A 144,179-nucleotide genomic window follows, 5' to 3' on the forward strand; every position below is an offset into this window, starting at 1 on the left:
AGAGCGGCCAATGTGACGATCTGGCATTAAGTCGATACGATAGCAAACGACGAAAACGGGCGGATTTCTCAGGTTTTTACAACATATGAACACTTTTCACATTCTAGCGTGCAACGTGGCTGCTAGACCTCTATTCATGCATAATCGTAAGGTCCTAGCTCATGTCCAAGGCACCAAAGCCGTCTAAAAAGTCAAAAATCGACAGCTAAAACTGTTATTGTACTGCGTCTTACTGGCTATTACATCAACTTAGAAGCTTCTTCTGTGTTCTACTATGGTGCTTTTTAGTGTCTCCGCATTCCGCACCACGGGCCATAGCTTTGCACAAGATGAATGTAACCGTTCCAGAGAGAAGAGCGGCCAATGTGACGATCTGGCATTAAGTCGATTCGATAGCATATGACGAAAACGGGCTGATTTCTCAGGTTTTTACTACATATGAACACTTTTCACATTCTAGCGCGCAACGTGGCTGCTAGTCCTCTATTCATGCAAAATCGTAAGGTCCTAGCTCATGTCCAAAGCACCAAAGCCGTCTAAAAAGTCAAAAATCGACAGCAAAAACTGTTATTGTACTGCTTCTTACTGGCTATTACATCAATTTAGAAGCTTCTTCTGTGTTCTACTATGGTGCTTTTAGTGTCTCCGCATTCCCCACCACGCGCCATAGCTTTGCACAAGATGAATGTAACCGTTTCAGAGAGAAGAGCGGCCAAAGTGACGATCTGGCATTAAGTCGATTCGATAGCAAACGACGAAAACGGGCGGATTTCTCAGGTTTTTACAACATATGAACACTTTTCACATTCTAGCGTGCAACGTGGCTGCTAGTCCTCCATTCATGCAAAATCGTAAGGTCCTAGCACATGTCCAAGGCACCAAAGCCGTCTAAAAAGTCAAAAATCGACAGCTAAAACTATTATAGTACTGCTTCTTACTGGCTATTACATCAACATAGAAGCTTCTTCTGTGTTCTACTATGGTGCTTTTTAGTGTCTCCGCATTCCGCACCACGCGCCATAGCTTTGCACACGATGAATGTAACCGTTTCAGGGAGAAGAGCGGCCAATGTGACGATCTGGCATTAAGTCGATACGATAGCAAACGACGAAAACGGGCGGATTTCTCAGGTTTTTACAACATATGAACACTTTTCACATTCTAGCGTGCAACGTGGCTGCTAGTCCTACATTCATGCAAAATCGTAAGGTCCTAGCTCATGTCCAAGGCACCAAAGCCGTCTAAAAAGTCAAAAATCGACAGCTAAAACTGTTATTGTATTGCTTCTTAAAGGCTATTACTTCAACTTAGAAGCTTCTTCTGTGTTCTACTATGGTGCTTTTAGAGTCTCCGCATTCCGCACCACGCGCCATAGCTTTGCACACGATGAATGTAACCATTTCAGAGAGAAGAGCGGCCAATGTGACGATCTGGCATTAAGTCGATTCGATAGCCAACGACGAAAACGAGCGGATTTCTCAGGTTTGTACAACATATGAACACTTTTCACATTCTAGCGTACAACGTGGCTGCTAGTCCTCCATTCATGCAAAATCGTAAGGTCCTAGCTCATGTCCAATGCACCAAAGCCGTCTAAAAAGTCAAAAATCGACAGCTAAAACTGTTATTGTACTGCTTCTTACTGGCTATTACTTCAACTTAGAAGCTTCTTCTGTGTTCTACTATGGTGCTTTTAGTGTCTCCACATTCCGCACCACGCGCCATAGCTTTGCACACGATGAATGTAACCGTTTCAGAGAGAAGAGCGGTCAATGTGACGATCTGGCATTAAGTCAATTCGATAGCAAACGACGAAAACTGGCGGATTTCTCAGGTTTTTACAACATATGAACACTTTTCACATTCTAGCGTGCAACGTGGCTGCTAGTCCTCCATTCATGCAAAATCGTAAGGTCCTAGCTCATGTCCAAGGCACCAAAGCCGTCTAAAAAGTCAAAAATCGACAGCTAAAACTGTTATTCTACTGCTTCTTAAAGGCTATTACATCAACTTAGAAGCATCTTCTGTGTTCTACTATGGTGCTTTTAGTGTCTCCGCATTCCGCACCACGCGCCATAGCTTTGCACACGATGAATGTAACCGTTTCAGAGAGAAGAGCGGCCAATGTGACGATCTGGCATTAAGTCGATTCGATACCATATGACGAAAACGGGCGGAATTCTCAGGTTTTTACAACATATGAACACGTTTCACATTCTAGCGTGCAACGTGGCTGCTAGTCCTCCATTCATGCAAAATCGTAAGGTCCTATCTCGTGTCCAACGCACCAAAGCCGTCTAAAAAGTCAAAAATCGACAGCTAAAACTGTTATTGTACTGCTTCTTACTGGCTATTACATAATTTAGAAGCTTTTTCTGTGTTCTACTATGGTGCTTTTAGTGTCTCCGCATTCCCCACCACGCGCCATAGCTTTGCACAAGATGAATGTAACCGTTTCAGAGAGAAGAGCGGCCAAAGTGACGATCTGGCATTAAGTCGATTCGATAGCAAACGACGAAAACGGGCGGATTTCTCAGGTTTTTACAACATATGAACACTTTTCACATTCTAGCGTGCAACGTGGCTGCTAGTCCTCCATTCATGCAAAATCGTAAGGTCCTAGCACATGTCCAAGGCACCAAAGCCGTTTAAAAAGTCAAAAATCGACAGCTAAAACTATTATAGTACTGCTTCTTACTGGCTATTACATCAACATAGAAGCTTCTTCTGTGTTCTACTATGGTGCTTTTTAGTGTCTCCGCATTCCGCACCACGCGCCATAGCTTTGCACACGATGAATGTAACCGTTTCAGAGAGAAGAGCGGCCAATGTGACGATCTGGCATTAAGTCGATACGATAGCAAACGACGAAAACGGGCGGATTTCTCAGGTTTTTACAACATATGAACACTTTTCACATTCTAGCGTGCAACGTGGCTGCTAGTCCTACATTCATGCAAAATCGTAAGGTCCTAGCTCATGTCCAAGGCACCAAAGCCGTCTAAAAAGTCAAAAATCGACAGCTAAAACTGTTATTGTATTGCTTCTTAAAGGCTATTACTTCAACTTAGAAGCTTCTTCTGTGTTCTACTATGGTGCTTTTAGAGTCTCCGCATTCCGCACCACGCGCCATAGCTTTGCACACGATGAATGTAACCATTTCAGAGAGAAGAGCGGCCAATGTGACGATCTGGCATTAAGTCGATTCGATAGCCAACGACGAAAACGAGCGGATTTCTCAGGTTTGTACAACATATGAACACTTTTCACATTCTAGCGTACAACGTGGCTGCTAGTCCTCCATTCATGCAAAATCGTAAGGTCCTAGCTCATGTCCAATGCACCAAAGCCGTCTAAAATGTCAAAAATCGACAGCTAAAACTGTTATTGTACTGCTTCTTACTGGCTATTACTTCAACTTAGAAGCTTCTTCTGTGTTCTACTATGGTGCTTTTAGTGTCTCCACATTCCGCACCACGCGCCATAGCTTTGCACACGATGAATGTAACCGTTTCAGAGAGAAGAGCGGTCAATGTGACGATCTGGCATTAAGTCAATTCGATAGCAAACGACGAAAACTGGCGGATTTCTCAGGTTTTTACAACATATGAACACTTTTCACATTCTAGCGTGCAACGTGGCTGCTAGTCCTCCATTCATGCAAAATCGTAAGGTCCTAGCTCATGTCCAAGGCACCAAAGCCGTCTAAAAAGTCAAAAATCGACAGCTAAAACTGTTATTCTACTGCTTCTTAAAGGCTATTACATCAACTTAGAAGCATCTTCTGTGTTCTACTATGGTGCTTTTAGTGTCTCCGCATTCCGCACCACGCGCCATAGCTTTGCACACGATGAATGTAACCGTTTCAGAGAGAAGAGCGGCCAATGTGACGATCTGGCATTAAGTCGATTCGATACCATATGACGAAAACGGGCGGAATTATCAGGTTTTTACAACATATGAACACGTTTCACATTCTAGCGTGCAACGTGGCTGCTAGTCCTCCATTCATGCAAAATCGTAAGGTCCTATCTCGTGTCCAACGCACCAAAGCCGTCTAAAAAGTCAAAAATCGACAGCTAAAACTGTTATTGTACTGCTTCTTACTGGCTATTACATCAACTTAGAAGCTTCTTCTGTGTTCTACTATGGTGCTTTTAGTGTCTCCGCATTCCGCACCACTGGCCATAGTTTTGCACACGATGAATGTAACCGTTTCAGAGAGAAGAGCGGCCAATGTGACGATCTGGCATTAAGTCAATTCGATAGCAAACGACGAAAACGGGCGGATTTCTCAGGTTTTTACAACATATGAACACTTTTCACATTCTAGCGTGCAACGTGGCTGCTAGTCCTCCATTCATGCAAAATCGTAAGGTCCTAGCTCATGTCCAAGGCACCAAAGCCGTCTAAAAATTCAAAAATCGATAGCTAGAACTGTTATTGTACTGCTTCTTACTGGCTATTACATCAACTTAGAAGCTTCTTCTGTGTTCTGCTATGGTGCTTTATAGTGTCTCCGCATTCCCCACCACGCGCCATACCTTTGCACGCGATGAATGTAACCGTTTCAGAGAGAAGAGCGGCCAATGTGACGATCTGGCATTAAGTCGATACGATAGCAAACGACGAAAACGGGCGGATTTCTCAGGTTTTTACAACATATGAACACTTTTCACATTCTAGCGTGCAACGTGGCTGCTAGTCCTCCATTCATGCAAAATCGTAAGGTCCTAGCGCATGTCCAATGCACCAAAGCCGTCTAAAAATTCAAAAATCGACAGCTAAAACTGTTATTGTACTGCTTCTTACTGGCTATTACATCAACTTAGAAGCTTCTTCTGTGATCTGCTATGGTGCTTTATAGTGTCTCCGCATTCCCCACCACGCGCCATAGCTTTGCACGCGATGAATGTAACCGTTTCAGAGAGAAGAGCGGCCAATGTGACGATCTGGCATTAAGTCGATACGATAGCAAACGACGAAAACGGGCGGATTTCTCAGGTTTTTACAACATATGAACACTTTTCACATTCTAGCGTGCAACGTGGCTGCTAGTCCTCCATTCATGCAAAATCGTAAGGTCCTAGCTCATGTCCAATGCACCAAAGCCGTCTAAAAATTCAAAAATCGACAGCTAAAACTGTTATTGTACTGCTTCTTACTGGCTATTACATCAACTTAGAAGCTTCTTCTGTGTTCTACTATGGTGCTTTTAGTGTCTCCGCATTCCCCACCACGCGCCATAGCTTTGCACACGATGAATGTAACCGTTTCAGAGAGAAGAGCGGCCAATGTGACGATCTGGCATTAAGTCGATTCGATAGCAAACGACGAAAACGGGCGGAATTCTCAGGTTTTTACAACATATGAACACGTTTCACATTCTAGCGTGCAACGTGGCTGCTAGTCCTCCATTCATGCAAAATCGTAAGGTCCTAGCTCATGTCCAAGGCACCAAAGCCGTCTAAAAATTCAAAAATCGATAGCTAGAACTGTTATCGTACTGCTTCTTACTGGCTATTACTTCAACTTAGAAGCTTCTTCTGTGTTCTACTATGGTGCTTTTTAGTGTCTCCGCATTCCGCACCACGCGCCATAGCTTTGCACACGATGAATGTAACCGTTTCAGAGAGAAGAGCGACCAATGTGACGATCTGGCATTAAGTCGATACGATAGCAAACGACGAAAACGGGCGGATTTCTCAGGTTTTTACAACATATGAACACTTTTCACATTCTAGCGTGCAACGTGGCTGCTAGACCTCCATTCATGCAAAATCGTAAGGTCCTAGCTCATGTCCAAGGCACCAAAGAAGTCTAAAAAGTCAAAAATCGACAGCTAAAACTGTTATTGTACTGCTTCTTACTGGCTATTACATCAACTTAGAAGCTTCTTCTGTGTTCTACTATGGTGCTTTTTAGTGTCTCCGCATTCCGCACCACGGGCCATAGCTTTGCACAAGATGAATGTAACCGTTCAAGAGAGAAGAGCGGCCAATGTGACGATCTGGCATTAAGTCGATTCGATAGCATATGACGAAAACGGGCTGATTTCTCAGGTTTTTACTACATATGAACACTTTTCACATTCTAGCGCGCAACGTGGCTGCTAGTCCTCTATTCATGCAAAATCGTAAGGTCCTAGATCATGTCCAAAGCCCCAAAGCCGTCTAAAAAGTCAAAAATCGACAGCTAAAACTGTTATTGTACTGCTTCTTACTGGCTATTACATCAACTTAGAAGCTTCTTCTGTGTTCTACTATGGTGCTTTTAGTGTCTCCGCATTCCGCACCACGCGCCATAGTTTTGCACACGATGAATGTAACCGTTTCTGAGAGAAGAGTGGCCAATTTGACGATCTGGCATTAAGTCGATTCGATAGCAAACGACGAAAACGGGCGGATTTCTCAGGTTTTTACAACATATGAACACTTTTCACATTCTAGCGTGCAACGTGGCTGCTAGTCCTCCATTCGTGCAAAATCGTAAGGTCCTAGCTCATGTCCAAGGAACCAAAGCCGTCTAAAAAGTCAAAAATCGACAGCTAAAACTGTTATTGTACTGCTTCTTACTGGCTATTACATCAACTTAGAAGCTTCTTCTGTGTTCTGCTATGGTGCTTTATAGTGTCTCCGCATTCCCCACCACGCGCCATAGCTTTGCACACGATGAATGTAACTGTTTCAGAGAGAAGAGCGGCCAATGTGACGATCTGGCATTAAGTCGATACGATAGCAAACGACGAAAACGGGCGGATTCCTCAGGTTTTTACAACATATGAACACTTTTCACATTCTAGCGTGCAACGTGGCTGCTAGTCCTCCATTCATGCAAAATCGTAAGGTCCTAGCTCATGTCCAATGCACCAAAGCCGTCTAAAAATTCAAAAATCGACAGCTAAAACTGTTATTGTACTGCTTCTTACTGGCTATTACATCAACTTAGAAGCTTATTCTGTGTTCTACTATGGTGCTTTTAGTGTCTCCGCATTCCCCACCACGCGCCATAGCTTTGCACAAGATGAATGTAACCGTTTCAGAGAGAAGAGCGGCCAATGTGACGATCTGGCATTAAGTCGATTCGATAGCAAACGACGAAAACGGGCGGATTTCTCAGGTTTTTACAACATATGAACACTTTTCACATTCTAGCGTGCAACGTGGCTGCTAGTCCTCCATTCATGCAAAATCGTAAGTTCCTAGCACATGTCCAAGGCACCAAAGCCGTCTAAAAAGTCAAAAATCGACATCTGAAACTATTCTAGTACTGCTTCTTACTGGCTATTACATCAACATAGAAGCTTCTTCTGTGTTCTACTATGGTGCTTTTTAGTGTCTCCGCATTCCGCACCACGCGCCATAGCTTTGCACACGATGAATGTAACCGTTTCAGAGAGAAGAGCAGCCAATGTGACGATCTGGCATTAAGTCGATTCGATAGCATATGACGAAAACGGGCTGATTTCTCAGGTTTTTACTACATATGAACACTTTTCACATTCTAGCGTGCAACGTGGCTGCTAGTCCTCCATTCATGCAAAATCGTAAGGTCCTAGCTCATGTCCAAAGCACCAAAGCCGTCTAAAAAGTCAAAAATCGACAGCTAAAACTGTTATTGTACTGCTTCTTACTGGCTATTACATCAACTTAGAAGCTTCTTCTGTGTTCTACTATGGTGCTTTTAGCGTCTCCGCATTCCGCACCAAGCGCCATAGCTTTGCACACGATGAATGTAACCGTTTCAGAGAGAAGAGCGGCCAATGTGACGATCTGGCATTAAGTCGATTCGATAGCAAACGACGAAAACGGGCGGATTTCTCAGGTTTTTACAACATATGAACACTTTTCACATTCTAGCGTGCAACGTGGCTGCTTGTCCTCCATTCATGCAAAATCGTAAGGTCCTATCTCATGTCCAAGGCACCAAAGCCGTCTAAAAAGTCAAAAATCGACAGCTAAAACTGTTATTGTACTGCTTCTTAAAGGCTATTACATCAATTTAGAAGCTTCTTCTGTGTTCTACTATTTTGCTTTTAGTGTCTCCGCATTCCCCACCACGCGCCATAGCTTTGCACGCGATGAATGTAACCGTTTCAGAGAGAAGAGCGGCCAATGTGACGATGTGGCATTAGGTCGACACGATAGCAAACGACGAAAACGGGCGGATTTCTCAGGTTTTTACAACATATGAACACTTTTCACATTCTAGCGTCCAACGTGGCTGCTAGTCCTCCATTCATGCAAAATCGTAAGGTCCTAGCTCATGTCCAAGGCACCAAAGCCGTCTAAAAAGTCAAAAATCGATAGCTAGAACTGTTATTGTACTGCTTCTTACTGGCTATTACATCAACTTAGAAGCTTCTTCTGTGTTCTACTATGGTGCTTTTTAGTGTCTCCGCATTCCGCACCACGGGCCATAGCTTTGCTCAAGATGAATGTAACCGTTCCAGAGAGAAGAGCGGCCAATGTGACGATCTGGCATTAAGTCGATTCGATAGCATATGACGAAAACGGGCTGATTTCTCAGGATTTTACTACATATGAACACTTTTCACATTCTAGCGTGCAACGTGGCTGCTAGTCCTCCATTCATGCAAAATCGTAAGGTCCTAGCTCAAGTCCAAAGCACCAAAGCCGTCTAAAAAGTCAAAAATCGACAGCTAAAACTGTTATTGTACTGCTTCTTACTGGCTATTACATCAACTTAGAAGCTTCTTCTGTGTTCTACTATGGTGCTTTTAGTGTCTCCGCATTCCGCACCACGCGCCATAGTTTTGCACACGATGAATATAACCGTTTCAGAGAGAAGAGTGGCCAATTTGACGATCTGGCATTAAGTCGATTCGATAGCAAACGACGAAAACGGGCGGATTTCTCAGGTTTTTACAACATATGAACACTTTTCACATTCTAGCGTGCAACGTGGCTGCTAGTCCTCCATTCATGCAAAATCGTAAGGTCCTAGCTCATGTCCAAGGAACCAAAGCCGTCTAAAAAGTCAAAAATCGACAGCTAAAACTGTTATTGTACTGCTTCTTACTGGCTATTACATCAACTTAGAGGCTTCTTCTGTGTTCTGCTATGGTGCTTTTTAGTGTCTCCGCATTCCCCACCACGCGCCATAGCTTTGCACACGATGAATGTAACCGTTTCAGAGAGAAGAGCGGCCAATGTGACGATCTGGCATTAAGTCGATACGATAGCAAACGACGAAAACGGGCGGATTTCTCAGGTTTTTACAACATATGAACACTTTTCACATTCTAGCGTGCAACGTGGCTGCTAGTCCTCCATTCATGCAAAATCGTAAGGTCCTAGCTCATGTCCAAGGCACCAAAGCCGTCTAAAAATTCAAAAATCGATAGCTAGAACTGTTATTGTACTGCTTCTTACTGGCTATTACATCAACTTAGAAGCTTCTTCTGTGTTCTGCTATGGTGCTTTATGGTGTCTCCGCATTCCCCACCACGCGCCATACCTTTGCACGCGATGCATGTAACCGTTTCAGAGAGAAGAGCGGCCAATGTGACGATCTGGCATTAAGTCGATACGATAGCAAACGACGAAAACGGGCGGATTTCTCAGGTTTTTACAACATATGAACACTTTTCACATTCTAGCGTGCAACGTGGCTGCTAGTCCTCCATTCATGCAAAATCGTAAGGTCCTAGCGCATGTCCAATGCACCAAAGCCGTCTAAAAATTCAAAAATCGACAGCTAAAACTGTTATTGTACTGCTTCTTACTGGCTATTACATCAACTTAGAAGCTTCTTCTGTGATCTGCTATGGTGCTTTATAGTGTCTCCGCATTCCCCAATACGCGCCATAGCTTTGCACGCGATGAATGTAACCGTTTCAGAGAGAAGAGCGGCCAATGTGACGATCTGGCATTAAGTCGATACGATAGCAAACGACGAAAACGGGCGGATTTCTCAGGTTTTTACAACATATGAACACTTTTCACATTCTAGCGTGCAACGTGGCTGCTAGTCCTCCATTCATGCAAAATCGTAAGGTCCTAGCTCATGTCCAATGCACCAAAGCCGTCTAAAAATTCAAAAATCGACAGCTAAAACTGTTATTGTACTGCTTCTTACTGGCTATTACATCAACTTAGAAGCTTCTTCTGTGTTCTACTATGGTGCTTTTAGTGTCTCCGCATTCCCCACCACGCGCCATAGCTTTGCACACGATGAATGTAACCGTTTCAGAGAGAAGAGCGGCCAATGTGACGATCTGGCATTAAGTCGATTCGATAGCAAACGACGAAAACGGGCGGAATTCTCAGGTTTTTACAACATATGAACACGTTTCACATTCTAGCGTGCAACGTGGCTGCTAGTCCTCCATTCATGCAAAATCGTAAGGTCCTAGCTCATGTCCAAGGCACCAAAGCCGTCTAAAAATTCAAAAATCGATAGCTAGAACTGTTATCGTACTGCTTCTTACTGGCTATTACTTCAACTTAGAAGCTTCTTCTGTGTTCTACTATGGTGCTTTTTAGTGTCTCCGCATTCCGCACCACGCGCCATAGCTTTGCACACGATGAATGTAACCGTTTCAGAGAGAAGAGCGACCAATGTGACGATCTGGCATTAAGTCGATACGATAGCAAACGACGAAAACGGGCGGATTTCTCAGGTTTTTACAACATATGAACACTTTTCACATTCTAGCGTGCAACGTGGCTGCTAGACCTCCATTCATGCAAAATCGTAAGGTCCTAGCTCATGTCCAAGGCACCAAAGAAGTCTAAAAAGTCAAAAATCGACAGCTAAAACTGTTATTGTACTGCTTCTTACTGGCTATTACATCAACTTAGAAGCTTCTTCTGTGTTCTACTATGGTGCTTTTTAGTGTCTCCGCATTCCGCACCACGGGCCATAGCTTTGCACAAGATGAATGTAACCGTTCAAGAGAGAAGAGCGGCCAATGTGACGATCTGGCATTAAGTCGATTCGATAGCATATGACGAAAACGGGCTGATTTCTCAGGTTTTTACTACATATGAACACTTTTCACATTCTAGCGCGCAACGTGGCTGCTAGTCCTCTATTCATGCAAAATCGTAAGGTCCTAGATCATGTCCAAAGCCCCAAAGCCGTCTAAAAAGTCAAAAATCGACAGCTAAAACTGTTATTGTACTGCTTCTTACTGGCTATTACATCAACTTAGAAGCTTCTTCTGTGTTCTACTATGGTGCTTTTAGTGTCTCCGCATTCCGCACCACGCGCCATAGTTTTGCACACGATGAATATAACCGTTTCTGAGAGAAGAGTGGCCAATTTGACGATCTGGCATTAAGTCGATTCGATAGCAAACGACGAAAACGGGCGGATTTCTCAGGTTTTTACAACATATGAACACTTTTCACATTCTAGCGTGCAACGTGGCTCCTAGTCCTCCATTCGTGCAAAATCGTAAGGTCCTAGCTCATGTCCAAGGAACCAAAGCCGTCTAAAAAGTCAAAAATCGACAGCTAAAACTGTTATTGTACTGCTTCTTACTGGCTATTACATCAACTTAGAAGCTTCTTCTGTGTTCTGCTATGGTGCTTTATAGTGTCTCCGCATTCCCCACCACGCGCCATAGCTTTGCACACGATGAATGTAACCGTTTCAGAGAGAAGAGCGGCCAATGTGACGATCTGGCATTAAGTCGATACGATAGCAAACGACGAAAACGGGCGGATTCCTCAGGTTTTTACAACATATGAACACTTTTCACATTCTAGCGTGCAACGTGGCTGCTAGTCCTCCATTCATGCAAAATCGTAAGGTCCTAGCTCATGTCCAATGCACCAAAGCCGTCTAAAAATTCAAAAATCGACAGCTAAAACTGTTATTGTACTGCTTCTTACTGGCTATTACATCAACTTAGAAGCTTATTCTGTGTTCTACTATGGTGCTTTTAGTGTCTCCGCATTCCCCACCACGCGCCATAGCTTTGCACAAGATGAATGTAACCGTTTCAGAGAGAAGAGCGGCCAATGTGACGATCTGGCATTAAGTCGATTCGATAGCAAACGACGAAAACGGGCGGATTTCTCAGGTTTTTACAACATATGAACACTTTTCACATTCTAGCGTGCAACGTGGCTGCTAGTCCTCCATTCATGCAAAATCGTAAGTTCCTAGCACATGTCCAAGGCACCAAAGCCGTCTAAAAAGTCAAAAATCGACATCTGAAACTATTCTAGTACTGCTTCTTACTGGCTATTACATCAACATAGAAGCTTCTTCTGTGTTCTACTATGGTGCTTTTTAGTGTCCACGCATTCCGCACCACGCGCCATAGCTTTGCACACGATGAATGTAACCGTTTCAGAGAGAAGAGCGGCCAATGTGACGATCTGGCATTAAGTCGATTCGATAGCATATGACGAAAACGGGCTGATTTCTCAGGTTTTTACTACATATGAACACTTTTCACATTCTAGCGTGCAACGTGGCTGCTAGTCCTCCATTCATGCAAAATCGTAAGGTCCTAGCTCATGTCCAAAGCACCAAAGCCGTCTAAAAAGTCAAAAATCGACAGCTAAAACTGTTATTGTACTGCTTCTTAGTGGCTATTACATCAACTTAGAAGCTTCTTCTGTGTTCTACTGTGGTGCTTTTAGTGTCTCCGCATTCCGCACCAAGCGCCATAGCTTTGCACACGATGAATGTAACCGTTTCAGAGAGAAGAGCGGCCAATGTGACGATCTGGCATTAAGTCGATTCGATAGCAAACGACGAAAACGGGCGGATTTCTCAGGTTTTTACAACATATGAACACTTTTCACATTCTAGCGTGCAACGTGGCTGCTTGTCCTCCATTCATGCAAAATCGTAAGGTCCTATCTCATGTCCAAGGCACCAAAGCCGTCTAAAAAGTCAAAAATCGACAGCTAAAACTGTTATTGTACTGCTTCTTAAAGGCTATTACATCAATTTAGAAGCTTCTTCTGTGTTCTACTATTTTGCTTTTAGTGTCTCCGCATTCCGCACCACGCGCCATAGCTTTGCACGCGATGAATGTAACCGTTTCAGAGAGAAGAGCGGCCAATGTGACGATGTGGCATTAGGTCGACACGATAGCAAACGACGAAAACGTTCGGATTTCTCAGGTTTTTACAACATATGAACACTTTTCACATTCTAGCGTCCAACGTGGCTGCTAGTCCTCCATTCATGCAAAATCGTAAGGTCCTAGCTCATGTCCAAGGCACCAAAGCCGTTTAAAAAGTCAAAAATCGATAGCTAGAACTGTTATTGTACTGCTTCTTACTGGCTATTACATCAACTTAGAAGCTTCTTCTGTGTTCTACTATGGTGCTTTTTAGTGTCTCCGCATTCCGCACCACGGGCCATAGCTTTGCTCAAGATGAATGTAACCGTTCCAGAGAGAAGAGCGGCCAATGTGACGATCTGGCATTAAGTCGATTCGATAGCATATGACGAAAACGGGCTGATTTCTCAGGTTTTTACTACATATGAACACTTTTCACATTCTAGCGTGCAACGTGGCTGCTAGTCCTCCATTCATGCAAAATCGTAAGGTCCTAGCTCATGTCCAAAGCACCAAAGCCGTCTAAAAAGTCAAAAATCGACAGCTAAAACTGTTATTGTACTGCTTCTTACTGGCTATTACATCAACTTAGAAGCTTCTTCTGTGTTCTACTATGGTGCTTTTAGTGTCTCCGCATTCCGCACCACGCGCCATAGTTTTGCACACGATGAATATAACCGTTTCAGAGAGAAGAGTGGCCAATTTGACGATCTGGCATTAAGTCGATTCGATAGCAAACGACGAAAACGGGCGGATTTCTCAGGTTTTTACAACATATGAACACTTTTCACATTCTAGCGTGCAACGTGGCTGCTAGTCCTCCATTCATGCAAAATCGTAAGGTCCTAGCTCATGTCCAAGGAACCAAAGCCGTCTAAAAAGTCAAAAATCGACAGCTAAAACTGTTATTGTACTGCTTCTTACTGGCTATTACATCAACTTAGAGGCTTCTTCTGTGTTCTGCTATGGTGCTTTTTAGTGTCTCCGCATTCCCCACCACGCGCCATTGCTTTGCACACGATGAATGTAACCGTTTCAGAGAGAAGAGCGGCCAATGTGACGATCTGGCATTAAGTCGATACGATAGCAAACGACGAAAACGGGCGGATTTCTCAGGTTTTTACAACATATGAACACTTTTCACATTCTAGCGTGCAACGTGGCTGCTAGTCCTCCATTCATGCAAAATCGTAAGGTCCTAGCTCATGTCCAAGGCACCAATGCCGTCTAAAAATTCAAAAATCGATAGCTAGAACTGTTATTGTACTGCTTCTTACTGGCTATTACATCAACTTAGAAGCTTCTTCTGTGTTCTGCTATGGTGCTTTATAGTGTCGCCGCATTCCCCACCACGCGCCATACCTTTGCACGCGATGAATGTAACCGTTTCAGAGAGAAGAGCGGCCAATGTGACGATCTGGCATTAAGTCGATACGATAGCAAACGACGAAAACGGGCGGATTTCTCAGGTTTTTACAACATATGAACACTTTTCACATTCTAGCGTGCAACGTGGCTGCTAGTCCTCCATTCATGCAAAATCGTAAGGTCCTAGCGCATGTCCAATGCACCAAAGCCGTCTAAAAATTCAAAAATCGACAGCTAAAACTGTTATTGTACTGCTTCTTACTGGCTATTACATCAACTTAGAAGCTTCTTCTGTGATCTGCTATGGTGCTTTATAGTGTCTCCGCATTCCCCACCACGCGCCATAGCTTTGCACGCGATGAATGTAACCGTTTCAGAGAGAGGAGCGGCCAATGTGACGATCTGGCATTAAGTCGATACGATAGCAAACGACGAAAACGGGCGGATTTCTCAGGTTTTTACAACATATGAACACTTTTCACATTCTAGCGTGCAACGTGGCTGCTAGTCCTCCATTCATGCAAAATCGTAAGGTCCTAGCTCATGTCCAATGCACCAAAGCCGTCTAAAAATTCAAAAATCGACAGCTAAAACTGTTATTGTACTGCTTCTTACTGGCTATTACATCAACTTAGAAGCTTCTTCTGTGTTCTACTATGGTGCTTTTAGTGTCTCCGCATTCCCCGCCACGCGCCATAGCTTTGCACACGATGAATGTAACCGTTTCAGAGAGAAGAGCGGCCAATGTGACGATCTGGCATTAAGTCGATTCGATAGCAAACGACGAAAACGGGCGGAATTCTCAGGTTTTTACAACATATGAACACGTTTCACATTCTAGCGTGCAACGTGGCTGCTAGTCCTCCATTCATGCAAAATCGTAAGGTCCTAGCTCATGTCCAAGGCACCAAAGCCGTCTAAAAATTCAAAAATCGATAGCTAGAACTGTTATCGTACTGCTTCTTACTGGCTATTACTTCAACTTAGAAGCTTCTTCTGTGTTCTGCTATGGTGCTTTTTAGTGTCTCCGCATTCCGCACCACGCGCCATAGCTTTGCACACGATGAATGTAACCGTTTCAGAGAGAAGAGCGGCCAATGTGACGATCTGTCATTAAGTCGACTCGATAGCAAACGACGAAAACGGGCGGATTTCTCAGGTTTTTACAACATATGAACACTTTTCACATTCTAGCGTGCAACGTGGCTGCTAGACCTCCATTCATGCAAAATCGTAAGGTCCTAGCTCATGTCCAAGGCACCAAAGAAGTCTAAAAAGTCAAAAATCGACAGCTAAAACTGTTATTGTACTGCTTCTTACTGGCTATTACATCAACTTAGAAGCTTCTTCTGTGTTCTACTATGGTGCTTTTTAGTGTCTCCGCATTCCGCACCACGGGCCATAGCTTTGCACAAGATGAATGTAACCGTTCAAGAGAGAAGAGCGGCCAATGTGACGATCTGGCATTAAGTCGATTCGATAGCATATGACGAAAACGGGCTGATTTCTCAGGTTTTTACTACATATGAACACTTTTCACATTCTAGCGCGCAACGTGGCTGCTAGTCCTCTATTCATGCAAAATCGTAAGGTCCTAGATCATGTCCAAAGCCCCAAAGCCGTCTAAAAAGTCAAAAATCGACAGCTAAAACCGTTATTGTACTGCTTCTTACTGGCTATTACATCAACTTAGAAGCTTCTTCTGTGTTCTACTATGGTGCTTTTAGTGTCTCCGCATTCCGCACCACGCGCCATAGTTTTGCACACGATGAATATAACCGTTTCTGAGAGAAGAGTGGCCAATTTGACGATCTGGCATTAAGTCGATTCGATAGCAAACGACGAAAACGGGCGGATTTCTCAGGTTTTTACAACATATGAACACTTTTCACATTCTAGCGTGCAACGTGGGTGCTAGTCCTCCATTCATGCAAAATCGTAAGGTCCTAGCTCATGTCCAAGGAACCAAAGCCGTCTAAAAAGTCAAAAATCGACAGCTAAAACTGTTATTGTACTGCTTCTTACTGGCTATTACATCAACTTAGAAGCTTCTTCTGTGTTCTGCTATGGTGCTTTATAGTGTCTCCGCATTCCCCACCACGCGCCATAGCTTTGCACACGATGAATGTAACCGTTTCAGAGAGAAGAGCGGCCAATGTGACGATCTGGCATTAAGTCGATACGATAGCAAACGACGAAAACGGGCGGATTCCTCAGGTTTTTACAACATATGAACACTTTTCACATTCTAGCGTGCAACGTGGCTGCTAGTCCTCCATTCATGCAAAATCGTAAGGTCCTAGCTCATGTCCAATGCACCAAAGCCGTCTAAAAATTCAAAAATCGACAGCTAAAACTGTTATTGTACTGCTTCTTACTGGCTATTACATCAACTTAGAAGCTTATTCTGTGTTCTACTATGGTGCTTTTAGTGTCTCCGCATTCCCCACCACGCGCCATAGCTTTGCACAAGATGAATGTAACCGTTTCAGAGAGAAGAGCGGCCAATGTGACGATCTGGCATTAAGTCGATTCGATAGCAAACGACGAAAACGGGCGGATTTCTCAGGTTTTTACAACATATGAACACTTTTCACATTCTAGCGTGCAACGTGGCTGCTAGTCCTCCATTCATGCAAAATCGTAAGTTCCTAGCACATGTCCAAGGCACCAAAGCCGTCTAAAAAGTCAAAAATCGACATCTGAAACTATTCTAGTACTGCTTCTTACTGGCTATTACATCAACATAGAAGCTTCTTCTGTGTTCTACTATGGTGCTTTTAGTGTCTCCGCATTCCGCACCAAGCGCCATAGCTTTGCACACGATGAATGTAACCGTTTCAGAGAGAAGAGCGGCCAATGTGACGATCTGGCATTAAGTCGATTCGATAGCAAACGACGAAAACGGGCGGATTTCTCAGGTTTTTACAACATATGAACACTTTTCACATTCTAGCGTGCAACGTGGCTGCTTGTCCTCCATTCATGCAAAATCGTAAGGTCCTAGCACATGTCCAAGGCACCAAAGCCGTCTAAAAAGTCAAAAATCGACAGCTAAAACTGTTATTGTACTGCTTCTTAAAGGCTATTACATCAATTTAGAAGCTTCTTCTGTGTTCTACTATTTTGCTTTTAGTGTCTCCGCCTTCCGCACCACGCGCCATAGCTTTGCACGCGATGAATGTAACCGTTTCAGAGAGAAGAGCGGCCAATGTGACGATCTGGCATTAGGTCGACACGATAGCAAACGACGAAAACGGGCGGATTTCTCAGGTTTTTACAACATATGAACACTTTTCACATTCTAGCGTGCAACGTGGCTGCTAGTCCTCCATTCATGCAAAATCGTAAGGTCCTAGCTCATGTCCAAGGCACCAAAGCCGTCTAAAAAGTCAAAAATCGATAGCTAGAACTGTTATTGTACTGCTTCTTACTGGCTATTACATCAACTTAGAAGCTTCTTCTGTGTTCTACTATGGTGCTTTTTAGTGTCTCCGCATTCCGCACCACGGGCCATAGCTTTGCTCAAGATGAATGTAACCGTTCCAGAGAGAAGAGCGGCCAATGTGACGATCTGGCATTAAGTCGATTCGATAGCATATAACGAAAACGGGCTGATTTCTCAGGTTTTTACTACATATGAACACTTTTCACATTCTAGCGTGCAACGTGGCTGCTAGTCCTCCATTCATGCAAAATCGTAAGGTCCTAGCTCATGTCCAAAGCACCAAAGCCGTCTAAAAAGTCAAAAATCGACAGCTAAAACTGTTATTGTACTGCTTCTTACTGGCTATTACATCAACTTAGAAGCTTCTTCTGTGTTCTACTATGGTGCTTTTAGTGTCTCCGCATTCCGCACCACGCGCCATAGTTTTGCACACGATGAATATAACCGTTTCAGAGAGAAGAGTGGCCAATTTGACGATCTGGCATTAAGTCGATTCGATAGCAAACGACGAAAACGGGCGGATTTCTCAGGTTTTTACAACATATGAACACTTTTCACATTCTAGCGTGCAACGTGGCTGCTAGTCCTCCATTCATGCAAAATCGTAAGGTCCTAGCTCATGTCCAAGGAACCAAAGCCGTCTAAAAAGTCAAAAATCGACAGCTAAAACTGTTATTGTACTGCTTCTTACTGGCTATTACATCAACTTAGAGGCTTCTTCTGTGTTCTGCTATGGTGCTTTTTAGTGTCTCCGCATTCCCCACCACGCGCCATAGCTTTGCACACGATGAATGTAACCGTTTCAGAGAGAAGAGCGGCCAATGTGACGATCTGGCATTAAGTCGATACGATAGCAAACGACGAAAACGGGCGGATTTCTCAGGTTTTTACAACATATGAACACTTTTCACATTCTAGCGTGCAACGTGGCTGCTAGTCCTCCATTCATGCAAAATCGTAAGGTCCTAGCTCATGTCCAATGCACCAAAGCCGTCTAAAAAGTCAAAAATCGACAGCTAAAACTGTTATTGTATTGCTTCTTAAATTCTATTACTTCAACTTAGAAGCTTCTTCTGTGTTCTACTATGGTGCTTTTAGTGTCTCCGCATTCCGCAGCACGCGCCATAGCTTTGCACACGATGAATGTAACCGTTTCAGAGAGAAGAGCGGCCAATGTGACGATCTGGCATTAAGTCGATTCGATAGCCAACGACGAAAACGGGCGGATTTCTCAGTTTTTTACAACATATGAACACTTTTCACATTCTAGCGTGCAACGTGGCTGCTAGTCCTCCATTCATGCAAAATCGTAAGGTCCTAGCTCATGTCCAATGCACCAAAGCCGTCTAAAAAGTCAAAAATCGACAGCTAAAACTGTTATTGTACTGCTTCTTAGTGGCTATTACTTCAACTTAGAAGCTTCTTCTGTGTTCTACTATGGTGCTTTTAGTGTCTCCGCATTCCGCACCACGCGCCATAGCTTTGCACACGATGAATGTAACCGTTTCAGAGAGAAGAGCGGCCAATGTGACGATCTGGCATTAAGTCGATTCGATAGCAAACGACGAAAACGGGCGGATTTATCAGGTTTTTACAACATATGAACAATTTTCACATTCTAGCGTGCAACGTGGCTGCTAGTCCTCCATTCATGCAAAATCGTAAGGTCCTAGCTCATGTCTAAGGCACCAAAGCCGTCTAAAAAGTCAAAAATCGACAGCTAAAACTGTTATTGTACTGCTTCTTAAAGGCTATTACATCAACTTAGAAGCTTCTTCTGTGTTCTACTATGGTGCTTTTAGTGTCTCCGCATTCACCACCAAGCGCCATAGCTTTGCACACGATGAATGTAACCGTTTCAGAGAGAAGAGCGGAAAATGTGACGATCTGGCATTAAGTCGATTCGATACCATATGACGAAAACGTGCGGAATTCTCAGGTTTTTACAACATATGAACACGTTTCACATTCTAGCGTGCAACGTGGCTGCTAGTCCTCCATTCATGCAAAATCGTAAGTTCCTATCTCATGTCCAACGCACCAAAGCCGTCTAAAAGTCAAAAATCGACAGCTAAAACTGTTATTGTACTGCTTCTTACTGGCTATTACATCAACTTAGAGGCTTCTTCTGTGTTCTGCTATGGTGCTTTTTAGTGTCTCCGCATTCCCCACCACGCGCCATAGCTTTGCACACGATGAATGTAACCGTTTCAGAGAGAAGAGCGGCCAATGTGACGATCTGGCATTAAGTCGATACGATAGCAAACGACGAAAACGGGCGGATTTCTCAGGTTTTTACAACATATGAACACTTTTCACATTCTAGCGTGCAACGTGGCTGCTAGTCCTCCATTCATGCAAAATCGTAAGGTCCTAGCTCATGTCCAATGCACCAAAGCCGTCTAAAAAGTCAAAAATCGACAGCTAAAACTGTTATTGTATTGCTTCTTAAATTCTATTACTTCAACTTAGAAGCTTCTTCTGTGTTCTACTATGGTGCTTTTACTGTCTCCGCATTCCGCAGCACGCGCCATAGCTTTGCACACGATGAATGTAACCGTTTCAGAGAGAAGAGCGGCCAATGTGACGATCTGGCATTAAGTCGATTCGATAGCCAACGACGAAAACGGGCGGATTTCTCAGTTTTTTACAACATATGAACACTTTTCACATTCTAGCGTGCAACGTGGCTGCTAGTCCTCCATTCATGCAAAATCGTAAGGTCCTAGCTCATGTCCAATGCACCAAAGCCGTCTAAAAAGTCAAAAATCGACAGCTAAAACTGTTATTGTACTGCTTCTTACTGCCTTTTACTTCAACTTAGAAGCTTCTTCTGTGTTCTACTATGGTGCTTTTTAGTGTCTCCGCATTCCGCACCACGCGCCATAGCTTTGCACACGATGAATGTAACCGTTTCAGAGAGAAGAGCGGCCAATGTGACGATCTGGCATTAAGTCGATACGATAGCAAACGACGAAAACGGGCGGATTTCTCAGGTTTTTACAACATATGAACACTTTTCACATTCTAGCGTGCAACGTGGCTGCTAGACCTCCATTCATGCATAATCGTAAGGTCCTAGCTCATGTCCAAGGCACCAAAGCCGTCTAAAAAGTCAAAAATCGACAGCTAAAACTGTTATTGTACTGCTTCTTACTGGCTATTACATCAACTTAGAAGCTTCTTCTGTGTTCTACTATGGTGCTTTTTAGTGTCTCCGCATTCCGCACCACGGGCCATAGCTTTGCACAAGATGAATGTAACCGTTCCAGAGAGAAGAGCGGCCAATGTGACGATCTGGCATTAAGTCGATTCGATAGCATATGACGAAAACGGGCTGATTTCTCAGGTTTTTACTACATATGAACACTTTTCACATTCTAGCGCGCAACGTGGCTGCTAGTCCTCTATTCATGCAAAATCGTAAGGTCCTAGCTCATGTCCAAAGCACCAAAGCCGTCTAAAAAGTCAAAAATCGACAGCAAAAACTGTTATTGTACTGCTTCTTACTGGCTATTACATCAATTTAGAAGCTTCTTCTGTGTTCTACTATGGTGCTTTTAGTGTCTCCGCATTCCCCACCACGCGCCATAGCTTTGCACAAGATGAATGTAACCGTTTCAGAGAGAAGAGCGGCCAAAGTGACGATCTGGCATTAAGTCGATTCGATAGCAAACGACGAAAACGGGCGGATTTCTCAGGTTTTTACAACATATGAACACTTTTCACATTCTAGCGTGCAACGTGGCTGCTAGTCGTCCATTCATGCAAAATCGTAAGGTCCTAGCACATGTCCAAGGCACCAAAGCCGTCTAAAAAGTCAAAAATCGACAGCTAAAACTATTATAGTACTGCTTCTTACTGGCTATTACATCAACATAGAAGCTTCTTCTGTGTTCTACTATGGTGCTTTTTAGTGTCTCCGCATTCCGCACCACGCGCCATAGCTTTGCACTCGATGAATGTAACCGTTTCAGAGAGAAGAGCGGCCAATGTGACGATCTGGCATTAAGTCGATACGATAGCAAACGACGAAAACGGGCGGATTTCTCAGGTTTTTACAACATATGAACACTTTTCACATTCTAGCGTGCAACGTGGCTGCTAGTCCTCCATTCATGCAAAATCGTAAGGTCCTAGCTCATGTCCAAGGCACCAAAGCCGTCTAAAAAGTCAAAAATCGACAGCTAAAACTGTTATTGTATTGCTTCTTAAAGGCTATTACTTCAACTTAGAAGCTTCTTCTGTGTTCTACTATGGTGCTTTTAGTGTCTCCGTATTCCGCACCACGCGCCATAGCTTTGCACACGATGAATGTAACCATTTCAGAGAGAAGAGCGGCCAATGTGAAGATCTGGCATTAAGTCGATTCGATAGCCAACGACGAAAACGTGCGGATTTCTCAGGTTTTTACAACATATGAACACTTTTCACATTCTAGCGTGCAACGTGACTGCTAGTCCTCCATTCATGCAAAATCGCAAGGTCCTACCTCATGTCCAAGGCACCAAAGCCGTCTAAAAATTCAAAAATCGACAGCTAAAACTAATTTAGTACAGCTTCTTTCTGGCTATTACATCAACTTAGAAGCTTCTTCTGCGTTCTACTATGGTGCTTTTTAGTGTCTCCGCATTCCGCACCACGCGCCATAGCTTTGCACACGATGAATGTAACCGTTTCAGAGAGAAGAGCGGCCAATGTGACGATCTGGCATTAAGTCGATACGATAGCAAACGACGAAAACGTGCGGATTTCTCAGGTTTTTACAACATATGAACACTTTTCACATTCTAGCGTGCAACGTGGCTGCTAGTCCTCCATTCATGCAAAATCGTAAGGTCCTAGCTCATGTCCAATGCACCAAAGCCGTCTAAAAAGTCAAAAATCGACAGCTAAAACTGTTATTCTACTGCTTCTTAAAGGCTATTACATCAACTTAGAAGCTTCTTCTGTGTTCTACTATGGTGCTTTTAGTGTCTCCGCATTCCGCACCACGCGCCATAGCTTTGCACACGATGAATGTAACCGTTTCAGAGAGAAGAGCGGCCAATGTGACGATCTGGCATTAAGTCGATTCGATACCATATGACGAAAACGGGCGGAATTCTCAGGTTTTTACAACATATGAACACGTTTCACATTCTTGCGTGCAACGTGGCTGCTAGTCTTCCATTCATGCAAAATCGTAAGGTCCTATCTCGTGTCCAACGCACCAAAGCCGTCTAAAAAGTCAAAAATCGACAGCTAAAACTGTTATTGTACTGCTTCTTACTGGCTATTACATCAACTTAGAAGCTTCTTCTGTGTTCTACTATGGTGCTTTTAGTGTCTCCGCATTCCGCACCACTGGCCATAGTTTTGCACACGATGAATGTAACCGTTTCAGAGAGAAGAGCGGCCAATGTGACGATCTGGCATTAAGTCAATTCGATAGCAAACGACGAAAACGGGCGGATTTCTCAGGTTTTTACAACATATGAACACTTTTCACATTCTAGCGTGCAACGTGGCTGCTAGTCCTCCATTCATGCAAAATCGTAAGGTCCTAGCTCATGTCCAAGGCACCAAAGCCGTCTAAAAAGTCAAAAATCGACAGCTAAAACTGTTATTGTACTGCTTCTTACTGGCTATTACATCAATTTAGAAGCTTCTTCTGTGTTCTACTATGGTGCTTTTAGTGTCTCCGCATTCCGCACCACGCGCCATAGCTTTGCACGCGATGAATGTAACCGTTTCAGAGAGAAGAGCGGCCAATGTGACGATCTGGCATTAGGTCGATACGATAGCAAACGACGAAAACGGGCGGATTTCTCAGGTTTTTACAACATATGAACACTTTTCACATTCTAGCGTGCAACGTGGCTGCTAGTCCTCCATTCATGCAAAATCGTAAGGTCCTAGCTCATGTCCAAGGCACCAAAGCCGTCTAAAAATTCAAAAATCGATAGCTAGAACTGTTATTGTACTGCTTCTTACTGGCTATTACATCAACTTAGAAGCTTCTTCTGTGTTCTGCTATGGTGCTTTATAGTGTCTCCGCATTCCCCACCACGCGCCATAGCTTTGCACACGATGAATGTAACCGTTTCAGAGAGAAGAGCGGCCAATGTGACGATCTGGCATTAAGTCGATTCGATAGCAAACGACGAAAACGGGCGGATTTCTCAGGTTTTTACAACATATGAACACTTTTCACATTCTAGCGTGCAACGTGGCTGCTAGTCCTCCATTCATGCAAAATCGTAAGGTCCTAGCTCATGTCCAGGGCACCAAAGCCGTCTAAAAAGTCAAAATTCGACAGCTAAAACTAACATAGTACAGCTTCTTACTGGCTATTACATCAACTTAGAAGCTTCTTCTGTGTTCTACTATGGTGCTTTTTAGTGTCTCCGCATTCCGCACCACGCGCCATAGCTTTGCACACGATGAATGTAACCGTTTCAGAGAGAAGAGCGGCCAATGTGACGATCTGGCATTAAGTCGATACGATAGCAAACGACGAAAACGGGCGGATTTCTCAGGTTTTTACAACATATGAACACTTTTCACATTCTAGCGTGCAACGTGGCTGCTAGACCTCCATTCATGCAAAATCGTAAGGTCCTAGCTCATTTCCAAGGCACCAAAGCCGTCTAAAAAGTCAAAAATCGACAGCTAAAACTGTTATTTTACTGCTTCTTACTGGCTATTACATCAACTTAGAAGCTTCTTCTGTGTTCTACTATGGTGCTTTTTAGTGTCTCCGCATTCCGCACCACGGGCCATAGCTTTGCACAAAGTGAATGTAACCGTTCCAGAGAGAAGAGCGGCCAATGTGACGATCTGGCATTAAGTCGATTCGATAGCATATGACGAAAACGGGCTGATTTCTCAGGTTTCTACTACATATGAACACTTTTCACATTCTAGCGCGCAACGTGGCTGCTAGTCCTCTATTCATGCAAAATCGTAAGGTCCTAGCTCATGTCCAAAGCACCAAAGCCGTCTAAAAAGTCAAAAATCGACAGCTAAAACTGTTATTGTACTGCTTCTTACTGGCTATTACATCAATTTAGAAGCTTCTTCTGTGTTCTACTATGGTGCTTTTAGTGTCTCCGCATTCCCCACCACGCGCCATAGCTTTGCACGCGATGAATGTAACCGTTTCAGAGAGAAGAGCGGCCAATGTGACGATCTGGCATTAGGTCGATACGATAGCAAACGACGAAAACGGGCGGATTTCTCAGGTTTTTACAACATATTATTACTTTTCACATTCTAGCGTGCAACGTGGCTGCTAGTCCTCCATTCATGCAAAATCGTAAGGTCCTAGCACATGTCCAAGGCACCAAAGCCGTCTAAAAAGTCAAAAATCGACAGCTAAAACTATTATAGTACTGCTTCTTACTGGCTATTACATCAACATAGAAGCTTCTTCTGTGTTCTACTATGGTGCTTTTTAGTGTCTCCGCATTCCGCACCACGCGCCATAGCTTTGCACTCGATGAATGTAACCGTTTCAGAGAGAAGAGCGGCCAATGTGACGATCTGGCATTAAGTCGATACGATAGCAAACGACGAAAACGGGCGGATTTCTCAGGTTTTTACAACATATGAACACTTTTCACATTCTAGCGTGCAACGTGGCTGCTAGTCCTCCATTCATGCAAAATCGTAAGGTCCTAGCTCATGTCCAAGGCACCAAAGCCGTCTAAAAAGTCAAAAATCGACAGCTAAAACTGTTATTGTATTGCTTCTTAAAGGCTATTACTTCAACTTAGAAGCTTCTTCTGTGTTCTACTATGGTGCTTTTAGTGTCTCCGTATTCCGCACCACGCGCCATAGCTTTGCACACGATGAATGTAACCATTTCAGAGAGAAGAGCGGCCAATGTGAAGATCTGGCATTAAGTCGATTCGATAGCCAACGACGAAAACGTGCGGATTTCTCAGGTTTTTACAACATATGAACACTTTTCACATTCTAGCGTGCAACGTGACTGCTAGTCCTCCATTCATGCAAAATCGCAAGGTCCTACCTCATGTCCAAGGCACCAAAGCCGTCTAAAAATTCAAAAATCGACAGCTAAAACTAATTTAGTACAGCTTCTTTCTGGCTATTACATCAACTTAGAAGCTTCTTCTGCGTTCTACTATGGTGCTTTTTAGTGTCTCCGCATTCCGCACCACGCGCCATAGCTTTGCACACGATGAATGTAACCGTTTCAGAGAGAAGAGCGGCCAATGTGACGATCTGGCATTAAGTCGATACGATAGCAAACGACGAAAACGTGCGGATTTCTCAGGTTTTTACAACATATGAACACTTTTCACATTCTAGCGTGCAACGTGGCTGCTAGTCCTCCATTCATGCAAAATCGTAAGGTCCTAGCTCATGTCCAATGCACCAAAGCCGTCTAAAAAGTCAAAAATCGACAGCTAAAACTGTTATTCTACTGCTTCTTAAAGGCTATTACATCAACTTAGAAGCTTCTTCTGTGTTCTACTATGGTGCTTTTAGTGTCTCCGCATTCCGCACCACGCGCCATAGCTTTGCACACGATGAATGTAACCGTTTCAGAGAGAAGAGCGGCCAATGTGACGATCTGGCATTAAGTCGATTCGATACCATATGACGAAAACGGGCGGAATTCTCAGGTTTTTACAACATATGAACACGTTTCACATTCTTGCGTGCAACGTGGCTGCTAGTCTTCCATTCATGCAAAATCGTAAGGTCCTATCTCGTGTCCAACGCACCAAAGCCGTCTAAAAAGTCAAAAATCGACAGCTAAAACTGTTATTGTACTGCTTCTTACTGGCTATTACATCAACTTAGAAGCTTCTTCTGTGTTCTACTATGGTGCTTTTAGTGTCTCCGCATTCCGCACCACTGGCCATAGTTTTGCACACGATGAATGTAACCGTTTCAGAGAGAAGAGCGGCCAATGTGACGATCTGGCATTAAGTCAATTCGATAGCAAACGACGAAAACGGGCGGATTTCTCAGGTTTTTACAACATATGAACACTTTTCACATTCTAGCGTGCAACGTGGCTGCTAGTCCTCCATTCATGCAAAATCGTAAGGTCCTAGCTCATGTCCAAGGCACCAAAGCCGTCTAAAAAGTCAAAAATCGACAGCTAAAACTGTTATTGTACTGCTTCTTACTGGCTATTACATCAATTTAGAAGCTTCTTCTGTGTTCTACTATGGTGCTTTTAGTGTCTCCGCATTCCGCACCACGCGCCATAGCTTTGCACGCGATGAATGTAACCGTTTCAGAGAGAAGAGCGGCCAATGTGACGATCTGGCATTAGGTCGATACGATAGCAAACGACGAAAACGGGCGGATTTCTCAGGTTTTTACAACATATGAACACTTTTCACATTCTAGCGTGCAACGTGGCTGCTAGTCCTCCATTCATGCAAAATCGTAAGGTCCTAGCTCATGTCCAAGGCACCAAAGCCGTCTAAAAATTCAAAAATCGATAGCTAGAACTGTTATTGTACTGCTTCTTACTGGCTATTACATCAACTTAGAAGCTTCTTCTGTGTTCTGCTATGGTGCTTTATAGTGTCTCCGCATTCCCCACCACGCGCCATAGCTTTGCACACGATGAATGTAACCGTTTCAGAGAGAAGAGCGGCCAATGTGACGATCTGGCATTAAGTCGATTCGATAGCAAACGACGAAAACGGGCGGATTTCTCAGGTTTTTACAACATATGAACACTTTTCACATTCTAGCGTGCAACGTGGCTGCTAGTCCTCCATTCATGCAAAATCGTAAGGTCCTAGCTCATGTCCAGGGCACCAAAGCCGTCTAAAAAGTCAAAATTCGACAGCTAAAACTAACATAGTACAGCTTCTTACTGGCTATTACATCAACTTAGAAGCTTCTTCTGTGTTCTACTATGGTGCTTTTTAGTGTCTCCGCATTCCGCACCACGCGCCATAGCTTTGCACACGATGAATGTAACCGTTTCAGAGAGAAGAGCGGCCAATGTGACGATCTGGCATTAAGTCGATACGATAGCAAACGACGAAAACGGGCGGATTTCTCAGGTTTTTACAACATATGAACACTTTTCACATTCTAGCGTGCAACGTGGCTGCTAGACCTCCATTCATGCAAAATCGTAAGGTCCTAGCTCATTTCCAAGGCACCAAAGCCGTCTAAAAAGTCAAAAATCGACAGCTAAAACTGTTATTTTACTGCTTCTTACTGGCTATTACATCAACTTAGAAGCTTCTTCTGTGTTCTACTATGGTGCTTTTTAGTGTCTCCGCATTCCGCACCACGGGCCATAGCTTTGCACAAAGTGAATGTAACCGTTCCAGAGAGAAGAGCGGCCAATGTGACGATCTGGCATTAAGTCGATTCGATAGCATATGACGAAAACGGGCTGATTTCTCAGGTTTCTACTACATATGAACACTTTTCACATTCTAGCGCGCAACGTGGCTGCTAGTCCTCTATTCATGCAAAATCGTAAGGTCCTAGCTCATGTCCAAAGCACCAAAGCCGTCTAAAAAGTCAAAAATCGACAGCTAAAACTGTTATTGTACTGCTTCTTACTGGCTATTACATCAATTTAGAAGCTTCTTCTGTGTTCTACTATGGTGCTTTTAGTGTCTCCGCATTCCCCACCACGCGCCATAGCTTTGCACGCGATGAATGTAACCGTTTCAGAGAGAAGAGCGGCCAATGTGACGATCTGGCATTAGGTCGATACGATAGCAAACGACGAAAACGGGCGGATTTCTCAGGTTTTTACAACATATTATTACTTTTCACATTCTAGCGTGCAACGTGGCTGCTAGTCCTCCATTCATGCAAAATCGTAAGGTCCTAGCTCATTTCCAATGCACCAAAGCCGTCTAAAAATTCAAAAATCGACAGCTAAAACTGTTATTGTACTGCTTCTTACTGGCTATTACATCAACTTAGAAGCTTCTTCTGTGTTCTGCTATGGTGCTTTATAGTGTCTCCGCATTCCCCACCACGCGCCATAGCTTTGCACGCGATGAATGTAACCGTTTCAGAGAGAAGAGCGGCCATTGTGACGATCTGGCATTAAGTCGATACGATAGCAAACGACGAAAACGGGCGGATTTCTCAGGTTTTTACAACATATGAACACTTTTCACATTCTAGCGTGCAACGTGGCTGCTAGTCCTCCATTCATGCAAAATCGTAAGGTCCTAGCTCATGTCCAATGCACCAAAGCCGTCTAAAAATTCAAAAATCGACAGCTAAAACTGTTATTGTACTGCTTCTTACTGGCTATTACATCAACTTAGAAGCTTCTTCTGTGTTCTACTATGGTGCTTTTAGTGTCTCCGCATTCAACACCACGCGCCATAGCTTTGCACACGATGAATGTAACCGTTTCAGAGAGAAGAGCGGCCAATGTGACGATCTGGCATTAAGTCGATTCGATAGCAAACGACGAAAACGGGCGGAATTCTCAGGTTTTTACAACATATGAACACGTTTCACATTCTAGCGTGCAACGTGGCTGCTAGTCCTCCATTCATGCAAAATCGTAAGGTCCTAGCTCATGTCCAAGGCACCAAAGCCGTCTAAAAATTCAAAAATCGATTGCTAGAACTGTTATTGTACTGCTTCTTACTGGCTATTACTTCAACTTAGAAGCTTCTTCTGTGTTCTACTATGGTGCTTTTTAGTGTCTCCGCATTCCGCACCACGCGCCATAGCTTTGCACACGATGAATGTAACCGTTTCAGAGAGAAGAGCGGCCAATGTGACGATCTGGCATTAAGTCGATACGATAGCAAACGACGAAAACGGGCGGATTTCTCAGGTTTTTACAACATATAAACACTTTTCACATTCTAGCGTGCAACGTGGCTGCTAGACCTCCATTCATGCAAAATCGTAAGGTCCTAGCTCATGTCCAAGGCACAAAAGCCGTCTAAAAAGTCAAAAATCGATAGCTAAAACTGTTATTGTACTGCTTCTTACTGGCTATTACATCAACTTAGAAGCTTCTTCTGTGTTCTACTATGGTGCTTTTTAGTGTCTCCGCATTCCGCACTACGGGCCATAGCTTTGCACAAGATGAATGTAACCGTTCCAGAGAGAAGAGCGGCCAATGTGACGATCTGGCATTAAGTCGATTCGATAGCAAACGACGAAAACGGGCGGATTTCTCAGGTTTTTACAACATATGAACACTTTTCACATTCTAGCGTGAACGTGGCTGCTAGTCCTCCATTCATGCAAAATCGTAAGGTCCTAGCACATGTCCAAGGCACCAAACCCGTCTAAAAAGTCAAAAATCGACAGCTAAAACTATTATAGTACTGCTTCTTACTGGCTATTACATCAACATAGAAGCTTCTTCTGTGTTCTACTATGGTGCTTTTTAGTGTCTCCCCATTCCGCACCACGCGCCATAGCTTTGCACACGATGAATGTAACCGTTTCAGAGAGAAGAGCGGCCAATGTGACGATCTGGCATTAAGTCGATACGATAGCAAACGACGAAAACGGGCGGATTTGTCAGGTTCTTACTACATATGAACACTTTTCACATTCTAGCGTGCAACGTGGCTGCTAGTCCTCCATTCATGCAAAATCGTAAGGTCCTATCTCATGTCCAAGGCACCAAAGCCGTCTAAAAAGTCAAAAATCGACAGCTAAAACTGTTATTGTATTGCTTCTTAAAGGCTATTACTTCAACTTAGAAGCTTCTTCTGTGTTCTACTATGGTGCTTTTAGTGTCTCCGCATTCCGCACCACGCGCCATAGCTTTGCACACGATGAATGTAACCGTTTCAGAGAGAAGAGCGGCCAATGTGACGATCTGGCATTAAGTCAATTCGATAGCAAACGACGAAAACGGGCGGATTTCTCAGGTTTTTACAACATATGAACACTTTTCACATTCTAGCGTGCAACGTGGCTGCTAGTCCTCCATTCATGCAAAATCGTAAGGTCCTAGCTCATTTCCAAGGCACCAAAGCCGTCTAAAAAGTCAAAAATCGACAGCTAAAACTGTTATTCCACTGCTTCTTAAAGGCTATTACATCAACTTAGAAGCTTCTTCTGTGTTCTACTATGGTGCTTTTAGTGTCTCCGCATTCCGCACCACTGGCCATAGTTTTGCACACGATGAATGTAACCGTTTCAGAGAGAAGAGCGGCCAATGTGACGATCTGGCATTAAGTCGATTCGATAGCAAACGACGAAAACGGGCGGATTTCTCAGGTTTTTACAACATATGAACACTTTTCACATACTAGCGTGCAACGTGGCTGCTAGTCCTCCATTCATGCAAAATCGTAAGGTCCTATCTCATGTCCAACGCACCAAAGCCGTCTAAAAAGTCAAAAATCGACAGCTAAAACTGTTATTGTACTGCTTCTTACTGGCTATTACATCAACTTAGAAGCTTCTTCTGTGTTCTACTATGGTGCATTTAGTGTCTCCGCATACCGCACCACTGGCCATAGTTTTGCACACGATGAATATAACCGTTTCAGAGAGAGGAGTGGCCAATTTGACGATCTGGCATTAAGTCGATTCGATAGCAAACGACGAAAACAGGCGGATTTCTCAGGTTTTTACAACATATGAACACTTTTCACATTCAAGCGTGCAACGTGGCTGCTAGTCCTCCATTCATGCAAAATCGTAAGGTCCTAGCTCATGTCCAAGGCACCAAAGCCGTCTAAAAATTCAAAAATCGATAGCTAGAACTGTTATTGTACTGCTTCTTACTGGCTATTACATCAACTTAGAAGCTTCTTCTGTGTTCTGCTATGGTGCTTTATAGTGTCTCCGCATTCCCCACCACGCGCCATAGCTTTGCACACGATGAATGTAACCGTTTCAGAGAGAAGAGCGGCCAATGTGACGATCTGGCATTAAGTCGATACGATAGCAAACGACGAAAACGGGCGGATTTCTCAGGTTTTTACTACATATGAACACTTTTCACATTCTAGCGTGCAACGTGGCTGCTAGTCCTCCATTCATGCAAAATCGTAAGGTCCTAGCTCATGTCAAATGCACCAAAGCCGTCTAAAAATTCAAAAATCGACAGCTAAAACTGTTATTGTACTGTTTCTTACTGGCTATTACATCAACTTAGAAGCTTCTTCTGTGTTCTACTATGGTGCTTTTAGTGTCTCCGCATTCCCCACCACGCGCCATAGCTTTGCACACGATGAATGTAACCGTTCCAGAGAGAAGAGCGGCCAATGTGACGATCTGGCATTAAGTCGATTCGATAGCAAACGACGAAAACGGGCGGATTTCTCCGGATTTTACAACATATGAACACTTTTCACATTCTAGCGTGCAACGTGGCTGCTAGTCCTCCATTCATGCAAAATCGTAAGGTCCTAGCTCATGTCCAAGGCACCAAAGCCGTCTAAATTGTCAAAAATCGACAGCTAAAACTTTTATAGTACTGCTTCTTAAAGGCTATTACATCAACTTAGAAGCTTCTTCTGTGTTCTACTATGGTGCTTTTAGTGTCTCCGCATTCCGCACCACTGGCCATAGTTTTGCACACGATGAATGTAACCGTTTCAGAGAGAAGAGCGGCCAATGTGACGATCTGGCATTAAGTCGATTCGATAGCAAACGACGAAAACGGGCGGATTTCTCAGGTTTTTACAACATATGAACACTTTTCACATACTAGCGTGCAACGTGGCTGCTAGTCCTCCATTCATGCAAAATCGTAAGGTCCTAGCTCATTTCCAAGGCACCAAAGCCGTCTAAAAAGTCAAAAATCGACAGCTAAAACTGTTATTTTACTGCTTCTTACTGGCTATTACATCAACTTAGAAGCTTCTTCTGTGTTCTACTATGGTGCTTTTTAGTGTCTCCGCATTCCGCACCACGGGCCATAGCTTTGCACAAGATGAATGTAACCGTTCCAGAGAGAAGAGCGGCCAATGTGACGATCTGGCATTAAGTCGATTCGATAGCATATGACGAAAACGGGCTGATTTCTCAGGTTTCTACTACATATGAACACTTTTCACATTCTAGCGCGCAACGTGGCTGCTAGTCCTCTATTCATGCAAAATCGTAAGGTCCTAGCTCATGTCCAAAGCACCAAAGCCGTCTAAAAAGTCAAAAATCGACAGCTAAAACTGTTATTGTACTGCTTCTTACTGGCTATTACATCAATTTAGAAGCTTCTTCTGTGTTCTACTATGGTGCTTTTAGTGTCTCCGCATTCCCCACCACGCGCCATAGCTTTGCACGCGATGAATGTAACCGTTTCAGAGAGAAGAGCGGCCAATGTGACGATCTGGCATTAGGTCGATACGATAGCAAACGACGAAAACGGGCGGATTTCTCAGGTTTTTACAACATATTATTACTTTTCACATTCTAGCGTGCAACGTGGCTGCTAGTCCTCCATTCATGCAAAATCGTAAGGTCCTAGCTCATTTCCAATGCACCAAAGCCGTCTAAAAATTCAAAAATCGACAGCTAAAACTGTTATTGTACTGCTTCTTACTGGCTATTACATCAACTTAGAAGCTTCTTCTGTGTTCTGCTATGGTGCTTTATAGTGTCTCCGCATTCCCCACCACGCGCCATAGCTTTGCACGCGATGAATGTAACCGTTTCAGAGAGAAGAGCGGCCATTGTGACGATCTGGCATTAAGTCGATACGATAGCAAACGACGAAAACGGGCGGATTTCTCAGGTTTTTACAACATATGAACACTTTTCACATTCTAGCGTGCAACGTGGCTGCTAGTCCTCCATTCATGCAAAATCGTAAGGTCCTAGCTCATGTCCAATGCACCAAAGCCGTCTAAAAATTCAAAAATCGACAGCTAAAACTGTTATTGTACTGCTTCTTACTGGCTATTACATCAACTTAGAAGCTTCTTCTGTGTTCTACTATGGTGCTTTTAGTGTCTCCGCATTCAACACCACGCGCCATAGCTTTGCACACGATGAATGTAACCGTTTCAGAGAGAAGAGCGGCCAATGTGACGATCTGGCATTAAGTCGATTCGATAGCAAACGACGAAAACGGGCGGAATTCTCAGGTTTTTACAACATATGAACACTTTTCACATTCTAGCGTGCAACGTGGCTGCTAGTCCTCCATTCATGCAAAATCGTAAGGTCCTAGCTCATGTCCAAGGCACCAAAGCCGTCTAAAAATTCAAAAATCGATTGCTAGAACTGTTATTGTACTGCTTCTTACTGGCTATTACTTCAACTTAGAAGCTTCTTCTGTGTTCTACTATGGTGCTTTTTAGTGTCTCCGCATTCCGCACCACGCGCCATAGCTTTGCACACGATGAATGTAACCGTTTCAGAGAGAAGAGCGGCCAATGTGACGATCTGGCATTAAGTCGATACGATAGCAAACGACGAAAACTGGCGGATTTCTCAGGTTTTTACAACATATAAACACTTTTCACATTCTAGCGTGCAACGTGGCTGCTAGACCTCCATTCATGCAAAATCGTAAGGTCCTAGCTCATGTCCAAGGCACAAAAGCCGTCTAAAAAGTCAAAAATCGATAGCTAAAACTGTTATTGTACTGCTTCTTACTGGCTATTACATCAACTTAGAAGCTTCTTCTGTGTTCTACTATGGTGCTTTTTAGTGTCTCCGCATTCCGCACTACGGGCCATAGCTTTGCACAAGATGAATGTAACCGTTCCAGAGAGAAGAGCGGCCAATGTGACGATCTGGCATTAAGTCGATTCGATAGCAAACGACGAAAACGGGCGGATTTCTCAGGTTTTTACAACATATGAACACTTTTCACATTCTAGCGTGAACGTGGCTGCTAGTCCTCCATTCATGCAAAATCGTAAGGTCCTAGCACATGTCCAAGGCACCAAACCCGTCTAAAAAGTCAAAAATCGACAGCTAAAACTATTATAGTACTGCTTCTTACTGGCTATTACATCAACATAGAAGCTTCTTCTGTGTTCTACTATGGTGCTTTTTAGTGTCTCCCCATTCCGCACCACGCGCCATAGCTTTGCACACGATGAATGTAACCGTTTCAGAGAGAAGAGCGGCCAATGTGACGATCTGGCATTAAGTCGATACGATAGCAAACGACGAAAACGGGCGGATTTCTCAGGTTTTTACAACATATGAACACTTTTCACATTCTAGCGTGCAACGTGGCTGCTAGTCCTCCATTCATGCAAAATCGTAAGGTCCTATCTCATGTCCAAGGCACCAAAGCCGTCTAAAAAGTCAAAAATCGACAGCTAAAACTGTTATTGTATTGCTTCTTAAAGGCTATTACTTCAACTTAGAAGCTTCTTCTGTGTTCTACTATGGTGCTTTTAGTGTCTCCGCATTCCGCACCACGCGCCATAGCTTTGCACACGATGAATGTAACCGTTCCAGAGAGAAGAGCGGCCAATGTGACGATCTGGCATTAAGTCAATTCGATAGCAAACGACGAAAACGGGCGGATTTCTCAGGTTTTTACAACATATGAACACTTTTCACATTCTAGCGTGCAACGTGGCTGCTAGTCCTCCATTCATGCAAAATCGTAAGGTCCTAGCTCATGTCAAAGGCACCAAAGCCGTCTAAAAAGTCAAAAATCGACAGCTAAAACTGTTATTCCACTGCTTCTTAAAGGCTATTACATCAACTTAGAAGCTTCTTCTGTGTTCTACTATGGTGCTTTTAGTGTCTCCGCATTCCGCACCACGCGCCATAGCTTTGCACACGATGAATGTAACCGTTTCAGAGAGAAGAGCGGCCAATGTGACGATCTGGCATTAAGTCGATTCGATACCATATGACGAAAACGGGCGGAATTCTCAGGTTTTTACAACATATGAACACGTTTCACATTCTAGCGTGCAACGTGGCTGCTAGTCCTCCATTCATGCAAAATCGTAAGGTCCTATCTCATGTCCAACGCACCAAAGCAGTCTAAAAATTCAAAAATCGACAGCTAAAACTGTTATTGTACTGCTTCTTACTGGCTATTACATCAACTTAGAAGCTTCTTCTGTGTTCTACTATGGTGCTTTTAGTGTCTCCGCATTCCGCACCACTGGCCATAGTTTTGCACACGATGAATGTAACCGTTTCAGAGAGAAGAGCGGCCAATGTGACGATCTGGCATTAAGTCGATTCGATAGCAAACGACGAAAACGGGCGGATTTCTCAGGTTTTGACAACATATGAACACTTTTCACATACTAGCGTGCAACGTGGCTGCTAGTCCTCCATTCATGCAAAATCGTAAGGTCCTATCTCATGTCCAACGCACCAAAGCCGTCTAAAAAGTCAAAAATCGACAGCTAAAACTGTTATTGTACTGCCTCTTACTGGCTATTACATCAACTTAGAAGCTTCTTCTGTGTTCTACTATGGTGCATTTAGTGTCTCCGCATACCGCACCACTGGCCATAGTTTTGCACACGATGAATATAACCGTTTCAGAGAGAGGAGTGGCCAATTTGACGATCTGGCATTAAGTCGATTCGATAGCAAACGACGAAAACAGGCGGATTTCTCAGGTTTTTACAACATATGAACACTTTTCACATTCTAGCGTGCAACGTGGCTGCTAGTCCTCCATTCATGCAAAATCGTAAGGTCCTAGCTCATGTCCAAGGCACCAAAGCCGTCTAAAAATTCAAAAATCGATAGCTAGAACTGTTATTGTACTGCTTCTTACTGGCTATTACATCAACGTAGAAGCTTCTTCTGTGTTCTGCTATGGTGCTTTATAGTGTCTCCGCATTCCCCACCACGCGCCATAGCTTTGCACACGATGAATGTAACCGTTTCAGAGAGAAGAGCGGCCAATGTGACGATCTGGCATTAAGTCGATACGATAGCAAACGACGAAAACGGGCGGATTTCTCAGGTTTTTACTACATATGAACACTTTTCACATTCTAGCGTGCAACGTGGCTGCTAGTCCTCCATTCATGCAAAATCGTAAGGTCCTAGCTCATGTCAAATGCACCAAAGCCGTCTAAAAATTCAAAAATCGACAGCTAAAACTGTTATTGTACTGTTTCTTACTGGCTATTACATCAACTTAGAAGCTTCTTCTGTGTTCTACTATGGTGCTTTTAGTGTCTCCGCATTCCCCACCACGCGCCATAGCTTTGCACACGATGAATGTAACCGTTCCAGAGAGAAGAGCGGCCAATGTGACGATCTGGCATTAAGTCGATTCGATAGCAAACGACGAAAACGGGCGGATTTCTCCGGTTTTTACAACATATGAACACTTTTCACATTCTAGCGTGCAACGTGGCTGCTAGTCCTCCATTCATGCAAAATCGTAAGGTCCTAGCTCATGTCCAAGGCACCAAAGCCGTCTAAATTGTCAAAAATCGACAGCTAAAACTTTTATAGTACTGCTTCTTAAAGGCTATTACATCAACTTAGAAGCTTCTTCTGTTTTCTACTATGGTGCTTTATAGTGTCTCCGCATTCCCCACCACGCGCCATAGCTTTGCACGCGATGAATGTAACCGTTTCAGAGAGAAGAGCGGCCATTGTGACGATCTGGCATTAAGTCGATACGATAGCAAACGACGAAAACGGGCGGATTTCTCAGGTTTTTACAACATATGAACACTTTTCACATTCTAGCGTGCAACGTGGCTGCTAGTCCTCCATTCATGCAAAATCGTAAGGTCCTAGCTCATGTCCAATGCACCAAAGCCGTCTAAAAATTCAAAAATCGACAGCTAAAACTGTTATTGTACTGCTTCTTACTGGCTATTACATCAACTTAGAAGCTTCTTCTGTGTTCTACTATGGTGCTTTTAGTGTCTCCGCATTCAACACCACGCGCCATAGCTTTGCACACGATGAATGTAACCGTTTCAGAGAGAAGAGCGGCCAATGTGACGATCTGGCATTAAGTCGATTCGATAGCAAACGACGAAAACGGGCGGAATTCTCAGGTTTTTACAACATATGAACACTTTTCACATTCTAGCGTGCAACGTGGCTGCTAGTCCTCCATTCATGCAAAATCGTAAGGTCCTAGCTCATGTCCAAGGCACCAAAGCCGTCTAAAAATTCAAAAATCGATTGCTAGAACTGTTATTGTACTGCTTCTTACTGGCTATTACTTCAACTTAGAAGCTTCTTCTGTGTTCTACTATGGTGCTTTTTAGTGTCTCCGCATTCCGCACCACGCGCCATAGCTTTGCACACGATGAATGTAACCGTTTCAGAGAGAAGAGCGGCCAATGTGACGATCTGGCATTAAGTCGATACGATAGCAAACGACGAAAACGGGCGGATTTCTCAGGTTTTTACAACATATAAACACTTTTCACATTCTAGCGTGCAACGTGGCTGCTAGACCTCCATTCATGCAAAATCGTAAGGTCCTAGCTCATGTCCAAGGCACAAAAGCCGTCTAAAAAGTCAAAAATCGATAGCTAAAACTGTTATTGTACTGCTTCTTACTGGCTATTACATCAACTTAGAAGCTTCTTCTGTGTTCTACTATGGTGCTTTTTAGTGTCTCCGCATTCCGCACTACGGGCCATAGCTTTGCACAAGATGAATGTAACCGTTCCAGAGAGAAGAGCGGCCAATGTGACGATCTGGCATTAAGTCGATTCGATAGCAAACGACGAAAACGGGCGGATTTCTCAGGTTTTTACAACATATGAACACTTTTCACATTCTAGCGTGAACGTGGCTGCTAGTCCTCCATTCATGCAAAATCGTAAGGTCCTAGCACATGTCCAAGGCACCAAACCCGTCTAAAAAGTCAAAAATCGACAGCTAAAACTATTATAGTACTGCTTCTTACTGGCTATTACATCAACATAGAAGCTTCTTCTGTGTTCTACTATGGTGCTTTTTAGTGTCTCCCCATTCCGCACCACGCGCCATAGCTTTGCACACGATGAATGTAACCGTTTCAGAGAGAAGAGCGGCCAATGTGACGATCTGGCATTAAGTCGATACGATAGCAAACGACGAAAACGGGCGGATTTCTCAGGTTTTTACAACATATGAACACTTTTCACATTCTAGCGTGCAACGTGGCTGCTAGTCCTCCATTCATGCAAAATCGTAAGGTCCTATCTCATGTCCAAGGCACCAAAGCCGTCTAAAAAGTCAAAAATCGACAGCTAAAACTGTTATTGTATTGCTTCTTAAAGGCTATTACTTCAACTTAGAAGCTTCTTCTGTGTTCTACTATGGTGCTTTTAGTGTCTCCGCATTCCGCACCACGCGCCATAGCTTTGCACACGATGAATGTAACCGTTCCAGAGAGAAGAGCGGCCAATGTGACGATCTGGCATTAAGTCAATTCGATAGCAAACGACGAAAACGGGCGGATTTCTCAGGTTTTTACAACATATGAACACTTTTCACATTCTAGCGTGCAACGTGGCTGCTAGTCCTCCATTCATGCAAAATCGTAAGGTCCTAGCTCATGTCAAAGGCACCAAAGCCGTCTAAAAAGTCAAAAATCGACAGCTAAAACTGTTATTCCACTGCTTCTTAAAGGCTATTACATCAACTTAGAAGCTTCTTCTGTGTTCTACTATGGTGCTTTTAGTGTCTCCGCATTCCGCACCACGCGCCATAGCTTTGCACACGATGAATGTAACCGTTTCAGAGAGAAGAGCGGCCAATGTGACGATCTGGCATTAAGTCGATTCGATACCATATGACGAAAACGGGCGGAATTCTCAGGTTTTTACAACATATGAACACGTTTCACATTCTAGCGTGCAACGTGGCTGCTAGTCCTCCATTCATGCAAAATCGTAAGGTCCTATCTCATGTCCAACGCACCAAAGCAGTCTAAAAATTCAAAAATCGACAGCTAAAACTGTTATTGTACTGCTTCTTACTGGCTATTACATCAACTTAGAAGCTTCTTCTGTGTTCTACTATGGTGCTTTTAGTGTCTCCGCATTCCGCACCACTGGCCATAGTTTTGCACACGATGAATGTAACCGTTTCAGAGAGAAGAGCGGCCAATGTGACGATCTGGCATTAAGTCGATTCGATAGCAAACGACGAAAACGGGCGGATTTCTCAGGTTTTGACAACATATGAACACTTTTCACATACTAGCGTGCAACGTGGCTGCTAGTCCTCCATTCATGCAAAATCGTAAGGTCCTATCTCATGTCCAACGCACCAAAGCCGTCTAAAAAGTCAAAAATCGACAGCTAAAACTGTTATTGTACTGCCTCTTACTGGCTATTACATCAACTTAGAAGCTTCTTCTGTGTTCTACTATGGTGCATTTAGTGTCTCCGCATACCGCACCACTGGCCATAGTTTTGCACACGATGAATATAACCGTTTCAGAGAGAGGAGTGGCCAATTTGACGATCTGGCATTAAGTCGATTCGATAGCAAACGACGAAAACAGGCGGATTTCTCAGGTTTTTACAACATATGAACACTTTTCACATTCTAGCGTGCAACGTGGCTGCTAGTCCTCCATTCATGCAAAATCGTAAGGTCCTAGCTCATGTCCAAGGCACCAAAGCCGTCTAAAAATTCAAAAATCGATAGCTAGAACTGTTATTGTACTGCTTCTTACTGGCTATTACATCAACGTAGAAGCTTCTTCTGTGTTCTGCTATGGTGCTTTATAGTGTCTCCGCATTCCCCACCACGCGCCATAGCTTTGCACACGATGAATGTAACCGTTTCAGAGAGAAGAGCGGCCAATGTGACGATCTGGCATTAAGTCGATACGATAGCAAACGACGAAAACGGGCGGATTTCTCAGGTTTTTACTACATATGAACACTTTTCACATTCTAGCGTGCAACGTGGCTGCTAGTCCTCCATTCATGCAAAATCGTAAGGTCCTAGCTCATGTCAAATGCACCAAAGCCGTCTAAAAATTCAAAAATCGACAGCTAAAACTGTTATTGTACTGTTTCTTACTGGCTATTACATCAACTTAGAAGCTTCTTCTGTGTTCTACTATGGTGCTTTTAGTGTCTCCGCATTCCCCACCACGCGCCATAGCTTTGCACACGATGAATGTAACCGTTCCAGAGAGAAGAGCGGCCAATGTGACGATCTGGCATTAAGTCGATTCGATAGCAAACGACGAAAACGGGCGGATTTCTCCGGTTTTTACAACATATGAACACTTTTCACATTCTAGCGTGCAACGTGGCTGCTAGTCCTCCATTCATGCAAAATCGTAAGGTCCTAGCTCATGTCCAAGGCACCAAAGCCGTCTAAATTGTCAAAAATCGACAGCTAAAACTTTTATAGTACTGCTTCTTAAAGGCTATTACATCAACTTAGAAGCTTCTTCTGTTTTCTACTATGGTGCTTTTTAGTGTCTCCGCATTCCGCACCACGCGCCATAGCTTTGCACAAGATGAATGTAACCGTTCCAGAGAGAAGAGCGGCCAATGTGACGATCTGGCATTAAGTCGATTCGATAGCATATGACGAAAACGGGCGGATTTCTCAGGTTCTTACTACATATGAACACTTTTCACATTCTAGCGTGCAACGTGGCTGCTAGTCCTCCATTCATGCAAAATCGTAAGGTCCTAGCTCATGTCCAAGGCACCAAAGCCGTCTAAAAACTCAAAAATCAACAGCTAAAACTGTTATTGTACTGCTTCTTAAAGGCTATTACTTCAACTTAGAAGCTTCTTCTGTGTTCTACTATGGTGCTTTTAGTGTCTCCGCATTCCGCACCACGCACCATAGCTTTGCACACGATGAATGTAACCGTTTCAGAGAGAAGAGCGGCCAATGTGACGATCTGGCATTAAGTCGATTCGATAGCAAACGACGAAAACGGGCGGATTTCTCAGGTTTTTACAACATATGAACACTTTTCACATTCTAGCGTGCAACGTGGCTGCTAGTCCTCCATTCATGCAAAATCGTAAGGTCCCAGCTCATGTCCAAGGCACCAAAGCCGTCTAAAAAGTCAAAAATCGACAGCTAAAACTGTTATTGTACTGCTTCTTACTGGCTATTACATCAACTTAGAAGCTTCTTCTGTGTTCTACTATGGTGCATTTAGTGTCTCCGCATACCGCACCACTGGCCATAGTTTTGCACACGATGAATATAACCGTTTCAGAGAGAGGAGTGGCCAATTTGACGATCTGGCATTAAGTCGATTCGATAGCAAACGACGAAAACGGGCGGATTTCTCAGGTTTTTACAACATATGAACACTTTTCACATTCTAGCGTGCAACGTGGCTGCTAGTCCTCCATTCATGCAAAATCGTAAGGTCCTAGCTCATGTCCAAGGCACCAAAGCCGTCTAAAAAGTCAAAAATCGACAGCTAAAACTGTTATTGTACTTCTTCTTACTGGCTATTACTTCAACTTAGAAGCTTCTTCTGTGTTCTACTATGGTGCTTTTAGTGTCTCCGCATTCCGCACCACGCGCCATAGCTTTGCACACGATGAATGTAACCGTTTCAGAGAGAAGAGCGGCCAATGTGACGATCTGGCATTAAGTCGATTCGATAGCAAACGACGAAAACGGGCGGATTTATCAGGTTTTTACAACATATGAACAATTTTCACATTCTAGCGTGCAACGTGGCTGCTAGTCCTCCATTCATGCAAAATCGTAAGGTCCTAGCTCATGTCTAAGGCACCAAAGCCGTCTAAAAAGTCAAAAATCGACAGCTAAAACTGTTATTGTACTGCTTCTTAAAGGCTATTACATCAACTTAGAAGCTTCTTCTGTGTTCTACTATGGTGCTTTTAGTGTCTCCGCATTCCCCACCAAGCGCCATAGCTTTGCACACGATGAATGTAACCGTTTCAGAGAGAAGAGCGGAAAATGTGACGATCTGGCATTAAGTCGATTCGATACCATATGACGAAAACGTGCGGAATTCTCAGGTTTTTACAACATATGAACACGTTTCACATTCTAGCGTGCAACGTGGCTGCTAGTCCTCCATTCATGCAAAATCGTAAGTTCCTATCTCATGTCCAACGCACCAAAGCCGTCTAAAAGTCAAAAATCGACAGCTAAAACTGTTATTGTACTGCTTCTTACTGGCTATTACATCAAATTAGAAGCTTCTTCTGTGTTATACTATGGTGATTTAAGTGTCTCCGCATTCCGCACCACTGGCCATAGTTTTGCACACGATGAATGTAACCGTTTCAGAGAGAAGAGCGGCCAATGTGACGATCTGGCATTATGTCGATTCGATAGCAAACGACGAAAACGGGCGGATTTCTCAGGTTTTTACAACATATGAACACTTTTCACATTCTAGCGTGCAACGTGGTTGCTAGTCCTCCATTCATGCAAAATCGTAAGGTCCCAGCTCATGTCCAAGGCACCAAAGCCGTCTAAAAAGTCAAAAATCGACAGCTAAAACTGTTATTGTACTGCTTCTTACTGGCTATTACATCAATTTAGAAGCTTCTTCTGTGTTCTACTATGGTGCTTTTAGTGTCTCCGCATTCCGCACCACGCGCCATAGCTTTGCACGCGATGAATGTAACCGTTTCAGAGAGAAGAGCGGCCAATGTGACGATCTGGCATTAGGTCGATACGATAGCAAACGACGAAAACGGGCGGATTTCTCAGGTTTTTACAACATATGAACACTTTTCACATTCTAGCGTGCAACGTGGCTGCTAGTCCTCCATTCATGCAAAATCGTAAGGTCCTAGCTCATGTCCAAGGCACCAAAGCCGTCTAAAAATTCAAAAATCGATAGCTAGAACTGTTATAGTACTGCTTCTTACTGCCTATTACTTCAACTTAGAAGCTTCTTCTGTGTTCTACTATGGTGCTTTTTAGTGTCTCCGCATTCCGCACCACGCGCCATAGCTTTGCACACGATGAATGTAACCGTTTCAGAGAGAAGAGCGGCCAATGTGACGATCTGGCATTAAGTCGATACGATAGCAAACGACGAAAACGGGCGGATTTCTCAGGTTTTTACAACATATGAACACTTTTCACATTCTAGCGTGCAATGTGGCTGCTAGACCTCCATTCATGCATAATCGTAAGGTTCTAGCTCATGTCCAAGGCACCAAAGCCGTCTAAAAAGTCAAAAATCGACAGCTAAAACTGTTATTGTACTGCTTCTTACTGGCTATTACATCAACTTAGAAGCTTCTTCTGTGTTCTACTATGGTGCTTTTTAGTGTCTCCGCATTCCGCACCACGGGCCATAGCTTTGCACAAGATGAATGTAACCGTTCCAGAGAGAAGAGCGGCCAATGTGACGATCTGGCATTAAGTCGATTCGATAGCATATGACGAAAACGGGCTGATTTCTCAGGTTTTTACTACATATGAACACTTTTCACATTCTAGCGCGCAACGTGGCTGCTATTTCTCTATTCATGCAAAATCGTAAGGTCCTAGCTCATGTCCAAAGCACCAAAGCCGTCTAAAAAGTCAAAAATCGACAGCAAAAACTGTTATTGTACTGCTTCTTACTGGCTATTACATCAATTTAGAAGCTTCTTCTGTGTTCTACTATGGTGCTTTTAGTGTCTCCGCATTCCGCACCACGCGCCATAGCTTTGCACACGATGAATGTAACCATTTCAGAGAGAAGAGCGGCCAATGTGAAGATCTGGCATTAAGTCGATTCGATAGCCAACGACGAAAACGTGCGGATTTCTCAGGTTTTTACAACATATGAACACTTTTCACATTCTAGCGTACAACGTGGCTGCTAGTCCTCCATTCATGCAAAATCGTAAGGTCCTAGCTCATGTCCAATGCACCAAAGCCGTCTAAAAAGTCAAAAATCGACAGCTAAAACTGTTATTGTACTGCTTCTTACTGGCTATTACTTCAACTTATAAGCTTCTTCTGTGTTCTACTATGGTGCTTTTAGTGTCTCCACATTCCGCACCACGCGCCATAGCTTTGCACACGATGAATTTAACCGTTTCAGAGAGAAGAGCGGCCAATGTGACGATCTGGCATTAAGTCGATTCGATACCATATGACGAAAACGGGCGGAATTCTCAGGTTTTTACAACATATGAACACGTTTCACATTCTAGCGTGCAACGTGGCTGCTAGTCCTCCATTCATGCAAAATCGTAAGGTCCTATCTCGTGTCCAACGCACCAAAGCCGTCTAAAAAGTCAAAAATCGACAGCTAAAACTGTTATTGTACTGCTTCTTACTGGCTATTACATCAACTTAGAAGCTTCTTCTGTGTTCTACTATGGTGCTTTTAGTGTCTCCGCATTCCGCACCACTGGCCATAGTTTTGCACACGATGAATGTAACCGTTTCAGAGAGAAGAGCGGCCAATGTGACGATCTGGCATTAAGTCAATTCGATAGCAAACGACGAAAACGGGCGGATTTCTCAGGTTTTTACAACATATGAACACTTTTCACATTCTAGCGTGCAACGTGGCTGCTAGTCCTCCATTCATGCAAAATCGTAAGGTCCTAGCTCATGTCCAAGGCACCAAAGCCGTCTAAAAAGTCAAAAATCGACAGCTAAAACTGTTATTGTACTGCTTCTTACTGGCTATTACATCAATTAAGAAGCTTCTTCTGTGTTCTACTATGGTGCTTTTAGTGTCTCCGCATTCCGCACCACGCGCCATAGCTTTGCACGCGATGAATGTAACCGTTTCAGAGAGAAGAGCGGCCAATGTGATGATCTGGCATTAGGTCGATACGATAGCAAACGACGAAAACGGGCGGATTTCTCAGGTTTTTACAACATATGAACACTTTTCACATTCTAGCGTGCAACGTGGCTGCTAGTCCTCCATTCATGCAAAATCGTAAGGTCCTAGCTCATGTCCAAGGCACCAAAGCCGTCTAAAAATTCAAAAATCGATAGCTAGAACTGTTATTGTACTGCTTCTTACTGGCTATTACATCAACTTAGAAGCTTCTTCTGTGTTCTGCTATGGTGCTTTATAGTGTCTCCGCATTCCCCACCACGCGCCATACCTTTGCACGCGATGAATGTAACCGTTTCAGAGAGAAGAGCGGCCAATGTGACGATCTGGCATTAAGTCGATACGATAGCAAACGACGAAAACGGGCGGCTTTCTCAGGTTTTTACAACATATGAACACTTTTCACATTCTAGCGTGCAACGTGGCTGCTAGTCCTCCATTCATGCAAAATCGTAAGGTCCTAGCGCATGTCCAATGCACCAAAGCCGTCTAAAAATTCAAAAATCGACAGCTAAAACTGTTATTGTACTGCTTCTTACTGGCTATTACTTCAACTTAGAAGCTTCTTCTGTGTTCTACTATGGTGCTTTTAGTGTCTCCGCATTCCCCACCACGCGCCATACCTTTGCACACGATGAATGTAACCGTTTCAGAGAGAAGAGCGGCCAATGTGACGATCTGGCATTAAGTCGATTCGATAGCAAACGACGAAAACGGGCGGATTTCTCAGGTTTTTACAACATATGAACACTTTTCACATTCTAGCGTGCAACGTGGCTGCTAGTCCTCCATTCATGCAAAATCGTAAGGTCCTAGCTCATGTCCAAGGCACCAAAGCCGTCTAAAAAGTCAAAAATCGACAGCTAAAACTAATATAGTACAGCTTCTTACTGGCTATTACATCAACTTAGAAGCTTCTTCTGTGTTCTACTATGGTGCTTTTTAGTGTCTCCGCATTCCGCACCACGCGCCATAGCTTTGCACACGATGAATGTAACCGTTTCAGAGAGAAGAGCGGCCAATGTGACGATCTGGCATTAAGTCGATACGATAGCAAACGACGAAAACGGGCGGATTTCTCAGGTTTTTACAACATATTATTACTTTTCACATTCTAGCGTGCAACGTGGCTGCTAGACCTCCATTCATGCAAAATCGTAAGGTCCTAGCTCATGTCCAAGGCACCAAAGCCGTCTAAAAAGTCAAAAATCGACAGCTAAAACTGTTATTGTACTGCTTCTTACTGGCTATTACATCAACTTAGAAGCTTCTTCTGTGTTCTACTATGGTGCTTTTAGTGTCTCCGCATTCCGCACCACTGGCCATAGTTTTGCACACGATGAATGTAACCGTTTCAGAGAGAAGAGCGGCCAATGTGACGATCTGGCATTAAGTCGATTCGATAGCATATGACGAAAACGGGCTGATTTCTCAGGTTTTTACTACATATGAACACTTTTCACATTCTAGCGCGCAACGTGGCTGCTATTTCTCTATTCATGCAAAATCGTAAGGTCCTAGCTCATGTCCAAAGCACCAAAGCCGTCTAAAAAGTCAAAAATCGACAGCAAAAACTGTTATTGTACTGCTTCTTACTGGCTATTACATCAATTTAGAAGCTTCTTCTGTGTTCTACTATGGTGCTTTTAGTGTCTCCGCATTCCGCACCACGCGCCATAGCTTTGCACAAGATGAATGTAACCATTTCAGAGAGAAGAGCGGCCAATGTGAAGATCTGGCATTAAGTCGATTCGATAGCCAACGACGAAAACGTGCGGATTTCTCAGGTTTTTACAACATATGAACACTTTTCACATTCTAGCGTACAACGTGGCTGCTAGTCCTCCATTCATGCAAAATCGTAAGGTCCTAGCTCATGTCCAATGCACGAAAGCCGTCTAAAAAGTCAAAAATCGACAGTTAAAACTGTTATTGTACTGCTTCTTACTGGCTATTACTTCAACTTAGAAGCTTCTTCTGTGTTCTACTATGGTGCTTTTAGTGTCTCCACATTCCGCACCACGCGCCATAGCTTTGCACACGATGAATGTAACCGTTTCAGAGAGAAGAGCGGCCAATGTGACGATCTGGCATTAAGTCGATTCGATACCATATGACGAAAACGGGCGGAATTCTCAGGTTTTTACAACATATGAACACGTTTCACATTCTAGCGTGCAACGTGGCTGCTAGTCCTCCATTCATGCAAAATCGTAAGGTCCTATCTCGTGTCCAACGCACCAAAGCCGTCTAAAAAGTCAAAAATCGACAGCTAAAACTGTTATTGTACTGCTTCTTACTGGCTATTACATCAACTTAGAAGCTTCTTCTGTGTTCTACTATGGTGCTTTTAGTGTCTCCGCATTCCGCACCACTGGCCATAGTTTTGCACACGATGAATGTAACCGTTTCAGAGAGAAGAGCGGCCAATGTGACGATCTGGCATTAAGTCAATTCGATAGCAAACGACGAAAACGGGCGGATTTCTCAGGTTTTTACAACATATGAACACTTTTCACATTCTAGCGTGCAACGTGGCTGCTAGTCCTCCATTCATGCAAAATCGTAAGGTCCTAGCTCATGTCCAAGGCACCAAAGCCGTCTAAAAAGTCAAAAATCGACAGCTAAAACTGTTATTGTACTGCTTCTTACTGGCTATTACATCAATTAAGAAGCTTCTTCTGTGTTCTACTATGGTGCTTTTAGTGTCTCCGCATTCCGCACCACGCGCCATAGCTTTGCACGCGATGAATGTAACCGTTTCAGAGAGAAGAGCGGCCAATGTGACGATCTGGCATTAGGTCGATACGATAGCAAACGACGAAAACGGGCGGATTTCTCAGGTTTTTACAACATATGAACACTTTTCACATTCTAGCGTGCAACGTGGCTGCTAGTCCTCCATTCATGCAAAATCGTAAGGTCCTAGCTCATGTCCAAGGCACCAAAGCCGTCTAAAAATTCAAAAATCGATAGCTAGAACTGTTATTGTACTGCTTCTTACTGGCTATTACATCAACTTAGAAGCTTCTTCTGTGTTCTGCTATGGTGCTTTATAGTGTCTCCGCATTCCCCACCACGCGCCATACCTTTGCACGCGATGAATGTAACCGTTTCAGAGAGAAGAGCGGCCAATGTGACGATCTGGCATTAAGTCGATACGATAGCAAACGACGAAAACGGGCGGCTTTCTCAGGTTTTTACAACATATGAACACTTTTCACATTCTAGCGTGCAACGTGGCTGCTAGTCCTCCATTCATGCAAAATCGTAAGGTCCTAGCGCATGTCCAATGCACCAAAGCCGTCTAAAAATTCAAAAATCGACAGCTAAAACTGTTATTGTACTGCTTCTTACTGGCTATTACTTCAACTTAGAAGCTTCTTCTGTGTTCTACTATGGTGCTTTTAGTGTCTCCGCATTCCCCACCACGCGCCATAGCTTTGCACACGATGAATGTAACCGTTTCAGAGAGAAGAGCGGCCAATGTGACGATCTGGCATTAAGTCGATTCGATAGCAAACGACGAAAACGGGCGGATTTCTCAGGTTTTTACAACATATGAACACTTTTCACATTCTAGCGTGCAACGTGGCTGCTAGTCCTCCATTCATGCAAAATCGTAAGGTCCTAGCTCATGTCCAAGGCACCAAAGCCGTCTAAAAAGTCAAAAATCGACAGCTAAAACTAATATAGTACAGCTTCTTACTGGCTATTACATCAACTTAGAAGCTTCTTCTGTGTTCTACTATGGTGCTTTTTAGTGTCTCCGCATTCCGCACCACGCGCCATAGCTTTGCACACGATGAATGTAACCGTTTCAGAGAGAAGAGCGGCCAATGTGACGATCTGGCATTAAGTCGATACGATAGCAAACGACGAAAACGGGCGGATTTCTCAGGTTTTTACAACATATTATTACTTTTCACATTCTAGCGTGCAACGTGGCTGCTAGACCTCCATTCATGCAAAATCGTAAGGTCCTAGCTCATGTCCAAGGCACCAAAGCCGTCTAAAAAGTCAAAAATCGACAGCTAAAACTGTTATTGTACTGCTTCTTACTGGCTATTACATCAACTTAGAAGCTTCTTCTGTGTTGTACTATGGTGCTTTTTAGTGTCTCCGCATTCCGCACCACGGGCCATAGCTTTGCACAAGATGAATGTAACCGTTCCAGAGAGAAGAGCGGCCAATGTGACGATCTGGCATTAAGTCGATTCGATAGCATATGACGAAAACGGGCTGATTTCTCAGGTTTCTACTACATATGAACACTTTTCACATTCTAGCGCGCAACGTGGCTGCTAGTCCTCTATTCATGCAAAATCGTAAGGTCCTAGCTCATGTCCAAAGCACCAAAGCCGTCTAAAAAGTCAAAAATCGATAGCTAAAACTGTTATTGTACTGCTTCTTACTGGCTATTACATCAACTTAGAAGCTTCTTCTGTGTTCTACTATGCTGCTTTTTAGTGTCTCCGCATTCCGCACCACGGGCCATAGCTTTGCACAAGATGAATGTAACCGTTCCAGAGAGAAGAGCGGCCAATGTGACGATCTGGCATTAAGTCGATTCGATAGCAAACGACGAAAACGGGCGGATTTCTCAGGTTTTTACAACATATGAACACTTTTCACATTCTAGCGTGAACGTGGCTGCTAGTCCTCCATTCATGCAAAATCGTAAGGTCCTAGCACATGTCCAAGGCACCAAACCCGTCTAAAAAGTCAAAAATCGACAGCTAAAACTATTATAGTACTGCTTCTTACTGGCTATTACATCAACATAGAAGCTTCTTCTGTGTTCTACTATGGTGCTTTTTAGTGTCTCCCCATTCCGCACCACGCGCCATAGCTTTGCACACGATGAATGTAACCGTTTCAGAGAGAAGAGCGGCCAATGTGACGATCTGGCATTAAGTCGATACGATAGCAAACGACGAAAACGGGCGGATTTCTCAGGTTTTTACAACATATGAACACTTTTCACATTCTAGCGTGCAACGTGGCTGCTAGTCCTCCATTCATGCAAAATCGTAAGGTCCTATCTCATGTCCAAGGCACCAAAGCCGTCTAAAAAGTCAAAAATCGACAGCTAAAACTGTTATTGTATTGCTTCTTAAAGGCTATTACTTCAACTTAGAAGCTTCTTCTGTGTTCTACTATGGTGCTTTTAGTGTCTCCGCATTCCGCACCACGCGCCATAGCTTTGCACACGATGAATGTAACCGTTTCAGAGAGAAGAGCGGCCAATGTGACGATCTGGCATTAAGTCAATTCGATAGCAAACAACGAAAACGGGCGGATTTCTCAGGTTTTTACAACATATGAACACTTTTCACATTCTAGCGTGCAACGTGGCTGCTAGTCCTCCATTCATGCAAAATCGTAAGGTCCTAGCTCATGTCAAAGGCACCAAAGCCGTCTAAAAAGTCAAAAATCGACAGCTAAAACTGTTATTCCACTGCTTCTTAAAGGCTATTACATCAACTTAGAAGCTTCTTCTGTGTTCTACTATGGTGCTTTTAGTGTCTCCGCATTCCGCACCACGCGCCATAGCTTTGCACACGATGAATGTAACCGTTTCAGAGAGAAGAGCGGCCAATGTGACGATCTGGCATTAAGTCGATTCGATACCATATGACGAAAACGGGCGGAATTCTCAGGTTTTTACAACATATGAACACGTTTCACATTCTAGCGTGCAACGTGGCTGCTAGTCCTCCATTCATGCAAAATCGTAAGGTCCTATCTCATGTCCAACGCACCAAAGCAGTCAAAAAATTCAAAAATCGACAGCTAAAACTGTTATTGTACTGCTTCTTACTGGCTATTACATCAACTTAGAAGCTTCTTCTGTGTTCTACTATGGTGCTTTTAGTGTCTCCGCATTCCGCACCACTGGCCATAGTTTTGCACACGATGAATGTAACCGTTTCAGAGAGAAGAGCGGCCAATGTGACGATCTGGCATTAAGTCGATTCGATAGCAAACGACGAAAACGGGCGGATTTCTCAGGTTTTTACAACATATGAACACTTTTCACATACTAGCGTGCAACGTGGCTGCTAGTCCTCCATTCATGCAAAATCGTAAGGTCCTATCTCATGTCCAACGCACCAAAGCCGTCTAAAAAGTCAAAAATCGACAGCTAAAACTGTTATTGTACTGCTTCTTACTGGCTATTACATCAACTTAGAAGCTTCTTCTGTGTTCTACTATGGTGCATTTAGTGTCTCCGCATACCGCACCACTGGCCATAGTTTTGCACACGATGAATATAACCGTTTCAGAGAGAGGAGTGGCCAATTTGACGATCTGGCATTAAGTCGATTCGATAGCAAACGACGAAAACAGGCGGATTTCTCAGGTTTTTACAACATATGAACACTTTTCACATTCTAGCGTGCAACGTGGCTGCTAGTCCTCCATTCATGCAAAATCGTAAGGTCCTAGCTCATGTCCAAGGCACCAAAGCCGTCTAAAAATTCAAAAATCGATAGCTAGAACTGTTATTGTACTGCTTCTTACTGGCTATTACATCAACTTAGAAGCTTCTTCTGTGTTCTGCTATGGTGCTTTATAGTGTCTCCGCATTCCCCACCACGCGCCATAGCTTTGCACACGATGAATGTAACCGTTTCAGAGAGAAGAGCGGCCAATGTGACGATCTGGCATTAAGTCGATACGATAGCAAACGACGAAAACGGGCGGATTTCTCAGGTTTTTACTACATATGAACACTTTTCACATTCTAGCGTGCAACGTGGCTGCTAGTCCTCCATTCATGCAAAACCGTAAGGTCCTAGCTCATGTCAAATGCACCAAAGCCGTCTAAAAATTCAAAAATCGACAGCTAAAACTGTTATTGTACTGTTTCTTACTGGCTATTACATCAACTTAGAAGCTTCTTCTGTGTTCTACTATGGTGCTTTTAGTGTCTCCGCATTCCCCACCACGCGCCATAGCTTTGCACACGATGAATGTAACCGTTCCAGAGAGAAGAGCGGCCAATGTGACGATCTGGCATTAAGTCGATTCGATAGCAAACGACGAAAACGGGCGGATTTCTCCGGTTTTTACAACATATGAACACTTTTCACATTCTAGCGTGCAACGTGGCTGCTAGTCCTCCATTCATGCAAAATCGTAAGGTCCTAGCTCATGTCCAAGGCACCAAAGCCGTCTAAATTGTCAAAAATCGACAGCTAAAACTTTTATAGTACTGCTTCTTAAAGGCTATTACATCAACTTAGAAGCTTCTTCTGTTTTCTACTATGGTGCTTTTTAGTGTCTCCGCATTCCGCACCACGCGCCATAGCTTTGCATAAGATGAATGTAACCGTTCCAGAGAGAAGAGCGGCCAATGTGACGATCTGGCATTAAGTCGATTCGATAGCATATGACGAAAACGGGCGGATTTCTCAGGTTCTTACTACATATGAACACTTTTCACATTCTAGCGTGCAACGTGGCTGCTAGTCCTCCATTCATGCAAAATCGTAAGGTCCTAGCTCATGTCCAAGGCACCAAAGCCGTCTAAAAACTCAAAAATCGACAGCTAAAACTGTTATTGTACTGCTTCTTAAAGGCTATTACTTCAACTTAGAAGCTTCTTCTGTGTTCTACTATGGTGCTTTTAGTGTCTCCGCATTCCGCACCACGCACCATAGCTTTGCACACGATGAATGTAACCGTTTCAGAGAGAAGAGCGGCCAATGTGACGATCTGGCATTAAGTCGATTCGATAGCAAACGACGAAAACGGGCGGATTTCTCAGGTTTTTACAACATATGAACACTTTTCACATTCTAGCGTGCAACGTGGCTGCTAGTCCTCCATTCATGCAAAATCGTAAGGTCCCAGCTCATGTCCAAGGCACCAAAGCCGTCTAAAAAGTCAAAAATCGACAGCTAAAACTGTTATTGTAATGCTTCTTACTGGCTATTACATCAACTTAGAAGCTTCTTCTGTGTTCTACTATGGTGCTTTTAGTGTCTCCACATTCCGCACCACGCGCCATAGCTTTGCACACGATGAATGTAACCGTTTCAGAGAGAAGAGCGGCCAATGTGACGATCTGGCATTAAGTCGATTCGATACCATATGACGAAAACGGGCGGAATTCTCAGGTTTTTACAACATATGAACACGTTTCACATTCTAGCGTGCAACGTGGCTGCTAGTCCTCCATTCATGCAAAATCGTAAGGTCCCAGCTCATGTCCAAGGCACCAAAGCCGTCTAAAAAGTCAAAAATCGACAGCTAAAACTGTTATTGTACTGCTTCTTACTGGCTATTACATCAATTTAGAAGCTTCTTCTGTGTTCTACTATGGTGCTTTTAGTGTCTCCGCATTCCGCACCACGCGCCATAGCTTTGCACGCGATGAATGTAACCGTTTCAGAGAGAAGAGCGGCCAATGTGACGATCTGGCATTAGGTCGATACGATAGCAAACGACGAAAACGGGCGGATTTCTCAGGTTTTTACAACATATGAACACTTTTCACATTCTAGCGTGCAACGTGGCTGCTAGTCCTCCATTCATGCAAAATCGTAAGGTCCTAGCTCATGTCCAAGGCACCAAAGCCGTCTAAAAATTCAAAAATCGATAGCTAGAACTGTTATAGTACTGCTTCTTACTGCCTATTACTTCAACTTAGAAGCTTCTTCTGTGTTCTACTATGGTGCTTTTTAGTGTCTCCGCATTCCGCACCACGCGCCATAGCTTTGCACACGATGAATGTAACCGTTTCAGAGAGAAGAGCGGCCAATGTGACGATCTGGCATTAAGTCGATACGATAGCAAACGACGAAAACGGGCGGATTTCTCAGGTTTTTACAACACATGAACACTTTTCACATTCTAGCGTGCAACGTGGCTGCTAGACCTCCATTCATGCATAATCGTAAGGTTCTAGCTCATGTCCAAGGCACCAAAGCCGTCTAAAAAGTCAAAAATCGACAGCTAAAACTGTTATTGTACTGCTTCTTACTGGCTATTACATCAACTTAGAAGCTTCTTCTGTGTTCTACTATGGTGCTTTTTAGTGTCTCCGCATTCCGCACCACGGGCCATAGCTTTGCACAAGATGAATGTAACCGTTCCAGAGAGAAGAGCGGCCAATGTGACGATCTGGCATTAAGTCGATTCGATAGCATATGACGAAAACGAGCTGATTTCTCAGGTTTTTACTACATATGAACACTTTTCACATTCTAGCGCGCAACGTGGCTGCTATTTCTCTATTCATGCAAAATCGTAAGGTCCTAGCTCATGTCCAAAGCACCAAAGCCGTCTAAAAAGTCAAAAATCGACAGCTAAAACTGTTATTGTACTGCTTCTTACTGGCTATTACATCAATTTAGAAGCTTCTTCTGTGTTCTACTATGGTGCTTTTAGTGTCTCCGCATTCCGCACCACGCGCCATAGCTTTGCACACGATGAATGTAACCATTTCAGAGAGAAGAGCGGCCAATGTGAAGATCTGGCATTAAGTCGATTCGATAGCCAACGACGAAAACGTGCGGATTTCTCAGGTTTTTACAACATATGAACACTTTTCACATTCTAGCGTACAACGTGGCTGCTAGTCCTCCATTCATGCAAAATCGTAAGGTCCTAGCTCATGTCCAATGCACCAAAGCCGTCTAAAAAGTCAAAAATCGACAGCTAAAACTGTTATTGTACTGCTTCTTACTGGCTATTACTTCAACTTAGAAGCTTCTTCTGTGTTCTACTATGGTGCTTTTAGTGTCTCCGCATTCCGCACCACTGGCCATAGTTTTGCACACGATGAATGTAACCGTTTCAGAGAGAAGAGCGGCCAATGTGACGATCTGGCATTAAGTCGATTCGATACCATATGACGAAAACGGGCGGAATTCTCAGGTTTTTACAACATATGAACACGTTTCACATTCTAGCGTGCAACGTGGCTGCTAGTCCTCCATTCATGCAAAATCGTAAGGTCCTATCTCATGTCCAACGCACCAAAGCAGTCAAAAAATTCAAAAATCGACAGCTAAAACTGTTATTGTACTGCTTCTTACTGGCTATTACATCAACTTAGAAGCTTCTTCTGTGTTCTACTATGGTGCTTTTAGTGTCTCCGCATTCCGCACCACTGGCCATAGTTTTGCACACGATGAATGTAACCGTTTCAGAGAGAAGAGCGGCCAATGTGACGATCTGGCATTAAGTCGATTCGATAGCAAACGACGAAAACGGGCGGATTTCTCAGGTTTTTACAACATATGAACACTTTTCACATACTAGCGTGCAACGTGGCTGCTAGTCCTCCATTCATGCAAAATCGTAAGGTCCTATCTCATGTCCAACGCACCAAAGCCGTCTAAAAAGTCAAAAATCGACAGCTAAAACTGTTATTGTACTGCTTCTTACTGGCTATTACATCAACTTAGAAGCTTCTTCTGTGTTCTACTATGGTGCATTTAGTGTCTCCGCATACCGCACCACTGGCCATAGTTTTGCACACGATGAATATAACCGTTTCAGAGAGAGGAGTGGCCAATTTGACGATCTGGCATTAAGTCGATTCGATAGCAAACGACGAAAACAGGCGGATTTCTCAGGTTTTTACAACATATGAACACTTTTCACATTCTAGCGTGCAACGTGGCTGCTAGTCCTCCATTCATGCAAAATCGTAAGGTCCTAGCTCATGTCCAAGGCACCAAAGCCGTCTAAAAATTCAAAAATCGATAGCTAGAACTGTTATTGTACTGCTTCTTACTGGCTATTACATCAACTTAGAAGCTTCATCTGTGTTCTGCTATGGTGCTTTATAGTGTCTCCGCATTCCCCACCACGCGCTATAGCTTTGCACACGATGAATGTAACCGTTTCAGAGAGAAGAGCGGCCAATGTGACGATCTGGCATTAAGTCGACACGATAGCAAACGACGAAAACGGGCGGATTTCTCAGGTTTTTACTACATATGAACACTTTTCACATTCTAGCGTGCAACGTGGCTGCTAGTCCTCCATTCATGCAAAACCGTAAGGTCCTAGCTCATGTCAAATGCACCAAAGCCGTCTAAAAATTCAAAAATCGACAGCTAAAACTGTTATTGTACTGTTTCTTACTGGCTATTACATCAACTTAGAAGCTTCTTCTGTGTTCTACTATGGTGCTTTTAGTGTCTCCGCATTCCCCACCACGCGCCATAGCTTTGCACACGATGAATGTAACCGTTCCAGAGAGAAGAGCGGCCAATGTGACGATCTGGCATTAAGTCGATTCGATAGCAAACGACGAAAACGGGCGGATTTCTCCGGTTTTTACAACATATGAACACTTTTCACATTCTAGCGTGCAACGTGGCTGCTAGTCCTCCATTCATGCAAAATCGTAAGGTCCTAGCTCATGTCCAAGGCACCAAAGCCGTCTAAATTGTCAAAAATCGACAGCTAAAACTTTTATAGTACTGCTTCTTAAAGGCTATTACATCAACTTAGAAGCTTCTTCTGTTTTCTACTATGGTGCTTTTTAGTGTCTCCGCATTCCGCACCACGCGCCATAGCTTTGCATAAGATGAATGTAACCGTTCCAGAGAGAAGAGCGGCCAATGTGACGATCTGGCATTAAGTCGATTCGATAGCATATGACGAAAATGGGCGGATTTCTCAGGTTCTTACTACATATGAACACTTTTCACATTCTAGCGTGCAACGTGGCTGCTAGTCCTCCATTCATGCAAAATCGTAAGGTCCTAGCTCATGTCCAAGGCACCAAAGCCGTCTAAAAACTCAAAAATCGACAGCTAAAACTGTTATTGTACTGCTTCTTAAAGGCTATTACTTCAACTTAGAAGCTTCTTCTGTGTTCTACTATGGTGCTTTTAGTGTCTCCGCATTCCGCACCACGCACCATAGCTTTGCACACGATGAATGTAACCGTTTCAGAGAGAAGAGCGGCCAATGTGACGATCTGGCATTAAGTCGATTCGATAGCAAACGACGAAAACGGGCGGATTTCTCAGGTTTTTACAACATATGAACACTTTTCACATTCTAGCGTGCAACGTGGCTGCTAGTCCTCCATTCATGCAAAATCGTAAGGTCCCAGCTCATGTCCAAGGCACCAAAGCCGTCTAAAAAGTCAAAAATCGACAGCTAAAACTGTTATTGTAATGCTTCTTACTGGCTATTACATCAACTTAGAAGCTTCTTCTGTGTTCTACTATGGTGCTTTTAGTGTCTCCACATTCCGCACCACGCGCCATAGCTTTGCACACGATGAATGTAACCGTTTCAGAGAGAAGAGCGGCCAATGTGACGATCTGGCATTAAGTCGATTCGATACCATATGACGAAAACGGGCGGAATTCTCAGGTTTTTACAACATATGAACACGTTTCACATTCTAGCGTGCAACGTGGCTGCTAGTCCTCCATTCATGCAAAATCGTAAGGTCCCAGCTCATGTCCAAGGCACCAAAGCCGTCTAAAAAGTCAAAAATCGACAGCTAAAACTGTTATTGTACTGCTTCTTAATGGCTATTACATCAATTTAGAAGCTTCTTCTGTGTTCTACTATGGTGCTTTTAGTGTCTCCGCATTCCGCACCACGGGCCATAGCTTTGCACGCGATGAATGTAACCGTTTCAGAGAGAAGAGCGGCCAATGTGACGATCTGGCATTAGGTCGATACGATAGCAAACGACGAAAACGGGCGGATTTCTCAGGTTTTTACAACATATGAACACTTTTCACATTCTAGCGTGCAACGTGGCTGCTAGTCCTCCATTCATGCAAAATCGTAAGGTCCTAGCTCATGTCCAAGGCACCAAAGCCGTCTAAAAATTCAAAAATCGATAGCTAGAACTGTTATAGTACTGCTTCTTACTGCCTATTACTTCAACTTAGAAGCTTCTTCTGTGTTCTACTATGGTGCTTTTTAGTGTCTCCGCATTCCGCACCACGCGCCATAGCTTTGCACACGATGAATGTAACCGTTTCAGAGAGAAGAGCGGCCAATGTGACGATCTGGCATTAAGTCGATACGATAGCAAACGACGAAAACGGGCGGATTTCTCAGGTTTTTACAACACATGAACACTTTTCACATTCTAGCGTGCAACGTGGCTGCTAGACCTCCATTCATGCATAATCGTAAGGTTCTAGCTCATGTCCAAGGCACCAAAGCCGTCTAAAAAGTCAAAAATCGACAGCTAAAACTGTTATTGTACTGCTTCTTACTGGCTATTACATCAACTTAGAAGCTTCTTCTGTGTTCTACTATGGTGCTTTTTAGTGTCTCCGCATTCCGCACCACGGGCCATAGCTTTGCACAAGATGAATGTAACCGTTCCAGAGAGAAGAGCGGCCAATGTGACGATCTGGCATTAAGTCGATTCGATAGCATATGACGAAAACGAGCTGATTTCTCAGGTTTTTACTACATATGAACACTTTTCACATTCTAGCGCGCAACGTGGCTGCTATTTCTCTATTCATGCAAAATCGTAAGGTCCTAGCTCATGTCCAAAGCACCAAAGCCGTCTAAAAAGTCAAAAATCGACAGCTAAAACTGTTATTGTACTGCTTCTTACTGGCTATTACATCAATTTAGAAGCTTCTTCTGTGTTCTACTATGGTGCTTTTAGTGTCTCCGCATTCCGCACCACGCGCCATAGCTTTGCACACGATGAATGTAACCATTTCAGAGAGAAGAGCGGCCAATGTGAAGATCTGGCATTAAGTCGATTCGATAGCCAACGACGAAAACGTGCGGATTTCTCAGGTTTTTACAACATATGAACACTTTTCACATTCTAGCGTACAACGTGGCTGCTAGTCCTCCATTCATGCAAAATCGTAAGGTCCTAGCTCATGTCCAATGCACCAAAGCCGTCTAAAAAGTCAAAAATCGACAGCTAAAACTGTTATTGTACTGCTTCTTACTGGCTATTACTTCAACTTAGAAGCTTCTTCTGTGTTCTACTATGGTGCTTTTAGTGTCTCCGCATTCCGCACCACTGGCCATAGTTTTGCACACGATGAATGTAACCGTTTCAGAGAGAAGAGCGGCCAATGTGACGATCTGGCATTAAGTCGATTCGATACCATATGACGAAAACGGGCGGAATTCTCAGGTTTTTACAACATATGAACACGTTTCACATTCTAGCGTGCAACGTGGCTGCTAGTCCTCCATTCATGCAAAATCGTAAGGTCCTATCTCATGTCCAACGCACCAAAGCAGTCAAAAAATTCAAAAATCGACAGCTAAAACTGTTATTGTACTGCTTCTTACTGGCTATTACATCAACTTAGAAGCTTCTTCTGTGTTCTACTATGGTGCTTTTAGTGTCTCCGCATTCCGCACCACTGGCCATAGTTTTGCACACGATGAATGTAACCGTTTCAGAGAGAAGAGCGGCCAATGTGACGATCTGGCATTAAGTCGATTCGATAGCAAACGACGAAAACGGGCGGATTTCTCAGGTTTTTACAACATATGAACACTTTTCACATACTAGCGTGCAACGTGGCTGCTAGTCCTCCATTCATGCAAAATCGTAAGGTCCTATCTCATGTCCAACGCACCAAAGCCGTCTAAAAAGTCAAAAATCGACAGCTAAAACTGTTATTGTACTGCTTCTTACTGGCTATTACATCAACTTAGAAGCTTCTTCTGTGTTCTACTATGGTGCATTTAGTGTCTCCGCATACCGCACCACTGGCCATAGTTTTGCACACGATGAATATAACCGTTTCAGAGAGAGGAGTGGCCAATTTGACGATCTGGCATTAAGTCGATTCGATAGCAAACGACGAAAACAGGCGGATTTCTCAGGTTTTTACAACATATGAACACTTTTCACATTCTAGCGTGCAACGTGGCTGCTAGTCCTCCATTCATGCAAAATCGTAAGGTCCTAGCTCATGTCCAAGGCACCAAAGCCGTCTAAAAATTCAAAAATCGATAGCTAGAACTGTTATTGTACTGCTTCTTACTGGCTATTACATCAACTTAGAAGCTTCATCTGTGTTCTGCTATGGTGCTTTATAGTGTCTCCGCATTCCCCACCACGCGCTATAGCTTTGCACACGATGAATGTAACCGTTTCAGAGAGAAGAGCGGCCAATGTGACGATCTGGCATTAAGTCGACACGATAGCAAACGACGAAAACGGGCGGATTTCTCAGGTTTTTACTACATATGTACACTTTTCACATTCTAGCGTGCAACGTGGCTGCTAGTCCTCCATTCATGCAAAACCGTAAGGTCCTAGCTCATGTCAAATGCACCAAAGCCGTCTAAAAATTCAAAAATCGACAGCTAAAACTGTTATTGTACTGTTTCTTACTGGCTATTACATCAACTTAGAAGCTTCTTCTGTGTTCTACTATGGTGCTTTTAGTGTCTCCGCATTCCCCACCACGCGCCATAGCTTTGCACACGATGAATGTAACCGTTCCAGAGAGAAGAGCGGCCAATGTGACGATCTGGCATTAAGTCGATTCGATAGCAAACGACGAAAACGGGCGGATTTCTCCGGTTTTTACAACATATGAACACTTTTCACATTCTAGCGTGCAACGTGGCTGCTAGTCCTCCATTCATGCAAAATCGTAAGGTCCTAGCTCATGTCCAAGGCACCAAAGCCGTCTAAATTGTCAAAAATCGACAGCTAAAACTTTTATAGTACTGCTTCTTAAAGGCTATTACATCAACTTAGAAGCTTCTTCTGTTTTCTACTATGGTGCTTTTTAGTGTCTCCGCATTCCGCACCACGCGCCATAGCTTTGCATAAGATGAATGTAACCGTTCCAGAGAGAAGAGCGGCCAATGTGACGATCTGGCATTAAGTCGATTCGATAGCATATGACGAAAATGGGCGGATTTCTCAGGTTCTTACTACATATGAACACTTTTCACATTCTAGCGTGCAACGTGGCTGCTAGTCCTCCATTCATGCAAAATCGTAAGGTCCTAGCTCATGTCCAAGGCACCAAAGCCGTCTAAAAACTCAAAAATCGACAGCTAAAACTGTTATTGTACTGCTTCTTAAAGGCTATTACTTCAACTTAGAAGCTTCTTCTGTGTTCTACTATGGTGCTTTTAGTGTCTCCGCATTCCGCACCACGCACCATAGCTTTGCACACGATGAATGTAACCGTTTCAGAGAGAAGAGCGGCCAATGTGACGATCTGGCATTAAGTCGATTCGATAGCAAACGACGAAAACGGGCGGATTTCTCAGGTTTTTACAACATATGAACACTTTTCACATTCTAGCGTGCAACGTGGCTGCTAGTCCTCCATTCATGCAAAATCGTAAGGTCCCAGCTCATGTCCAAGGCACCAAAGCCGTCTAAAAAGTCAAAAATCGACAGCTAAAACTGTTATTGTAATGCTTCTTACTGGCTATTACATCAACTTAGAAGCTTCTTCTGTGTTCTACTATGGTGCTTTTAGTGTCTCCACATTCCGCACCACGCGCCATAGCTTTGCACACGATGAATGTAACCGTTTCAGAGAGAAGAGCGGCCAATGTGACGATCTGGCATTAAGTCGATTCGATACCATATGACGAAAACGGGCGGAATTCTCAGGTTTTTACAACATATGAACACGTTTCACATTCTAGCGTGCAACGTGGCTGCTAGTCCTCCATTCATGCAAAATCGTAAGGTCCCAGCTCATGTCCAAGGCACCAAAGCCGTCTAAAAAGTCAAAAATCGACAGCTAAAACTGTTATTGTACTGCTTCTTACTGGCTATTACATCAATTTAGAAGCTTCTTCTGTGTTCTACTATGGTGCTTTTAGTGTCTCCGCATTCCGCACCACGGGCCATAGCTTTGCACGCGATGAATGTAACCGTTTCAGAGAGAAGAGCGGCCAATGTGACGATCTGGCATTAGGTCGATACGATAGCAAACGACGAAAACGGGCGGATTTCTCAGGTTTTTACAACATATGAACACTTTTCACATTCTAGCGTGCAACGTGGCTGCTAGTCCTCCATTCATGCAAAATCGTAAGGTCCTAGCTCATGTCCAAGGCACCAAAGCCGTCTAAAAATTCAAAAATCGATAGCTAGAACTGTTATAGTACTGCTTCTTACTGCCTATTACTTCAACTTAGAAGCTTCTTCTGTGTTCTACTATGGTGCTTTTTAGTGTCTCCGCATTCCGCACCACGCGCCATAGCTTTGCACACGATGAATGTAACCGTTTCAGAGAGAAGAGCGGCCAATGTGACGATCTGGCATTAAGTCGATACGATAGCAAACGACGAAAACGGGCGGATTTCTCAGGTTTTTACAACATATGAACACTTTTCACATTCTAGCGTGCAACGTGGCTGCTAGACCTCCATTCATGCATAATCGTAAGGTTCTAGCTCATGTCCAAGGCACCAAAGCCGTCTAAAAAGTCAAAAATCGACAGCTAAAACTGTTATTGTACTGCTTCTTACTGGCTATTACATCAACTTAGAAGCTTCTTCTGTGTTCTACTATGGTGCTTTTTAGTGTCTCCGCATTCCGCACCACGGGCCATAGCTTTGCACACGATGAATGTAACCGTTCCAGAGAGAAGAGCGGCCAATGTGACGATCTGGCATTAAGTCGATTCGATAGCATATGACGAAAACGGGCTGATTTCTCAGGTTTTTACTACATATGAACACTTTTCACATTCTAGCGCGCAACGTGGCTGCTATTTCTCTATTCATGCAAAATCGTAAGGTCCTAGCTCATGTCCAAAGCACCAAAGCCGTCTAAAAAGTCAAAAATCGACAGCAAAAACTGTTATTGTACTGCTTCTTACTGGCTATTACATCAATTTAGAAGCTTCTTCTGTGTTCTACTATGGTGCTTTTAGTGTCTCCGCATTCCGCACCACGCGCCATAGCTTTGCACACGATGAATGTAACCATTTCAGAGAGAAGAGCGGCCAATGTGAAGATCTGGCATTAAGTCGATTCGATAGCCAACGACGAAAACGTGCGGATTTCTCAGGTTTTTACAACATATGAACACTTTTCACATTCTAGCGTACAACGTGGCTGCTAGTCCTCCATTCATGCAAAATCGTAAGGTCCTAGCTCATGTCCAATGCACCAAAGCCGTCTAAAAAGTCAAAAATCGACAGCTAAAACTGTTATTGTACTGCTTCTTACTGGCTATTACTTCAACTTAGAAGCTTCTTCTGTGTTCTACTATGGTGCTTTTAGTGTCTCCACATTCCGCACCACGCGCCATAGCTTTGCACACGATGAATGTAACCGTTTCAGAGAGAAGAGCGGCCAATGTGACGATCTGGCATTAAGTCGATTCGATACCATATGACTAAAACGGGCGGAATTCTCAGGTTTTTACAACATATGAACACGTTTCACATTCTAGCGTGCAACGTGGCTGCTAGTCCTCCATTCATGCAAAATCGTAAGGTCCTATCTCGTGTCCAACGCACCAAAGCCGTCTAAAAAGTCAAAAATCGACAGCTAAAACTGTTATTGTACTGCTTCTTACTGGCTATTACATCAAGTTAGAAGCTTCTTCTGTGTTCTACTATGGTGCTTTTAGTGTCTCCGCATTCCGCACCACTGGCCATAGTTTTGCACACGATGAATGTAACCGTTTCAGAGAGAAGAGCGGCCAATGTGACGATCTGGCATTAAGTCAATTCGATAGCAAACGACGAAAACGGGCGGATTTCTCAGGTTTTTACAACATATGAACACTTTTCACATTCTAGCGTGCAACGTGGCTGCTAGTCCTCCATTCATGCAAAATCTTAAGGTCCTAGCTCATGTCCAAGGCACCAAAGCCGTCTAAAAAGTCAAAAATCGACAGCTAAAACTGTTATTGTACTGCTTCTTACTGGCTATTACATCAATTAAGAAGCTTCTTCTGTGTTCTACTATGGTGCTTTTAGTGTCTCCGCATTCCGCACCACGCGCCATAGCTTTGCACGCGATGAATGTAACCGTTTCAGAGAGAAGAGCGGCCAATGTGACGATCTGGCATTAGGTCGATACGATAGCAAACGACGAAAACGGGCGGATTTCTCAGGTTTTTACAACATATGAACACTTTTCACATTCTAGCGTGCAACGTGGCTGCTAGTCCTCCATTCATGCAAAATCGTAAGGTCCTAGCTCATGTCCAAGGCACCAAAGCCGTCTAAAAATTCAAAAATCGATAGCTAGAACTGTTATTGTACTGCTTCTTACTGGCTATTACATCAACTTAGAAGCTTCTTCTGTGTTCTGCTATGGTGCTTTTTAGTGTCTCCGCATTCCGCACCACGGGCCATAGCTTTGCACAAGATGAATGTAACCGTTCCAGAGAGAAGAGCGGCCAATGTGACGATCTGGCATTAAGTCGATTCGATAGCATATGACGAAAACGGGCTGATTTCTCAGGTTTTTACTACATATGAACACTTTTCACATTCTAGCGCGCAACGTGGCTGCTATTTCTCTATTCATGCAAAATCGTAAGGTCCTAGCTCATGTCCAAAGCACCAAAGCCGTCTAAAAAGTCAAAAATCGACAGCAAAAACTGTTATTGTACTGCTTCTTACTGGCTATTACTTCAACTTAGAAGCTTCTTCTGTGTTCTACTATGGTGCTTTTAGTGTCTCCGCATTCCCCACCACGCGCCATAGCTTTGCACACGATGAATGTAACCGTTTCAGAGAGAAGAGCGGCCAATGTGACGATCTGGCATTAAGTCGATTCGATAGCAAACGACGAAAACGGGCGGATTTCTCAGGTTTTTACAACATATGAACACTTTTCACATTCTAGCGTGCAACGTGGCTGCTAGTCCTCCATTCATGCAAAATCGTAAGGTCCTAGCTCATGTCCAAGGCACCAAAGCCGTCTAAAAAGTCAAAAATCGACAGCTAAAACTAATATAGTACAGCTTCTTACTGGCTATTACATCAACTTAGAAGCTTCTTCTGTGTTCTACTATGGTGCTTTTTAGTGTCTCCGCATTCCGCACCACGCGCCATAGCTTTGCACACGATGAATGTAACCGTTTCAGAGAGAAGAGCGGCCAATGTGACGATCTGGCATTAAGTCGATACGATAGCAAACGACGAAAACGGGCGGATTTCTCAGGTTTTTACAACATATTATTACTTTTCACATTCTAGCGTGCAACGTGGCTGCTAGACCTCCATTCATGCAAAATCGTAAGGTCCTAGCTCATGTCCAAGGCACCAAAGCCGTCTAAAAAGTCAAAAATCGACAGCTAAAACTGTTATTGTACTGCTTCTTACTGGCTATTACATCAACTTAGAAGCTTCTTCTGTGTTGTACTATGGTACTTTTTAGTGTCTCCGCATTCCGCACCACGGGCCATAGCTTTGCACAAGATGAATGTAACCGTTCCAGAGAGAAGAGCGGCCAATGTGACGATCTGGCATTAAGTCGATTCGATAGCATATGACGAAAACGGGCTGATTTCTCAGGTTTCTACTACATATGAACACTTTTCACATTCTAGCGCGCAATGTGGCTGCTAGTCCTCTATTCATGCAAAATCGTAAGGTCCTAGCTCATGTCCAAAGCACCAAAGCCGTCTAAAAAGTCAAAAATCGATAGCTAAAACTGTTATTGTACTGCTTCTTACTGGCTATTACATCAACTTAGAAGCTTCTTCTGTGTTCTACTATGCTGCTTTTTAGTGTCTCCGCATTCCGCACCACGGGCCATAGCTTTGCACAAGATGAATGTAACCGTTCCAGAGAGAAGAGCGGCCAATGTGACGATCTGGCATTAAGTCGATTCGATAGCAAACGACGAAAACGGGCGGATTTCTCAGGTTTTTACAACATATGAACACTTTTCACATTCTAGCGTGAACGTGGCTGCTAGTCCTCCATTCATGCAAAATCGTAAGGTCCTAGCACATGTCCAAGGCACCAAACCCGTCTAAAAAGTCAAAAATCGACAGCTAAAACTATTATAGTACTGCTTCTTACTGGCTATTACATCAACATAGAAGCTTCTTCTGTGTTCTACTATGGTGCTTTTTAGTGTCTCCCCATTCCGCACCACGCGCCATAGCTTTGCACACGATGAATGTAACCGTTTCAGAGAGAAGAGCGGCCAATGTGACGATCTGGCATTAAGTCGATACGATAGCAAACGACGAAAACGGGCGGATTTCTCAGGTTTTTACAACATATGAACACTTTTCACATTCTAGCGTGCAACGTGGCTGCTAGTCCTCCATTCATGCAAAATCGTAAGGTCCTATCTCATGTCCAAGGCACCAAAGCCGTCTAAAAAGTCAAAAATCGACAGCTAAAACTGTTATTGTATTGCTTCTTAAAGGCTATTACTTCAACTTAGAAGCTTCTTCTGTGTTCTACTATGGTGCTTTTAGTGTCTCCGCATTCCGCACCACGCGCCATAGCTTTGCACACGATGAATGTAACCGTTTCAGAGAGAAGAGCGGCCAATGTGACGATCTGGCATTAAGTCAATTCGATAGCAAACGACGAAAACGGGCGGATTTCTCAGGTTTTTACAACATATGAACACTTTTCACATTCTAGCGTGCAACGTGGCTGCTAGTCCTCCATTCATGCAAAATCGTAAGGTCCTAGCTCATGTCAAAGGCACCAAAGCCGTCTAAAAAGTCAAAAATCGACAGCTAAAACTGTTATTCCACTGCTTCTTAAAGGCTATTACATCAACTTAGAAGCTTCTTCTGTGTTCTACTATGGTGCTTTTAGTGTCTCCGCATTCCGCACCACGCGCCATAGCTTTGCACACGATGAATGTAACCGTTTCAGAGAGAAGAGCGGCCAATGTGACGATCTGGCATTAAGTCGATTCGATACCATATGACGAAAACGGGCGGAATTCTCAGGTTTTTACAACATATGAACACGTTTCACATTCTAGCGTGCAACGTGGCTGCTAGTCCTCCATTCATGCAAAATCGTAAGGTCCTATCTCATGTCCAACGCACCAAAGCAGTCAAAAAATTCAAAAATCGACAGCTAAAACTGTTATTGTACTGCTTCTTACTGGCTATTACATCAACTTAGAAGCTTCTTCTGTGTTCTACTATGGTGCTTTTAGTGTCTCCGCATTCCGCACCACTGGCCATAGTTTTGCACACGATGAATGTAACCGTTTCAGAGAGAAGAGCGGCCAATGTGACGATTTGGCATTAAGTCGATTCGATAGCAAACGACGAAAACGGGCGGATTTCTCAGGTTTTTACAACATATGAACACTTTTCACATACTAGCGTGCAACGTGGCTGCTAGTCCTCCATTCATGCAAAATCGTAAGGTCCTATCTCATGTCCAACGCACCAAAGCCGTCTAAAAAGTCAAAAATCGACAGCTAAAACTGTTATTGTACTGCTTCTTACTGGCTATTACATCAACTTAGAAGCTTCTTCTGTGTTCTACTATGGTGCATTTAGTGTCTCCGCATACCGCACCACTGGCCATAGTTTTGCACACGATGAATATAACCGTTTCAGAGAGAGGAGTGGCCAATTTGACGATCTGGCATTAAGTCGATTCGATAGCAAACGACGAAAACAGGCGGATTTCTCAGGTTTTTACAACATATGAACACTTTTCACATTCTAGCGTGCAACGTGGCTGCTAGTCCTCCATTCATGCAAAATCGTAAGGTCCTAGCTCATGTCCAAGGCACCAAAGCCGTCTAAAAATTCAAAAATCGATAGCTAGAACTGTTATTGTACTGCTTCTTACTGGCTATTACATCAACTTAGAAGCTTCTTCTGTGTTCTGCTATGGTGCTTTATAGTGTCTCCGCATTCCCCACCACGCGCCATAGCTTTGCACACGATGAATGTAACCGTTTCAGAGAGAAGAGCGGCCAATGTGACGATCTGGCATTAAGTCGATACGATAGCAAACGACGAAAACGGGCGGATTTCTCAGGTTTTTACTACATATGAACACTTTTCACATTCTAGCGTGCAACGTGGCTGCTAGTCCTCCATTCATGCAAAATCGTAAGGTCCTAGCTCATGTCAAATGCACCAAAGCCGTCTAAAAATTCAAAAATCGACAGCTAAAACTGTTATTGTACTGTTTCTTACTGGCTATTACATCAACTTAGAAGCTTCTTCTGTGTTCTACTATGGTGCTTTTAGTGTCTCCGCATTCCCCACCACGCGCCATAGCTTTGCACACGATGAATGTAACCGTTCCAGAGAGAAGAGCGGCCAATGTGACGATCTGGCATTAAGTCGATTCGATAGCAAACGACGAAAACGGGCGGATTTCTCCGGTTTTTACAACATATGAACACTTTTCACATTCTAGAGTGCAACGTGGCTGCTAGTCCTCCATTCATGCAAAATCGTAAGGTCCTAGCTCATGTCCAAGGCACCAAAGCCGTCTAAATTGTCAAAAATCGACAGCTAAAACTTTTATAGTACTGCTTCTTAAAGGCTATTACATCAACTTAGAAGCTTCTTCTGTTTTCTACTATGGTGCTTTTTAGTGTCTCCGCATTCCGCACCACGCGCCATAGCTTTGCATAAGATGAATGTAACCGTTCCAGAGAGAAGAGCGGCCAATGTGACGATCTGGCATTAAGTTGATTCGATAGCATATGACGAAAACGGGCGGATTTCTCAGGTTCTTACTACATATGAACACTTTTCACATTCTAGCGTGCAACGTGGCTGCTAGTCCTCCATTCATGCAAAATCGTAAGGTCCTAGCTCATGTCCAAGGCACCAAAGCCGTCTAAAAACTCAAAAATCGACAGCTAAAACTGTTATTGTACTGCTTCTTAAAGGCTATTACTTCAACTTAGAAGCTTCTTCTGTGTTCTACTATGGTGCTTTTAGTGTCTCCGCATTCCGCACCACGCACCATAGCTTTGCACACGATGAATGTAACCGTTTCAGAGAGAAGAGCGGCCAATGTGACGATCTGGCATTAAGTCGATTCGATAGCAAACGACGAAAACGGGCGGATTTCTCAGGTTTTTACAACATATGAACACTTTTCACATTCTAGCGTGCAACGTGGCTGCTAGTCCTCCATTCATGCAAAATCGTAAGGTCCCAGCTCATGTCCAAGGCACCAAAGCCGTCTAAAAAGTCAAAAATCGACAGCTAAAACTGTTATTGTAATGCTTCTTACTGGCTATTACATCAACTTAGAAGCTTCTTCTGTGTTCTACTATGGTGCATTTAGTGTCTCCGCATACCGCACCACTGGCCATAGTTTTGCACACGATGAATATAACCGTTTCAGAGAGAGGAGTGGCCAATTTGACGATCTGGCATTAAGTCGATTCGATAGCAAACGACGAAAACGGGCGGATTTCTCAGGTTTTTACAACATATGAACACTTTTCACATTCTAGCGTGCAACGTGGCTGCTAGTCCTCCATTCATGCAAAATCGTAAGGTCCTAGCTCATGTCCAAGGCACCAAAGCCGTCTAAAAAGTCAAAAAATCGACAGCTAAAACTGTTATTGTACTTCTTCTTACTGGCTATTACTTCAACTTAGAAGCTTCTTCTGTGTTCTACTATGGTGCTTTTAGTGTCTCCGCAATCCGCACCACGCGCCATAGCTTTGCACACGATGAATGTAACCGTTTCAGAGAGAAGAGCGGCCAATGTGACGATCTGGCATTAAGTCGATTCGATAGCAAACGACGAGAACGGGCGGATTTCTCAGGTTTTTACAACATATGAACACGTTTCACATTCTAGCGTGCAACGTGGCTGCTAGTCCTCCATTCATGCAAAATCGTAAGGTCCTATCACATGTCCAACGCACCAAAGCCGTCTAAAAAGTCAAAAATCGACAGCTAAAACTATTATTGTACTGCTTCTTACTGGCTATTACATCAACTTAGAAGCTTCTTCTGTGTTCCACTATGGTGCATTTAGTGTCTCCGCATTCCGCACCACTGGCCATAGTTTTGCACACGATGAATATAACCGTTTCAGAGAGAAGAGTGGCCAATGTGACGATCTGGCATTAAGTCGATTCGATAGCAAGCGACGAAAACGGGCGGATTTCTCAGGTTTTTACAACATATGAACACTTTTCACATTCTAGCGTGCAACGTGGCTGCTAGTCCTCCATTCATGCAAAATCGTAAGGTCCTAGCTCAAGTCCAAGGCACCAAAGCCGTCTAAAAAGTCAAAAATCGATAGCTAGAACTGTTATTGTACTGCTTCTTACTGGCTATTACTTCAACTTAGAAGCTTCTTCTGTGTTCTACTATGGTGCTTTTAGTGTCTCCGCATTCCGCACCACGCGCCATAGCTTTGCACACGATGAATGTAACCGTTTCAGAGAGAAGAGCGGCCAATGTGACGATCTGGCATTAAGTCGATTCGATAGCAAACGACGAAAACGGGCGGATTTCTCAGGTTTTTACAACATATGAACACGTTTCACATTCTAGCGTGCAACGTGGCTGCTAGTCCTCCATTCATGCAAAATCGTAAGGTCCTATCTCATGTCCAAGGCACCAAAGCCGTCTAAAAAGTCAAAAATCGACAGCTAAAACTGTTATTGTACTGCTTCTTACTGGCTATTACATCAACTTAGAAGCTTCTTCTGTGTTCTACTATGGTGCTTTTAGTGTCTCCGCATTCCGCACCACGCGCCATAGTTTTGCACACGATGAATGTAACCGTTTCAGAGAGAAGAGCGGCCAATGTGATGATCTGGCATTAAGTCGATTCGATAGCAAACGACGAAAACGGGCGGATTTCTCAGGTTTTTACAACATATGAACACGTTTCACATTCTAGCGTGCAACGTGGCTGCTAGTCCTCCATTCATGCAAAATCGTAAGGTCCTAGCTCATGTCCAAGGCACCAAAGCCGTCTAAAAAGTCAAAAATCGATAGCTAGAACTGTTATTGTACTGCTTCTTACTGGCTATTACTTCAACTTAGAAGCTTCTTCTGTGTTCTACTATGGTGCTTTTAGTGTCTCCGCATTCCGCACCACGCGCCATAGCTTTGCACACGATGAATGTAACCGTTTCAGAGAGAAGAGCGGCGAATGTGACGATCTGGCATTAAGTCGATTCGATAGCAAACGACGAAAACGGGCGGATTTCTCAGATTTTTACAACATATGAACACGTTTCACATTCTAGCGTGCAACGTGGCTGCTAGTCCTCCATTCATGCAAAATCGTAAGGTCCCAGCTCATGTCCAAGGCACCAAAGCCGTCTAAAAAGTCAAAAATCGACAGCTAAAGCTGTTATTGTACTGCTTCTTACTGGCTATTACATCAACTTAGAAGCTTCTTCTGTGTTCTACTATGGTGCTTTTAGTGTCTCCGCATTCCCACCACTCGCCATAGCTTTGCACACGATGAATGTAACCGTTTCAGAGAGAAGAGCGGCCAATGTGACGATCTGGCATTAAGTCGATTCGATAGCAAACGACGAAAACGGGCGGATTTCTCAGGTTTTTACAACATATGAACACGTTTCACATTCTAGCGTGCAACGTGGCTGCCAGTCCTCCATTCATGCAAAATCGTAAGGTCCTATCTCATGTCCAACGCACCAAAGCCGTCTAAAAAGTCAAAAATCGACAGCTAAAACTGTTATTGTACTGCTTCTTACTGGCTATTACATCAACTTAGAAGCTTCTTCTGTGTTCTACTATGGTGCTTTTAGTGTCTCCGCATTCCGCACCACTGGCCATAGTTTTGCACACGATGAATGTAACCGTTTCATAGAGAAGAGCGGCCAATGTGACGATCTGGCTTTAAGTCGATTCGATAGCAAACGACGAAAACGGGCGGATTTCTCAGGTTTTTACAACATATGAACACGTTTCACATTCTAGCGTGCAACGTGGCTGCTAGTCCTCCATTCATGCAAAATCGTAAGGTCCTAGCTCATGTCCAAGGCACCAAAGCCGTCTAAAAAGTCAAAAATCGATAGCTAGAAATGTTATTGTACTGCTTCTTACTAGCTATTACTTCAACTTAGAAGCTTCTTCTGTGTTCTACTATGGTGCTTTTAGTGTCTCCGCATTCCGCACCACGCGCCATAGCTTTGCACACGATGAATGTAACCGTTTCAGAGAGAAGAGCGGCCAATGTGACGATCTGGCATTAAGTCGATTCGATAGCAAACGACGAAAACGGGCGGATTTCTCAGGTTTTTACAACATATGAACACTTTTCACATTCTAGCGTGCAACGTGGCTGCTAGTCCTCCATTCATGCAAAATCGTAAGGTCCTAGCTCATGTCCAAGGCACCAAAGCCGTCTAAAAAGTCAAAAATCGACAGCTAAAACTGTTATTGTACTGCTTCTTACTGGCTATTACTTCAACTTAGAAGCTTCTTCTGTGTTCTACTATGGTGCTTTTAGTGTCTCCGCATTCCGCACCACTGGCCATAGTTTTGCAAACGATGAATGTAACCGTTTCAGAGAGAAGAGCGGCCAATGTGACGATCTGGCATTAAGTCGATTCGATAGCAAACGACGAAAACGGGCGGATTTCTCAGGTTTTTACAACATATGAACACGTTTCACATTCTAGCGTGCAACGTGGCTGCTAGTCCTCCATTCATACAAAATCGTAAGGTCCTAGCTCATGTCCAAGGCACCAAAGCCGTCTAAAAAGTCAAAAATCGATAGCGAGAACTGTTATTGTACTGCTTCTTACTGGCTATTACTTCAACTTAGAAGCTTCTTCTGTGTTCTACTATGGTGCTTTTAGTGTCTCCGCATTCCGCACCACGCGCCATAGCTTTGCACACGATGAATGTAACCGTTTCAGAGAGAAGAGCGGCCAATGTGACGAGCTGGCATTAAGTCGATTCGATAGCAAACGACGAAAACGGGCGGATTTCTCAGGTTTTTACAACATATGAACACGTTTCACATTCTAGCGTGCAACGTGGCTGCTAGTCCTCCATTCATGCAAAATCGTAAGGTCCTAGCTCATGTCCAAGGCACCAAAGCCGTCTAAAAAGTCAAAAATCGACAGCTAAAGCTGTTATTGTACTGCTTCTTACTGGCTATTACATCAACTTAGAAGCTTCTTCTGTGTTCTACTATGGTGCTTTTAGTGTCTCCGCATTCCCACCACTCGCCATAGCTTTGCACACGATGAATGTAACCGTTTCAGAGAGAAGAGCGGCCAATGTGACGATCTGGCATTAAGTCGATTCGATAGCAAACGACGAAAACGGGCGGATTTCTCAGGTTTTTACAACATATGAACACGTTTCACATTCTAGCGTGCAACGTGGCTGCCAGTCCTCCATTCATGCAAAATCGTAAGGTCCTATCTCATGTCCAACGCACCAAAGCCGTCTAAAAAGTCAAAAATCGACAGCTAAAACTGTTATTGTACTGCTTCTTACTGGCTATTACATCAACTTAGAAGCTTCTTCTGTGTTCTACTATGGTGCTTTTAGTGTCTCCGCATTCCGCACCACTGGCCATAGTTTTGCACACGATGAATGTAACCGTTTCATAGAGAAGAGCGGCCAATGTGACGATCTGGCTTTAAGTCGATTCGATAGCAAACGACGAAAACGGGCGGATTTCTCAGGTTTTTACAACATATGAACACGTTTCACATTCTAGCGTGCAACGTGGCTGCTAGTCCTCCATTCATGCAAAATCGTAAGGTCCTAGCTCATGTCCAAGGCACCAAAGCCGTCTAAAAAGTCAAAAATCGATAGCTAGAAATGTTATTGTACTGCTTCTTACTAGCTATTACTTCAACTTAGAAGCTTCTTCTGTGTTCTACTATGGTGCTTTTAGTGTCTCCGCATTCCGCACCACGCGCCCTAGCTTTGCACACGATGAATGTAACCGTTTCAGAGAGAAGAGCGGCCAATGTGACGATCTGGCATTAAGTCGATTCGATAGCAAACGACGAAAACGGGCGGATTTCTCAGGTTTTTACAACATATGAACACTTTTCACATTCTAGCGTGCAACGTGGCTGCTAGTCCTCCATTCATGCAAAATCGTAAGGTCCTAGCTCATGTCCAAGGCACCAAAGCCGTCTAAAAAGTCAAAAATCGACAGCTAAAACTGTTATTGTACTGCTTCTTACTGGCTATTACTTCAACTTAGAAGCTTCTTCTGTGTTCTACTATGGTGCTTTTAGTGTCTCCGCATTCCGCACCACGCGCCATAGCTTTGCACACGATGAATGTAACCGTTTCAGAGAGAAGAGCGGCCAATGTGACGAGCTGGCATTAAGTCGATTCGATAGCAAACGACGAAAACGGGCGGATTTCTCAGGTTTTTACAACATATGAACACGTTTCACATTCTAGCGTGCAACGTGGCTACTAGTCCTCCATTCATGCAAAATCGTAAGGTCCTATCTCATGTCCAAGGCACCAAAGCCGTCTAAAAAGTCAAAAATCGACAGCTAAAACTGTTATTGTACTGCTTCTTACTGGCTATTACTTCAACTTAGAAGCTTCTTCTGTGTTCTACTATGGTGCTTTTAGTGTCTCCGCATTCCGCACCACTGGCCATAGTTTTGCACACGATGAATGTAACCGTTTCAGAGAGAAGAGCGGCCAATGTGACGATCTGGCATTAAGTCGATTCGATAGCAAACGACGAAAACGGGCGGATTTCTCAGGTTTTTACAACATATGAACACGTTTCACATTCTAGCGTGCAACGTGGCTGCTAGTCCTCCATTCATGCAAAATCGTAAGGTCCTAGATCATGTCCAAGGCACCAAAGCCGTCTAAAAAGTCAAAAATCGATAGCTAGAACTGTTATTGTACTGCTTCTTACTGGCTATTACTTCAACTTAGAAGCTTCTTCTGTGTTCTACTATGGTGCTTTTAGTGTCTCCGCATTCCGCACCACTGGCCATAGTTTTGCAAACGATGAATGTAACCGTTTCAGAGAGAAGAGCGGCCAATGTGACGATCTGGCATTAAGTCGATTCGATAGCAAACGACGAAAACGGGCGGATTTCTCAGGTTTTTACAACATATGAACACGTTTCACATTCTAGCGTGCAACGTGGCTGCTAGTCCTCCATTCATACAAAATCGTAAGGTCCTAGCTCATGTCCAAGGCACCAAAGCCGTCTAAAAAGTCAAAAATCGATAGCGAGAACTGTTATTGTACTGCTTCTTACTGGCTATTACTTCAACTTAGAAGCTTCTTCTGTGTTCTACTATGGTGCTTTTAGTGTCTCCGCATTCCGCACCACGCGCCATAGCTTTGCACACGATGAATGTAACCGTTTCAGAGAAAAGAGCGGCCAATGTGACAATCTGGCTTTAAGTCGATTCGATGACAAATGACGATACCGGACGGCTTTCTCAGGTTTTTACTACACATGAGCACTTGTCACATTCTCCCGTGCAACGCGGCTGCTAGTCCTCCTTTCATGCAAAATCTTAAGGTCCTAGGTCATGTCCAAGCCACCAAAGGCGGCTAAAATGTGAATAATCGACAACTAAAAGTAGAATTGTACTACTTCTTACTGGCTATTACTTCAACTTAGAAGCTTCTTCTGTGTTCTACTACGGTGCTTATAGTGTCTTCGCATACCGCAGCACGCGACATAGCTTTGCAGACGATAAATGTAACCGTCTCAGAGAGAAAAGCGGCCAATGTGATGATCTGTCTTTAAGTCGATTCGATAACAAATGACAAAAACAGACAGATTTCTCAGGTTTTTACTCTATATGAACTCTTTTCACATTCTCCAGTGCAACGCTATTGTTAGTCCTCTTTTCATGCAAAATCCTAAGGTCCTAGGTCATGTCCAAGCCACCAAAGTCGGCTTTAAAGTGAATAATCGACAACTAAAACTTGAATTGTACTACTTCTTACTGGCTATTACTTCAACTTAGAAGCTTCTTCTGTGTTCTACTATGGTGCTTTTAGTGTCTTCGCATACCGCAGCACGCGACATATCTTTGCAGACGATAAATTTAACCGTTTCAGAGAGAAGAGCGGCCAATGTGATGATCTGGCATTAAGTCGATTCGATAGCAAACGACGAAAACGGGCGGATTTCTCAGGTTTTTACAACATATGAACACGTTTCACATTCTAGCGTGCAACGTGGCTGCTAGTCCTCCATTCATGCAAAATCGTAAGGTCCTAGCTCATGTCCAAGGCACCAAAGCCGTCTAAAAAGTCAAAAATCGATAGCTAGAACTGTTATTGTACTGCTTCTTACTGGCTATTACTTCAACTTAGAAGCTTCTTCTGTGTTCTACTATGGTGCTTTTAGTGTCTCCGCATTCCGCACCACGCTCCATAGCTTTGCACACGATGAATGTAACCGTTTCAGATAGAAGTGCGGCCAATGTGACGATCTGGCATTAAGTCGATTCGTTAGCATATGACGAAAATGGGCGGATTTCTCAGGTTTTTACTACATATGAACACTTTTCCCATTCCCCCTTGCAACGTGGCTGCTAGTCCTCCATTCATGCAAAATCGTAAGGTCCTAGCTCATGTCCAAGGCACCAATACCGTCTAAAAAGTCAAAAATCGATAGCTAGAACTGTTATTGTACTGCTTCTTACTGGCTATTACTTCAACTTAGAAGCTTCTTCTGTGTTCTACTATGGTGCTTTTAGTGTCTCCGCATTCCGCACCACGCGCCATAGCTTTGCACACGATGAATGTAACCGTTTCAGAGAGAAGAGCGGCCAATGTGACGATCTGGCATTAAGTCGATACGATAGCAAACGACGAAAACGGGCGGATTTCTCAGGATTTTAAAACATATGAACACTTTTCACATTCTAGCGTGCAACGTGGCTGCTAGTCCTCCATTCATGCAAAATCGTAAGGTCCTAGCTCATGTCCAAGGCACCAAAGCCGTCTAAAAAGTCAAAAATCGACATCTAAAACTAATATAGTACAGCTTCTTTCTGGCTATTACATCAACTTAGAAGCTTCTTCTGCGTTCTACTATGGTGCTTTTTAGTGTCTCCGCATTCCGCACCACGCGCCATAGCTTTGCACACGATGAATGTAACCGTTTCAGAGAGAAGAGCGGCCAATGTGACGATCTGGCATTAAGTCGATACGATAGCAAACGACGAAAACGGGCGGATTTCTCAGGATTTTAAAACATATGAACACTTTTCACATTCTAGCGTGCAACGTGGCTGGTAGTCCTCCATTCATGCAAAATCGTAAGGTCCTAGCTCATGTCCAAGGCACCAAAGCCGTCTAAAAAGTCAAAAATCGACAGCTAAAACTGTTATTGTACTGCTTCTTACTGGCTATTACATCAACTTAGAAGCTTCTTCTGTGTTCTACTATGGTGCATTTAGTGTCTCCGCATTCCGCACCACTGGCCATAGTTTTGCACACGATGAATATAACCGTTTCAGAGAGAAGAGTGGCCAATTTTACGATCTGGCATTAAGTCGATTCGATAGCAAAGGACGAAAACGGGCGGATTTCTCAGGTTTTTACAACATATGAACACTTTTCACATTCTAGCGTGCAACGTGGCTGCTAGTTCTCCATTCATGCAAAATCGTAAGGTCCTAGCTCATGTCCAAGGCACCAAAGCCGTCTAAAAATTCAAAAATCGATAGCTAGAACTGTTATTGTACTGCTTCTTACTGGCTATTACTTCAACTTAGAAGCTTCTTCTGTGTTCTACTATGGTGCTTTTAGTGTCTCCGCATTCCCCACCACTCGCCATAGCTTTGCACACGATGAATGTAACCGTTTCAGAGAGAAGAGCGGCCAATGTGACGATCTGGCATTAAGTCAATTCGATACCATATGACGAAAACGGGCGGATTTCTCAGGTTTTTAGAACATATGAACACGTTTCACATTCTAGCGTGCAACGGGGCTGCTAGTCCTCCATTCATGCAAAATCGTAAGGTCCTATCTCATGTCCAACGCACAAAAGCCGTCTAAAAAGTCAAAAATCGACAGCTAAAACTGTTATTGTACTGCTTCTTACTGGCTATTACATCAACTTAGAAGCTTCTTCTTTGCTCTACTATGGTGCTTTTAGTGTCTCCGCATTCCACACCACTGGAAATAGTTTTGCACACGATGAATATAACCGTTTCAGAGAGAAGATAGGCCAATTTGACGATCTGGCATTAAGTCGATTCGATAGCAAACGAAGAAAACGGGCGGATTTCTCAGGTTTTTACAACATATGAACACTTTTCACATTCTAGCGTGCAACGTGGCTGCTAGTCCTCCATTCATGCAAAATCGTAAGGTCCTAGCACATGTCCAAGGCACAAAAGCCGTCTAAAAAGTCAAAAATCGACAGCTAAAACTGTTATTGTACTGCTTCTTACTGGCTATTACATCAATTTAGAAGCTTCTTCTGTGTTCTACTATGGTGCTTTTAGTGTCTCCGCATTCCGCACCACGCGCCATAGCTTTGCACACGATGAATGTAACCGTTTCAGAGAGAAGAGCGGCCAGTGTGACGATCTGGCATTAGGTCGATACGATAGCAAACGACGAAAACGGGCGGATTTCTCAGGTTTTTACAACATATTATTACTTTTCACATTCTAGCGTGCAACGTGGCTGCTAGTCCTCCATTCATGCAAAATCGTAAGGTCCTAGCTCATGTCCAAGGCACCAAAGCCGTCTAAAAAGTCAAAAATCGACAGCTAAAACTGTTATTTTACTGCTTCTTACTGGCTATTACATCAACTTAGAAGCTTCTTCTGTGTTCTACTATGGTGTTCTTAGTGTCTCCGCATTCCCCACCACGCGCCATAGCTTTGCACACGATGAATGTAACCGTTTCAGAGAGAAGAGCGGCCAATGTGACGATCTGGCATTAAGTCGATTCGATACCATATGACGAAAACGGGCGGATTTCTCAGGTTTTTACAACATATGAACACGTTTCACATTCTAGCGTGCAACGTGGCTGCTAGTCCTCCATTCATGCAAAATCGTAAGGTCCTATCTCATGTCCAACGCACAAAAGCCGTCTAAAAAGTCAAAAATCGACAGCTAAAACTGTTATTGTACTGCTTCTTACTGGCTATTACATCAACTTAGAAGCTTCTTCTGTGTTCTACTATGGTGCTTTTAGTGTCTCCGCATTCCGCACCACGCGCCATAGTTTTGCACACGATGAATATAACCGTTTCAGAGAGAAGAGTGGCCAATTTGACGATCTGGCGTTAAGTCGATTCGATAGCAAACGACGAAAACGGGCGGATTTCTCAGGTTTTTACAACATATGAACACTTTTCACATTCTAGCGTGCAACGTGGCTGCTAGTCCTCTATTCATGCAAAATCGTAAGGTCCTAGCTCAAGTCCAGGCACCAAAGCCGTCTAAAAAGTCAAAAATCGACAGCTAAAACTGTTATTGTACATCTACATCTACATCTACATCCGTACTCCGCAAGCCACCTGACGGTGTGTGGCGGAGGGTACCCTGAGTACCTCTATCGGTTCTCCCTTCTATTCCAGTCTCGTATTGTACGTGGAAAGAAGGATTGTCGGTATGCTTCTGTGTGGGCTCTAATCTCTCTGATTTTATCCTCATGGTCTCTTCGCGAGATATACGTAGGAGGGAGCAATATACTGCTTGACTCTTCGGTGAAGGTATGTTCTCGAAACTTTAACAAAAGCCCGTACCGAGCTACTGAGCGTCTCTCCTGCAGAGTCTTCCACTGGAGTTTATCTATCATCTCCGTAACGCTTTCGCAATTACTAAATGATCCTGTAACGAAGCGCGCTGCTCTCCGTTGGATCTTCTCTATCTCTTCTATCAACCCTACCTGGTGCGGATCCCACACTGCTGAGCAGTATTCAAGCATTGGGCGAACAAGCGTACTGTAACCTACTTCCTTTGTTGTCGGATTGCATTTCCTTAGGATTCTTCCAATGAATCTCAGTCTGGCATCTGCTTTACCGACGATCAACTTTATATGATCATTCCATTTTAAATCACTCCTAATGCGTACTCCCAGATAATTTATGGAATTAACTGCTTCCAGTTGCTGACCTGCTATTTTGTAGCTAAATGATAAGGGACCTATCTTTCTATGTATTCGCATCACATTACACTTCGCTACATTGAGATTCAATTGCCATTCCGTGCACCATGCGTCAATTCGCTGCAGATCCTCCTGCATTTCAGTACAATTTTCCATTGTTGCAACCTCTCGATACACCACAGCATCATCTGCAAAAAGCCTCAGTGAACTTCCGATGTACTGCTTCTTACTGGCTATTACATCAATTTAGAAGCTTCTTCTGTGTTCTACTATGGTGCTTTTAGTGTCTCCGCATTCCGCACCACGCGCCATAGCTTTGCACGCGATGAATGTAACCGTTTCAGAGAGAAGAGCGGCCAATGTGACGATCTGGCATTAGGTCGATACGATAGCAAACGACGAAAACGGGCGGATTTCTCAGGTTTTTACAACATATTATTACTTTTCACATTCTAGCGTGCAACGTGGATGCTAGTCCTCCATTCATGCAAAATCGTAAGATCCTAGCTCATGTCCAAGGCACCAAAGCCGTCTAAAAATTGAAAAATCGATAGCTAGAACTATTATTGTACTGCTTCTTACTGGCTATTACTTCAACTTAGAAGCTTCTTCTGTGTTCTACTATGGTGCTTTAAGTATCTCCGCATTCCGCACCACGCGCCATAGCTTTGCACACGATGAATGTAACCGTTTCAGAGAGAAGAGCGGCCAATGTGACGATCTGGCATTAAGTCGATTCGATAGCAAACGACGAAAATGGGCGGATTTCTCAGGTTTTTACAACATATGAACACGTTTCACATTCTAGCGTGCAACGTGGCTGCTAGTCCTCCATTCATGCAAAATCGTAAGGTCCTAGCTCATGTCCAAGGCACCAAAGCCGTCTAAAAAGTCAAAAATCGACAGCTAAAGCTGTTTTTGCACTGCTTCTTACTGGCTATTACATCAACTTAGAAGCTTCTTCTGTGTTCTACTATGGTGCTTTTAGTGTCTCCGCATTCCCCACCACTCGCCATAGCTTTGCACACGATGAATGTAACCGTTTCAGAGAGAAGAGCGGCCAATGTGACGATCTGGCATTAAGTCGATTCGATAGCAAACGACGAAAACAGGCGGATTTCTCCGGTTTTTACAACATATGAACACTTTTCACATTCTAGCGTGCAACGTGGCTGCTAGTCCTCCATTCATGCAAAATCGTAAGGTCCTAGCTCATGTCCAAGGCACCAAAGCCGTCTAAAAAGTCAAAAATCGACAGCTAAAACTAATATAGAACAGCTTCTTACTGGCTATTACATCAACTTAGAAGCTTCTTCTGTGTTCTACTATGGTGCTTTTTAGTGTCTCCGCATTCCGCACCACGCGCCATAGCTTTGCACACGATGAATGTAACCGTTCCAGAGAGAAGAGCGGCCAATGTGACGATCTGGCATTAAGTCGATTCGATAGCATATGACGAAAACGGGCGGATTTCTCAGGTTCTTACTACATATGAACACTTTTCACATTCTAGCGTGCAACGTGGCTGCTAGTCCTCCATTCATGCAAAATCGTAAGGTCGTAGCTCATGTCCAAGGCACCAAAGCCGTCTAAAAAGTAAAAAATCGACAGCTAAAACTGTTATTGTACTGCTTCTTAAAGGCTATTACTTCAACTTAGAAGCTTCTTCTGTGTTCTACTATGGTGCTTTTAGTGTCTCCGCTTTCCGCACCACGCACCATAGCTTTGCACACGATGAATGTAACCGTTTCAGAGAGAAGAGCGGCCAATGTGACGATCTGGCATTAAGTCGATCCGATAGCAAACGACGAAAACGGGCGGATTTCTCAGGTTTTTACAACATATGAACACGTTTCACATTCTAGCGTGCAACGTGGCTGCTAGTCCTCCATTCATGCAAAATCGTAAGGTCCTATCTCATGTCCAACGCACAAAAGCCGTCTAAAAAGTCAAAAATCGACAGCTAAAACTGTTATTGTACTGCTTCTTACTGGCTATTACATCAACTTAGAAGCTTCTTCTGTGTTCTACTATGGTGCTTTTAGTGTCTCCGCATTCCGCACCACGCACCATAGCTTTGCACACGATGAATGTAACCGTTTCAGAGAGAAGAGCGGCCAATGTGACGATCTGGCATTAAGTCGATTCGATAGCAAACGACGAAAACGGGCGGATTTCTCAGGTTTTTAGAACATATGAACACGTTTCACATTCTAGCGTGCAACGGGGCTGCTAGTCCTCCATTCATGCAAAATCGTAAGGTCCTATCTCATGTCCAACGCTTAAAAGCCGTCTAAAAAGTCAAAAATCGACAGCTAAAACTGTTATTGTACTGCTTCTTACTGGCTATTACATCAACTTAGAAGCTTCTTCTTTGCTCTACTATGGTGCTTTTAGTGTCTCCGCATTCCGCACCACTGGAAATAGTTTTGCACACGATGAATATAACCGTTTCAGAGAGAAGATAGGCCAATTTGACGATCTGGCATTAAGTCGATTCGATAGCAAACGAAGAAAACGGGCGGATTTCTCAGGTTTTTACAACATATGAACACTTTTCACATTCTAGCGTGCAACGTGGCTGCTAGTCCTCCATTCATGCAAAATCGTAAGGTCCTAGCACATGTCCAAGGCACAAAAGCCGTCTAAAAAGTCAAAAATCGACAGCTAAAACTGTTATTGTACTGCTTCTTACTGGCTATTACATCAATTTAGAAGCTTCTTCTGTGTTCTACTATGGTGCTTTTAGTGTCTCCGCATTCCGCACCACGCGCCATAGCTTTGCACACGATGAATGTAACCGTTTCAGAGAGAAGAGCGGCCAGTGTGACGATCTGGCATTAGGTCGATACGATAGCAAACGACGAAAACGGGCGGATTTCTCAGGTTTTTACAACATATTATTACTTTTCACATTCTAGCGTGCAACGTGGCTGCTAGTCCTCCATTCATGCAAAATCGTAAGGTCCTAGCTCATGTCCAAGGCACCAAAGCCGTCTAAAAAGTCAAAAATCGACAGCTAAAACTGTTATTTTACTGCTTCTTACTGGCTATTACATCAACTTAGAAGCTTCTTCTGTGTTCTACTATGGTGTTCTTAGTGTCTCCGCATTCCCCACCACGCGCCATAGCTTTGCACACGATGAATGTAACCGTTTCAGAGAGAAGAGCGGCCAATGTGACGATCTGGCATTAAGTCGATTCGATACCATATGACGAAAACGGGCGGATTTCTCAGGTTTTTACAACATATGAACACGTTTCACATTCTAGCGTGCAACGTGGCTGCTAGTCCTCCATTCATGCAAAATCGTAAGGTCCTATCTCATGTCCAACGCACAAAAGCCGTCTAAAAAGTCAAAAATCGACAGCTAAAACTGTTATTGTACTGCTTCTTACTGGCTATTACATCAACTTAGAAGCTTCTTCTGTGTTCTACTATGGTGCTTTTAGTGTCTCCGCATTCCGCACCACGCGCCATAGTTTTGCACACGATGAATATAACCGTTTCAGAGAGAAGAGTGGCCAATTTGACGATCTGGCGTTAAGTCGATTCGATAGCAAACGACGAAAACGGGCGGATTTCTCAGGTTTTTACAACATATGAACACTTTTCACATTCTAGCGTGCAACGTGGCTGCTAGTCCTCTATTCATGCAAAATCGTAAGGTCCTAGCTCAAGTCCAGGCACCAAAGCCGTCTAAAAAGTCAAAAATCGACAGCTAAAACTGTTATTGTACATCTACATCTACATCTACATCCGTACTCCGCAAGCCACCTGACGGTGTGTGGCGGAGGGTACCCTGAGTACCTCTATCGGTTCTCCCTTCTATTCCAGTCTCGTATTGTACGTGGAAAGAAGGATTGTCGGTATGCTTCTGTGTGGGCTCTAATCTCTCTGATTTTATCCTCATGGTCTCTTCGCGAGATATACGTAGGAGGGAGCAATATACTGCTTGACTCTTCGGTGAAGGTATGTTCTCGAAACTTTAACAAAAGCCCGTACCGAGCTACTGAGCGTCTCTCCTGCAGAGTCTTCCACTGGAGTTTATCTATCATCTCCGTAACGCTTTCGCAATTACTAAATGATCCTGTAACGAAGCGCGCTGCTCTCCGTTGGATCTTCTCTATCTCTTCTATCAACCCTACCTGGTGCGGATCCCACACTGCTGAGCAGTATTCAAGCATTGGGCGAACAAGCGTACTGTAACCTACTTCCTTTGTTGTCGGATTGCATTTCCTTAGGATTCTTCCAATGAATCTCAGTCTGGCATCTGCTTTACCGACGATCAACTTTATATGATCATTCCATTTTAAATCACTCCTAATGCGTACTCCCAGATAATTTATGGAATTAACTGCTTCCAGTTGCTGACCTGCTATTTTGTAGCTAAATGATAAGGGACCTATCTTTCTATGTATTCGCATCACATTACACTTCGCTACATTGAGATTCAATTGCCATTCCGTGCACCATGCGTCAATTCGCTGCAGATCCTCCTGCATTTCAGTACAATTTTCCATTGTTGCAACCTCTCGATACACCACAGCATCATCTGCAAAAAGCCTCAGTGAACTTCCGATGTACTGCTTCTTACTGGCTATTACATCAATTTAGAAGCTTCTTCTGTGTTCTACTATGGTGCTTTTAGTGTCTCCGCATTCCGCACCACGCGCCATAGCTTTGCACGCGATGAATGTAACCGTTTCAGAGAGAAGAGCGGCCAATGTGACGATCTGGCATTAGGTCGATACGATAGCAAACGACGAAAACGGGCGGATTTCTCAGGTTTTTACAACATATTATTACTTTTCACATTCTAGCGTGCAACGTGGATGCTAGTCCTCCATTCATGCAAAATCGTAAGGTCCTAGCTCATGTCCAAGGCACCAAAGCCGTCTAAAAATTCAAAAATCGATAGCTAGAACTATTATTGTACTGCTTCTTACTGGCTATTACTTCAACTTAGAAGCTTCTTCTGTGTTCTACTATGGTGCTTTTAGTATCTCCGCATTCCGCACCACGCGCCATAGCTTTGCACACGATGAATGTAACCGTTTCAGAGAGAAGAGCGGCCAATGTGACGATCTGGCATTAAGTCGATTCGATAGCAAACGACGAAAACGGGCGGATTTCTCAGGTTTTTACAACATATGAACACGTTTCACATTCTAGCGTGCAACGTGGCTGCTAGTCCTCCATTCATGCAAAATCGTAAGGTCCTAGCTCATGTCCAAGGCACCAAAGCCGTCTAAAAAGTCAAAAATCGACAGCTAAAGCTGTTTTTGCACTGCTTCTTACTGGCTATTAAATCAACTTAGAAGCTTCTTCTGTGTTCTACTATGGTGCTTTTAGTGTCTCCGCATTCCCCACCACTCGCCATAGCTTTGCACACGATGAATGTAACCGTTTCAGAGAGAAGAGTGGCCAATGTGACGATCTGGCATTAAGTCGATTCGATAGCAAACGACGAAAACAGGCGGATTTCTCCGGTTTTTACAACATATGAACACTTTTCACATTCTAGCGTGCAACGTGGCTGCTAGTCCTCCATTCATGCAAAATCGTAAGGTCCTAGCTCATGTCCAAGGCACCAAAGCCGTCTAAAAAGTCAAAAATCGACAGCTAAAACTGTTATTGTACTGCTTCTTAAAGGCTATTACATCAACTTAGAAGCTTCTTCTGTGTTCTACTATGGTGCTTTTTAGTGTCTCCGCATTCCGCACCACGCGCCATAGCTTTGCACACGATGAATGTAACCGTTCCAGAGAGAAGAGCGGCCAATGTGACGATCTGGCATTAAGTCAATTCGATAGCATATGACGAAAACGGGCGGATTTCTCAGGTTCTTACTACATATGAACACTTTTCACATTCTAGCGTGCAACGTGGCTGCTAGTCCTCCATTCATGCAAAATCGTAAGGTCGTAGCTCATGTCCAAGGCACCAAAGCCGTCTAAAAAGTCAAAAATCGACAGCTAAAACTGTTATTGTACTGCTTCTTAAAGGCTATTACTTCAACTTAGAAGCTTCTTCTGTGTTCTACTATGGTGCTTTTAGTGTCTCCGCTTTCCGCACCACGCACCATAGCTTTGCACACGATGAATGTAACCGTTTCAGAGAGAAGAGCGGCCAATGTGACGATCTGGCATTAAGTCGATCCGATAGCAAACGACGAAAACGGGCGGATTTCTCAGGTTTTTACAACATATGAACACATTTCACATTCTAGCGTGCAACGTGGCTGCTAGTCCTCCATTCATGCAAAATCGTAAGGTCCTAGCTCATGTCCAAGGCACCAAAGCCGTCTAAAAAGTCAAAAATCGACAGCTAAAACTGTTATTTTACTGCTTCTTACTGGCTATTACATCAACTTAGAAGCTTCTTCTGTGTTCTACTATGGTGCTCTTAGTGTCTCCGCATTCCCCACCACGCGCCATAGCTTTGCACACGATGAATGTAACCGTTTCAGAGAGAAGAGCGGCCAATGTGACGATCTGGCATTAAGTCGATTCGATACCATATGACGAAAACGGGCGGATTTCTCAGGTTTTTACAACATATGAACACGTTTCACATTCTAGCGTGCAACGTGGCTGCTAGTCCTCCATTCATGCAAAATCGTAAGGTCCTATCTCATGTCCAACGCACAAAAGCCGTCTAAAAAGTCAAAAATCGACATCTAAAACTGTTATTGTACTGCTTCTTACTGGCTATTACATCAACTTAGAAGCTTCTTCTGTGTTCTACTATGGTGCTTTTAGTGTCTCCGCATTCCGCACCACGCACCATAGCTTTGCACACGATGAATGTAACCGTTTCAGAGAGAAGAGCGGCCAATGTGACGATCTGGCATTAAGTCGATTCGATAGCAAACGACGAAAACGGGCGGATTTCTCAGGTTTTTACAACATATGAACACTTTTCACATTCTAGCGTGCAACGTGGCTGCTAGTCCTCCATTCATGCAAAATCGTAAGGTCCTAGCTCATGTCCAAGGCACCAAAGCCGTCTAAAAAGTCAAAAATCGATAGCTAGAACTGTTATTGTACTGCTTCTTACTGGCTATTACTTCAACTTAGAAGCTTCTTCTGTGTTCTACTATGGTGCTTTTAGTGTCTCCGCATTCCGCACCACGCGCCATAGCTTTGCACACGATGAATGTAACCGTTTCAGAGAGAAGAGCGGCCAATGTGACGATCTGGCATTAAGTCGATTCGATACCATATGACGAAAACGGGCGGATTTCTCAGGTTTTTACAACATATTATTACTTTTCACATTCTAGCGTGCAACGTGGCTGCTAGTCCTCCATTCATGCAAAATCGTAAGGTCCTAGCTCATGTCCAAGGCACCAAAGCCGTCTAAAAAGTCAAAAATCGATAGCTAGAACTGTTATTGTATTGCTTCTTACTGGCTATTACTTCAACTTAGAAGCTTCTTCTGTGTTCTACTATGGTGCTTTTAGTGTCTCCGTATTCCGCACCACGCGCCATAGTTTTGCACACGATGAATGTAACCGTTTCAGAGAGAAGAGCGGCCAATGTGACGATCTGGCATTAAGTCGAGACGATAGCAAACGACGAAAACGGGTGGATTTCTCAGGTTTTTACAACATATGAACACTTTTCACATTCTAGCGTGCAACGTGGCTGCTAGTCCTCCATTCATGCAAAATCGTAAGGTCCTAGCTCATGTCCAAGTCACCAAAGCCGTCTAAAAAGTCAAAAATCGACAGCTAAAACTGTTATTGTACTGCTTCTTAAAGGCTATTACATCAACTTAGAAGCTTCTTCTGTGTTCTACTATGGTGCTTTTTAGTGTCTCCGCATTCCGCACCACGCGCCATAGCTTTGCACAAGATGAATGTAACCGTTTCAGAGAGAAGAGCGGCCATTGTGACGATCTGGCATTAAGTCGATTCGATAGCATATGACGAAAACGGGCGGATTTCTCAGGTTCTTACTACATATGAACACTTTTCACATTCTGGCGTGCAACGTGGCTGCTAGTCCTCCATTCGTGCAAAATCGTAAGGTCGTAGCTCATGTCCAAGGCACCAAAGCCGTCTAAAAAGTCAAAAATCGACAGCTAAAACTGTTATTGTACTGCTTCTTAAAGGCTATTACTTCAACTTAGAAGCTTCTTCTGTGTTCTACTATGGTGCTTTTAGTGTCTCCGCATTCCGCACCACGCACCATAACTTTGCACACGATGAATGTAACCGTTTCAGAGAGAAGAGCGGCCAATGTGACGATCTGGCATTAAGTCGATTCGATAGCAAACGACGAAAACGGGCGGATTTCTCAGGTTTTTACAACATATGAACACTTTTCACATTCTAGCGTGCAACGTGGCTGCTAGTCCTCCATTCATGCAAAATCGTAAGGTCCTATCTCATGTCCAAGGCACCAAAGCCGTCTAAAAAGTCAAAAATCGACAGCTAAAACTGTTATTGTACTGCTTCTTACTGGCTATTACATCAACTTAGAAGCTTCTTCTGTGTTCTACTATGGTGCATTTAGTGTCTCCGCATTCCGCACCACTGGCCATAGTTTTGCACACGATGAATATAACCGTTTCAGAGAGAAGAGTGGCCAATTTGACGATCTGGCATTAAGTCGATTCGATAGCAAACGACGAAAACGGGCGGATTTCTCAGGTTTTTACAACATATGAGCACTTTTCACATTCTAGCGTGCAACGTGGCTGCTAGTCCTCCATTCATGCAAAATCGTAAGGTCCTAGCTCATGTCCAAGGCACCAAAGCCGTCTAAAAAGTCAAAAATCGACAGCTAAAACTAATATAGTACAGCTTCTTACTGGCTATTACATCAACTTAGAAGCTTCTTCTGTGTTCTACTATGGTGCTTTTTAGTGTCTCCGCATTCCGCACCACGCGCCATAGCTTTGCACACGATGAATGTAACCGTTTCAGAGAGAAGAGCGGCCAATGTGACGATCTGGCATTAAGTCGATACGATAGCAAACGACGAAAACGGGCGGATTTCTCAGGTTTTTACAACATATGAACACTTTTCACATTCTAACGTGCAACGTGGCTGCTAGTCCTCCATTCATGCAAAATCGTAAGGTCCTAGCTCATGTCCAAGGCACCAAAGCCGTCTAAAAAGTCAAAAATCGACAGCTAAAACTGTTATTGTACTGCTTCTTAAAGGCTATTACATCAACTTAGAAGCTTCTTCTGTGTTCTACTATGGTGCTTTTTAGTGTCTCCGCATTCCGCACCACGCGCCATAGCTTTGCACACGATGAATGTAACCGTTCCAGAGAGAAGAGCGGCCAATGTGACGATCTGGCATTAAGTCGATTCGATAGCATATGACGAAAACGGGCGGATTTCTCAGGTTCTTACTACTTATGAACACTTTTCACATTCTAGCGTGCAACGTGGCTGCTAGTCCTCCATTCATGCAAAATCGTAAGGTCGTAGCTCATGTCCAAGGCACCAAAGCCGTCTAAAAAGTCAAAAATCGACAGCTAAAACTGTTATTGTACTGCTTCTTAAAGGCTATTACTTCAACTTAGAAGCTTCTTCTGTGTTCTACTATGGTGCTTTTAGTGTCTCCGCTTTCCGCACCACGCACCATAGCTTTGCACACGATGAATGTAACCGTTTCAGAGAGAAGAGCGGCCAATGTGACGATCTGGCATTAAGTCGATCCGATAGCAAACGACGAAAACGGGCGGATTTCTCAGGTTTTTACAACATATGAACACATTTCACATTCTAGCGTGCAACGTGGCTGCTAGTCCTCCATTCATGCAAAATCGTAAGGTCCTAGCTCATGTCCAAGGCACCAAAGCCGTCTAAAAAGTCAAAAATCGACAGCTAAAACTGTTATTGTACTGCTTCTTACTGGCTATTACATCAACTTAGAAGCTTCTTCTGTGTTCTACTATGGTGCTCTTAGTGTCTCCGCATTCCCCACCACGCGCCATAGCTTTGCACACGATGAATGTAACCGTTTCAGAGAGAAGAACGGCCAATGTGACGATCTGGCATTAAGTCGATTCGATACAATATGACGAAAACGGGCGGATTTCTCAGGTTTTTACAACATATGAACACGTTTCACATTCTAGCGTGCAACGTGGCTGCTAGTCCTCCATTCATGCAAAATCGTAAGGTCCTATCTCATGTCCAACGCACAAAAGCCGTCTAAAAAGTCAAAAATCGACAGCTAAAACTGTTATTGTACTGCTTCTTACTGGCTATTACATCAACTTAGAAGCTTCTTCTGTGTTCTACTATGGTGCTTTTAGTGTCTCCGCATTCCGCACCACGCACCATAGCTTTGCACACGATGAATGTAACCGTTTCAGAGAGAAGAGCGGCCAATGTGACGATCTGGCATTAAGTCGATTCGATAGCAAACGACGAAAACGGGCGGATTTCTCAGGTTTTTACAACATATGAACACTTTTCACATTCTAGCGTGCAACGTGGCTGCTAGTCCTCCATTCATGCAAAATCGTAAGGTCCTAGCTCATGTCCAAGGCACCAAAGCCGTCTAAAAAGTCAAAAATCGATAGCTAGAACTGTTATTGTACTGCTTCTTACTGGCTATTATTTCAACTTAGAAGCTTCTTCTGTGTTCTACTATGGTGCTTTTAGTGTCTCCGCATTCCGCACCACGCGCCATAGCTTTGCACACGATGAATGTAACCGTTTCAGAGAGAAGAGCGGCCAATGTGACGATCTGGCATTAAGTCGATTCGATAGCATATGACGAAAACGGGCGGATTTCTCAGGTTTTTACTACATATGAACACTTTTCACATTCTAGCGTGCAACGTGGCTGCTAGTCCTCCATTCATGCAAAATCGTAAGGTCCTAGCTCATGTCCAAGGCACCAAAGCCGTCTAAAAAGTCAAAAATCGATAGCTAGAACTGTTATTGTACTGCTTCTTACTGGCTATTACTTCAACTTAGAAGCTTCTTCTGTGTTCTACTATGGTGCTTTTAGTGTCTCCGTATTCCGCACCACGCGCCATAGTTTTGCACACGATGAATGTAACCGTTTCAGAGAGAAGAGCGGCCAATGTGACGATCTGGCATTAAGTCGAGACGATAGCAAACGACGAAAACGGGTGGATTTCTCAGGTTTTTACAACATATGAACACTTTTCACATTCTAGCGTGCAACGTGGCTGCTAGTCCTCCATTCATGCAAAATCGTAAGGTCCTAGCTCATGTCCAAGTCACCAAAGCCGTCTAAAAAGTCAAAAATCGACAGCTAAAACTGTTATTGTACTGCTTCTAAAAGGCTATTACATCAACTTAGAAGCTTCTTCTGTGTTCTACTATGGTGCTTTTTAGTGTCTCCGCATTCCGCACCACGCGCCATAGCTTTGCACCTGATGAATGTAACCGTTTCAGAGAGAAGAGCGGCCAATGTGACGATCTGGCATTAAGTCGATTCGATAGCATATGATGAAAACGGGCGGATTTCTCAGGTTCTTACTACATATGAACACTTTTCACATTCTGGCGTGCAACGTGGCTGCTAGTCCTCCATTCATGCAAAATCGTAAGGTCGTAGCTCATGTCCAAGGCACCAAAGCCGTCTAAAAAGTCAAAAATCGACAGCTAAAACTGTTATTGTACTGCTTCTTAAAGGCTATTACTTCAACTTAGAAGCTTCTTCTGTGTTCTACTATGGTGCTTTTAGTGTCTCCGCATTCCGCACCACGCACCATAGCTTTGCACACGATGAATGTAACCGTTTCAGAGAGAAGAGCGGCCAATGTGACGATCTGGCATTAAGTCGATTCGATAGCAAACGACGAAAACGGGCGGATTTCTCAGGTTTTTACAACATATGAACACTTTTCACATTCTAGCGTGCAACGTGGCTGCTAGTCCTCCATTCATGCAAAATCGTAAGGTCCTAGCTCATGTCCAAGGCACCAAAGCCGTCTAAAAAGTCAAAAATCGATAGCTAGAACTGTTATTGTACTGCTTCTTAAAGGCTATTACATCAACTTAGAAGCTTCTTCTGTGTTCTACTATGGTGCTTTTTAGTGTCTCCGCATTCCGCACCACGCGCCATAGCTTTGCACAAGATGAATGTAACCGTTTCAGAGAGAAGAGCGGCCAATGTGACGATCTGGCATTAAGTCGATTCGATAGCATATGACGAAAACGGGCGGATTTCTCAGGTTCTTACTACATATGAACACTTTTCACATTCTGGCGTGCAACGTGGCTGCTAGTCCTCCATTCATGCAAAATCGTAAGGTCGTAGCTCATGTCCAAGGCACCAAAGCCGTCTAAAAAGTCAAAAATCGACAGCTAAAACTGTTATTGTACTGCTTCTTAAAGGCTATTACTTCAACTTAGAAGCTTCTTCTGTGTTCTACTATGGTGCTTTTAGTGTCTCCGCATTCCGCACCACGCACCATAACTTTGCACACGATGAATGTAACCGTTTCAGAGAGAAGAGCGGCCAATGTGACGATCTGGCATTAAGTCGATTCGTTAGCAAACGACGAAAACGGGCGGATTTCTCAGGTTTTTACAACATATGAACACTTTTCACATTCTAGCGTGCAACGTGGCTGCTAGTCCTCCATTCATGCAAAATCGTAAGGTCCTATCTCATGTCCAAGGCACCAAAGCCGTCTAAAAAGTCAAAAATCGACAGCTAAAACTGTTATTCTACTGCTTCTTACTGGCTATTACATCAACTTAGAAGCTTCTTCTGTGTTCTACTATGGTGCATTTAGTGTCTCCGCATTCCGCACCACTGGCCATAGTTTTGCACACGATGAATATAACCGTTTCAGAGAGAAGAGTGGCCAATTTGACGATCTGGCATTAAGTCGATTCGATAGCAAACGACGAAAACGGGCGGATTTCTCAGGTTTTTACAACATATGAGCACTTTTCACATTCTAGCGTGCAACGTGGCTGCTAGTCCTCCATTCATGCAAAATCGTAAGGTCCTAGCTCATGTCCAAGGCACCAAAGACGTCTAAAAAGTCAAAAATCGATAGCTAGAACTGTTATTGTACTGCTTCTTACTGGCTATTACTTCAACTTAGAAGCTTCTTCTGTGTTCTACTATGGTGCTTTTAGTGTCTCCGCATTCCGCACCACGCGCCATAGCTTTGCACACGATGAATGTAACCGTTTCAGAGAGAAGAGCGGCCAATGTGACGATCTGGCATTAAGTCGATTCGATAGCATATGACGAAAACGGGCGGATTACTCAGATTTTTACAAGATATGAACACGTTTCACATTCTAGCGTGCAACGTGGCTGCTATTCCTCCATTCATGCAAAATCGTAAGGTCCTAGCTCATGTCCAAGGCACCAAAGCCGTCTAAAAAGTCAAAAATCGACAGCTAAAGCTGTTATTGTACTGCTTCTTACTGGCTATTACATCAACTTAGAAGCTTCTTCTGTGTTCTACTATGGTGCTTTTAGTGTCTCCGCATTCCCCACCACTCGCCATAGCTTTGCACACGATGAATGTAACCGTTTCAGAGAGAAGAGCGGCCAATTTGACGATCTGGCATTAAGTCGATTCGATAGCAAACGACGAAAACGGGCGGATTTCTCAGGTTTTTACAACATATGAACACTTTTCGCATTCTAGCGTGCAACGTGGCTGCTAGTCCTCCATTCATGCAAAATCGTAAGGTCCTAGCTCATGTCCAAGGCACCAAAGCCGTCTAAAAAGTCAAAAATCGATAGCTAGAACTGTTATTGTACTGCTTCTTACTGGCTATTACTTCAACTTAGAAGCTTCTTCTGTGTTCTACTATGGTGCTTTTAGTGTCTCCGCATTCCGCACCACGCGCCATAGCTTTGCACACGATGAATGTAACCGTTTCAGAGAGAAGAGCGGCCAATGTGACGATCTGGCATTAAGTCGATTCGATACCAAACGACGAAAACGGGCGGATTTCTCAGGTTTTTACAACATATGAACACGTTTCACATTCTAGCGTGCAACGTGGCTGCTAGTCCTCCATTCATGCAAAATCGTAAGGTCCTATCTCATGTCCAAGGCACCAAAGCCGTCTAAAAAGTCAAAAATCGACAGCTAAAACTGTTATTGTACTGCTTCTTACTGGCTATTACATCAACTTAGAAGCTTCTTCTGTGTTCTACTATGGTGCTCTTAGTGTCTCCGCATTCCCCACCACGCGCCATAGCTTTGCACACGATGAATGTAACCGTTTCAGAGAGAAGAGCGGCCAATGTGACGATCTGGCATTAAGTCGATACGATAGCAAACGACGAAAACTGGCGGATTTCTCAGGTTTTTACAACATATGAACACTTTTCACATTCTAGCGTGCAACGTGGCTGCTAGTCCTCCATTCATGCAAAATCGTAAGGTATTAGCTCATGTCCAAGGCACCAAAGCCGTCTAAAAAGTCAAAAATCGACAGCTAAAACTGTTATTGTACTGCTTCTTAAAGGCTATTACATCAACTTAGAAGCTTCTTCTGTGTTCTACTATGGTGCTTTTTAGTGTCTCCGCATTCCGCACCACGCGCCATAGCTTTGCACAAGATGAATGTAACCGTTCCAGAGAGAAGAGCTGCCAATGTGACGATCTGGCATTAAGTCGATTCGATAGCATATGACGAAAACGGGCGGATTTCTCAGGTTTTTACTACATATGAACACTTTTCACATTCTAGCGTGCAACGTGGCTGCTAGTCCTCCATTCATGCAAAATCGTAAGGTCCTAGCTCATGTCCAAGGCACCAAAGCCGTCAAAAAAGTCAAAAATCGACAGCTAAAACTGTTATTGTACTGCTTCTTACTGGCTATTACATCAACTTAGAAGCTTCTTCTGTGTTCTACTATGGTGCATTTAGTGTCTCCGCATTCCGCACCACTGGCCATAGTTTTGCACACGATGAATATAACCGTTTCAGAGAGAAGTGTGGCCAATTTGACGATCTGGCATTAAGTCGATTCGATAGCAAACGACGAAAACGGGCGGATTTCTCAGGTTTTTAAAACATATGAACACTTTTCACATTCTAGCGTGCAACGTGGCTGCTAGTCCTCCATTCATGCAAAATCGTAAGGTCCTAGCTCATGTCCAAGGCACCAGAGCCGTCTAAAAAGTCAAAAATCGACAGCTAAAACTGTTATTGTACTTCTTCTTACTGGCTATTACTTCAACTTAGAAGCTTCTTCTGTGTTCTACTATGGTGCTTTTAGTGTCTCCGCATTCCGCACCACACGCCATAGCTTTGCACACGATGAATGTAACCGTTTCAGAGAGAAGAGCGGCCAATGTGACGATCTGGCATTAAGTCGATACGATAGCAAACGACGAAAACGGGCGGATTTCTCAGGTTTTTACAACATATGAACAATTTTCACATTCTAGCGTGCAACGTGGCTGCTAGTCCTCCATTCATGCAAAATCGTAAGGTCCTAGCACATGTCCAAGGCACCAAAGCCGTCTAAAAAGTCAATAATCGACAGCTAAAACTGTTATTGTACTGCTTCTTACTGGCTATTACATCAATTTAGAAGCATCTTCTGTGTTCTACTATGGTGCTTTTAGTGTCTCCGCAATCCGCACCACGCGCCATAGCCTTGCACGCCATGAATGTAACCGTTTCAGTGAGAAGAGCGGCCAATGTGACGATCTGGCATTAGGTCGATACGATAGCAAACGACGAAAACGGGCGGATTTCTCAGGTTTTTACAACATATTATTACTTTTCACATTCTAGCGTGCAACGTTTCTGCTAGTCCTCCATTCATGCAAAATCGTAAGGTCCTAGCTCATGTCCAAGGCACCAAAGCCGTCTAAAAAGTCAAAAATCGACAGCTAAAACTGTTATTGTACTGTTTCTTAAAGGCTATTACTTCAACTTAGAAGCTTCTTCTGTGTTCTACTATGGTGCTTTTAGTGTCTCCGCATTCCGCACCACGCACCATAGCTTTGCACACGATGAATGTAACCGTTTCAGAGAGAAGAGCGGCCAATGTGACGGTCTGGCATTAAGTCTATTCGATAGCAAACGACGAAAACGGGCGGATTTCTCAGGTTTTTACAACATATGAACACGTTTCACATTCTAGCGTGCAACGTGGCTGCTAGTCCTCCATTCATGCAAAATCGTAAGGTCCTAGCTCATGTCCAAGGCACCAAAGCCGTCTAAAAAGTCAAAAATCGACAGCTAAAACTGTTATTGTACTGCTTCTTACTGGCTATTACATCAACTTAGAAGCTTCTTCTGTGTTCTACTATAGTGCTTTTAGTGTCTCCGCATTCCGCACCACTGGCCATAGTTTTGCACACGATGAATGTAACCGTTTCAGAGAGAAGAGCGGCCAATGTGACGATCTTTCATTAAGTCGATTCGATAGCAAACGACGAAAACGGGCGGATTTCTCAGGTTTTTACAACATATGAACACTTTTCACATTCTAGCGTGCAACGTGGCTGCTAGTCCTCCATTCATGCAAAATCGCAAGGTCCTAGCTCATGTCCAAGGCACCAAAGCCGTCTAAAAAGTCAAAAATCGACAGCTAAAACTAATTTAGTACAGCTTCTTTCTGGCTATTACATCAACTTAGAAGCTTCTTCTGCGTTCTACTATGGTGCTTTTTAGTGTCTCCGCATTCCGCACGACGCGCCATAGCTTTGCACACGATGAATGTAACCGTTTCAGAGAGAAGAGCGGCCAATGTGACGATCTGGCATTAAGTCGATACGATAGCAAACGACGAAAACCGGCGGATTTCTCAGGTTTTTACAACATATGAACACTTTTCACATTCTAGCGTGCAACGTGGCTGCTAGTCCTCCATTCATGCAAAATCGTAAGGTCCTAGCTCATGTCAAATGCACCAAAGCCGTCTAAAAATTCATAAATCGACAGCTAAAACGGTTATTGTACAGCTTCTTAATGGCTATTACATCAACATAGAAGCTTCTTCTGTGTTCTACTATGGTGCTTTTAGTGTCTCCGCATTCCCCACCACTCGCCATAGGTTTGCACACGGTGAATGTAACCGTTTCAGAGAGAAGAGCGGCCAATGTGACGATCTGGCATTAAGTCGAGACGATAGCAAACGACGAAAACGGGCGGATTTCTCAGGTTTTTACAACATATGAACACTTTTCACATTCTAGCGTGCAACGTGGCTGCTAGTCCTCCATTCATGCAAAATCGTAAGGTCCTACCTCATGTCCAAGGCACCAAAGCCGTCTAAAAATTCAAAAATCGACAGCTAAAACTAATTTAGTACAGCTTCTTTCTGGCTATTACATCAACTTAGAAGCTTCTTCTGCGTTCTACTATGGTGCTTTTTAGTGTCTCCGCATTCCGCACCACGCGCCATAGCTTTGCACACGATGAATGTAACCGTTTCAGAGAGAAGAGCGGCCAATGTGACGATCTGGCATTAAGTCGATACGATAGCAAACGACGAAAACGTGCGGATTTCTCAGGTTTTTACAACATATGAACACTTTTCACATTCTAGCGTGCAACGTGGCTGCTAGTCCTCCATTCATGCAAAATCGTAAGGTCCTAGCTCATGTCCAAGGCACCAAAGCCGTCTAAAAAGTCAAAAATCGATAGCTAGAACTGTTATTGTATTGCTTCTTACTGGCTATTACTTCAACTTAGAAGCTTCTTCTGTGTTCTACTATGGTGCTTTTAGTGTCTCCGTATTCCGCACCACGCGCCATAGTTTTTGCACACGATGAATGTAACCGTTTCAGAGAGAAGAGCGGCCAATGTGACGATCTGGCATTAAGTCGAGACGATAGCAAACGACGAAAACGGGCGGATTTCTCAGGTTTTTACAACATATGAACACTTTTCACATTCTAGCGTGCAACGTGGCTGCTAGTCCTCCATTCATGCAAAATCGTAAGGTCCTACCTCATGTCCAAGGCACCAAAGCCGTCTAAAAATTCAAAAATCGACAGCTAAAACTAATTTAGTACAGCTTCTTTCTGGCTATTACATCAACTTAGAAGCTTCTTCTGCGTTCTACTATGGTGCTTTTTAGTGTCTCCGCATTCCGCACCACGCGCCATAGCTTTGCACACGATGAATGTAACCGTTTCAGAGAGAAGAGCGGCCAATGTGACGATCTGGCATTAAGTCGATACGATAGCAAACGACGAAAACGTGCGGATTTCTCAGGTTTTTACAACATATGAACACTTTTCACATTCTAGCGTGCAACGTGGCTGCTAGTCCTCCATTCATGCAAAATCGTAAGGTCCTAACTCATGTCCAAGGCACCAAAGCCGTCTAAAAAGTCAAAAATCGACAGCTAAAACTGTTATTGTACTGCTTCTTAAAGGCTATTACATCAACTTAGAAGCTTCTTCTGTGTTCTACTATGGTGCTTTTTAGTGTCTCCGCATTACGCACCACGCGCCATAGCTTTGCACAAGATGAATGTAACCGTTCCAGAGAAAAGAGCGGCCAATGTGACGATCTGGCATTAAGTCGATTCGATAGCATATGACGAAAACGGGCGGATTTCTCAGGTTCTTACTACATATGAACACTTTTCACATTCTAGCGTGCAACGTGGCTGCTAGTCGTCCATTCATGCAAAATCGTAAGGTCCTAGCTCATGTCCAAGGCACCAAAGCCGTCTAAAAAGTCAAAAATCGACAGCTAAAACTGTTATTGTACTACTTCTTAAAGGCTATTACTTCAACTTAGAAGCTTCTTCTGTGTTCTACTATGGTGCTTTTAGTGTCTCCGCATTCCGCACCACGCACCATAGCTTTGCACACGATGAATGTAACCGTTTCAGAGATAAGAGCGGCCAATGTGACGATCTGGCATTAAGTCGATTCGATAGCAAACGACGAAAACGGGCGGATTTCTCAGGTTTTTACAACATATGAACACGTTTCACATTCTAGCGTGCAACGTGGCTGGTAGTCCTCCATTCATGCAAAATCGTAAGGTCCTATCTCATGTCCAACGCACAAAAGCCATCTGAAAGGTCAAAAATCGACAGCTAAAACTGTTATTGTACTGCTTCTTACTGGCTATTACTTCAACTTAGAAGCTTCTTCTGTGTTCTACTATGGTGCATTTAGTGTCTCCGCATTCCGCACCACTGGCCATAGTTTTGCACACGATGAATATAACCGTTTCAGAGAGAAGAGTGGCCAATTTGACGATCTGGCATTAAGTCGATTCGATAGCAAACGACGAAAACGGGCGGATTTCTCATTTTTTTAAAACATATGAACACTTTTCACATTCTAGCGTGCAACGTGGCTGCTAGTCCTCCATTCATGCAAAATCGTAAGGTCCTAGCTCATGTCCAAGGCACCAAAGCCGTCTAAAAAGTCAAAAATCGACAGCTAAAACTGTTATTGTACTTCTTCTTGCTGGCTATTACTTCAACTTAGAAGCTTCTTCTGTGTTCTACTATGGTGCTTTTAGTGTCTCCGCATTCCGCACCACACGCCATAGCTTTGCACACGATGAATGTAACCGTTTCAGAGAGAAGAGCGGCCAATGTGACGATCTGGCATTAAGTCGATACGATAGCAAACGACGAAAACGGGCGGATTTCCCAGGTTTTTACAACATATGAACAATTTTCACATTCTAGCGTGTAACGTGGCTCCTAGTCCTCCATTCATGCAAAATCGTAAGGTCCTAGCACATGTCCAAGGCACCAAAGCCGTCTAAAAAGTCAAAAATCGACAGCTAATACTGTTATTGTACTGCTTCTTACTGGCTATTACATCAATTTAGAAGCTTCTTCTGTGTTCTACTATGGTGCTTTTAGTGTCTCCGCATTCCGCACCACGCGCCATAGCTTTGCATGCGATGAATGTAATCGTTACAGTGAGAAGAGCGGCCAATGTGACGATCTGGCATTAGGTCGATACGATAGCAAACGACGAAAACGGGCGGATTTCTCAGGTTTTTACAACATATTATTACTTTTCACATTCTAGCGTGCAACGTGGCTGCTAGTCCTCCATTCATGCAAAATCGTAAGGTCCTAGCTCATGTCCAAGGCACCAAAGCCGTCTAAAAAGTCAAAAATCGACAGCTAAAACTGTTATTGTACTGCTTCTTACTGGCTATTACATCAACTTAGAAGCTTCTTCAGTGTTCTACTATGGTGCTTTTAGTGTCTCCGCATTCCCCACCACTCGCCATAGCTTTGCACACGATGAATGTAACCGTTTCAGAGATAAGAGCGGCCAATGTGACGATCTATCATTAAGTCGATTCGATAGCAAACGACGAAAACGGGCGGATTTCTCAGGTTTTTACAACATATGAACACTTTTCACATTCTAGCGTGCAACGTGGCTGCTAGTCCTCCATTCATGCAAAATCGTAAGGTCCTAGCTCATGTCCAAGGCACCAAAGCCGTCTAAAAAGTCAAAAATCGACAGCTAAAACTGTTATTTTACTGCTTCTTACTGGCTATTACATCAACTTAGAAGCTACTTCTGTGTTCTACTATGGTGCTCTTAGTGTCTCCGCAATCCCCACCACGCGCCATAGCTTTGCACACGATGAATGTAACCGTTTCAGAGAGAAGAGCGGCCAATGTGACGATCTGGCATTAAGTCGATTCGATAGCAAACGACGAAAACGAGCGGATTTCTCAGGTTTTTACAACATATGAACACTTTTCACATATTAGCGTGCAACGTGGCTGCTAGTCCTCCATTCATGCAAAATCGTAAGGTCCTAGCTCATGTCCAAGGCACCAAAGCCGTCTAAAAAGTCAAAAATCGACAGCTAAAACTGTTATTGTACTGCTTCTTAAAGGCTATTACATCGACTTAGAAGCTTCTTCTGTGTTCTACTATGGTGCTTCTTAGTGTCTCCGCATTCCGCACCACGCGCCATAGCTTTGCACAAGATGAATGTAACCGTTCCAGAGAGAAGAGCGGCCAATGTGACGATCTGGCATTAAGTCGATTCGATAGCATATGACGAAAACGGGCGGATTTCTCAGGTTTTTACAACATATGAACACTTTTCACATTCTAGCGTGCAACGTGGCTGCTAGTCCTCCATTCATGCAAAATCGTAAGGTCCTAGCTCATGTCCAAGGCACCAAAGCCGTCTAAAAAGTCAAAAATCGACAGCTAAAACTGTTATTGTACTGCTTCTTACTGGCTATTACATCAACTTAGAAGCTACTTCTGTGTTCTACTATGGTGCTCTTAGTGTCTCCGCAATCCCCACCACGCGCCATAGCTTTGCACACGATGAATGTAACCGTTTCAGAGAGAAGAGCGGCCAATGTGACGATCTGGCATTAAGTCGATTCGATAGCAAACGACGAAAACGGGCGGATTTCTCAGGTTTTTACAACATATGAACACTTTTCACATATTAGCGTGCAACGTGGCTGCTAGTCCTCCATTCATGCAAAATCGTAAGGTCCTAGCTCATGTCCAAGGCACCAAAGCCGTCTAAAAAGTCAAAAATCGACAGCTAAAACTGTTATTGTACTGCTTCTTAAAGGCTATTACATCGACTTAGAAGCTTCTTCTGTGTTCTACTATGGTGCTTTTAGTGTCTCCGCATTCCGCACCACGCGCCATAGCTTTGCACACGATGAATGTAACCGTTTCAGAGAGAAGAGCGGCCAATGTGACGATCTGGCATTAAGTCGATTCGATAGCAAACGACGAAAACGGGCGGATTTCTCAGGTTTTTACAACATATGAACACGTTTCACATTCTAGCGTGCAACGTGGCTGGTAGTCCTCCATTCATGCAAAATCGTAAGGTCCTATCTCATGTCCAACGCACAAAAGCCATCTGAAAGGTCAAAAATCGACAGCTAAAACTGTTATTGTACTGCTTCTTACTGGCTATTACTTCAACTTAGAAGCTTCTTCTGTGTTCTACTATGGTGCATTTAGTGTCTCCGCATTCCGCACCACTGGCCATAGTTTTGCACACGATGAATATAACCGTTTCAGAGAGAAGAGTGGCCAATTTGACGATCTGGCATTAAGTCGATTCGATAGCAAACGACGAAAACGGGCGGATTTCTCATTTTTTTAAAACATATGAACACTTTTCACATTCTAGCGTGCAACGTGGCTGCTAGTCCTCCATTCATGCAAAATCGTAAGGTCCTAGCTCATGTCCAAGGCACCAAAGCCGTCTAAAAAGTCAAAAATCGACAGCTAAAACTGTTATTGTACTTCTTCTTGCTGGCTATTACTTCAACTTAGAAGCTTCTTCTGTGTTCTACTATGGTGCTTTTAGTGTCTCCGCATTCCGCACCACACGCCATAGCTTTGCACACGATGAATGTAACCGTTTCAGAGAGAAGAGCGGCCAATGTGACGATCTGGCATTAAGTCGATACGATAGCAAACGACGAAAACGGGCGGATTTCCCAGGTTTTTACAACATATGAACACTTTTCACATTCTAGCGTGCAACGTGGCTGCTAGTCCTCCATTCATGCAAAATCGTAAGGTCCTAGCTCATGTCCAAGGCACCAAAGCCGTCTAAAAAGTCAAAAATCGACAGCTAAAACTAATATAGAACAGCTTCTTACTGGCTATTACATCAACTTAGAAGCTTCTTCTGTGTTCTACTATGGTGCTTTTTAGTGTCTCCGCATTCCGCACCACGCGCCATAGCTTTGCACACGATGAATGTAACCGTTCCAGAGAGAAGAGCGGCCAATGTGACGATCTGGCATTAAGTCGATTCGATAGCATATGACGAAAACGGGCGGATTTCTCAGGTTCTTACTACATATGAACACTTTTCACATTCTAGCGTGCAACGTGGCTGCTAGTCCTCCATTCATGCAAAATCGTAAGGTCGTAGCTCATGTCCAAGGCACCAAAGCCGTCTAAAAAGTAAAAAATCGACAGCTAAAACTGTTATTGTACTGCTTCTTAAAGGCTATTACTTCAACTTAGAAGCTTCTTCTGTGTTCTACTATGGTGCTTTTAGTGTCTCCGCTTTCCGCACCACGCACCATAGCTTTGCACACGATGAATGTAACCGTTTCAGAGAGAAGAGCGGCCAATGTGACGATCTGGCATTAAGTCGATCCGATAGCAAACGACGAAAACGGGCGGATTTCTCAGGTTTTTACAACATATGAACACATTTCACATTCTAGCGTGCAACGTGGCTGCTAGTCCTCCATTCATGCAAAATCGTAAGGTCCTAGCTCATGTCCAAGGCACCAAAGCCGTCTAAAAAGTCAAAAATCGACAGCTAAAACTGTTATTTTACTGCTTCTTACTGGCTATTACATCAACTTAGAAGCTACTTCTGTGTTCTACTATGGTGCTCTTAGTGTCTCCGCAATCCCCACCACGCGCCATAGCTTTGCACACGATGAATGTAACCGTTTCAGAGAGAAGAGCGGCCAATGTGACGATCTGGCATTAAGTCGATTCGATAGCAAACGACGAAAACGGGCGGATTTCTCAGGTTTTTACAACATATGAACACTTTTCACATATTAGCGTGCAACGTGGCTGCTAGTCCTCCATTCATGCAAAATCGTAAGGTCCTAGCTCATGTCCAAGGCACCAAAGCCGTCTAAAAAGTCAAAAATCGACAGCTAAAACTGTTATTGTACTGCTTCTTAAAGGCTATTACATCGACTTAGAAGCTTCTTCTGTGTTCTACTATGGTGCTTCTTAGTGTCTCCGCATTCCGCACCACGCGCCATAGCTTTGCACAAGATGAATGTAACCGTTCCAGAGAGAAGAGCGGCCAATGTGACGATCTGGCATTAAGTCGATTCGATAGCATATGACGAAAACGGGCGGATTTCTCAGGTTTTTACAACATATGAACACTTTTCACATTCTAGCGTGCAACGTGGCTGCTAGTCCTCCATTCATGCAAAATCGTAAGGTCCTAGCTCATGTCCAAGGCACCAAAGCCGTCTAAAAAGTCAAAAATCGACAGCTAAAACTGTTATTGTACTGCTTCTTACTGGCTATTACATCAACTTAGAAGCTTCTTCTGTGTTCTACTATGGTGCATTTAGTGTCTCCGCATTCCGCAAAACTGGCCATAGTTTTGCACACGATGAATATAACCGTTTCAGAGAGAAGAGTGGCCAATTTGACGATCTGGCATTAAGTCGATTCGATAGCAAACGACGAAAACGGGCGGATTTCTCAGGTTTTTACAACATATGAACACTTTTCACATTCTAGCGTGCAACGTGGCTGCTAGTCCTCCATTCATGCAAAATCGTAAGGTCCTAGCTCATGTCCAAGGCACCAAAGCCGTCTAAAAAGTCAAAAATCGATAGCTAGAACTGTTATTGTACTGCTTCTTACTGGCTATTACTTCAACTTAGAAGCTTCTTCTGTGTTCTACTATGGTGCTTTTAGTGTCTCCGCATTCCGCACCACGCGCCATAGCTTTGCACACGATGAATGTAACCGTTTCAGAGAGAAGAGCGGCCAATGTGACGATCTGGCATTAAGTCGATTCGATAGCAAACGACGAAAACGGGCGGATTTCTCAGGTTTTTACAACATATGAACACTTTTCACATTCTAGCGTGCAACGTGGCTGCTAGTCCTCCATTCATGCAGAATCGTAAGGTCCTATCTCATGTCCAAGGCACCAAAGCCGTCTAAAAAGTCAAAAATCGACAGCTAAAACTGTTATTGTACTGCTTCTTACTGGCTATTACATCAATTTAGAAGCTTCTTCTGTGTTCTACTATGGTGCTTTTAGTGTCTCCGCATTCCGCACCACGCGCCATAGCTTTGCACGCGATGAATGTAACCGTTTCAGAGAGAAGAGCGGCCAATGTGACGATCTGGCATTAGGTCGATACGATAGCAAACGACGAAAACGGGCGGATTTCTCAGGTTTTTACAACATATTATTACTTTTCACATTCTAGCGTGCAACGTGGCTGCTAGTCCTCCATTCATGCAAAATCGTAAGGTCCTAGCTCATGTCCAAGGCACCAAAGCCGTCTAAAAAGTCAAAAATCGATAGCTAGAACTGTTATTGTACTGCTTCTTACTGGCTATTACTTCAACTTAGAAGCTTCTTCTGTGTTCTACTATGGTGCTTTTAGTGTCTCCGTATTCCGCACCACGCGCCATAGTTTTGCACACGATGAATGTAACCGTTTCAGAGAGAAGAGCGGCCAATGTGACGATCTGGCATTAAGTCGATTCGATAGCAAACGACGAAAACGGGCGGATTTCTCAGGTTTTTACAACATATGAACACTTTTCACATTCTAGCGTGCAACGTGGCTGCTAGTCCTCCATTCATGCAAAATCGTAAGGTCCTAGCTCATGTACAAGGCACCAAAGCCGTCTAAAAAGTCAAAAATCGACAGCTAAAACTGTTATTCTACTGCTTCTTACTGGCTATTACATCAATTTAGAAGCTTCTTCTGTGTTCTACTATGGTGCTTTTAGTGTCTCCGCATTCCGCACCACGCGCCATAGCTTTGCACGCGATGAATTTAACCGTTTCAGAGAGAAGAGCGGCCAATGTGACGATCTGGCATTAGGTCGATACGATAGCAAACGACGAAAACGGGCGGATTTCTCAGGTTTTTACAACATATTATTACTTTTCACATTCTAGCGTGCAACGTGGCTGCTAGTCCTCCATTCATGCAAAATCGTAAGGTCCTAGCTCATGTCCAAGGCACCAAAGCCGTCTAAAAAGTCAAAAATCGATAGCTAGAATTGTTATTGTACTGCTTCTTACTGGCTATTACTTCAACTTAGAAGCTTCTTCTGTGTTCTACTATGGTGCTTTTAGTGTCTCCGTATTCCGCACCACGCGCCATAGTTTTGCACACGATGAATGTAACCGTTTCAGAGAGAAGAGCGGCCAATGTGACGATCTGGCATTAAGTCGATTCGATAGCAAACGACGAAAACGGGCGGATTTCTCAGGTTTTTACAACATATGAACACGTTTCACATTCTATCGTGCAACGTGGCTGCTAGTCCTCCATTCATGCAAAATCGTAAGGTCCTATCTCATGTCCAAGGCACCAAAGCCGTCTAAAAAGTCAAAAATCGACAGCTAAAACTGTTATTGTACTGCTTCTTACTGGCTATTACATCAACTTAGAAGCTTCTTCTGTGTTCTACTATCGTGCATTTAGTGTCTCCGCATTCCGCACCACTGGCCATAGTTTTACACACGATGAATATAACCGTTTCAGAGAGAAGAGTGGCCAATTTGACGATATGGCATTAAGTCGATTCGATAGCAAACGAAGAAAACGGGCGGAGTTCTCAGGTTTTTACAACATATGAACACGTTTCACATTCTAGCGTGCAACGTGGCTGCTAGTCCTCCATTCATGCAAAATCGTAAGGTCCTAGCTCATGTCCAAGGCACCAAAGCCGTCTAAAAAGTCAAAAATCGATAGCTAGAACTGTTATTGTACTGCTTCTTACTGGCTATTACTTCAACTTAGAAGCTTCTTCTGTGTTCTACTATGGTGCTTTTAGTGTCTCCGTATTCCGCACCACGCGCTATAGCTTTGCACACGATGAATGTAACCGTTTCAGAGAGAAGAGCGGCCAATGTGACGATCTGGCATTAAGTCGATTCGATAGCAAACGACGAAAACGGGCGGATTTCTCAGGTTTTTACAACATATGAACACGTTTCACATTCTAGCGTGCAACGTGGCTGCTAGTCCTCCATTCATGCAAAATCGTAAGGTCCTATCTCATGTCCAAGGTACCAAAGCCGTCTAAAAAGTCAAAAATCGACAGCTAAAACTGTTATTGTACTGCTTCTTACTGGCTATTACATCAACTTAGAAGCTTCTTCTGTGTTCTACTATCGTGCATTTAGTGTCTCCGCATTCCGCACCACTGGCCATAGTTTTGCACACGATGAATATAACCGTTTCAGAGAGAAGAGTGGCCAATTTGACGATATGGCATTAAGTCGATTCGATAGCAAACGAAGAAAACGGGCGGAGTTCTCAGGTTTTTACAACATATGAACACGTTTCACATTCTAGCGTGCAACGTGGCTGCTAGTCCTCCATTCATGCAAAATCGTAAGGTCCTAGCTCATGTCCAAGGCACCAAAGCCGTCTAAAAAGTCAAAAATCGATAGCTAGAACTGTTATTGTACTGCTTCTTACTGGCTATTACTTCAACTTAGAAGCTTCTTCTGTGTTCTACTATGGTGCTTTTAGTGTCTCCGCATTCCGCACCACGCGCCATAGCTTTGCACACGATGAATGTAACCGTTTCAGAGAGAAGAGCGGCCAATTTGACGATCTGGCATTAAGTCGATTCGATAGCAAACGACGAAAACGGGCGGATTTCTCAGGTTTTTACAACATATGAACACTTTTCGCATTCTAGCGTGCAACGTGGCTGCTAGTCCTCCATTCATGCAAAATCGTAAGGTCCTATCTCATGTCCAAGGCACCAAAGTCGTCTAAAAAGTCAAAAATCGACAGCTAAAACTGTTATTGTACTGCTTCTTACTGGCTATTACATCAACTTAGAAGCTTCTTCTGTGTTCTACTATGGTGCTTTTAGTGTCTCCGCATTCCGCACCACGCGCCATAGCTTTGCACACGATGAATGTAACCGTTTCAGAGAGAAGAGCGGCCAATGTGACGATCTGGCATTAGGTCGATACGATAGCAAACGACGAAAACGGGCGGATTTCTCAGTTTTTACAACATATGAACACATTTCACATACTAGCGTGCAACGTGGCTGCTAGTCCTCCATTCATGCAAAATCGTAAGGTCCTAGCTCATGTCCAAGGCACCAAAGCCGTCTAAAAAGTCAAAAATCGACAGCTAATACTGTTATTTTACTGCTTCTTACTGGCTATTACATCAACTTAGAAGCTTCTTCTGTGTTCTACTATGGTGCTCTTAGTGTCTCCGCATTGCCCACCACGTGCCATAGCTTTGCACACGATGAATGTAACCGTTTCAGAGAGAAGAGCGGCCAATGTGACGATCTGGCATTAAGTCGATTCGATACCACATGACGAAAACGGGCGGATTTCTCAGGTTTTTACAACATATGAACACGTTTCACATTCTAGCGTGCAACGTGGCTGCTAGTCCTCCATTCATGCAAAATCGTAAGGTCCTATCTCATGTCCAAGGCACCAAAGCCGTCTAAAAAGTCAAAAATCGACAGCTAAAACTGTTATTGTACTGCTTCTTACTGGCTATTACATCAACTTAGAAGCTTCTTCTGTGTTCTACTATGGTGCTTTTAGTGTCTCCGCATTCCGCACCACTGGCCATAGCTTTGCACACGATAAATATAAACCGTTTCAGAGAGAAGAGTGGCCAATTTGACGATCTGGCATTAAGTCGATTCGATAGCAAACGACGAAAACGGGCGGATTTCTCAGGTTTTTACAACATATGAACACTTTTCACATTCTAGCGTGCAACGTGGCTGCTAGTCCTCCATTCATGCAAAATCGTAAGGTCCTAGCACATGTCCAAGGTACCAAAGCCGTCAAAAAAGTCAAAAATTGACAGCTAAAACTGTTATTGTACTGCTTCTTACTGGCTATTACATCAATTTAGAAGCTTCTTCTGTGTTCTACTATGGTGCTTTTAGTGTCTCCGCATTCCTCACCACGCGCACATAGCTTTGCACGCGATGAATGTAACCGTTTCAGAGTGAAGGGCGGCCAATGTGACGATCTGGCATTAGGTCGATACGATAGCAAACGACGAAAACGGGCGGATTTCTCAGGTTTTTACAACATATTATTACTTTTCACATTCTAGCGTGCAACGTGGCTGCTAGTCCTCCATTCATGCAAAATCGTAAGGTCCTAGCTCATGTCCAAGGCACCAAAGCCGTCTAAAAAGTCAAAAATCGATAGCTAGAACTGTTATTGTACTGCTTCTTACTGGCTATTTCTTCAACTTAGAAGCTTCTTCTGTGTTCTACTATGGTGCTTTTAGTGTCTCCGCATTCCGCACCACGCGCCATAGCTTTGCACACGATGAATGTAACCATTTCAGAGAGAAGAGCGGCCAATGTGACGATCTGGCATTAAGTCGATTCGATAGCAAACGACGAAAACGGGCGGATTTCTCAGGTTTTTACAACATATGAACACTTTTCACATTCTAGCGTGCAACGTGGCTGCTAGTCCTCCATTCATGCAAAATCGTAAGGTCCTATCTCATGTCCAAGGCACCAAAGCCGTCTAAAAAGTCTAAAATCGACAGCTAAAACTGTTATTAACTGCTTCTTACTGGCTATTACATCAACTTAGAAGTTTCTTCTGTGTTCTACTATGGTGCTTTTAGTGTCTCCGCATTCCCCACCACTCGCCATAGCTTTGCACACGATGAATGTAACCGTTTCAGAGAGAAGAGCGGCCATTGTGACGATCTGGCATTAAGTCGATTCGATAGCAAACGACGAAAACGGGCGGATTTCTCACGTTTTTACTACATATGGACACTTTTCACATTCTAGCGTGCAACGTGGCTGCTAGTCCTCCATTCATGCAAAATCGTAAGGTCCTAGCTCATGTCCAAGGCACCAAAGCCGTCTAAAAAGTCAAATATCGATAGCTAGAACTGTTATTGTACTGCTTCTTACTTTCTATTACTTCAACTTAGAAGCTTCTTCTGTGTTCTACTATGGTGCTGTTAGTGTCTCCGCATTCCGCACCACGCGCCATAGCTTTGCACACGATGAATGTAACCGTTTCAGAGAGAAGAGCGGCCAATGTGACGATCTGGCATTAAGTCGATTCGATAGCAAACGTCGAAAACGGGCGGATTTCTAAGGTTTTTACAACATATGAACACCTTTCACATTCTAGCGTGCAACGTGGCTGCTAGTCCTCCATTCATGCAAAATCGTAAGGTCCTAGCTCATGTCCAAGGCACCAAAGCCGCCTAAAAAGTCAAAAATCGACAGCTAAAACTGTTATTTTACTGCTTCTTACTGGCTATTACATCAACTTAGAAGCTTCTTCTGTGTTCTACTATGGTGCTCTTAGTGTCTCCGCATTCCCCACCACGCGCCATAGCTTTGCACACGATGAATGTAACCGTTTCTGAGAGAAGAGCGGCCAATGTGACGATCTGGCATTAAGTCGATTCGATACCATATGACGAAAACGAGCGGATTTCTCAGGTTTTTACAACATATGAACACGTTTCACATTCTAGCGTGCAACGTGGCTGCTAGTCCTCCATTCATGCAAAATCGTAAGGTCCTATCTCATGTCCAACGCACCAAAGCCGTCTAAAAAGTCAAAAATCGACAGCTAAAACTGTTATTGTACTGCTTCTTACTGGCTATTACATCAACTTAGAAGCTTCTTCTGTGTTCTACTATGGTGCTTTTAGTGTCTCCGCATTCCGCACCACGCGCCATAGTTTTGCACACGATGAATATAACCGTTTCAGAGAGAAGAGTGGCCAATTTGACGATCTGGCATTAAGTCGATTCGATAGCAAACGACGAAAACGGGCGGATTTCTCAGGTTTTCACAACATATGAACACTTTTTAGATTCTAGCGTGCAACGTGGCTGCTAGTCCTCCATTCATGCAAAATCGTAAGGTCCTAGCTCATGCCCAAGGAACCAAAGCCGTCTAAAAAGTCAAAAATCGACAGCTAAAACTGTTATTGTACTGCTTCTTACTGGCTATTACATCAACTTAGAAGCTTCTTCTGTGTTCTGCTATGGTGGTTTTTAGTGTCTCCGCATTCCCCAACACGCGCCATAGCTTTGCACACGATGAATGTAACCGTTTCAGAGAGAAGAGCGGCCAATGTGACGATCTGGCATTAGGTCGATACGATAGCAAACGTCGAAAACGGGCGGATTTCTCAGGTTTTTACAACATATTATTACCTTTCACATTCTAGCGTGCAACGTGGCTTCTAGTCCTCCATTCATGCAAAATCGTAAGGTCCTATCTCATGTCCAAGGCACCAAAGCCGTCTAAAAAGTCAAAAATCGATAGCTAGAACTGTTATTGTACTGCTTCTTACTGGCTATTACTTCAACTTAGAAGCTTCTTCTGTGTTCTACTATGGTGCTTTTAGTGTCTCAGCATTCCGCACCACGCGCCATAGCTTTGCACACGATGAATGTAACCGTTTCAGAGAGAAGAGCGGCCAATGTGACGATCTGGCATTAAGTCGATTCGATAGCAAACGACGAAAACAGGCGGATTTCTCTGGTTTTTACAACATATGAACACGTTTCACATTCTAGCGTGCAACGTGGCTGCTAGTCCTCCATTCATGCAAAATCGTAACGTCCTATCTCATGTTCAAGGCACCAAAGCCGTCTAAAAAGTCAAAAATCGACAGCTAAAACTGTTATTGTACTGCTTCTTAAAGGCTATTACATCAACTTAGAAGCTTCTTCTGTGTTCTACTATGGTGCTTTTTAGTGTCTCCGCATTCCGCACCACGCGCCATAGCTTTGCACAAGATGAATGTAACCGTTCCAGAGAGAAGAGCGGCCAATGTGACGATGTGGCATTAAGTCGATTCGATAGCAAACGACGAAAACGGGCGGATTTCTCAGGTTTTTACTACATATGAACACTTTTCACATTCTAGCGTGCAACGTGGCTGCTAGTCCTCCATTCATGCAAAATCGTAAGGTCCTAGCTCATGTCCAAGGCACCAAAGCCGTCTAAAAAGTCAAAAATCGACAGCTAAAACTGTTATTGTACTGCTTCTTACTGGCTATTACTTCAACTTAGAAGCTTCTTCTGTGTTCCACTATGGTGCTTTTAGTGTCTCCGCATTCCGCACCACGCGCCATAGCTTTGCACGCGATGAATGTAACCGTTTCAGAGAGAAGAGCGGCCAATGTGACGATCTGGCATTAAGTCGATTCGATAGCAAACGACGAAAACGGGCGGATCTCTCAGGTTTTTACAACATATGAACACGTTTCACATTCTAGCGTGCAACGTGGCTGCTAGTCCTCCATTCATGCAAAATCGTAAGGTCCTAGCTCATGTCCAAGGCACAAAGCCGTCTAAAAAGTCAAAAATCGACAGCTAAAACTGTTATTTTACTGCTTCTTACTGGCTATAACATCAACTTGGAAGCTTCTTCTGTGTTCTACTATGGTGCTTTTTAGTGTCTCCGCGTTCCGCACCACGCGCCATAGCTTTGCACACGATGAATGTAACCGTTTCAGAGAGAAGAGCGGCCAATGTGACGATCTGGCATTAAGTCGATTCGATAGCAAACGACGAAAACGGGCGGATTTCTCAGGTTTTTACAACATATGAACACGTTTCACATTCTAGCGTGCAACGTGGCTGCTAGTCCTCCATTCATGCAAAATCGTTAGGTCCTATCTCATGCCCAAGGCACCAAAGCCGTCTAAAATGTCAAAAATCGACAGCTAAAACTGTCATTGTACTGCTTCTTACTGGCTATTACATCAACTTAGAAGCTTCTTCTGTGTTCTACTATGGTGCTTTTAGTGTCTCCGCATTCCGCACCACTGGCCATAGTTTTGCACACGATGAATATAACCGTTTCAGAGAGAAGAGTGGCCAATTTGACGATCTGGCATTAAGTCGATTCGATAGCAAACGACGAAAACGGGCGGATTTCTCAGGTTTTTACAACATATGAACACTTTTCACATTCTAGCGTGCAACGTGGCTGCTAGTCCTCCATTCATGCAAAATCGTAAGGTCCTAGCTCATGTCCAGGCACCAAAGCCGTCTAAAAAGTCAAAAATCGACAGCTAAAACTGTTATTGTACTGCTTCTTACTGGCTATTACATCAACTTAGAAGCTTCTTCTGTGTTCTGCTATGGTGCTTTTTAGTGTCTCCGCATTCCCCAACACGCGCCATAGCTTTGCACACGATGAATGTAACCGTTTCAGAGAGAAGAGCGGCCAATGTGACGATCTGGCATTAAGTCGATACTATAGCAAACGACGAAAACGGGCGGATTTCTCAGGTTTTTACAACATATGAACACTTTTCACATTCTAGCGTGCAACGTGGCTGCTAGTCCTCCATTCATGCAAAATCGTAAGGTCCTAGCTCATGTCCAGGCACCAAAGCCGTCTAAAAAGTCAAAAATCGACAGCTAAAACTGTTATTGTACTGCTTCTTACTGGCTATTACATCAACTTAGAAGCTTCTTCTGTGTTCTGCTATGGTGCTTTTTAGTGTCTCCGCATTCCGCACCACGCGCCATAGCTTTGCACACAATGAATGCAACCGTTTCAGAGAGAAGAGCGGCCAATGTGACGATCTGGCATTAAGTCGATACGATAGCAAACGACGAAAACGTTCGGATTTCTCAGGTTTTTACAACATATGAACACTTTTCACATTCTAGCGTGCAACGTGGCTGCTAGTCCTCCATTCATGCAAAATCGTAAGGTCCTAGCTCATGTCCAGGCACCAAAGCCGTCTAAAAAGTCAAAAATCGACAGCTAAAACTGTTATTGTACTGCTTCTTACTGGCTATTACATCAACTTAGAAGCTTCTTCTGTGTTCTGCTATGGTGCTTTTTAGTGTCTCCGACACTAGATCGCGTGTTTGCACACGATGAATGTAACCGTTTCAGAGAGAAGAGCGGCCAATGTGACGATCTGGCATTAAGTCGATACTATAGCAAACGACGGAAAACGGGCGGATTTCTCAGGTTTTTACAACATATGATCACTTTTCACATTCTAGCGTGCAACGTGGCTGCTAGTCCTCCATTCATGCAAAATCGTAAGGTCCTAGCTCATGTCCAAGGCACCAAAGCCGTCTAAAAAGTCAAAAATCGACAGCTAAAACTGTTATTGTACTGCTTCTTACTGGCTATTACATCAACTTAGAAGCTTCTTCTGTGTTCTGCTATGGTGCTTTTTAGTGTCTCCGCATTCCGCACCACGCGCCATAGCTTTGCACACAATGAATGCAACCGTTTCAGAGAGAAGAGCGGCCAATGTGACGATCTGGCATTAAGTCGATACGATAGCAAACGACGAAAACGGGCGGATTTCTCAGGTTTTTACAACACATTAACACTTTTCACATTCTAGCGTGCAACGTGGCTGCTAGTCCTCCATTCATGCAAAATCGTAAGGTCCTAGCTCATGTCCAGGCACCAAAGCCGTCTAAAAAGTCAAAAATCGACAGCTAAAACTGTTATTTTACTGCTTCTTAAAGGCTATTACATCAACTTAGAAGCTTCTTCTGTGTTCTACTATGGTGCTTTTTAGTGTCTCCGCATTCCGCACCACGCGCCATAGCTTTGCACAAGATGAATGTAACCGTTCCAGAGAGAAGAGCGGCCAATGTGACGATCTGGCATTAAGTCGATTCGATAGCAAACGACGAAAACGGGCGGATTTCTCAGGTTTTTACTACATATGAACACTTTTCACATTCTAGCGTGCAACGTGGCTGCTAGTCCTCCATTCATGCAAAATCGTAAGGTCCTAGCTCATTTCCAAGGCACCAAAGCCGTCTAAAAAGTCAAAAATCGACAGCTAAAACTGTTATTGTACTGCTTCTTACTGGCTATTACTTCAACTTAGAGGCTTCTTCTGTGTTCCACTATGGTGCTTTTAGTGTCTCCGCATTCCGCACCACGCGCCATAGCTTTGCACGCGATGAATGTAACCGTTTCAGAGAGAAGAGCGGCCAATGTGACGATCTGGCATTAAAGTCGATTCGATAGCAAACGACGAAAACGGGCGGATTTCTCAGGTTTTACAAACATATGAACACGTTTCATATTCTAGCGTGCAAACGTGGCTGCTAGTCCTCCATTCATGCAAAATCGTAAGGTCCTAGCTCATGTCCAAGGCACCAAAGCCGTCTAAAAAGTCAAAAATCGATAGCTAGAACTGTTATTGTACTGCTTCTTACTGGCTATTACTTCAACTTAGAAGCTTCTTCTGTGTTCTACTATGGTGCTTTTAGTGTCTCCGCATACCGCACCACGCGCCATAGCTTTGCACACGATGAATGTAACCGTTTCAGACAGAAGAGCGGCCAATGTGACGATCTGGCATAAGTCGATTTGATAGCAAACGACGAAAACGGGCGGATTTCTCAGGTTTTTACAACATATGAACACGTTTCACATTCTAGCGTGCAACGTGGCTGCTAGTCCTCCATTCATGCAAAATCGTAAGGTCCTATCTCATGTCCAAGGCACCAAAGCCGTCTAAAAAGTCAAAAATCGACAGCTAAAAACTGTTATTTTAACTGCTTCTTACTGGCTATTACATCAACTTAGAAGCTTCTTCTGTGTTCTACTATGGTGATTTAGTGTCTCCGCATTCCGCACCACGCGCCATAGTTTTGCACACGATAAATATAACCGTTTCAGAGAGAAGCGTGGCCAATTTGACGATCTGGCATTAAGTCGATTCGATAGCAAACGACGAAAACGGGCGGATTTCTCAGGTTTTTACAAGATATGAACACTTTTCACATTCTAGCGTGCAACGTGGCTGCTAGTCCTCCATTCATGCAAAATCGTAAGGTCCTAGCTCATGTCCAAGGAACCAAAGCCGTCTAAAAAAGTCAAAAATCGACAGCTAAAACTGTTATTGTACTGCTTCTTACTGGCTATTACATCAACTTAGAAGCTTCTTCTGTGTTCTGCAATGGTGCATTTTAGTGTCTCCGCATTCCCCAACACGCGCCATAGCTTTGCACACGATGAATGTAACCGTTTCAGAGAGAAGAGCGGCCAATGTGACGATCTGGCATTAAGTCGATACGATAGCAAACGACGAAATCGGGCGGATTTCTCAGGTTTTTACAACATATGAACACTTTTCACATTCTAGCGTGCAACGTGGCTGCTAGTCCTCCATTCACGCAAAATCGTAAGGTCCTAGCTCATGTCCAAGGCACCAAAGCCGTCTAAAAAGTCAAAAAATCGATAGCTAGAACTGTTATTGTACTGCTTCTTACTGGCTATTACTTCAACTTAGGAGCTTCTTCTGTGTTCTACTATGGTGCTTTTAGTGTGTCCGCATTCCGCACCACGCGCCATAGCTTTGCACACGATGAATGTAACCGTTTCAGAGAGAAGAGCGGGCCAATGTGACGATCTGGCATTAAGTCGATTCGATAGGAAACGACGAAAACAGGCGGATTTCTCAGGTTTTTACAGCATATGAACACGTTTCACATTCTAGCGTGCAACGTGGCTGCTAGTCCTCCATTCATGCAAAATCGTAACGTCCTATCTCATGTTCAAGGCACCAAAGCCGTCTAAAAAGTCAAAAATCGACAGCTAAAACTGTTATTGTACTGCTTCTTAAAGGATATTACATCAACTTAGAAGCTTCTTCTGTGTTCTACTATGGTGCTTTTTAGTGTCTCCGCATTCCGCACCACGCGCCATAGCTTTGCACAAGATGAATGTAACCGTTCCAGAGAGAAGAGCGGCCAATGTGACGATCTGGCATTAAGTCGATTCGATAGCATATGACGAAAACGGCGGATTTCTCAGGTTTTTACTACATATGAACACTTTTCACATTCTAGCGTGCAACGTGGCTGCTAGTCCTCCATTCATCGCAAAATCGTAAGGTCCTAGCTCATGTCCAAGGCACCAAAGCCGTCTAAAAAAGTCAAAAATCGACAGCTAAAACTGTTATTGTACTGCTTCTTACTGGCTATTACTTCAACTTAGAAGCTCTCTTCTGTGTTCCACTATGGTGCTTTTAGTGTCTCCGCATTCCGCACCACGCGCCATAGCTTTGCACGCGATGAATGTAACCGTTTCAGAGAAGAGCGGCCAATGTGACGATCTGGCATTAAGTCGATTCGATAGCAAACGACGAAAACGGGCGGATTTCTCAGGTTTTTACAACATATGAACACGTTTCACATTCTAGCGTGCAACGTGGCTGCTAGTCCTCCATTCATGCAAAATCGTAAGGTCCTAGCTCATGTCCAAGGCACCAAAGCCGTCTAAAAAGTCAAAAATCGACAGCTTTAACTGTTATTTTACTGCTTCTTACTGGCTATTACATCAACTTGGAAGCTTCTTCTGTGTTCTACTATGGTGCTTTTTAGTGTCTCCGCGTTCCGCACCACTCGCCATAGCTTTGCACACGATGAATGTAACCGTTTCAGAGAGAAGAGCGGCCAATGTGACGATCTGGCATTAAGTCGATTCGATAGCAAACGACGAAAACGGGCGGATTTCTCAGGTTTTTACAACATATGAACACGTTTCACATTCTAGCGTGCAACGTGGCTGCTAGTCCTCCATTCATGCAAAATCGTAAGGTCCTATCTCATGTCCAAGGCACCAAAGCCGTCTAAAATGTCAAAAATCGACAGCTAAAACTGTTATTGTACTGCTTCTTACTGGCTATTACATCAACTTAGAAGCTTCTTCTGTGTTCTACTATGGTGCTTTTAGTGTCTCCGCATTCCGCACCACTGGCCATAGTTTTGCACACGATGAATATAACCGTTTCAGAGAGAAGAGTGGCCAATTTAACGATCTGGCATTAAGTCGATTCGATAGCAAACGACGAAAACGGGCGGATTTCTCAGGTTTTTACAACATATGAACACTTTTCACATTCTAGCGTGCAACGTGGCTGCTAGTCCTCCATTCATGCAAAATCGTAAGGTCCTAGCTCATGTCCAAGGCACCAAAGCCGTCTAAAAAGTCAAAAATCGACAGCTAAAACTGTTATTGTACTGCTTCTTACTGGCTATTACATCAACTTAGAAGCTTCTTCTGTGTTCTGCTATGGTGCTTTTTAGTGTCTCCGCATTCCCCAACACGCGCCATAGCTTTGCACAGGATGAATGTAACCGTTTCAGAGAGAAGAGCGGCCAATGTGACGATCTGGCATTAAGTCGATACGATAGCAAACGACGAAAACGGGCGGATTTCTCAGGTTTTTACAACATATGAACACTTTTCACATTCTAGCGTGCAACGTAGCTGCTAGTCCTCCATTCATGCAAAATCGTAAGGTCCTAGCTCATGTCCAGGCACCAAAGCCGTCTAAAAAGTCAAAAATCGACAGCTAAAACTGTTATTTTACTGCTTCTTAAAGGCTATTACTTCAACTTAGAAGCTTCTTCTGTGTTCTACTATGGTGCTTTTAGTGTCTCCGCATTCCGCACCACGCGCCATAGCTTTGCACACGATGAATGTAACCGTTTCAGAGAGAAGAGCGGCCAATGTGACGATCTGTCATTAAGTCGATTCGATAGCAAACGACGTAAACGAGCGGATTTCTAAGGGTTTTACAACATATGAACATTTTTCACATTCTAGCGAGCAACGTGGCTGCTAGTCCTCCATTCATGCAAAATCGTAAGGTCCTAGCTCATGTCCAAGGCACCAAAGCCGTCTAAAAAGTCAAAAATCGACAGCTGAAACTGTTATTGTACTGCTTCTTACTGGCTATTACTTCAACTTAGAGGCTTCTTCTGTGTTCCACTATGGTGCTTTTAGTGTCTCCGCATTCCGCACCACGCGCCATAGCTTTGCACGCGATGAATGTAACCGTTTCAGAGAGAAGAGCGGCCAATGTGACGATCTGGCATTAAGTCGATTCGACAGCAAACGACGAAAACGGAGGGATTTCTCAGGTTTTTACAACATATGAACACGTTTCACATTCTAGCGTGCAACGTGGCTGCTAGTCCTCCATTCATGCAAAATCGTAAGGTCCTAGCTCATGTCCAAGGCACCAAAGCCGTCTAAAAAGTCAAAAATCGATAGCTAGAACTGTTATTGTACTGCTTCTTACTGGCTATTACTTCAACTTAGAAGCTTCTTCTGTGTTCTACTATGGTGCTTTTAGTGTCTCCGCATTCCGCACCACGCGCCATAGCTTTGCACACGATGAATGTAACCGTTTCAGACAGAAGAGCGGCCAATGTGACGATCTGGCATTAAGTCGATTCGATAGCAAACGACGAAAACGGGCGGATTTCGCAGGTTTTTACAACATATGAACACGTTTCACATTCTAGCGTGCAACGTGGCTGCTAGTCCTCCATTCATGCAAAATCGTAAGGTCCTAGCTCATGTCCAAGGCACCAAAGCCGCCTAAAAAGTCAAAAATCGACAGCTAAAACTGTTATTTTACTGCTTCTTACTGGCTATTACATCAACTTAGAAGCTTCTTCTGTGTTCTACTATGGTGCTCTTAGTGTCTCCGCATTCCCCACCACGCGCCATAGCTTTGCACACGATGAATGTAACCGTTTCAGAGAGAAGAGCGGCCAATGTGACGATTTGGCATTAAGTCGATTCGATAGCAAACGACGAAAACGGGCGGATTTCTCAGGTTTTTACAACATATGAACACGTTTCACATTCTAGCGTGCAACGTGGCTGCTAGTCCTCCATTCATGCAAAATCGTAAGGTCCTATCTCATGTCCAACGCACCAAAGCCGTCTAAAAAGTCAAAAATCGACAGCTAAAACTGTTATTGTACTGCTTCTTACTGGCTATTACATCAACTTAGAAGCTTCTTCTGTGTTCTACTATGGTGATTTAGTGTCTCCGCATTCCGCACCACGCGCCATAGTTTTGCACACGATAAATATAACCGTTTCAGAGAGAAGAGTGGCCAATTTGACGATCTGGCATTAAGTCGGTACGATAGCAAACGACGAAAACGGGCGGATTTCTCAGGTTTTTACAAGATATGAACACTTTTCACATTCTAGCGTGCAACGTGGCTGCTAGTCCTCCATTCATGCAAAATCGTAAGGTCCTAGCTCATGTCCAAGGAACCAAAGCCGTCTAAAAAGTCAAAAATCGACAGCTAAAACTGTTATTGTACTGCTTCTTACTGGCTATTACATCAACTTAGAAGCTTCTTCTGTGTTCTGCAATGGCGCTTTTTAGTGTCTCCGCATTCCCCAACACGCGCCATAGCTTTGCACACGATGAATGTAACCGTTTCAGAGAGAAGAGCGGCCAATGTGACGATCTGGCATTAAGTCGATACGATAGCAAACGACGAAATCGGGCGGATTTCTCAGGTTTTTACAACATATGAACACTTTTCACATTCTAGCGTGCAACGTGGCTGCTAGTCCTCCATTCATGCAAAATCGTAAGGTCCTAGCTCATGTCCAGGCACCAAAGCCGTCTAAAAAGTCAAAAATCGACAGCTAAAACTGTTATTTTACTGCTTCGTAAAGGCTATTACTTCAACTTAGAAGCTTCTTCTGTGTTCTACTATGGTGCTTTTAGTGTCTCCGCATTCCGCACCACGCGCCATAGCTTTGCACGCGATGAATGTAACCGTTTCAGAGAGAAGAGCGGCCAATGTGACGATCTGGCATTAGGTCGATACGATAGCAAACGTCGAAAACGGGCCGATTTCTCAGGTTTTTACAACATATTATTACTTTTCACATTCTAGCGTGCAACGTGGCTTCTAGTCCTCCATTCACGCAAAATCGTAAGGTCCTAGCTCATGTCCAAGGCACCAAAGCCGTCTAAAAAGTCAAAAATCGATAGCTAGAACTGTTATTGTACTGCTTCTTACTGGCTATTACTTCAACTTAGAAGCTTCTTCTGTGTTCTACTATGGTGCTTTTAGTGTGTCCGCATTCCGCACCACGCGCCATAGCTTTGCACACGATGAATGTAACCGTTTCAGAGAGAAGAGCGGCCAATGTGACGATCTGGCATTAAGTCGATTCGATAGCAAACGACGAAAACAGGCGGATTTCTCAGGTTTTTACAGCATATGAACACGTTTCACATTCTAGCGTGCAACGTGGCTGCTAGTCCTCCATTCATGCAAAATCGTAACGTCCTATCTCATGTTCAAGGCACCAAAGCCGTCTAAAAAGTCAAAAATCGACAGCTAAAACTGTTATTGTACTGCTTCTTAAAGGATATTACATCAACTTAGAAGCTTCTTCTGTGTTCTACTATGGTGCTTTTTAGTGTCTCCGCATTCCGCACCACGCGCCATAGCTTTGCACAAGATGAATGTAACCGTTCCAGAGAGAAGAGCGGCCAATGTGACGATCTGGCATTAAGTCGATTCGATAGCATATGACGAAAACGGGCGGATTTCTCAGGTTTTTACTACATATGAACACTTTTCACATTCTAGCGTGCAACGTGGCTGCTAGTCCTCCATTCATGCAAAATCGTAAGGTCCTAGCTCATGTCCAAGGCACCAAAGCCGTCTAAAAAGTCAAAAATCGACAGCTAAAACTGTTATTGTACTGCTTCTTACTGGCTATTACTTCAACTTAGAAGCTTCTTCTGTGTTCCACTATGGTGCTTTTAGTGTCTCCGCATTCCGCACCACGCGCCATAGCTTTGCACGCGATGAATGTAACCGTTTCAGAGAGAAGAGCGGCCAATGTGACGATCTGGCATTAAGTCGATTCGATAGCAAACGACGAAAACGGGCGGATTTCTCAGGTTTTTACAACATATGAACACGTTTGACATTCTAGCGTGCAACGTGGCTGCTAGTCCTCCATTCATGCAAAATCGTAAGGTCCTAGCTCATGTCCAAGGCACCAAAGCCGTCTAAAAAGTCAAAAATCGACAGCTAAAACTGTTATTTTACTGCTTCTTACTGGCTATTACATCAACTTGGAAGCTTCCTCTGTGTTCTACTATGGTGCTTTTTAGTGTCTCCGCGTTCCGCACCACGCGCCATAGCTTTGCACAGGATGAATGTAACCGTTTCAGAGAGAAGAGCGGCCAATGTGACGATCTGGCATTAAGTCGATACGATAGCAAACGACGAAAACGGGCGGATTTCTCAGGTTTTTACAACATATGAACACTTTTCACATTCTAGCGTGCAACGTAGCTGCTAGTCCTCCATTCATGCAAAATCGTAAGGTCCTAGCTCATGTCCAGGCACCAAAGCCGTCTAAAAAGTCAAAAATCGACAGCTAAAACTGTTATTTTACTGCTTCTTAAAGGCTATTACTTCAACTTAGAAGCTTCTTCTGTGTTCTACTATGGTGCTTTTAGTGTCTCCGCATTCCGCACCACGCGCCATAGCTTTGCACACGATGAATGTAACCGTTTCAGAGAGAAGAGCGGCCAATGTGACGATCTGTCATTAAGTCGATTCGATAGCAAACGACGTAAACGAGCGGATTTCTAAGGGTTTTACAACATATGAACATTTTTCACATTCTAGCGAGCAACGTGGCTGCTAGTCCTCCATTCATGCAAAATCGTAAGGTCCTAGCTCATGTCCAAGGCACCAAAGCCGTCTAAAAAGTCAAAAATCGACAGCTGAAACTGTTATTGTACTGCTTCTTACTGGCTATTACATCAACTTAGAAGCTTCTTCTGTGTTCTACTATGGTGCTTTTAGTGTCTCCGCATTCCGCACCACTGGCCATAGTTTTGCACACGATGAATATAACCGTTTCAGAGAGAAGAGTGGCCAATTTGACGATTTGGCATTAAGTCGATTCGATAGCAAACGACGAAAACGTGCGGATTTCTCAGGTTTTTACAACATATGAACACTTTTCACATTCTAGCGTGCAACGTGGCTGCTAGTCCTCCATTCATGCAAAATCGTAAGGTCCTATCTCATGTCCAAGGCACCAAAGCCGTCTAAAAAGTCAAAAATCGACAGCTAAAACTGTTATTTTACTGCTTCTTACTGGCTATTACATCAACTTGGAAGCTTCCTCTGTGTTCTACTATGGTGCTTTTTAGTGTCTCCGCGTTCCGCACCACGCGCCATAGCTTTGCACAGGATGAATGTAACCGTTTCAGAGAGAAGAGCGGCCAATCTGACGATCTGGCATTAAGTCGATACGATAGCAAACGACGAAAACGGGCGGATTTCTCAGGTTTTTACAACATATGAACACTTTTCACATTCTAGCGTGCAACGTAGCTGCTAGTCCTCCATTCATGCAAAATCGTAAGGGCCTAGCTCATGTCCAGGCACCAAAGCCGTCTAAAAAGTCAAAAATCGACAGCTAAAACTGTTATTTTACTGCTTCTTAAAGGCTATTACTTCAACTTAGAAGCTTCTTCTGTGTTCTACTATGGTGCTTTTAGTGTCTCCGCATTCCGCACCACGCGCCATAGCTTTGCACACGATGAATGTAACCGTTTCAGAGAGAAGAGCGGCCAATCTGACGATCTGGCATTAAGTCGATACGATAGCAAACGACGAAAACGGGCGGATTTCTCAGGTTTTTACAACATATGAACACTTTTCACATTCTAGCGTGCAACGTAGCTGCTAGTCCTCCATTCATGCAAAATCGTAAGGGCCTAGCTCATGTCCAGGCACCAAAGCCGTCTAAAAAGTCAAAAATCGACAGCTAAAACTGTTATTTTACTGCTTCTTAAAGGCTATTACTTCAACTTAGAAGCTTCTTCTGTGTTCTACTATGGTGCTTTTAGTGTCTCCGCATTCCGCACCACGCGCCATAGCTTTGCACACGATGAATGTAACCGTTTCAGAGAGAAGAGCGGCCAATGTGACGATCTGTCATTAAGTCGATTCGATAGCAAACGACGTAAACGAGCGGATTTCTAAGGGTTTTACAACATATGAACATTTTTCACATTCTAGCGAGCAACGTGGCTGCTAGTCCTCCATTCATGCAAAATCGTAAGGTCCTAGCTCATGTCCAAGGCACCAAAGCCGTCTAAAAAGTCAAAAATCGACAGCTGAAACTGTTATTGTACTGCTTCTTACTGGCTATTACATCAACTTAGAAGCTTCTTCTGTGTTCTACTATGGTGCTTTTAGTGTCTCCGCATTCCGCACCACTGGCCATAGTTTTGCACACGATGAATATAACCGTTTCAGAGAGAAGAGTGGCCAATTTGACGATTTGGCATTAAGTCGATTCGATAGCAAACGACGAAAACGGGCGGATTTCTCAGGTTTTTACAACATATGAACACTTTTCACATTCTAGCGTGCAACGTGGCTGCTAGTCCTCCAATCATGCAAAATCGTAAGGTCCTAGCTCATGTACAAGGAACCAAAGCCGTCTAAAAAGTCAAAAATCGACAGCTAAAACTGTTATTGTACTGCTTCTTACTGGCTATTACATCAACTTAGAAGCTTCTTCTGTGTTCTGCTATGGTGCTTTTTAGTGTCTCCGCATTCCCCAACACGCGCCATAGCTTTGCACACGATGAATGCAACCGTTTCAGAGAGAAGAGCGGCCAATGTGACGATCTGGCATTAAGTCGATACGATAGCAAACGACGAAAACGGGCGGATTTCTTAGGTTTTTACAACATATGAACACTTTTCACATTCTAGCGTGCAACGTGGCTCCTAGTCCTCCATTCATGCAAAATCGTAAGGTCCTAGCTCATGTCCAGGCACCAAAGCCGTCTAAAAAGTCAAAAATCGACAGCTAAAACTGTTATTGTACTGCTTCTTACTGGCTATTACATCAACTTAGAAGCTTCTTCTGTGTTCTGCTATGGTGCTTTTTAGTGTCTCCGCATTCCGCACCACGCGCCATAGCTTTGCACACAATGAATGCAACCGTTTCAGAGAGAAGAGCGGCCAATGTGACAATCTGGCATTAAGTCGATACGATAGCCAACGACGAAAACTGGCGGATTTCTCAGGTTTTTACAACATATGAACACTTTTCACATTCTAGCGTGCAACGTGGCTGCTAGTCCTACATTCATGCAAAATCGTAAGGTCCTAGCTCATGTCCAATGCACCAAAGCCGTCTAAAAAGTCAAAAATCGACAGCTAAAACTGTTATTGTACTGCTTCTTACTGGCTATTACATCAACTTAGAAGCTTCTTCTGTGTTCTACTATGGTGCTTTTAGTGTCTCCGCATTCCGCACCACGCGCCATAGCTTTGCACACGATGAATATAACCGTTTCAGAGAGAAGAGTGGCCAATTTAACGATCTGGCATTAAGTCGATTCGATAGCAAACGACGAAAACGGGCGGATTTCTCAGGTTTTTACAACATATGCACACTTTTCACATTCTAGCGTGCAACGTGGCTGCTAGTCCTCCATTGATGCAAAATCGTAAGGTCCTAGCTCATGTCCAAGGCACCAAAGCCGTCTAAAAAGTCAAAAATCGACAGCTAAAACTGTTATTGTACTGCTTCTTACTGGCTATTACATCAACTTAGAAGCTTCTTCTGTGTTCTGCTATGGTGCTTTTTAGTGTCTCCGCATTCCCCAACACGCGCCATAGCTTTGCACAGGATGAATGTAACCGTTTCAGAGAGAAGAGCGGCCAATGTGACGATCTGGCATTAAGTCGGTACGATAGCAAACGACGAAAACGGGCGGATTTCTCAGGTTTTTACAACATATGAACACTTTTCACATTCTAGCGTGTAACGTAGCTGCTAGTCCTCCATTCATGCAAAATCGTAAGGTCCTAGCTCATGTCCAGGCACCAAAGCCGTCTAAAAAGTCAAAAATCGACAGCTAAAGCTGTTATTTTACTGCTTCTTAAAGGCTATTACTTCAACTTAGAAGCTTCTTCTGTGTTCTACTATGGTGCTTTTAGTGTGTCCGCATTCCGCACCACGCGCCATAGCTTTGCACACGATGAATGTAACCGTTTCAGAGAGAAGAGCGGCCAATGTGACGATCTGGCATTAAGTCGATTCGATAGCAAACGACGAAAACGGGCGGATTTCTAAGGGTTTTACAACATATGAACACTTTTCACATTCTAGCGTGCAACGTGGCTGCTAGTCCTCCAATCATGCAAAATCGTAAGGTCCTAGCTCATGTCCAAGGAACCAAAGCCGTCTAAAAAGTCAAAAATCTACAGCTAAAACTGTTATTGTACTGCTTCTTACTGGCTATTACATCAACTTAGAAGCTTCTTCTGTCTTCTGCTATGGTGCTTTTTAGTGTCTCCGCATTCCCCAACACGCGCCATAGCTTTGCACACGATGAATGTAACCGTTTCAGAGAGAAGAGCGGCCAATGTGACGATCTGGCATTAAGTCGATACGATAGCAAACGACGAAAACGGGCGGATTTCTCAGGTTTTTGCAACATATGAACACTTTTCACATTCTAGCGTGCAACGTGGCTGCTAGTCCTCCATTCATGCAAAATCGTAAGGTCCTAGCTCATGACCAGGCACCAAAGCCCTCTAAAAAGTCAAAAATCGACAGCTAAAACTGTTATTGTACTGCTTCTTACTGGCTATTACATCAACTTAGAAGCTTCTTCTGTGTTCTGCTATGGTGCTTTTTAGTGTCTCCGCATTCCGCACCACGCGCCATAGCTTTGCACACAATGAATGCAACCGTTTCAGAGAGAAGAGCGGCCAATGTGACGATCTGGCATTAAGTCGATTCGATAGCAAACGACGAAAACTGGTGGATTTCTCAGGTTTTTACAACATATGAACACTTTTCACATTCTAGCGTGCAACGTGGCTGCCAGTCCTCCATTCATGCAAAATCGTAAGGTCCTAGCTCATGTGCAAGGCACCAAAGCCGTCTAAAAAGTCAAAAATCGACAGCTAAAACTATTATTCTACTGCATCTTACTGGCTATTACATCAACTTAGAAGCTTCTTCTGTGTTCTACTATGGTGCTTTTAGTGTCTCCGCATTCCAAACCACTCGCCATAGCTTTGCACAAGATGAATGTAACCGTTTCAGAGAGAAGAGCGGCCTATGTGACGATCTGGCATTAAGTCGATTCCATAGCAAAAGACGAAAACGGGCGGATTTCTCAGGTTTTTACAACATATGAACACGTTTCACATTCTAGCGTGCAACGTGGCTGCTAGTCCTCCATTCATGCAAAATCGTAAGGTCCTAGCTCATGTCCAAGGCACCAAAGCCTTCTAAAAAGTCAAAAATCGACAGCTAAAACTATTATAGTACAGCATCTTACTGGCTATTACATCAACTTAGAAGCTTCTTCTGTGTTCTACTATTGTGCTTTTTAGTGTCTCCGCATTCCGCACCACGCGCCATAGCTTTGCACACGATGAATGTAACCGTTTCAGAGAGAAGAGCGGCCAATGTGACGATCTGGCATTAAGTCGATACGATAGCAAACGACGAAAACGGGCGGATTTCTCAGGTTTTTACAACATATGAACACTTTTCACATTCTAGCGTGCAACGTGGCTGCTAGTCCTCCATTCATGCAAAATCGTAAGGTCCTATCTCACGTCCAAGGCACCAAAGCCGTCTAAAAAGTCAAAAATCGACAGCTAAAACTGTTATTGTACTGCTTCTTAAAGGCTATTACTTCAACTTAGAAGCTTCTTCTGTGTTCCACTATGGTGCTTTTAGTGTCTCCGCATTCCGCACCACGCGCCATAGCTTTGCACGCGATGAATGTAACCGTTTCAGAGAGAAGAGCGGCCAATGTGACGATCTGGCATTAAGTCGATTCGATAGCAAACGACGAAAACGGGCGGATTTCTCAGGTTTTTACTACATATGAACACTTTTCACATTCTAGCGTGCAACGTGGCTGCTAGTCCTCCATTCATGCAAAATCGTAAGGTCCTAGCTCATGTCCAAGGCACCAAAGCCGTCTAAAAAGTCAAAAATCGACAGCGAAAACTGTTATTGTACTGCTTCTTACTGGCTATTACATCAACTTAGAAGCTTCTTCTGTGTTCTACTATGGTGCTTTTTAGTGTCTCCGCATTCCGCACCACGCGCCATAGCTTTGCACACGATGAATGTAACCGTTTCAGAGAGAAGAGCGGCCAATGTGACGATCTGGCATTAAGTCGATTCGATAGCAAACGACGAAAACGGGCGGATTTCTCAGGTTTTTACAACATATGAACACGTTTCACATTCTAGCGTGCAACGTGGCTGCTAGTCCTCCATTCATGCAAAATCGTAAGGTCCTAGCTCATGTCCAAGGCACCAAAGCCGTCTAAAATGTCAAAAATCGACAGCTAATACTGTTATTGTACTGCTTCTTACTGGCTATTACATCAACTTAGAAGCTTCTTGTGTGTTCTACTATGGTGCTTTTAGTGTCTCCGCATTCCGCACTACTGGCCATAGTTTTGCAGACGATGAATATAACCGTTTCAGAGAGAAGAGTGGCCAATTTGACGATCTGGCATTAAGTCGATTCGATAGCAAACGACGAAAACGGGCGGATTTCTCAGGTTTTTACAACATATGAACACTTTTCACATTCTAGCGTGCAACGTGGCTGCTAGTCCTCCATTCATGCAAAATCGTAAGGTCCTAGCTCATTGCCAAGGAACCAAAGCCGTCTAAAAAGTCAAAAATCGGCAGCTAAAACTGTTATTGTACTGCTTCTTACTGGCTATTACATCAACTTAGAAGCTTCTTCTGTCTTCTGCTATGGTGCTTTTTAGTGTCTCCGCATTCCCCAACACGCGCCATAGCTTTGCACAGGATGAATGTAACCGTTTCAGAGAGAAGAGCGGCCAATGTGACGATCTGGCATTAAGTCGGTACGATAGCAAACGACGAAAACGGGCGGATTTCTCAGGTTTTTACAACATATGAACACTTTTCACATTCTAGCGTGTAACGTAGCTGCTAGTCCTCCATTCATGCAAAATCGTAAGGTCCTAGCTCATGTCCAGGCACCAAAGCCGTCTAAAAAGTCAAAAATCGACAGCTAAAGCTGTTATTTTACTGCTTCTTAAAGGCTATTACTTCAACTTAGAAGCTTCTTCTGTGTTCTACTATGGTGCTTTTAGTGTGTCCGCATTCCGCACCACGCGCCATAGCTTTGCACACGATGAATGTAACCGTTTCAGAGAGAAGAGCGGCCAATGTGACGATCTGGCATTAAGTCGATTCGATAGCAAACGACGAAAACGGGCGGATTTCTAAGGGTTTTACAACATATGAACACTTTTCACATTCTAGCGTGCAACGTGGCTGCTAGTCCTCCAATCATGCAAAATCGTAAGGTCCTAGCTCATGTCCAAGGAACCAAAGCCGTCTAAAAAGTCAAAAATCTACAGCTAAAACTGTTATTGTACTGCTTCTTACTGGCTATTACATCAACTTAGAAGCTTCTTCTGTCTTCTGCTATGGTGCTTTTTAGTGTCTCCGCATTCCCCAACACGCGCCATAGCTTTGCACACGATGAATGTAACCGTTTCAGAGAGAAGAGCGGCCAATGTGACGATCTGGCATTAAGTCGATACGATAGCAAACGACGAAAACGGGCGGATTTCTCAGGTTTTTGCAACATATGAACACTTTTCACATTCTAGCGTGCAACGTGGCTGCTAGTCCTCCATTCATGCAAAATCGTAAGGTCCTAGCTCATGACCAGGCACCAAAGCCCTCTAAAAAGTCAAAAATCGACAGCTAAAACTGTTATTGTACTGCTTCTTACTGGCTATTACATCAACTTAGAAGCTTCTTCTGTGTTCTGCTATGGTGCTTTTTAGTGTCTCCGCATTCCGCACCACGCGCCATAGCTTTGCACACAATGAATGCAACCGTTTCAGAGAGAAGAGCGGCCAATGTGACGATCTGGCATTAAGTCGATTCGATAGCAAACGACGAAAACTGGTGGATTTCTCAGGTTTTTACAACATATGAACACTTTTCACATTCTAGCGTGCAACGTGGCTGCCAGTCCTCCATTCATGCAAAATCGTAAGGTCCTAGCTCATGTGCAAGGCACCAAAGCCGTCTAAAAAGTCAAAAATCGACAGCTAAAACTATTATTCTACTGCATCTTACTGGCTATTACATCAACTTAGAAGCTTCTTCTGTGTTCTACTATGGTGCTTTTAGTGTCTCCGCATTCCAAACCACTCGCCATAGCTTTGCACAAGATGAATGTAACCGTTTCAGAGAGAAGAGCGGCCTATGTGACGATCTGGCATTAAGTCGATTCCATAGCAAAAGACGAAAACGGGCGGATTTCTCAGGTTTTTACAACATATGAACACGTTTCACATTCTAGCGTGCAACGTGGCTGCTAGTCCTCCATTCATGCAAAATCGTAAGGTCCTAGCTCATGTCCAAGGCACCAAAGCCTTCTAAAAAGTCAAAAATCGACAGCTAAAACTATTATAGTACAGCATCTTACTGGCTATTACATCAACTTAGAAGCTTCTTCTGTGTTCTACTATTGTGCTTTTTAGTGTCTCCGCATTCCGCACCACGCGCCATAGCTTTGCACACGATGAATGTAACCGTTTCAGAGAGAAGAGCGGCCAATGTGACGATCTGGCATTAAGTCGATACGATAGCAAACGACGAAAACGGGCGGATTTCTCAGGTTTTTACAACATATGAACACTTTTCACATTCTAGCGTGCAACGTGGCTGCTAGTCCTCCATTCATGCAAAATCGTAAGGTCCTATCTCACGTCCAAGGCACCAAAGCCGTCTAAAAAGTCAAAAATCGACAGCTAAAACTGTTATTGTACTGCTTCTTAAAGGCTATTACTTCAACTTAGAAGCTTCTTCTGTGTTCCACTATGGTGCTTTTAGTGTCTCCGCATTCCGCACCACGCGCCATAGCTTTGCACGCGATGAATGTAACCGTTTCAGAGAGAAGAGCGGCCAATGTGACGATCTGGCATTAAGTCGATTCGATAGCAAACGACGAAAACGGGCGGATTTCTCAGGTTTTTACTACATATGAACACTTTTCACATTCTAGCGTGCAACGTGGCTGCTAGTCCTCCATTCATGCAAAATCGTAAGGTCCTAGCTCATGTCCAAGGCACCAAAGCCGTCTAAAAAGTCAAAAATCGACAGCGAAAACTGTTATTGTACTGCTTCTTACTGGCTATTACATCAACTTAGAAGCTTCTTCTGTGTTCTACTATGGTGCTTTTTAGTGTCTCCGCATTCCGCACCACGCGCCATAGCTTTGCACACGATGAATGTAACCGTTTCAGAGAGAAGAGCGGCCAATGTGACGATCTGGCATTAAGTCGATTCGATAGCAAACGACGAAAACGGGCGGATTTCTCAGGTTTTTACAACATATGAACACGTTTCACATTCTAGCGTGCAACGTGGCTGCTAGTCCTCCATTCATGCAAAATCGTAAGGTCCTAGCTCATGTCCAAGGCACCAAAGCCGTCTAAAATGTCAAAAATCGACAGCTAATACTGTTATTGTACTGCTTCTTACTGGCTATTACATCAACTTAGAAGCTTCTTGTGTGTTCTACTATGGTGCTTTTAGTGTCTCCGCATTCCGCACTACTGGCCATAGTTTTGCAGACGATGAATATAACCGTTTCAGAGAGAAGAGTGGCCAATTTGACGATCTGGCATTAAGTCGATTCGATAGCAAACGACGAAAACGGGCGGATTTCTCAGGTTTTTACAACATATGAACACTTTTCACATTCTAGCGTGCAACGTGGCTGCTAGTCCTCCATTCATGCAAAATCGTAAGGTCCTAGCTCATTGCCAAGGAACCAAAGCCGTCTAAAAAGTCAAAAATCGGCAGCTAAAACTGTTATTGTACTGCTTCTTACTGGCTATTACATCAACTTAGAAGCTTCTTCTGTGTTCTGCTATGGTGCTTTTAGTGTCTCCGCATTCCCCACCACGCGCAATAGCTTTGCAGACGATGAATGTAACCGCTTCAGAGAGACGAGCCGCCAATGTGACGATCTGGCATTAAGTCGATTCGATACCATATGACGAAAACGGGCGGAATTCTCAGGTTTTTACAACATATGAACACGTTTCACATTCTAGCGTGCAACGTGGCTGCTAGTCCTCCATTCATGCAAAATCGTAAGGTCCTAGCTCATGTCCAAGGCAGTAAAGCCGTTTAAAAAGTCAAAAACCGACAGCTAAAACTGTTATTGTACTGCTTCTTACTGGCTATTACATCAACTTAGAAGCTTCTTCTGTGTTCTACTATGGTGCTTTTAGTGTCTCCGCATTCCGCACCACGCGCCATAGCTTTGCACACGATGAATGTAACCGTTCCAGAGAGAAGAGCGGCCAATGTGACGATCTGGCATTAAGTCGATTCGATAGCAAACGACGGAAACGGGCGGATTTCTCAGGTTTTTACAACATATGAACACTTTTCACATTCTAGCGTGCAACGTGGCTGCTAGTCCTCCATTCATGCAAAATCGTAAGGTCCTAGCTCAAGTCCAAGGCACCAAAGCCGTCTAAAATGTCAAAAATCGACAGCTAAAACTGTTATTGTACTGCTTCTTACTGGCTATTACATCAACTTAGAAGCTTCTTCTGTGTTCTACTATGGTGCTTTTTAGTGTCTCCGCATTCCGCACCACGCGCCATAGCTTTGCACACGATGAATGTAACCGTTTCAGAGAGAAGAGCGGCCAATGTGACGATCTGGCATTAAGTCGGTACGATAGCAAACGACGAAAACGGGCGGATTTCTCAGGTTTTTACAACATATGAACAATTTTCACATTCTAGCGTGCAACGTGGCTGCTAGTCCACATTCATGCAAAATCGTAAGGTCCTAGCTCATGTCCAAGGCACCAAAGCCGTCTAAAAAGTCAAAAATCGACAGCTAAAACTGTTATTGTACTGCTTCCTACTGGCTATTACATCAACTTAGAAGATTCTTCTGTGTTATACTATGGTGCTTTTAGTGTCTCCGCATTCCCCACCACGCGCCATAGCTTTGCACACGATGAATGTAACCGTTTCAGAGAGAAGAGCGGCCAATGTGACCATCTGGCATTAAGTCGATTCGATAGCAAACGAAGAAAACGGGCGGATTTCTCAGGTTTTTACAACATATGAACACTTTTCACATTCTAGCGTGCAACGTGGCTGCTAGTCCTCCATTCATGCAAAATCGTAAGGTCCTAGCTCATGTCCAAGGCACCAAAGCCGTCTAAAAAGTCAAAAATCGACAGCTAAAACTGTTATTGTACTGCTTCCTAGTGGCTATTACATCAACTTAGAAGATTCTTCTGTGTTATACTATGGTGCTTTTAGTGTCTCCGCATTCCCCACCACGCGCCATAGCTTTGCACACGATGAATGTAACCGTTTCAGAGAGAAGAGCGGCCAATGTGACCATCTGGCATTAAGTCGATTCGATAGCAAACGAAGAAAACGGGCGGATTTCTCAGGTTTTTACAACATATGAACACTTTTCACATTCTAGCGTGCAACGTGGCTGCTAGTCCTCCATTCATGCAAAATCGTAAGGTCCTAGCTCATGTCCAAGGCACCAAAGCCGTCTAAAAAGTCAAAAATCGACAGCTAAAACTGTTATTGTACTGCTTCTTACTGGCTATTACTTCAACTTAGAAGCTTCTTCTGTGTTCTACTATGGTGCTTTTAGTGTCTCCGCATTCCGCACCACGCGCCATAGCTTTGCACACGATGAATGTAACCGTTTCAGAGAGAAGAGCGGCCAATGTGACGATCTGGCATTAAGTCGGTACGATAGCAAACGACGAAAACGGGCGGATTTCTCAGGTTTTTACAACATATGAACAATTTTCACATTCTAGCGTGCAACGTGGCTGCTAGTCCACATTCATGCAAAATCGTAAGGTCCTAGCTCATGTCCAAGGCACCAAAGCCGTCTAAAAAGTCAAAAATCGACAGCTAAAACTGTTATTGTACTGCTTCCTACTTGCTATTACATCAACTTAGAAGATTCTTCTGTGTTATACTATGGTGCTTTTAGTGTCTCCGCATTCCCCACCACGCGCCATAGCTTTGCACACGATGAATGTAACCGTTTCAGAGAGAAGAGCGGCCAATGTGACGATCTGGCATTAAGTCGATTCGATAGCAAACGACGAAAACGGGCGGATTTCTCAGGTTTTTACAACATATGAACACTTTTCACATTCTAGCGTGCAACGTGGCTGCTAGTCCTCCATTCATGCAAAATCGTAAGGTCCTAGCTCAAGTCCAAGGCACCAAAGCCGTCTAAAATGTCAAAAATCGACAGCTAAAACTGTTATTGTACTGCTTCTTACTGGCTATTACATCAACTTAGAAGCTTCTTCTGTGTTCTACTATGGTGCTTTTTAGTGTCTCCGCATTCCGCACCACGCGCCATAGCTTTGCACACGATGAATGTAACCGTTTCAGAGAGAAGAGCGGCCAATGTGACGATCTGGCATTAAGTCGGTACGATAGCAAACGACGAAAACGGGCGGATTTCTCAGGTTTTTACAACATATGAACAATTTTCACATTCTAGCGTGCAACGTGGCTGCTAGTCCACCATTCATGCAAAATCGTAAGGTCCTAGCTCATGTCCAAGGCACCAAAGCCGTCTAAAAAGTCAAAAATCGACAGCTAAAACTGTTATTGTACTGCTTCCTAGTGGCTATTACATCAACTTAGAAGATTCTTCTGTGTTATACTATGGTGCTTTTAGTGTCTCCGCATTCCCCACCACGCGCCATAGCTTTGCACACGATGAATGTAACCGTTTCAGAGAGAAGAGCGGCCAATGTGACCATCTGGCATTAAGTCGATTCGATAGCAAACGAAGAAAACGGGCGGATTTCTCAGGTTTTTACAACATATGAACACTTTTCACATTCTAGCGTGCAACGTGGCTGCTAGTCCTCCATTCATGCAAAATCGTAAGGTCCTAGCTCATGTCCAAGGCACCAAAGCCGTCTAAAAAGTCAAAAATCGACAGCTAAAACTGTTATTGTACTGCTTCTTACTGGCTATTACTTCAACTTAGAAGCTTCTTCTGTGTTCTACTATGGTGCTTTTAGTGTCTCCGCATTCCGCACCACGCGCCATAGCTTTGCACACGATGAATGTAACCGTTTCAGAGAGAAGAGCGGCCAATGTGACGATCTGGCATTAAGTCGGTACGATAGCAAACGACGAAAACGGGCGGATTTCTCAGGTTTTTACAACATATGAACAATTTTCACATTCTAGCGTGCAACGTGGCTGCTAGTCCACATTCATGCAAAATCGTAAGGTCCTAGCTCATGTCCAAGGCACCAAAGCCGTCTAAAAAGTCAAAAATCGACAGCTAAAACTGTTATTGTACTGCTTCCTACTTGCTATTACATCAACTTAGAAGATTCTTCTGTGTTATACTATGGTGCTTTTAGTGTCTCCGCATTCCCCACCACGCGCCATAGCTTTGCACACGATGAATGTAACCGTTTCAGAGAGAAGAGCGGCCAATGTGACGATCTGGCATTAAGTCGATTCGATAGCAAACGACGAAAACGGGCGGATTTCTCAGGTTTTTACAACATATGAACACTTTTCACATTCTAGCGTGCAACGTGGCTGCTAGTCCTCCATTCATGCAAAATCGTAAGGTCCTAGCTCAAGTCCAAGGCACCAAAGCCGTCTAAAATGTCAAAAATCGACAGCTAAAACTGTTATTGTACTGCTTCTTACTGGCTATTACATCAACTTAGAAGCTTCTTCTGTGTTCTACTATGGTGCTTTTTAGTGTCTCCGCATTCCGCACCACGCGCCATAGCTTTGCACACGATGAATGTAACCGTTTCAGAGAGAAGAGCGGCCAATGTGACGATCTGGCATTAAGTCGGTACGATAGCAAACGACGAAAACGGGCGGATTTCTCAGGTTTTTACAACATATGAACAATTTTCACATTCTAGCGTGCAACGTGGCTGCTAGTCCACATTCATGCAAAATCGTAAGGTCCTAGCTCATGTCCAAGGCACCAAAGCCGTCTAAAAAGTCAAAAATCGACAGCTAAAACTGTTATTGTACTGCTTCCTACTGGCTATTACATCAACTTAGAAGATTCTTCTGTGTTATACTATGGTGCTTTTAGTGTCTCCGCATTCCCCACCACGCGCCATAGCTTTGCACACGATGAATGTAACCGTTTCAGAGAGAAGAGCGGCCAATGTGACCATCTGGCATTAAGTCGATTCGATAGCAAACGAAGAAAACGGGCGGATTTCTCAGGTTTTTACAACATATGAACACTTTTCACATTCTAGCGTGCAACGTGGCTGCTAGTCCTCCATTCATGCAAAATCGTAAGGTCCTAGCTCATGTCCAAGGCACCAAAGCCGTCTAAAAAGTCAAAAATCGACAGCTAAAACTGTTATTGTACTGCTTCTTACTGGCTATTACTTCAACTTAGAAGCTTCTTCTGTGTTCTACTAAGGTGCTTTTAGTGTCTCCGCATTCCGCACCACGCGCCATAGCTTTGCACACGATGAATGTAACCGTTTCAGAGAGAAGAGCGGCCAATGTGACGATCTGGCATTAAGTCGATTCGATAGCAAACGAAGAAAACGGGCGGATTTCTCAGGTTTTTACAACATATGAACACTTTTCACATTCTAGCGTGCAACGTGGCTGCTAGTCCTCCATTCATGCAAAATCGTAAGGTATTAGCTCATGTCCAAGGCACCAAAGCCGTCTAAAAAGTCAAAAATCGACAGCTAAAACTGTTATTATACTGCTTCTTAAAGGCTATTACATCAACTTAGAAGCTTCTTCTGTGTTCTACTATGGTGCTTTTTAGTGTCTCCGCATTCCGCACCACGCGCCATAGCTTTGCACAAGATGAATGTAACCGTTCCAGAGAGAAGAGCGGCCAATGTGACGATCTGGCATTAAGTCGATTCGATAGCATATGACGAAAACGGGCGGATTTCTCAGGTTTTTACTACATATGAACACTTTTCACATTCTAGCGTGCAACGTGGCTGCTAGTCCTCCATTCATGCAAAATCGTAAGGTCCTAGCTCAAGTCCAAGGCACCAAAGCCGTCTAAAAAGTCAAAAATCGACAGCTAAAACTGTTATTGTACTGCTTCTTACTAGCTATTACATCAACTTAGAAGCTTCTTCTGTGTTCTACTATGGTGCTTTTTAGTGTCTCCGCATTCCGCACCACGCGCCATAGCTTTGCACACTATGAATGTAACCGTTTCAGAGAGAAGAGCGGCCAATGTGACGATCTGACATTAAGTCAATTCGATAGCAAAAACGAAAACGGGCGGATTTCTCAGGTTTTTACAACATATGAACACTTTTCACATTCTAGCGCGCAACGTGGCTGCTAGTCCTCCATTCATGCAAAATCGTAAGGTCCTAGCTCATGTCCAAGGCACCAAAGCCATCTAAAAATTCAAATATCGACAGCTAAAACTGTTATTGTACTGCTTCTTACTGGCTATTACATCAACTTAGAAGCTTCTTCTGTGTTCTACTATGGTGCTTTTAGTGTGTCCGCATTCCCCACCACGCGCCATAGCTTTGCACACGATGAATGTAACCGTTACAGAGAGAAGAGCGGCCAATGTGACGATCTGGCATTAAGTCGGTACGATAGCAAACGACGAAAACTGGCGGATTTCTCGGGTTTTTACAACATATGAACACTTTTCACATTCTAGCGTGCAACGTGGCCGCTAGTCCTCCATTCATGCAAAATCGTAAGGTCCTAGCTCATGTCCAAGGCACCAAAGCCGTCTAAAAAGTCAAAAATCGACAGCTAAAACTGTTATTGTACTGCTTCTTACTGGCTATTACATAAACTTAGAAGCTTCTTCTGTGTTCTACTATGGTGCTTTTTAGTGTCTCCGCATTCAGCACCACGCGCCATAGCTTTGCACAAGATGAATGTAATCGTTCCAGAGAGAAGAGCGGCCAATGTGACGATCTGGCATTAAGTCGATTCGATAGCATATGACGAAAACGGGCGGATTTCTCAGGTTTTTACTACATATGAACACTTTTCACATTCTAGCGTGCAACGTGGCTGCTAGTCCTCCATTCATGCAAAATCGTAAGGTCCTAGCTCATGTCCTAGGCACCAAAGCCGTCTAAAAAGTCAAAAATCGACAGCTAAAACTGTTATTGTACTGTTTCTTGCTGGCTATTACATCAACTTAGAAGCTTCTTCTGTGTTCTACTATGGTGCTTTTTAGTGTCTCCGCATTCCCCACCACGCGCCATAGCTTTGCACACGATGAATGTAACCGTTTCAGAGAGAAGTGCGGCCAATATGTCGTTCTGGCATTAAGTCGATTCGATAGCAAATGACGAAAACGGCCGGATTTCTCAGGTTTTCACTACATATGAACACTTTTCACATTCTAGCGTGCAACGTGGCTGCTAGTCCTCCATTCATGCAAAATCGTAAGGTCCTAGCTCATGTCCAAGGCACCAAAGCCGTCTAAAAAGTCAAAAATCGACAGCTAAAACTGTTATTGTACTGCTTCTTACTGGCTATTACATAAACTTAGAAGCTTCTTCTGTGTTTTACTATGGTGCTTTTTAGTGTCTCCGCATTCCGCACCACGCGCCATAGTTTTGCACACGATGAATATAGCCGTATCAGAGAGAAGAGTGGCCAATGTGACGATCTGACATTAAGTCAATTCGATAGCAAACGACGAAAACGGGCGGATTTCTCAGGTTTTTACAACATATGAACACTTTTCACATTCTAGCGTGCAACGTGGCTGCTAGTCCTCCATTCATGCAAAATCGTAAGGTCCTAGCTCATGTCCAAGGCACCAAAGCCGTCTAAAAAGCCAAAAATCGACAGCTATAACTATTATTGTACTGTTTCTTACTGGCTATTACATCAACTTAGAAGCTTCTTCTGTGTTATACTATGGTGCTTTTTAGTGTCTCCGCATACCGCACGACGCGCCATAGCTTTGCACAAGATGAATGTAACCGTTCCAGAGAGAAGAGCGGCCAATGTGACGATCTGGCATTAAGTCGATTCGATAGCATATGACGAAAACGGGCGAATTTCTCAGGTTTTTACTACATATGAACACTTTTCACATTCTAGCGTGCAACGTGGCTGCTAGTCCTCCATTCATGCAAAATCGTAAGGTCCTAGCTCATGTCCAAGGCACCAAAGTCGTCTAAAAAGTCAAAAATCGACAGCTAAAACTGTTATTGTACTGCTTCTTACTGGCTATTACATCAACTTAGAAGCTTCTTCTGTGTTCTACTATGGTGCTTTTTAGTGTCTCCGCATTCCGCACCACGCGCCATAGCTTTGCAAAAGATGAATGTAACCGTTCCAGAGAGAAGAGCGGCCAATGTGACGATCTGGCATTAGGTCGATTCGTTAGCATATGACGAAAACGGCGGATTTCTCAGGTTTTTACTACATATGAACACTTTTCACATTCTAGCGTGCAACGTGGCTGCTAGTCCACCATTCATGCAAAATCGTAAGGTCCTAGCTCATATCCAAGGCACCAAAGTCGTCTAAAAAGTCAAAAATCGACAGCTAAAACTGTTATTGTACTGCTTCTTAAAGGCTATTACTTCAACTTAGAAGCTTCTTCTGTGTTCTACTATGGTGCTTTTAGTGTCTCCGCATTCCGCACCACGCGCCATAGCTTTGCACATGATGAATGTAACCGTGTCAGAGAGAAGAGCGGCCAATGTGACGATCTGGCATTAAGTCGATTCGATAGCAAACGACGAAAACGGGCGGATTTCTCAGGTTTTTACAACATATGAACACTTTTCACATTCTAGTGTGCAACGTGGCTGCTAGTCCTCCATTCATGCAAAATCGTAAGGTCCTAGCTCATGTCCAAGGCACCAAAGCCGTCAAAAAGTCAAAAATCGAGTGCTAAAACTGTTAGTTTACTGCTTCTTACTGGCTATTACATCAATTTAGAAGCTTCTTCTGTGTTCTACTATGGTGCTTTTAGTGTCTCCGCATTCCTCACCACGCGCCTTAGTTTTGCACACGATGAATATAACCGTTTCAGAGAGAAGAGTGGCCAACGTGACGATCTGGCATTAAGTCGATTCGATAGCAAACGACGAAAACGGGAGGATTTCTCAGGTTTTTACAACATATTAACACTTTTCACATTCTAGCGTACAACGTGGCTGCTAGTCGTCCATTCATGCAAAATCGTAAGGTCCTAGCCCATGTCCAAGGCACCAAAGCCGTCTAAAAAGTCAAAAATCGACAGCTAAAACTGTTATTGTACTGCTTCTTACTGGCTATTACATCCACTTAGAAGCTTCTTCTGTGTTCTACTATGGTGCTTTTAGTGTCTCCGCATTCCGCACCACGCGCCATAGCTTTGCACACTATGAATGTAACCGTTTCAGAGAGAAGAGCGGCCAATGTGGCGATCTGGCATTAAGTCGATACGATAGCAAACGAAGAAAACGGGCGGATTTCTCAGGTTTTCACAACATATGAACACTTTTCACATTCTAGAGTGCAACGTGGCTGCTAGTCCTCCATTCATGCAAAATCGTAAGGTCCTAGCTCATGTCCAAGGCACCAAAGCCGTCTAAAAAGTCAAAAATCGACAGCTAAAACTGTTATTGTACTGCTTCTTACTGGCTACTACATAAACTTAGAAGCTTCTTCTGTGTTCTACTATGGTGCTTTTAGTGTCTCCGCATTATACACCACTCGCCATAGTTTTGCACACGATGAACATAACCGTATCAGAGAGAAGAGTGGCCAATGTGACGATCTGACATTAAGTCAATTCGATAGCAAACGACGAAAACTGGCGGATTTCTCAGGTTTTTACAACATATGAACACTTTTCACATTCTAGCGTGCAACGTGGCTGCTAGTCCTCCATTCATGCAAAATCGTAAGGTCCTAGCTCATGTCCAATGCACCAAAGCCGTCTAATAAGTCAAAAATCGACAGCTAAAACTGTTATTATACTGCTTCTTACTGGCTATTACATAAACTTAGAAGCTTCTTCTGTGTTCTACTATGGTGCTTTTTAGTGTCTCCGCATTCCGCACCACGCGACATAGCTTTGCACAAGATCAATGTAACCGTTCCAGAGAGAAGAGCGGCCAATGTGACGATCTGGCATTAAGTCGATTCGATAGCATATGACGAAAACGGGCGGATTTCTCAGGTTTTTACTACATATGAACACTTTTCACATTCTAGCGTGCAACATGGCTGCTAGTCCTCCATTCATGCAAAATCGTAAGGTCCTAGCTCATGTCCAAGGCACCAAAGCCGTCTAAAAAGTCAAAAATCGACAGCTAAAACTGTTATTGTACTGTTTCTTGCTGGCTATTACATCAACTTAGAAACTTCTTCTGTGTTCTACTATGGTGCTTTTCAGTGTCTCCGCATTCCCCACCACGCGCCATAGCTTTGCACACGATGAATGTAAACGTTTCAGAGAGAAGAGCGGCCAATGTGACGATCTGGCATTAAGTCGATTCGATAGTATATGACGGAATCGGCGGATTTCTCAGGTTTTTACTACATATGAACACTTTTCACATTCTAGCGTGCAACGTGGCTGCTAGTCCTCCATTCATGCAAAATCGTAAGGTCCTAGCTCATGTCCAAGGCACCAAAGCCGTCTAAAAAGTCAAAAATCGACAGCTAAAACTGTTATTGTACTGCTTCTTAAAGGCTATTACTTCAACTTAGAAGCTTCTTCTGTGTTCTACTATGGTGCTTTTAGTGTCTCCGCATTCCGCACCACGCGCCAAATCTTTGCACACGATGAATGTAACCGTTTCAGAGAGAAGAGCGGCCAATGTGACGATCTGGCATTAAGTCGATTCGATAGCAAACGACGAAAACGGGCGGAATTCTCAGGTTTTTACAACATATGAACACGTTTCACATTCTAGCGTGCAACGTGGCTGCTAGTCCTCCATTCATGCAAAATCGTAAGGTCCTAGCTCATGTCCAAGGCACCAAAGCCGTCTAAAAATTCAAAAATCGATAGCTAGAACTGTTATCGTACTGCTTCTTACTGGCTATTACTTCAACTTAGAAGCTTCTTCTGTGTTCTGCTATGGTGCTTTTTAGTGTCTCCGCATTCCGCACCACGCGCCATAGCTTTGCACACGATGAATGTAACCGTTTCAGAGAGAAGAGCGGCCAATGTGACGATCTGTCATTAAGTCGACTCGATAGCAAACGACGAAAACGGGCGGATTTCTCAGGTTTTTACAACATATGAACACTTTTCACATTCTAGCGTGCAACGTGGCTGCTAGTCCTCCATTCATGCAAAATCGTAAGGTCCTAGCTCATGTCCAAGGCACCAAAGAAGTCTAAAAAGTCAAAAATCGACAGCTAAAACTGTTATTTTACTGCTTCTTACTGGCTATTACATCAATTTAGAAGCTTCTCCGAGCTCATGTCCAAGGCACCAAAGTCGTCTAAAAAGTCAAAAATCGACAGCTAAAACTGTTATTGTACTCCTTCTTACTTGCTATTACATCAACTTAGAAGCTTCTTCTGTGTTCTACTATGGTGCTTTTAGTGTCTCCGCATTCCTCACCACGCGCCTTAGTTTTGCACACGATGAATATAACCGTTTCAGAGAGAAGAGTGGCCAACGTGACGATCTGGCATTAAGTCGATTCGATAGCAAATGACGAAAACGGCCGGATTTCTCAGGTTTTCACTACATATGAATACTTTTCACATTCCCCCGTGCAACGCGGCTGCGAGACCTCCCTTCATGCTAAATCTTAAGGTCCTAGCTCCTGTACAAGGCACCAAAGCCGTCTAAAAAGTCAAAAATCGACAGCTAAAACTGTTATTTTACTGCTTCTTACTGGCTATTACATCAACTTAGAAGCTTCTTCTGTGTTCTACTATGGTGCTTTTAGTGTCTCCGCATTCCGCACCACGCGCCATAGCTTTGCACACGATGAATGTAACCGTTTCAGAGAGAAGAGCGGCCAATGTGACGATCTGGCATTAAGTCTATTCGATAGCAAACGACGAAAACGAGCGGATTTCTCAGGTTTTTACAACATATGAACACTTTTCACATTCTAGCGTGCAACGTGGCTGCTAGTCCTCCATTCATGCAAAATCGTAAGGTCCTAGCTCATGTCCAGGCACCAAAGCCGTCTAAAAAGTCAAAAATCGACAGCTAAAACTGTAATTTTACTGCTTCTTACTGGCTATTACATCAACTTAGAAGCTTCTTCTGTGTTCTACTATGGTGCTTTTAGTGTCTCCGCATTCCGCACCACGCGCCATAGCTTTGCACACGATGAATGTAACCGTTTCAGAGAGAAGAGCGGCCAATGTGACGATCTGGCATTAAGTCGATTCGATAGCATATGACGAAAACGGGCGGATTTCGCAGGTTTTTACAACATATGAACACTTTTCACATTCTAGCGTGCAACGTGGCTGCTAGTCCTCCATTCATGCAAAATCGTAAGGTCCTAGTTCATGTCCAAGGCACCAAAGCCGTCTAAAAAGTCAAAAATCGACAGCTTAAACTGTTATTGTACTGATTCTTACTGGCTATTACTTCAACTAAGATGCTTCTTCTGTGTTCTACTATGGTGCTTTCAGTGTCTCGGCATTCCGCACCACGCGCCCTAGTTCTGCACACGATGAATATAACCGTTCCAGAGAGAAGAGTGGCCAATGTGACGATCTGGCATTAAGTCGATTCGATAGCAAACGACGAAAACGGGCGGATTTCTCAGGTTTTTACTACATATGAACATTTTCACATTCTAGAGTGCAACGTGGCTGCTAGTCCTCCATTCATGCAAAATCGAAATGTCCTAGCGCATGTCCAAGGCACCAAAGCCGGCTAAAAAGTCAAAAATCGATAACTAAACTTGAATTGTACTGCTTCTTACTGGCTATTACTTCAACTTAGAAGCTTCGTCTGTGTTCTACTATGGTGCATTTAGTGTCTATGATTTCCGCAGCACGCGACATAGCTTTGCACACGATAAATGTAACCGTTTCAGAGAGAAGTGCGGCCAATACGTCGTTCTGACATTAAGTCGATTCGATAGCAAATGACGAAAACGGCCCGAT

Source organism: Schistocerca gregaria, chromosome 11 (assembly GCF_023897955.1).
Source record: "Schistocerca gregaria isolate iqSchGreg1 chromosome 11, iqSchGreg1.2, whole genome shotgun sequence".
Lineage (NCBI taxonomy): Eukaryota > Metazoa > Arthropoda > Insecta > Orthoptera > Acrididae > Schistocerca > Schistocerca gregaria.